At 44.0% G+C, this 144,179-nt stretch overlaps 1 protein-coding gene and 3 non-coding genes across 18 annotated transcripts; 3 read left to right on the forward strand and 1 right to left on the reverse strand.

Annotated features, from left to right (window-relative positions):
- The first annotated feature begins 23,726 nt into the window (after positions 1 to 23,726).
- Positions 23,727 to 95,585, forward strand: UBAP2 (ubiquitin associated protein 2). Of its 15 annotated transcripts, none has more exons than XM_075840237.1 (28): positions 23,727 to 23,844; positions 52,937 to 53,070; positions 59,141 to 59,218; positions 63,025 to 63,135; positions 69,856 to 70,009; positions 70,087 to 70,170; positions 70,700 to 70,757; positions 70,839 to 70,942; positions 71,258 to 71,310; positions 72,409 to 72,476; positions 72,608 to 72,794; positions 72,992 to 73,196; positions 76,277 to 76,602; positions 77,580 to 77,749; positions 80,982 to 81,192; positions 83,295 to 83,334; positions 84,673 to 84,865; positions 85,051 to 85,117; positions 85,201 to 85,396; positions 85,996 to 86,087; positions 86,656 to 86,706; positions 88,477 to 88,555; positions 89,528 to 89,742; positions 91,238 to 91,337; positions 91,412 to 91,534; positions 92,371 to 92,438; positions 92,532 to 92,723; positions 94,452 to 95,585. In XM_075840237.1, exons 2-28 carry the CDS (start codon positions 52,978 to 52,980, stop codon positions 94,545 to 94,547), a joined length of 3,414 nt encoding a protein of 1,137 aa, XP_075696352.1. In that variant the 5' UTR covers positions 23,727 to 23,844; positions 52,937 to 52,977; the 3' UTR covers positions 94,548 to 95,585. The 15 variants fall into 15 exon arrangements, with proteins under 15 accessions (XP_075696352.1, XP_075696455.1, XP_075696344.1 ...); XM_075840340.1 differs by having other exon boundaries at positions 23,764 to 23,844; positions 71,261 to 71,310; positions 76,277 to 76,551; positions 86,659 to 86,706; XM_075840229.1 differs by lacking the exon at positions 23,727 to 23,844 and adding an exon at positions 23,895 to 24,002.
- LOC142722798 (small nucleolar RNA SNORA5) lies at positions 56,065 to 56,193 on the reverse strand. Its single transcript, XR_012875090.1, has one exon. It is a non-coding gene; the product is annotated as a small nucleolar RNA SNORA5 (small nucleolar RNA).
- On the forward strand, positions 76,751 to 76,829 carry LOC142722969 (small nucleolar RNA SNORD121A). The gene has a single exon (XR_012875231.1). It is a non-coding gene; the product is annotated as a small nucleolar RNA SNORD121A (small nucleolar RNA).
- LOC142722980 (small nucleolar RNA SNORD121A) lies at positions 83,502 to 83,579 on the forward strand. Its single transcript, XR_012875239.1, has one exon. It is a non-coding gene; the product is annotated as a small nucleolar RNA SNORD121A (small nucleolar RNA).
- Positions 95,586 to 144,179: the final 48,594 nt, after the last annotated feature.

Raw genomic sequence — 144,179 nt, forward strand, 5'->3', positions numbered from 1 at the left:
TGCTGCACATCTCGTATCTTCACAGCATAGACAATTGCCTACAGATGACCCCAAAGATAAAAGTCTAAGGGGGTCAGATCGGGAGGCATTTCTTCTGCGGTGTTGCTATCAGTGTGTGAAGAGTGGGAGAAGAGGGTTGCATTGACAATCCAACACAATGGGCAGCACTTTAAACACATTTTATAAGTGGTCAGAAACTTGTAAATAACTCATGAAAGAATAAAGTAACGTTAAAACCAAGCACATCATTGTTTTTCTTGTGAAATTCTCGATAAGTTTGATGTGTCACATGACCCTCTTCCCATTGAAAAAACTAAAGTTGGATACAAAATGGCCGACTTCAAAATGGCTGCCATGGTCAACACTCAGCTTGAAAAGTTTCCCCCCTCCCATATACTAATGTGCCACAAACAGGAAGTTAATATCACCAACTATTTCTATTTTATTTAGGTGTATCTATATAAATGGCCCACCCTGTACATAAATGCAACACCAGAACCAAACTCAGTACATAAATACAGCACCAGACTCAAGCTCAGTACATAAATACAACACCAGAACCAAGATTAGTACATATATTTCCAGCACCAGAACCAAGCTTAGTACATATATACAGTGCCAGAACCAAGCTCAATACATATATACAGTACCAGAACAAAGCTCAGTACATAAATACAGTGCAAAAACAAAGTTTAGTACATAAATACAGCACCATAACTAAGCTCCGTACATAAATGCAACACCAGAACCAAACCCAGTACATAAATACAGCACCAGAATCAAGCTCAGTACATAAATACAACACCAGAACCAAGCTTAGTACATATATACTGTCACATAGGGTCTGTGGACCCACTGGGCCGTACCGCCTTGGCAGTATGGCAGCTGGCCAACAGGGCGCAGGTCAATGTTTATAGTTCGTATAGGGTACCTGTGGCAGCTCGGACAGTAGCAAGGCAGGCTCGGCTGGGACTAGGCAGCAGGTAGACGTCAGGCATGGTGAAGCAGGTCAGGTGTGGTATACAGCACGGCACGACTTTGTCTCAGCACAGTACTCGACCAGGATAGTACGGAATGCAGGGAACAGGAACACACTAGGAGACCATTGCATAGACAAACTAGGGAAACAACAACAACGCTCAGTCATCGAAGCAGGGGGCTGGACCCCTCTTATAGTCCAGGGTACTCACGGCCTGATGCTTCATCAAAGTCCAGTGCGCGCGCTGCCCCTTTAAGAGCGGGCACGAGCGTGCGCGCGCACCCTACGGGATCTGGCTGGGGTGAGTGGAAGCGAGCGCTGGCGTCTCCTGAGGAGGAGACTGGGGCCAGCGCTCGCCGACTCGTGGCTGCGCAGCCACGGACATGACATATATAGTGCCAGAACAAAGCTCAGTACATATATACAGTGCCAGAACAAAGCTCAGTACATAAACAAAGTACAAAAACTAAGTTTTGTACATAAATACAGCACCAGAACTAAGCTCAGTGTACCGGTTGCGGACTGCGGACCGCCGAAACCAGCGCGCGCGGTCTTCCTGCCCTGAATTGTGTTCTTAAAGTTCCATAACCAATCCCCAGATCACCCTGGACTATATAAAGGGCTCCGCCCTTTCACTCCTTGGCTGAGCGTTGTTGTGTCTACCCATGTTCATTAAGCAAATGGTCCCTTAGCTGTATCCTGCTCCCTGTGTTCCCGCATCCTGCTTCCAGTATTCTGTTGCTACGTTTGTTCCTGTGCCTACACTCGTTTGTTGGAGTCGTGTTGCCTCATCTGCCACATCCGTGGTCATCTTACACGTCTGAGGTCATCTGCCACGTCAGTAGTCGTCTGCGACATCTGAGGTCATTTGCCACGTCCATGGTCAGCTGCCACGGCTGAGGCCATCTGCCACATCTGGTGTTGTCTGCTACTCCAAATCATCTGTCTGCATAGCACCACAGGTACTCCTGCACTGTGATTGTTATTGACTCTTTTCTGGCCAGCTGCTTCTCAGCCACGACAGGGCGGTCTAGTGGGTCCACATACCCCAAAGGCGTGACAGTACGCTCAGGCTATGAACCCCGCTTGTCAACCAAAGATAATGACAGCTTCGCAAGTAATGCAGGCAAACATGCGAGAATTCCGGTCACTGCTGGACCAACTCCTACAGGCGATGAACGCCACTACACATCTTCTGGTTGCTCAAGCTGCAGTCTTCACAGCACCTGTTCCTGCTGTTCCTCCTGCTACTCCTCCTGTGAGTACTGATCCGAGACTCTCCCTGCCACTACCCCCCCCCCCACTACGATGGGCATGTGAAGACCGGCGGGGGATTTTTAAATCAATGCCAGATCCACTTCAGGCTGCACGTGAGGTCATTTCCTTCAGATGGTGCGAAGATCGCCTTCATAATCTCCCTCCTTACTGGCAAGGCCCTGGCATGGGCGAACCCCATTTGGGAATGTGAGGGATCAGAGACCTGTAACCTGCCGATGTTCCTACAGACTTTCCATACGGTATTTGAGGAACCTGGGAGAGCATCTTCTGCAGTTGCGTCTCTGCAGACCCTTCGCCAAGGAGACACCTTTGTGGGCGAGTATGCAATCCAGTTCTATACTCTGGCCGCAGAACTGGCCTGGAACAACGAGGCCTTGGTGGCTACCTTCTGGCAGGGACTGTCCCCTTGCATTAAGGACGAGCTTTCCGCTCGTGATATGCTATCTACCCTGTATGCTCTCATTCTTCTGGCTACCCGGATTGACATGAGGATTCAGGAACGGGCCCAAGAGGCTCGCCGGGACAGAAGATTCCCTAGACTGGCTTCTACATTCCAGCGACCACTCTTCCAGGAATTTGTGAACAATATCTTCTGGGATTTCCTCTATGTCTGGTGGTTTATCTGGATGATATCTTGATCTTCTTCCCAGACCTGATGACTCATCGGAGGCATGTCCGTCAAGTCCTATTGCGATTAAGGGAGAATCGTCTGTATGCCAAGCTGGAGAAATGTATTTTTGAGAAAAGTTCTCTGCCTTTACTGGGCTACATCGTCTCTGATCATTCCCTCAAGATGGATCCTGAGAAAGTGAAGTCCGTCTTGGAGTGGCCACGTCCCCAGTGCCTGCGGGCCATACAGCGTTTTCTGGGATTCGCTAACTTCTACCAGCAGTTAATCCCAAATTTCCCGTCCCTGATGGCTCCCATCTCTACCCTTACCAAGACAGGAGTGAACGCCAAGGTGTGGACTCCGGAGGCAGAATTAGCATTTAACAGCCTCAAAAGTGCCTTCACTTCAGCCTCGATCCTCCATCATCCAGATGTAGTTCTCTTTGGAGGTGGACGCTTCCTCTGTTCCAAAATAGCTCTAAGGGAAAGGCAGTAGTGTGTAGCTATTACTCAAGAATTTTTTCTTCACAGATCGTAATTACTCCATTGGGGATCGGGAATCACTGGCCATCAACCTGGCACTGGAGGAATGGAGACCTTCTAGAGGGCGCAATTCATCCCATCATGATATACACCGACCACAAGAATCTCATTTATCTCCAGTCAGCTCGACTGCTAAACCTCCGTCAAGCCAGGTAATCGCTGTTCTCCGCCCATTTCCAGTTTGTGCTCCACTCCTGTCCCGCTGACAAGAATGTGAGAGCCGATGCCCTGTTCAAGTTATTTGAAACGGAGGATGCTGAGAAAATCCCTCAATGTATCATAGACTCATCCTGTATTATTGCTGCTAACTCCCTGCAAGTTAGAGACATTCTGTTAGGGATCTGCCAGGTACTTCATCTAGCTATACTCCTGGGATTAATCAATCCACACCTGAGGCCAGACCTGTTCGACTGACACCATCTCCCACCAACCAGGGTGGCAGGCTCAGGAGTGGGAGAGCCTATCGCGGCCTGGTCTCTCGGAGTTAGCACCGCCCCCTGCCCTTTATTACCTGCCCTGTGCTCTCCCTCAGTGCTTGTAATTCTTTTGGATTCCTGGCCCCACTGCTGCTTGCTCCAGCCTGCTTCTGCCGTGCTTCTGCCTTGCTGCAGTTCTGCTTGACCTGCTTTGCTTGCCCTGGCTTGCTTCTGTCTCCGTGCCCGCTCGGGTGTACTCACTTCGTCCTGGTCCTGACTGTTCGTTCACCGCCCCGTTTCCTCGTGGCGTTCCGTGGCTACTGCCCCTTCCCTTGCGTGTTCCCCGTTTGTCTTCCAGTGCACTTAGCCAGCGTAGGGACCGCCGCCCAGTTGTACCTCGTCGCCTAGGGCGGGTCGTTGCAAGTAGGCAGGGACAGGGCGGTGGGTAGATTAGGGCTCACTTTCCCTTCACCTCCTTCCTGCCATTACATAATTACAAGCCCTTACCTAGTCTACCCTTTCTCCTACGCTGACGCTATCATGGACCCCCTTGAGACCCTGACCCAGCAGATGCAGGGCCTCTCCCTACAGGTCCAGGCCCTGGCCCAAAGGGTCAATCAGGGTGACGCTGCTTTAGTAGTACCCCTCACCTCACCTCTAGAACCAGACCTCAAGTTACCTGACCGGTTCTCAGGGGACCGTAAGACGTTTCTCTCCTTCCGGGAGAGTTGCAGACTGTATTTCCGCCTAAAGCCCCACTCCTCAGGTTCCGAGAACCAGCGGGTGGGTATCATCATATCCCGACTCCAGGAAGGGCCCCAAGAGTGGGCCTTCTCCTTGGCTCCTGACGCCCCTGAACTTTCCTCTGTTGATCGTTTTTTCTCTGCCCTCGGACTCATTTACGACGAGACTGACAGGACTGCTTTAGCCGAGAGTCAGCTGGTGACCTTACGTCAGGGTAGGAGACCGGTTGAGGAATACTGTTCTGATTTTAGGAAGTGGTGCGTAGCTTCTCAGTGGAACGATCCGGCCCTAAGGTGCCAGTTTAGGTTAGGATTATCTGACGCCCTGAAGGATCTGCTGGTTAGCTACCCCTCGCCTGACTCCCTTGACCAGGTTATGGCCCTAGCAGTACGACTTGACCGACGTCTCAGGGAACGTCAGCTAGAACGCTTCAGTGTGCTCCCCTCTGACTTTTCTGCGATTCCCCCCGAGGTCCCGTCTCCTCGCCCCTCCACGGAGGACTCGGAGGTACCTATGCAACTCGGGGCCTCCATGTCCCCTCGACAACGTAGGGAGTTTCGCAGAATGAATGGTCTCTGCTTCTACTGTGGGGACGACAAGCATCTACTGAACACCTGTCCCAGGCGCAAGAATAAGAAGCCGGAAAACTTCCGCGCCTAAGTGATCATCGGGGAGGTCACTTGGGCGCACAGGTATTTCCCGTTAATGTGAAACGCAATAAAATTTTGCTTCCCTTTCAGGTCTCGTTTGCTGGCCGGTCTGCCACGGGCAGTGCTTTCGTGGATTCTGGCTCATCTGCTAATATCATGTCTGTGGAATTTGCTATGTCTCTAAAGATGCCTTGTATTGATTTACCTTATCCTATCCCTGTAGTAGGAATCGACTCAACCCCCCTTGCTAATGGTTATTTTACTCAACATACCCCTGTTTTTGAACTCCTGGTTGGCTCCATGCATTTGGAGCAGTGCTCTGTACTGGTGATGCAGGGATTATCGTGTGATCTGGTATTAGGTCTTCCCTGGTTGCAGTTGCATAATCCCACGTTTGATTGGAATACTGGGGATCTCACCAAATGGGGTAATGAATGTCTGATGTCATGTCTTTCTGTTAACTCTATTTCTCCCCGGGAGGAGGTAAACACGCTTCCTGAGTTTGTTCAGGACTTCGCCGATGTGTTTTCCAAGGAGGCCTCTGAGGTGTTGCCCCCCCATAGAGATTACGATTGCGCCATCGATTTGGTGCCTGGTGCCAAGCTTCCTAAGGGTAGGATATTTAATCTTTCATGTCCTGAACGTGAAGCGATGAGGGTATATATCCAAGAATGCCTGGCCAAGGGTTTCATTCGCCCCTCGACTTCTCCTGTAGGTGCTGGCTTCTTCTTCGTGGGGAAGAAGGATGGTGGTCTTAGGCCGTGCATTGATTATCGTAACCTGAATAAGGTCACCGTAAGGAACCAGTACCCACTTCCTTTGATTCCGGATCTTTTTAATCAGGTTCAGGGAGCCCAGTGGTTTTCTAAGTTCGATCTACGGGGGGCATATAACCTTATCCGCATCAAAGAGGGGGATGAGTGGAAAACTGCGTTCAACACACCCGAGGGTCATTTCGAATACCTGGTCATGCCCTTTGGGTTGTGTAATGCCCCTGCTGTCTTCCAGAATTTTATTAATGAAATCCTGAGAGATTACCTGGGGATATTTCTTGTTGTGTACCTTGATGACATACTGGTGTTTTCCAAGGACTGGTCCTCCCACGTGGAGCATGTCAGGAAGGTGCTCCAGGTCCTTCGGGAGAATAATCTGTTTGCTAAGACTGAAAAATGTGTCTTTGGGGTACAGGAGATACCATTTTTAGGGCAAATCCTCACTCCTCATGAATTCCGCATGGACCCTGCCAAGGTTCAAGCTGTGGCGGAATGGGTCCAACCTGCCTCCCTTAAGGCGTTACAGTGTTTTTTAGGGTTCGCCAACTATTACAGGAGATTTATTGCCAACTTCTCGGTCGTCGCTAAGCCTCTTACGGACCTCACCCGCAAGGGTGCCGATGTCCTCCATTGGCCCCCTGAGGCCGTCCAGGCCTTTGAGACTCTCAAGAAGTGCTTTATCTCGGCCCCCGTGCTGATTCAGCCCAACCAAGAGGAGCCATTTATTGTGGAGGTTGACGCTTCCGAGGTGGGAGTGGGGGCCGTCTTGTCCCAGGGTACCAGCTCCCTCACCCATCTCCGCCCCTGTGCTTACTTCTCTAGGAAGTTTTCGCCCACGGAGAGTAACTATGATATTGGCAACCGCGAACTTCTAGCCATTAAATGGGCGTTTGAGGAGTGGCGGCACTTCCTGGAGGGGGCCAGACACCAGGTAACGGTCCTTACGGATCACAAGAATCTGGTTTTCCTAGAATCGGCCCGGAGGCTTAATCCTAGACAAGCTCGGTGGGCACTATTCTTTACCAGATTTAATTTCTTGGTTACCTATAGGGCTGGGTCCAAGAATATTAAGGCTGACGCTCTGTCACGTAGTTTCATGGCCAATCCTCCTTCCGAGAAGGATCCCGCTTGTATTTTACCCCCTGGTATAATCGTCTCTGCCACGGATTCTGATTTAGCTTCTGATATCGCGGCTGATCAGGGTGCAGCTCCCGGGAACGTCCCTGGGGACAAACTGTTTGTTCCCCTGCAATACCGGCTGAGGGTACTCAGGGAAAACCATGACTCCGCTCTATCTGGTCATCCTGGCATCTTGGGCACCAAACACCTCATTACCAGAAACTATTGGTGGCCTGGGTTGCCTAAAGATGTTAGGGCTTACGTCGCCGCTTGTGAGGTTTGCGCTAGGTCCAAAACCCCTAGGTCCCGACCTGCGGGCCTACTACGTTCCTTGCCCATTCCCCAGAGACCTTGGACCCATATCTCCATGGATTTTATCACCGATTTGCCTCCATCTCAGGGCAAGTCGGTGGTGTGGGTGGTAGTCGACCGCTTCAGCAAGATGTGCCACTTTGTGCCCCTTAAGAAGCTACCTAACGCCAAGACGTTAGCTTCTTTGTTCGTGAAACACATCCTGCGTCTCCATGGGGCCCCAGTCAATATCGTTTCTGACAGAGGGGTACAATTTGTTTCCTTATTTTGGAGAGCTTTTTGTAAAAAGTTGGAGATTGATCTGTCCTTCTCCTCCGCCTTCCATCCCGAAACTAATGGCCAAACGGAAAGGACCAACCAATCCCTGGAACAATATTTAAGGTGTTTCATCTCGGACTGCCAATTCGATTGGGTCTCATTCCTTCCCCTTGCTGAATTTTCCCTGAATAACCGGGTCAGTAACTCGTCAGGGGTCTCCCCGTTTTTCTGTAATTTCGGGTTTAACCCAAGGTTCTCCTCCGTCTCCCCTGGTTGTTCCAATAATCCTGAGGTAGAGGAGGTTCATCGGGAACTGTGCACTGTCTGGGCCCAGGTTCAGAAGAACCTAGAGGCGTCCCAGAGCGCACAAAAGATTCAGGCGGATAGTAGACGTTCTGCTAACCCCCGGTTTGTCGTCGGGGATTTGGTCTGGTTGTCGTCCAGGAACTTGCGCCTTAAGGTCCCGTCCAGGAAGTTTGCTCCCCGATTCATTGGACCTTATAAGATCATTGAAGTCCTCAACCCTGTATCCTTCCGTCTGGAGCTCCCCCCATCCTTTCGCATACATGACGTCTTCCATGCCTCCCTCCTTAAACGCTGCTCCCCGTCCTGGTCCCCCTCGAGGATACCTCCTGTTCCCGTTCTCACCCCTGAGGGGGTGGAATTCGAGGTGGCCAAGATTATGGACAGTAGGATGGTCCAGGGCTCCCTCCAGTACCTGGTCCATTGGAAAGGATACGGGCCGGAGGAGAGGACTTGGGTACCTGCCCGTGATGTTCACGCTGGGGTATTGATCAGGAGGTTCCACCTCCTCTTCCCCACTAAACCGGGTCCCCTTAGTAAGGGTCCGGTGGCCCCTCATAAAAGGGGGAGTACTGTTAGGGATCTGCCAGGTACTTCATCTAGCTATACTCCTGGGATTAATCAATCCACACCTGAGGCCAGACCTGTTCGACTGACACCATCTCCCACCAACCAGGGTGGCAGGCTCAGGAGTGGGAGAGCCTATCGCGGCCTGGTCTCTCGGAGTTAGCACCGCCCCCTGCCCTTTATTACCTGCCCTGTGCTCTCCCTCAGTGCTTGTAATTCTTTTGGATTCCTGGCCCCACTGCTGCTTGCTCCAGCCTGCTTCTGCCGTGCTTCTGCCTTGCTGCAGTTCTGCTTGACCTGCTTTGCTTGCCCTGGCTTGCTTCTGTCTCCGTGCCCGCTCGGGTGTACTCACTTCGTCCTGGTCCTGACTGTTCGTTCACCGCCCCGTTTCCTCGTGGCGTTCCGTGGCTACTGCCCCTTCCCTTGCGTGTTCCCCGTTTGTCTTCCAGTGCACTTAGCCAGCGTAGGGACCGCCGCCCAGTTGTACCTCGTCGCCTAGGGCGGGTCGTTGCAAGTAGGCAGGGACAGGGCGGTGGGTAGATTAGGGCTCACTTTCCCTTCACCTCCTTCCTGCCATTACACATTCCTCGTGGAAAGACTTTTGTTCGTCTGACAGACAGGAAGAGAATTCTTCGCTTGGGACACAGCTCCAAATTGGCTGGGCATGCTGGTGTCCGTAAGACACGAGACTTGATAGCTTGTTATTTCTGGTGGCCCACGCTGCCCAAATATATTGCGGACTATGTCTCCTCCTGCACTGTCTGTGCTTCTCATAAAGTTGCCCATTCCAGACCTGCCGGTCATTTCCAACCTCTACCTGTGCCAAACTCTCCCTGGCAGCATATTGCAATGGACTTTGTTACAGATCTTCCTCCCTCAGCAGATGCAATACTGTCTGGGTAGTGGTGGACCGGTTCTCTAAAATGGCACATTTCATCCACCCAGCCGGCCTACCTTCTGCTCCTTGTCTGGCGAACCTCTTCTTGCAACATATCTTCTGCCTGTATGGCTTTTATATCGTGTCTGATCAGAGGGGTCCAGCTCATCTCAAAATTCTGGAGAGCCCTCTGTAAACGCCTCGATGTGAGATTGGACTTTCCCTCGGCCTACCATACTCAGTTTAATGGTCAAGCCGAGAGGATTAACCAGATTTTGGAGAATTATCTACGGCACTTTATTTCCATGCAGTATGACGACTGGGTGCAGCTTCTTCCATGGGCTGAATTCTCCTGTAACAACCACACAAGTGAGTCCACTAAGTCCACGCCATTCTACATCATCTACGGCCAACATCCACAAGTTCCTCTTCCTGTTCCTGCTGCATCTCAGATACCCGCAGCTGACCCGCAGCATTTGGGGACTTTCTACACATTTGGCAGCAGACCATAAAAAAGCTCAGTACATAAATACAGCACCAAAACCAAGCTTAGTACAAAAATACAGAACCAGAACCAAGATCAGTAAATAAAAACAACACCAGAACATAACTCAGTACATAAATACAGCAACAGAACAAAGTTCAGTACATAAATACAGTACCAGAATCAAGCTGAGCACATAAACACAGCACCAGAACCAAGCTCAGTACATAAATACAGCAACAGAACCAAGCACAGTACATAAATAAAGCACTAGGGCCAAGCTTAATACATATATATATAGAACCAGAAACAAGCTCAGTACATAAATACAGCACCAGAACTAAGCTCAGTACAAAAAAACAGCACCAGTGTAGCGTCCATGGCCGCGTGCTGTCGTGTTTACTCACTTCCTGATGCCCGCAGCCATGGATCTGTGAGCGCTGGTCCTTGTCTCCTTCCTAGGTCATGCCAGCTGTAAAGGATCTGCCAGGCACAGCTTCGGGGTTAACTCCCTTAATTAATCAGTCAGCACCTGAATCTACATCCCTGAGACTGACTCCAGCTTCCACCACTCAGGCTGGCAGGCTTAGGAGTGGGAGAGCCTATCGCAGCCTGGCCAGACTCAGCTAGCTCCCGCCCTCTGTCTATTTATACCTGCATTTCGTGTTCCTCCTTGCTTGTTATTCTTTTTCGTGTGGTTTCCTGGCCCAGCTACAGCTCCTTCTATTTTGTTCCTGCTCCATACAGACCCTGGCTTACTGACTACTCTTCTGCTCTTCGTTTGGTACCTCGCACACTCCTGGCTTGACTCGGCTCGTTCACCACTCTGGTTGCTCACGGTGTTGCCGTGGGCAACTGCCCCTTTCCCTTGCTTGTATTCCCTTGTATGTTTGTCGTGTTTGTTGTGCACTTACTGAGTGCAGGGACCGCCGCCCAGTTGTACCCCGTCGCCTAGGGCGGGTCGTTGCAAGTAGGCAGGGACAGAGTGGCGGGTAGATTAGGGCTCACTTGTCCGTTTCCCTACCCCCCAGTCACTACATAATAACAAGCCAATACCTAGTCTACCCTGGTCCCTGACACCACTATGGACCCCCGTGAGACCCTGGCTCAGCAAATGCAGGTTCTCTCCCTACAGGTCCAGGCCCTGGCTCAGAGGGTCAACCAGCCTGATGCTACCTTGGTAGTTCCGCTCACCGCACCTCTTGAACCCCACCTCAAGTTGCCCGACCGGTTCTCAGGGGACCGGAGGGCTTTTCTCTCCTTTCGGGAGAGTTGTAGGCTTTACTTTCGTTTAAAGCCTCATTCCTCAGGTTCTGAGAGCCAGCGGGTGGGTATAATTATGTCCCGGCTCCAGGAAGGGCCCCAAGAGTGGGCCTTCTCCTTGGCTCCTGACGCCCCTGAACTTTCCTCCGTTGATTGTTTCTTTTCTGCTCTCGGACTTATTTGTGACGAGACTGACAGGACTGCCTTTGCCGAGAGTCAGCTGGTGACCTTACGTCAGGGTAAGGGACCTGTTGAGAAGTATTGCTCTGACTTTAGGAAGTGGTGCATAGCTTCTCGGTGGAATGACCCTGCCTTAAGGTGCCAGTTTAGGTTGGGTCTGTCGAATGCCCTGAAAGACCTGCTAGTTAGCTATCCCTCTTCTGACTCCCTAGACCAGGCTATGGCTTTAGCTATACGACTTGACCGACGTCTCAGGGAACGACAACATGAACGTTTATGTGTTTTCTCCTCCGACTCCCCCATGATGCCTCCCGAAGTTCCGTTGCTTCGTTCCTCCAGGAAAGACTCAGAGATACCTATGCAACTCGGGGCCTCCGTGTCCCCCCAACAACGTAGAGAATTCCGCAGGAAGAATGGTCTCTGCTTCTGCTGTGGGGATGACAAGCATCAAGTGAACAACTGTCCTAAGCGTAAGAATGCAGCCAGAGAACTTCCGCGCCTAAGTGATCATCGGGGAGGTCACTTGGGCGCACAGGTATTTCCAGTAAATAGGAAACGTACTAAGATCTTGCTTCCCTTTCAGGTCTCTTTTGGTGGTAGGTCTGCTACCGGCAGTGCCTTCGTGGATTCAGGGTCCTCTACTAATATTATGTCTGTGGAATTTGCTATGTCTCTTGCTATGCCTCTGATTGATTTGCCTAAACTTGTCCCGGTAGTGGGTATCAACTCCACTCCTCTTGCTAATGGTAATTGCTAATTTTACACAGCATACCCCTGTTTTTGAACTCCTTGTTGGCTCCATGCATTTGGAGCAATGCTCTGTACTGTTGATGCAGGGATTATCGTACGATTTGGTTCTAGGCCTTCCCTGGTTGCAGTTGCATAATCCCACGTTTGACTGGAATACTGGGGAGCTAACCAAATGGGGTAATGAATGTTGTACGTCATGTTTTTCTGTTAATTCTATTTCTCCCCCTGAGGAGGCGAATACGCTACCCGAGTTTGTTCAGGACTTCGCTGATGTTTTCTCTAGGGAGGCCTCCGAAGTGTTACCTCCTCATAGAGAATACGATTGCGCTATCGAATTGGTACCAGGAGCTAAGCTTCCTAAGGGTAGGATATTTAATCTTTCTTGTCCCGAACGTGAAGCCATGAGAGAGTATATCCAGGAATCCCTGGCCAAGGGTTACATTCGTCCCTCTTCTTCTCCGGTAGGTGCTGGCTTCTTCTTCGTGGGGAAGAAGGATGGTGGTCTTAGGCCATGCATTGACTACCGTAGCCTGAATAAGGTCACGGTAAGGAACCAGTATCCCCTTCCTTTGATTCCTGATCTCTTTAATCAGGTTCAGGGGGCCCAATGGTTCTCTAAATTGGATCTACGGGGGGCGTATAACCTTGTTCGCATCAAAGAGGGGGATGAGTGGAAGACTGCGTTTAACACGCCCGAAGGCCATTTCGAATACCTCGTCATGCCCTTTGGGTTGTGTAATGCCCCTGCAGTCTTCCAGAATTTCATAAATGAGATTTTGAGAAATTACCTGGGGATATTTCTTCTAGTGTACCTTGATGACATACTGGTGTTTTCCAAGGACTGGTCCTCCCACATTGAGCATGTCAGGAAGGTGCTCCAGGTCCTTCGGGAAAACAAACTGTTTGCCAAAACCGAAAAATGTGTGTTTGGGGTACAGGAGATACCATTTTTGGGTCAAATCCTCACTCCTCATGAATTCCGCATGGACCCCGCCAAGGTTCAGGCTGTGGCGGAATGGGTCCAACCTGCCTCCCTGAAGGCGTTACAGTGTTTTTTGGGGTTCACTAATTATTACAGGAGATTTATTGCTAACTTCTCGGTCATCGCTAAGCCTCTTACGGACCTCACTCGCAAAGGTGCTGATCTCCTCCACTGGCCTCCTGAGGCTGTCCAGGCTTTTGAGGTCCTTAAGAAGTGCTTTATCTCGGCCCCGGTGCTGGTTCAGCCCAACCAAATGGAGCCATTTATCGTGGAAGTTGACGCATCTGAGGTGGGAGTGGGGGCTGTCTTGTCCCAGGGTACCAGGTCCCTCACCCATCTCCGCCCCTGTGCCTACTTCTCCAGGAAGTTTTCGCCAACTGAGAGTAACTATGATATTGGCAACCGCGAACTCTTAGCCATTAAATGGGCATTTGAAGAGTGGCGCCACTTCCTGGAAGGGGCTAGACACCAGGTAACGGTCCTTACCGACCACAAGAATCTGGTTTTCCTAGAATCTGCCCGGAGGCTAAACCCGAGACAAGCTCGATGGGCGTTATTTTTTACCAGATTCAATTTTTTGGTTACCTATAGGGCTGGGTCTAAAAATATTAAGGCTGATGCACTGTCGCGTAGCTTCATGGCCAGCCCTCCTTCGGAGGAAGATCCTGCTTGTATTTTGCCTCCAGGTATAATCATTTCCTCGATCGATTCTGATTTAGTCTCTGAAATTGCTGCTGATCAATGTTCAGCTCCCGGGAACCTTCCTGAGAACAAGCTGTTTGTTCCCCTGCAATTCCGGCTAAGGGTACTTAGGGAAAATCATGACTCCGCACTATCTGGTCATCCAGGCATCCTGGGTACCAAACACCTCATTACCAGAAATTATTGGTGGCCTGGGTTGCCTAAAGACGTTAAGGCCTACGTCGCCTCTTGTGAGGTTTGTGCTAGGTCCAAGACTCCCAGGTCCCGACCAGCGGGCTTACTGCGTTCGTTGCCCATTCCCCAGAGACCTTGGACACATATCTCCATGGATTTTATCACCGATTTGCCTCCATCCCAAGGCAAGTCGGTGGTGTGGGTGGTGGTAGACCGCTTCAGTAACATGTGCCACTTTGTGCCCCTCAAGAAACTACCCAACGCCAAGACGTTGGCTACCTTGTTTGTCAAACACATCCTGCGTCTCCATGGGGTCCCTGTCAATATTGTTTCGGACAGAGGGGTACAATTTGTTTCATTGTTTTGGAGAGCCTTCTGTATGAAGTTGGGGATTGATCTGTCCTTCTCCTCTGCCTTCCATCCTGAAACCAATGGTCAAACGGAGAGGACTAATCAATCTCTAGAACAATACTTAAGGTGTTTTGTCTCTGACTGTCAATATGATTGGGTCTCATTCATTCCCCTCGCCGAATTTTCCCTTAATAACCGGGTCAGTAACTCGTCAGGGGTCTCTCCCTTTTTCTGTAATTTTGGGTTTAATCCACGGTTCTCCTCCGTTTCACCTGGTAGTTCCAACAATCCCGAGGTAGAGGTCGTTCATCGGGAACTGTGCACAGTCTGGGCCCAGGTTCAGAAGAACCTAGAGGCGTCCCAGAGCGTACAAAAAACTCAGGCTGATAGAAAACGTTCTGCTAACCCCCTGTTTAAGGTCGGGGATCTGGTGTGGTTGTCGTCTAGGAACTTGCGTCTCAAGGTTCCGTCCAAGAAGTTTGCTCCCCGGTTTATTGGGCCGTATAAGGTCATTGAGGTCCTCAATCCTGTCTCCTTCCGGCTGGAGTTACCCCCGTCTTTTCGTATACACAACGTGTTTCATGCCTCCCTCCTTAAACGCTGCTCCCCGTCCTTGGCTCCCTCGAGGAGACCTCCTGTTCCCGTCCTCACCCCTGAGGGGGTGGAATTCGAGGTGGCCAGGATTGTGGACAGCAAGATGGTCCAAGGCTCCCTCCAGTACCTGGTCCATTGGAGAGGTTACGGGCCCGAGGAGAGGACTTGGGTACCCGCCCGGGATGTTCACGCTGGGGTATTGGTCAGGAGGTTCCACCTGCGTTTCCCCAGTAAGCCAGGTCCACTTAGAAAGGGTCCGGTGGCCCCTCATAAAAGGGGGGGTACTGTAAAGGATCTGCCAGGCACAGCTTCGGGGTTAACTCCCTTAATTAATCAGTCAGCACCTGAATCTACATCCCTGAGACTGACTCCAGCTTCCACCACTCAGGCTGGCAGGCTTAGGAGTGGGAGAGCCTATCGCAGCCTGACCAGACTCAGCTAGCTCCCGCCCTCTGTCTATTTATACCTGCATTTCCTGTTCCTCCTTGCTTGTTATTCTTTTTCGTGTGGTTTCCTGGCCCAGCTACAGCTCCTTCTATTTTGATCCTGCTCCATACAGACCCTGGCTTACTGACTACTCTTCTGCTCTTCGTTTGGTACCTCGCACACTCCTGGCTTGACTCGGCTCGTTCACCACTCTGGTTGCTCACGGTGTTGCCGTGGGCAACTGCCCCTTTCCCTTGCTTGTATTCCCTTGTATGTTTGTCGTGTTTGTCGTGCACTTACTGAGTGCAGGGACCGCCGCCCAGTTGTACCCCGTCGCCTAGGGCGGGTCGTTGCAAGTAGGCAGGGACAGAGTGGCGGGTAGATTAGGGCTCACTTGTCCGTTTCCCTACCCCACGGTCACTACACCAGCGCTCACTTTTGCTGTGTCCTTGTTCCTGTGTCTACTAGTGTTGGAGTCATGTCTACTGCACCTGCTGTCGTTTGCCACGTCCAGTGTCTTCTGCCATGTCCAGTGTCGTCTGCTACGTCCAGTGTCTTCTGCCACGTTCAGTGTCGTCTGCCACGTCCAGTGTCGTCTGCCACGTCCAGTGTCTTCTGCCACGTCCAGTGTCTTCTGCCACATCCAGTGTCTTCTGCCATGTCTTGTACTGTCCGCTACATCTGGCGCAACCTGCTGCACCTACCCCCATCCGTGCTGAAGCCACAGCCACTGTCTGGACTAGTTCAGGTACCCGTGTGTTACGAACTGCTATAGACTCTTGTATAGACTGTGACTAGGCCAGCTGCCTCTCAGCTACGGCAGAGCGGCCTAGTGGGTCCACATACTCTGTGACTGTGACACCCAGAACTAAGCTCAGTACATAAATACAACACCAGAACAAAACTCAGTACATAAACACAGCGCTAGAACAATGCTCAGTACATAAATACAACACCAGAACCAAGCCTAGTATATATATACAGCACCAGAACAAAACTCAGTACATAAATACAGCACCAGAACAAAAGCTTAGTACATAAATACAGCACCAGAACCAAGATTAGTACATATATATACAGCACAAGAACAAAGCTCAGTACATAAATACAGCACCAGAACCAAGATTAGTATATACATATTCAGCAAAAGAACCACGCTCAGTACATGAATACAGCACTGGAACAAAGCTTAATACATATATGCATAGAACCAGAACCAAGCTCAGTACATAAATATAGCACCAGAATTAAGCTCAGTACAAAAATACAGCACCAGAACTAAGCTCCGTACATAAATACAACACCAGAACCACACAGTACATAAATACAGCACCAGAACAAAGCCCAGTACATAAATACAACACCAGAACCAAGATTAGTACATGAATACAGAACCAGAACCAAGCTCAATACATATATACAGTGCCAGAACAAAGCTCATTACATAAATACAGCACCAGAACTAAGCTCAGTACATAAATACAGCACCAGAACAAAGCTCAGTACATAAATACAACACCAGAACAAAGATTAGTACATAAATACAGAACCACAACAAAGCTCAGTACATATATACCGTGCCAGAACCAAGCTCAGTACATAAATACAGCACCAGAACTAAGATCAGTACAAAAATACAGCACCAGAACAAAGCTCAGTACATAAATAAAGCACCAGAACCAAGCTCAGTATATATTTACAGTGCAGGAACCAAGCTCAGCACATATATACCACACCAGAACCAAGCTCAGTACATAAATACAGGACCAGAACCCAGCTCAGTACATATATACTGCACCAGAACAAAACTCAGTACATAAATACAGCACCAGAACAAAATTTTGTACATAAATAGAGGAACAGAACCAAGCGCAGTACATAAATACATACAATATGCCTGACCTAGCCATGATTAAGAGCACAGCTAGTGCTTGAAACGCGTAGGCTAATCTATTTGCCACATACCACCACCTTGTTTTTTCTCCTGGTGTTTCTTTCAAAGCTTTTTGTCTGCTTATATCCAACAAAGTGGAAACCGAGTGTTTCCTAGTTATACCACGAATCGCTGGATCCTTCTGTTTTTTCTATATAAATACAGTCAGGGACGGCGTCAGCACCTGGCGAACCCGGGCAAGTGCCGATTCCCACTGCGCCGGGATAGCAATATTTCTGTACTGCGATTGGTACTGATGCTGTATTTATGTACTGAGCTTTGTTCTGGTGACATATATGTACTAATCTTGGCTCTGGTGCTGTATATATGTATTGAGCTTGGTCCTCATGTTGTATATATGTACTGAGCTTTGTTCTGGTATGGTATAGATGTACTGAGCTTAGTTCTGGTGCTTTATATTTGTACTGAGCTTAAAGAGGCTCTGTCACCAGATTTTGCAACCCCTATCTGCTATTGCAGCAGATAGGCGCTGCAATGTAGATTACAGTAACGTTTTTATTTTTTAAAAACGAGCATTTTTGGCCAAGTTATGACCATTTTCGTATTTATGCAAATGAGGCTTGCAAAAGTACAACTGGGCGTGTTGAAAAGTAAAAGTACAACTGGGCGTGTATTATGTGCGTACATCGGGGCGTGTTTACTACTTTTACTAGCTGGGCATTCTGATGAGAAGTATCATCCACTTCTCTTCAGAACGCCCAGCTTCTGGCAGTGCAGATCTGTGACGTCACTCACAGGTCCTGCATCGTGTCGGCACCTGAGGCTACAGTTGATTCTGCAGCAGCATCAGCGTTTGCAGGTAAGTAGCTACATCGACTTACCTGCTAACACCGATGCTGCTGCAGAATCATCTGTAGCCTCTGGTGCCGACACGATGCAGGACCTGTGAGTGACGTCACAGATCTGCACTGCCAGAAGCTGGGAGTTCTGAAGAGAAGTGGATGATACTTCTCTTCAGAACGCCCAGCTATTAAAAGTAGTAAACACGCCCCGATGTATGCACATAATACACGCCCAGTTGTACTTTTACTTTTCAACACGCCCAGTTGTACTTTTGCAAGCCTCATTTGCATAAATACGAAAATGGTCATAACTTGGCCAAAAATGCTCGTTTTTTAAAAATAAAAACGTTACTGTAATCTACATTGCAGCGCCGATCTGCTGCAATAGCAGATAGGGGTTGCAAAATCTGGTGACAGAGCCTCTTTAAAGAGACTCTGTCACCACATTATAAGTGGCCTATCTCCTACATAAGGAGATCTGCGCTATAATGTAGGTGACAGTAATGCTTTTTATTTAGAAAACCATCTATTTTTACCACTTTATGAGCGATTTTTAGCTTTATGCTAATGAGTTTCTTAATGCTCAAGTGGGCGTGTTTTTACTTTAGACCAAGTTGGCGTTGTACAGAGGAGTGTATGACGCTGACCAATCAGCGTCATACACTTCTCTCCATTCATTTACATAGCACTAACTATATGGCTATATCGCTATGTGCAGCCACATACACAAAGACTAACGTTACTGCAGTGTCCTGACAATGAATATACATTACCTCCAGCCAGGACGTGATGTTTATTCAGAATCCTGACACTTCTGAATCTTTTCCGTGAGATTTCCAGCAAGGCAAACGTAATCTCGTTTTAAATTACAGTTTACAGCGTAATCTCGCGAGATTACGTTTGCCTTGCTGGAAATCTCACAGAAAAGATTCAGACGTGTCAGTATTCTGAATACACATCCCGTCCTGGCTGAATGTAATGTATATTCATTGTCAGGACACTGCAGTAATGTTAGTCTTTGTGTATGTGGCTGCACATAGCGATATAGCTATATCGCTAGTGCTGTGTAAATGAATGGAGAGGAGTGTATGACGCCGATTGGTCAGCGTCATACACTCCTCTGTACAATGCCCACTTGGTCTAAAGTAAAAACACGCCCACTTGGGCATTAAGAAACTCATTAGCATAAAGATAAAATCGCTCCTAACGTGGTAAAAATGTATTGTTTTCCTAAATAAAAAGCATTGCTGTCACCTACATTATAGCGCAGATCTCCTTATGTAGGAGATAGGCCACTTATAATGTGGCGACAGAGTCTCTTTAATTCTGGTTCTATACTTATTTCGTTAGCTTGGTTCTTGTGTTGTATTATTGTACTGAGCTTGGTTCTGGTACTGTATATACACCGTGTTCCAAATTATTATGCACATTGCATTTAAGTGTCATAAACATTTAATTATTAGTTTTTCAATTAAACTCATGGATGGTATTGTGTCTTACGCTGGGTTCACACGACCACATTAACGTCCGTAATGGACGGACGTATTTCGGCCGGAGGTCCCGGACCGAACTCAATGCAGGGAGCCGGGCTCCTAGCATCATAGTTATGTACGATGCTAGGAGTCCCTGCCTCTCTGCAGGACAACTGTCCCGTACTGTAATCATGTTTTCAGTACGGGACAGTAGTTCCACGGAGAGGCAGGGACTCCTAGCATCGTACATTACTATGATGCTAGGAGCACGGCTCCCTGCACTGAGTTTGGTCCGGGACTTCCGGCCAAAATACGTCCGTCCATTACGGACGTTAATGTGGTCGTCTGAACCCAGCCTCAGGGCTCTTAGGATCATTGTAATCAATCTCAGACACCTGTGATAATTAGTTTGCCAGGTGTGCCCAATCAAAGGAAAACTACTTAAAGGACAGGTGTCGCGAAAACATTTTTTTATATATGTTTTTGGTTTTAGTAATTACACTGTATCTAATCCTCCTACACTGTGCATTCGCTCAAAAAATGGCAGCACACAGTGTAGGAGGTTTGAACATTCAACCCCCTCCTTTCTCCTGGCACTAGCCAGGATAAAGGAGGGGGCATTGTGCGAGCACACTAGAGCATGTGTGTCTACACCAAATTTGCAGCATAAAGCAATGAGGTTGCTTTACCACATTGCAATGCTGCAATTTTGGGAATTGCTCCCTCTAGTGACCAGCACATGGAAATGTTATAAATTAGAATCTAATTTATAATATTTCCTGACTTGTGAAAAAAAATAAAAAAATTAGAAACATGTGTAATCATTTATTGACTAACAGTTTAACTAAAAAAATATATATATTTTTCTAGCGACACATTCCCTTTAAGAAGGACGATCCACATTATTAAGCAGGCCACAGGTTTCAAGCAATATGGGAAAGAAAAAGGATCTCTCTGCTGCCGAAAAGCGTGAAATAGTGCAATACCTTGGACAAGGTATGAAAACATTGGATAGTTCAAGAAAACGTAAGCGTGATCATCGTACTGTGAATAGATTTGTGGCTGATTCAGAGCACAGACGGGTTCGTTCAGATAAAGGCATAATGAGGAAGGTTTCTGCCAGACAAATTAATAGGATTAGGAGAGCAGCTGCTAAAATGCCATTGCAAAGCAGCAAACAGGTATTTGAAGCCGCTGGTGCCTCTGGAGTCCCACGAACCTCAAGGTGTAGGATCCTCCAGAGATTTGCAAGTGTGCATAAAGCTATTATTCGGCCACCCCTAAACAATGCTCACAAGCAGAAACGGTTGCAGTGGGCTCAGAAATACATGAAGACTCATTTTCAAACCGTGTTGCTTACTGATGAGTGCCGTGTAACCCTGGATGGTCCAGATGGATGGAGTAGTGGATGGTTGGTGAATGACCACCATGTCCCAACAAGGCTGCGACGTCAGCAAGGAGGTGGTGGAGTCATGTTTTGGGCTGGAATCATGGGGAGAGAGCTAGTAGGCCCCTTTAGGGTCCCTGACGGTGTTAAAATGACCTCTGCAAAGTACGTAGAGTTTATGACTGACCACTTTCTTCCGTGGTACAAAAAGAAGAACCGTGCCTTCCGTAGCAAAATTATCTTCATGCATGACAATGCACCATCTCATGGTGCAAAGTATACATCTGTGTCATTGGCTGCTATGGGCATAAAAGGAGAGAAACTCATGGTGTGGCCCCCATGTTCCCCTGACCTCAACCCAATTGGGAACCTTTGGAGCATCCTCAAGAAAAATATCTATGAGGGTGGGAGGCAGTTCACATCAAAACAGAAGCTCTGGGAGGCTATTCTGACATCCTGCAAAGATATTCAAGCAGAAACTGTCCAAATACTTACAAATTCAATGGATGCAAGAATTGTGAAGGCGATATCAAAGAAGGGGTCCTATGTTAACATGCAACTTGGCCTGCTAAGTTTTTTGATTGAAAGAGCTTTTGATTTCTGTAAATATGACCTCCTGATGCTGCAAATTCAACAAATTACCATTTTAGTTCTTTTTACAACCTTTAAAATGTTTTGATCTGTGTTGTGCATAATAATGTGAAACAGTGCATTTTGAGTTTTTTACTTCTAAAAAAAATCTGTTATCATTACGAGATTTGTTCAATAAAATTTGCATTATACTCCAACGGTTGATGGCTTGAAGATTATACCCACAGTCATTTGCATCGACTATTTAGGAAAATAAACTAAAAATAACATTTGCATAATAATTTGGAATGCGGTGCATGTACTGAGCTTGGTTCTGGTACTGTATTTATGTCCTGAGATTAGTTCTGGTGTTGTACTAATGTACTGAGCTTTGTTCTGGTACTGTGTATATATATATATATATATATATATATATATATACTGAGCCATGTTCTGGTACTGTATTTATGTACTGAGTCTTGTTCTGGTACTGTATTTATGTACTGAGGTTTGTTCTGGTGCTGTATCTATGTACTTTGCTTGGTTCTGGTAATGTACTTATACACTGAGCAGAAATTTTGGGTGTAAAATCCACAGTGTAAAACTGTTGCAGGCAAGTGGATGAAATTTAACAAATCTCATCCACGTGTTGCTGAATATTTTTTGCATGGAAATCAGGTGAAATCTACAATACATGTAGTTTTACTGCCATGTATGACACACTGAAAATGGGCCTACTGAGACTCTATCGCCCAAGGGCCCACATAAATTTGGAGCTGGGCCTGCACCAATATATGGTACGCGCATAACTGCACTGGTGTCTCAGACAGTGCGCCAGTCCTAGTAAACGTCTTACAATGTTCAGACTTCACTGCAACTTCAGCTGTCCAGTCCTGTCCAAAGACAATGCAGGTTTCAAGTCACATTTACAAGTCACATCTATTGGAGTGAACCCATCGTAGCGAATCAACCCTCCAATCCGACCAGTCTCTAAGGATAGAGTTTGGTGCAGAAAGAGGAAGTTGCATTTGAGCGGATGCTGATTGGATGCTTGTGTTTGACCTTCTGTCAGTGGAGGAGTTAAACTTCACGGTAGCGGGGACAATTATATGGGCACTATCGGTGTTATATATGGGCACTGTATGGCACTATTATCTAGTCAGTTTCTGCCAGTATTAGGCTAAAGCTACAGGGTGACTGATGTGTGCCCCTGCATCCACTGCAAGTAATTAAAGTGAATGTGGCCACAGTGCAACCTGCTGGATTTTTTGCGATGGTCAAGTCACGGTGACGGCAACCCGCGGGTCGCAATGTGGCCGCATTCACTTTATTTAGATGAGATGAACGCAGGGGCAGACATCAGTCTTTTGACCACATGATCTGTGTCGCTTCCAAGGTCGCCGTGTAGCTCTAGCCCTACTAGCATACTGTATGGCCATACCCTCCAACATGTGTAAATAAGAAATCGGTACAGATGTGTGATTTGGTTGCGAGACGCATGGGATTTAGTCATTGCAACAGCCAATAGACACCCCAGAAAAAAAATGAAAAATCACTGACATGTCCGAAATGAGTCGCATTTGACTTCCATTAAAGTCCGAGCAGGCAGAGATGAGTGCGACATGAAATCTACTACCAAAAATCCATTCATACATTCATAATGATTGCAATGTCGCAATTGCCATTTTCATATCGCGCAAGCAGTAGCCATAGCCTAACACGTAGGGCCGGGGTGATGGCCATAATATGGTCAAATTCTTCTCCAGACAGTCGGCTCTGCTTACTTTATACCATCTTTTGTAATGACATGTTTTAATACCGACATCATTGCGACAGACAGCGATTGGTTGTGGTCACATGACATCCCCCCCCCCCTCTAGACAACAAGTCATTACACAAGATGATAAACAGTCAGCGGCTGGGACCACCAGCGTGTAAACAGATAAGAATCACTAATGCGAGTATGTTGTACTTTTTTTTATTTTAAAGCCATACACCCCTATTTATATGACAACCCTTTGAACATTTAACTATTCTGTGGAATTATATGTCCCAGCACAGCAAGAACATGCTGGGACTTCTAGTTCCAAAGAATACTGTTGGAGGATGATCACGTTATTGTGTTGTGCAGGGACACAAAGGGAGGAGGCAGATACTGAGCTTCCTCTATAACTCACAGACCGGCTCTTTGCACAGTCACCCCTGGCAACCAGCACAGCGCAGCCACTGACGTCATCGGGACGCGCCTACTCTTCCCACATAGGAGACTGAAAGAAAGGGGCGGAGCATCACCGCAGCTTTTGTTGTTGTTGAGAGAAAAGTCTGGACACTGAGGGACCGGCTCGGTGAGTACGAACAAGGGGTTTGTCTGGCTATAGGGCAGTTGTCGCTGACTGATGACGTCACGGCCGGGAACATGTCGGCGATGCCGGTGACGCGAGGGGTGGAGTCAGGTGACGGCGCCCGTTGCTGCTGCTGCTTTGTGAGGCGCATTGTGCTGCAGGTAAGAAGCAGCAGCGGCGGTGGAGGAGGACGGCAAGTAACGGGGGGCGTCGTGTACGGGGTTTGCTGACAGCTCTCTAATCACCGGGCACCGTGATTACCGACCCCGCGCTCTTCCGGTTTCCCCCCACCGGAGGGGGCACACCGAGCGAGGAGCTGAAATGGGTGGGAGGCAGCGCAGTACTTGAGGCCCGCATTGGGGTAGGTGGTCTGTGGCCTAGTGATGGCGGCTGCGCCTCCCTCCCCGGTCACTTAACAAAGAGCAGGCCGGGGCGGCGCGGAGTGGTCGCCGGAGGGTGGGGGGAGCCCCGCATTGTGCCGCAATCCTGACTGCCTGGCACTAGGTTCTCCCTGCCTTCCTCCTGTGTCCAGGATATTATGTGTGCCGCAACAATGCGACCGTTACACTGCAGGGGCCACTACAACCACTCAGGGGCCCCGTTATAATTGGGGGACACACGTTCTAACTAAATTACACAGGGCTCGCTGATCTTATCCACCAATCACTCGGGGCCGAACCTTTATGTACTGGGGGCCCCTGTTTTACTAGTTTGCTGCTCTTCAGAGTTAAATCTTTATATAGGGGCCCCATATGCTTTATGGGGCCAGTATGTATGGGACACTGTTCAAATAATTTCATGTAAAGATTGTATAGAGATTATATGGGGTCCCCTGTTATAACTGCCTTTCTGGTCGTGTTCTAAACGTAAACTCTATTATTGGGGCCACTGTTTTAACGGGGTCTCTGGGGTTTCTGTAAAGATGGTGAAATCATTATATAGGAGCCTGTCAAATAAATATATATATATATATATAATTTAAAAAAAATTCGTACGGACTGCATGGCTGTTTTTATATTGGCCCCTGGTATAGTTGATTCTCGCACAGTCTTATTATTTGGTGCCTATTGTAACATTTTAGCCAGGTTGCATGGGTCCCTGGGGATTCGCTATCACCTACAACTCCTATTTGACTTGTATGTTATTGGTTGTGATTGGCTCGTTATTGCTTGTTAGCCCGACCTTTTTGTCTTGCTTGCTACAGTAATGTTATATTGACCTGTCACAGGTCCCTTTGGCTGTCATCTGTCTGAAAATTGGTTTGGCCTATGGTGTCTGTAGCTCTTAAGCTCTAGTTATGCGAATATTTACTTAAAGGGGATCTTCACTATAGACACTAGGGGCCTATTTATTTACATTGCTGACCCAATGTGTAGCCTCTAGAACAGTGCCTACATTTTAGGCCTCATTCACACTTTCGTTGGCCGTCGTACGCCCGTAAATGAAGGATCCTTGAAACACTGACCGGACACGGAAGGCTTCCGTGTGCAGTCCGTTGTTTCACGGACCAAATCAATAAAAAGGCTGAGACTGTTTCCGTAAAAGCCGGGCAGGAGTAGGGCCTGTCCTGTTTTTGATGCAACGGCCACACGGTTCCGTTAAAACAACTGAAGTGTGCATGGCCCCGTTTAAATGAATGTGTCAGGGTGCTATCAGTTAAGAAAACATAGCACCGTGAAGAAAATAACTGAAGTGGGCATGAGGCCTTAGGCCTCATGCCCCCTCCAGTTATTTTCTTCAGTGTGCTATCCGTTTTTTTTAACCGATAGCACATTGACACATTCATTTTTATGGGGCCATGCACACTTCAGTTGTTTTGACGGTTCCATTCGTCCGTTCCGTCAGAAGTAGTGCATGTCCTACTCGTCCGTCGTTCCGTGACTGTGGGACTCATTGAAGTCTATTGGTCCGTAAAAAAACAAACGGATGGCATCCGTGTGCTGCCCGTTTTTCACAGAACCGTTGCTAAGCAACGGCAGGGCGTGCCAAAGTTCGCTGCCTTCAACACACAAGATGGATTTTAACAGACCGTTTAAAACGGAAGACAAACTGAAGCACAGCAGCGTTTAAAACAGAACGGACGCGGAGTGACAACGGAAACCACATGGATGTCACAACAGACACATGGATCTGTTTTAAACGGACGTGAAAATGGTGAGGGATATGTGTTTGTGAGGTTCCCTTTCTTGCGATTATCACATATTAAAATATTTACCTCTCAATACTGGTGAATGCTACAATCGTCCTCGGTCCTGCTGCTGATGCCTTCGTGCTGTAAAGCAGCCATTGATGATCCGCCCCATGTGTACAATCTTCCGCAGATATTTCTCAGCTTGTAAAATGACTGCGAGCATTGGAAGGATGTTTACACCATTACATTTATCGTTCATACATTTTGTATTTTACAAAGCAAATTCGATAAAGGCCGCAATGTTTTTTTAAGGTTAGATTCATAAATGTGTTTGCATGCGTTTTTGTAGTAGTTTTACCGCTATTGTAGCCACGGTTCTGTAGAAACGGTTCCCATTCTTAGTTGTAGGACTCTGTTCCTAGAGATATTTCTATTGAAACCTATGACAGCAGTTGTTGCAAGACTATTTAATAAGTTATAGCAATCCGTTATATATTGTAAATTGTTAGAGGCTCTGTCACCACATTATAAGTGCCCTATATTGTACATGATGTAATCGGCGCTGTAATGTGGAGAACAGCAGTGTTTTTTATTTAGAAAAACGATAATTTTTGAGGTAGTTATGACCTTTTTTAGCTTTATGCTAATGACTTTTTTAATGACCAATTGCACGTGTTTTTACTTTTTGACCAAGTGGGCGTTGTACGGAGGAGTGTATGACACTGACCAATCAGCGTCATACACTTCTCCCCATTCATTTACACGACATATAGTGATCTTATTAGATCACTATGTGCAGCCACATACACACTAACGTTACTCAAGTGTCCTGACAGTGAATATACATTACCTCCAGCCAGGACGTGATATCTATTCAGAATCCTAACACTTCGGTAACGTTTGTGTGTCATTTACAGCAAGGCAATCGTAATCTTGCGACAGCCCAGCGTGATCTCGATGTGCTGTGCTGTAAATGACACACAAATGTTAGCGAAGTGCCAGTACACTTGAGTAACGTTAGTGTGTGTGTGTGTGTGTGTGTGTGTGTGTGTGTATATATGTGGCTTTACATAGTGATCTAATAAGATCACTATATGCCGTGTAAATGAATGAAGAGAAGTGTATGACGCTGATTGGTCAGCGTCATTCACTTCTCTTCACAACGCCCACTTGGTCAAAAAGTAGAACACACCCAGTTGGTCATTAAGAAAGTCATTAGCATAAAGCTAAAATAGGTCATAACTCCGTCAAAAATGATCGTTTTTCTAAATAAAAAACACTGCTGTAATCTACATTACAGCGCCGATCACATTATGTACAAGATAGGGCATTTATATTGTGGTGACAGAGCCTCTTTAAGGATGAAAAATCAATTTTAACCAATGATCTATAGTTTATCATTGGTGGTTTTCTGCTGTTCCATAGGGCAATTAAAGGGTTATTCCCATCTTATAAAGTGATAGCACATCATTAGAATATTCCATTGATTCGATTGGTGGGAGTCCTACCTCTGGGATCTCCACTGATTCTGAGATTGAAAGGACTTTAGCGTTGCGTCACCTTCGGTATTCTTTTCCCTTCACAGCAGCGTCCTGACCGTCCGGTTTACAGGGTATTGCAGCATGGCGCCATTCAATTGAACAGAAGCGGCTGTGATACCCTGCACAGCTAGGTGGCCAGGAGCGTCACTCTGCAGGGAAAACTTAGAAGGTGACGCAGCACTAAATCAGTGCTTTTACCAATCTTTCTAAGAATCGTAGGGTCCTACAGGTCTGATCCCCGCAGATCATAAAGTAATGGCTTATCCTAGTGATATAAGATGGGACTAGCCCTTTAAGGTACCGATGGTTTAAAAGTGTAGAAATCACAAGGCTGCCTGTGACGTACGGCAAAACCGCATATGTTTTCACCAGCAAATGACTGCAGTTTTGCAATGTGTTTTTTGTCTTCACACCCGGTACGGGTGAAACGTTAAAACCATGTGTTTCACCTGTAGAGGCTGCATGGCCAAAAACTGCATCAGAAAAGCGCAGTAAGGCTGGGTTCACACGACCTATTTTCAGGCGTAAACGAGGCGTATTATGCCTCGTTTTACGTCTGAAAATAGGGCTACAATACGTCGGCAAACATCTGCCCATTCATTTGACTGGGTTTGCCGACGTACTGTGCAGACAACCTGTCATTTACGCGTCGTCGTTTGACAGCTGTCAAACGACGACGCGTAAAAATACAGCCTCGTCAAAAGAAGTGCAGGACACTTCTTTCAGACGTAATTTGAGCCGTTCTTCATTGAACTCAATGAAGAGCAGCTCAAAATTTACGGCTGTCAGAGAAGCCTCGCAAAATGAGAGGAGGAGCATTTACGTCTGAAACGAGGCAGCTGTTTTCTCCTGAAAACAGTCTGTCTTTTCAGACGTAAAAGCCTGCTACCGTGTGCACATACCCTAATTTGCCCCGGTACGGTCCCACATTGGGGCATTCCGCATATGTCCAAAGCCCCGCTTACCTACATTGGCCCAATTCTTAAAGAGGCTCTGTCACCACATTATAAGTGGCCTATATTGTACACTATGTGATCGGCTCTGTAATGTAGATTACAGCAGTGTGTTTTTATTTAGAGAGAGGATAATTTTTGACGGAGTTATTAACTTTATGCTAATGAGTTTCTCAATGGACAACTGGGCGTATTTTACTTTTTGGCCAAGTGGGCGTTGTACAGAGGAGTGTATGACGCTGACCAATCAGTGACCAATCAGCGTCATACACTTCTCCATTCATTTACACTGCACATAGCGATATAGCTATATCGCTATGTGCAGCCTCATACACAAACACTAACATTACTGCAGTGTCCTGACTATGAATATACATTACCTCCAGCCAGGACTTGATGTGTATTCAGAATCCTGACCACTTCTGTAGCGTCTCTGTGATTTACAGCACAGCGAGATCTCGCAAGACTACGCCTGCTATGCTGTAACTCGCAGAGAAGTGCAGAGACGTGGTCAGGATTCTGAATACACATCACGTCCTGGCTGGAGGTAATGTATATTCATAGTCAGGACACTGCAGTAATGTTAGTGTTTGTGTATGTGGCTGCACATAGCGATATAGCTATATCGCTATGTGCTGTATAAATGAATGGAGAGAAGTGTATGACGCTGATTGGTCACTGATTGGTCAGCCTCATACACTACTCTCCTCCACAACGCCCACTTGGTCAAAAAGTAAAACACGCCCAGTCGTCCATTGAGAAACTCATTAGCATAAAGCTAAAATAGGTCATAACTCCGTCAAAAATGATCGTGTTTGTAAATAAAAACTGCTGTAATGTACATTACAGCGCCGATCGCATTATGTACAAGATAGGGCACTTATAATGTGGTGACAGAGCCTGTTTAAATCAAAATCAAGTGGACGTTGGCCATCAAAAGTGAGAGGGGCTTTGGCCGCATGTAGACACCGCTACGTGGGACTGTACCCTCAAACTGCATGCTTACTGTAATTGATAACATGATACAGGTGCAGAGCTTGTTACAGTGTATCAGTTTTCTCTTCCAATGAGCTCTGCTCCAGTGTTAAAGAGGCTCTGTCACCAGATTTTCAAACTCCTATCTCCTATTACAGCAGATCGGCGCTGCAATGTAGATAACAGTAACATTTTTTTTTTCCCAAAACGAGCATTTTTGGCCAAATTATGACCATTTTTATATTTATGCAAATGAGCCTTTCTTAAGTACAACTGGACGTGTTTAAAGTTATGTCCAAGTGGGCGTGTATTATGTGTGTACATCGGGGCGTTTTTACTTGTTTTACTAGCTGGGCATTGTGAATAGAAGTGTATGATGCTGACGAATCAGCATCATCCACTTCTCTTCACAACGCCAAGCTTCTGCCAGTGCACAGACACACAGCGTGTCCTCGCGAGATCACGCTGTGACGTCACTCACTTCCTCCCACATGGGTTCTGTCGGAGCGTTCCATAAGGGAAACCAGTGTATAGATTCCGTACATGGGTTTCTGTTTGCATCACCATGGATTTTAATGTTGACGTATCCTGTGCAAATAGTTTTCGTTTGTCACGGTTGTTTAAGGGTTCCGTTGTTTTGACTGAATGAATAGTGCTGTCGACTACAGTACTGATTCCGTCAAAGTGATGGAACCCTTAACCCCCTCCCGACATTTGACGTACATGTACGTCATGGAAAGTACTGACTTCCCGCATCTTGCCGTACATGTACGTCAAACGTTTGGCACCGGCTCAGAAGCTGAGCCGGTCCCATCATCACCGGATCTCAGCTGTATCTTACAGCTGACATCCGACTGTAACGGCGGGGACCGAAATTAGCTTCGATCCCCGCCATTAACCCCTTAAGTGCAGCGCTCAAACGCGATCGCTGCACTTAAGGTGTTTGCAGCTCATCGGAACCCCAGTAATGAAATTGCCGGGGTTCCGGTGGCTGCAATGGCAACCGGAGGCCTAATACTGGCCTCCCGGTCTGCCTAGCACCGAAGCCGGTCAAGATCCGCCCGGCGGCGGAGCCTGATCGGCCTCCGTAGCTGCCGGCAAGATGGCGCCGGGTCAGGAGCTGATCCGGCGTCATCAGCGGTGGAAGTCAGCTGTACTGTACAGCTGACATCCACCTGTAACGGCAGGAACCGGAGCTAGCTCCGATCCCTGCCATTAACCCCTTCGATGCAGCAATCGAAAGCGATTGCTGCATCGTAGCGGTTACAAGCAGATCGCCAGCCCTGACAGGCAATCGGGACTGGCGACTGCTGTTATGGCAACAGGAGACACAATGGTCTCCTGCTCTGCCATTACGGAAGCCGATTTAGGCCCCGCCGGGAGGCGAAGCCTAAACGGCTTGCTGTCAGTGAATGACTGACAGATCTAATACATTGCACTACATAGGTAGTGCAATGTATTAGAAAAAAAAAAATCTGACCGTTGGACCTTCAAGTCCCCTAGTGGGACTTGAGAAAAAGTGTAAAAAAAGTATAAAAAAGTGTAAAAAAAAGTGCAAAAAATAAAAGTTTGAAAACAATAAAAGTTTCAAGTAATCAAATAACACACAATCCCCCTTTTACTCTTATCAAGTCCTTTATTATTGAAAAATAATAATAAACCATATGTATTTGGTATCGCCACGACCGTAACGACCGGAGGTATCAAAATATTATATTATTTATTGCACGCGGTGAACAGCGTAAAAAAACCCCGTAAAAAACGTTACCAGAGTTTCTGTTTTTTAGCCACTTTGCCCTACAAATATTACAATAAAAAGTGATCAAAAAGTCGCACGTATCCAAAAATGGTACCTATAAAAACTATAGCTCGTCCCGCAAAAAACAAGCCCTCATACAACTCCGTCGACAAAAAAATTAAAACGTTATGGTTCTCACAACTTGGCGACAGAAAAAATACATTCTTTTTACAAAAGTAATTTTATTGTGCAAAAAGTTGTAAAACATAAAAAAGTTCTATAAATGAGGTATCGCCGGAATCGTACTGACCCGCAGAATAAAGGTAACATGTAGTTTATAATGCGTGGTGAACTCTGTATAAAAAAAAAACCAAAAAAAGCTGTGCCAGAATTGCGTTTTTTGGTTTACCTGGCATCCCAAAAAATAGGATAAAAGGTGATCAAAAAGTCACATGTACCCCAAAATGGTACCAATAATAACTACAGCTCGTCCCGCAACAAACCAGCCCTCATACCGCTACGTCTATGAAAAATAAAATTAGTTATGGCTCCAATAAGTCAGGAAATAAAAAAATATGCAGTTGTGCCCGAGGAGAACATTTCTTCTGTTTCAAGAGGCGATTTATCAAGGACCTAAAATTAGGGAACCAGGAAGGGAGGGCCCAATCATATCCGATGGAAGCGACGGTGCCCGTATTATACCAGGATAATACTTTCCCAGCAAAATTCCCCAAACTACAAAGGCGCGGAGTGTGGACCAAAAGGGGGATAAGAAATGACACCATTTATCAGTGCGACACCGGCCTGTGCAGAAAGGATTGCTTCACAGCGTGTAACACATCTATGGATTATTTTTATTTTTTTATACCACCTGACTATGCCCCTTATATACTCCGCCCCGCTTACATGTACCCCCACATTATAAAACACCAGCAATACTCAAACAAATATAGTACCAAGCAAAATCCGCTCTCCAAAAGCCAAATGGTGCTCCCTCGGCCCTGAACCCTACAGCGTGCCCAAACAGCAGTTTCCTTCAACATATATGGCACCGTCATACCCGTGAGAACCCTTTTAACAATTTTTGTGGTGTGTGTCTCCAGCGTCATAAGCTGGGCATGACATATTTGCCACTGAATGGCATATCTAGGGAAAAATATAAATTTTTAATTTGCACCATCCGCAGCGCATTCATTTATGGAAAAGACCTGTGGGGTGAAAATGCTCACTACACCCCTTAATAAATGCCTTGAGGGGTGCAGTTCCATAATGGGGTCACTTATCAGGGGTTTCTTTTTATTATTTCACATCTGAGCCTCTGCAGTTGTGAACCAATACTTTGTAAATCGCCAAATTAGGCCTCCACTCCGCATGGTACTCTTCACTTCTGAGCCCTGTCATATGTCCAGACAAAAGATTAGGGCCACATGTAGGGTGTTTCTAAAACCGGGAAACACCGCATAATAATTAGAGAGCTGTCTTGTTATGGTGGCACAAGCCGGGCACCACATATTGGCATATCTATGGAAAAAAATCCCATTTTCACTCTGCAACATTGAGCGCACACTAATTTCTACAAAACACCTGCAGGGTTAAAATGCTTACTACACCCCTTGGTAAATGCATTGAGGGGTGTAGTTTACAAAATGGGGTCACTTCTGGGGGGTTTCCACTGTTTTGGGCCCACAGGTGCCCAGAAACCAATCCAGCAACATCTGCACTCCAAATGGCGGTCCTTCCCTTCTGAGCCCTGCCGTTTGCCCAAACAGCAGTTTATGACCACATATGGGGTATTGCCGTACTCGGGAGAAATAGCTTTACAAATGTTGGGTTCTTTTTTTCCTTTATTTGTTGAGAAAATGAAAAAATTTGCGCTAAAGCTACGTCTTATTGAAGAAAAAGGACTGTTTTTATTTTCACTGCCTAATTCTAATAAATTCTATGAAACATCTGTGGGGTCAAAATGCTCACTACACCCCTAGATGCATTCTTCAAGAGGTGTAGTTTCCTAAATGGAGTCCCTTTTTGGGCGTTTTCATTGTTTTGTCCCCTCAGGGGCTTTGCAAATGTGACCTGGCCTCCGCAAATCATTCCTGCTAAATGTGATCTCAAAAAGTCAAATAGTGCTCTTTCCCTTCTAAGCCCTGCCGTGTGTCCAAACAGCCGTTTATTACCACATGTGGGGTATTGTTTTACTCGGGAGAAATTGCTTTACAAATTTTGTGGTGCTTTTTCTCCTTTAGTCCTTCTGGAAATGAGAAAAAATTAGCTAAACCTACATTTTATTTGAAAAAATGTAGATTTTCATTTTCACGGCCTACTTGCAAAAATTTCTGCAAAAAACCTGTGGGGTCAAAATGCTCACTATACCCCTAGATAATTTCCTCAAGGGGTATAGTTTCCAAAATGGGGTCACTTGTTTGGGGTTTTCACTGTTTTGTCCCCTCAGGGGCTTTGTAAATGTGACATGGCCTCCGCAAACCATTCCTGCTAAATGTGAACTCCAAAAGCCAAATGGCGCTCTTTCCCTTCTCAGCCACGCCGTGTCTCCAAACAACCGTTTATTACCACATGTGAGGTATTGTTTTACTCGGGAGAAATTGCTTTACAAATTTTGCGGTGCTTTTTCTCCTTTAGTCCTTGTGGAAATGAGAAAAAAAATCGCTAAACCTACATTTTCTTTGAAGAAATGTTGATTTTAATTTTCACGGCCTACTTCCAATAATTTCTGTAAAAAACCTGTGCGGTGAAAATGCTCACTACACCCCTAGATAATTTCCTTGAGGTGTCTAGTTTCCCAGATGGGGTCACTTTTGGGGGATTTTGACTGTTTTGGCACCGCAAGAGCCCTTCAAACCTGACATGGTGCCTAAAATATATTCTAACAAAAATAAGGCCCCAAAATCCACTAGGTGCTCCTTTGCTTCTGAGGCCGGTGTTTCAGTCCAGTAGCACGCTACGGCCACATGTGGGATATTTCCTAAAACTGCAAAAACTGGGCAACAAATATTGAGTTGCATTTCTCTGGTAAAACCTTCTGTGTTATAAAAAAAATTGTATTAAAAATGTATTTCTGCAGAAAAATATGAAATTTGTAAATTTCACCTCTACTTTGCTTTAATTCCTGTGAAATGTTTAAAGGGTTAAGACATTTTCTAAATGCTGTTTTGAATACTTTGAGGGGTGAAGTTTTTAAAATGGGGTGACTTTTTTGGGGTTTCTAATATATAAGGCCCTCAAAACCACTTCACAACTGAACTGGCCCCTGTAAAAATAGCCTTTTGAAATTTTCTTGAAAATGTGAGAAATTGCTGCTAAAGTTCTAAGCCTTGTGAGGTCATAGAAAAATAAAAGGATGTTCAAAAAACGATGCCAATCTAGTGTAGACATATGGGGGATGTTAATTAGCAACAATTTTGTGTATTATAACTGCCTGTCTTACAAGCAGATACATTTAAATTGAGAAAAATGCTAATTTTTGCAATTTTTCGCTAAATTTTGGTGTTTTTCACAATTAAATACTGAACATATCGAGCAAATTTTGCCAGTAACATAAAGTCCAATGTGTCACGAGAAAACAATCTCAGAATCGCTTGGATAGGTGAAAGCATTCCGGAGTTATTACCACATAAAGTGACACATGTCAGATTTGAAAAATGAGGCTCTGTCAGGAAGGTCAAAAGTGGCTAAAGAGGGAAGGGGTTAAACAACGGTGACAAACGGAAACCATTTGCACTGGATTCGTCACCATTGAAATCAATGTTGATGCTTTCCGTTTGTTTGTTTTGGGCTCCGTAAATGGGTTCCCCTTGTGGAAAGCTCAGACGGAACCCACTATTCCCAACACATATGTGAGCGAAGTTTAAAGAGACTCTGTCACCACATTATAAGTGCCCTATCTATATAAGGTCACTTATAATGTGGTGACAGTCTCTTTAAGAACGGTGTATGTAACACCAGTCTTAGTAAATTCCACCCTATGTGTTGCACTAACAGCAGCCTGTATCATAGTGATGGTATAATGTATTCGCATACAGGAGTATGCTAATAAATTATAAGTATAAGAAAAAGTATTAAAATAGTAATCCCTTTATGGGAATAAGAACGAATGTAATACAAAAATTAGTAAATAAAGTGATTATTTCAAATAAAAAGACATTTTATTGTGACTATAATGCATAAAAACAAAGAACCGACACATGTTTGGTATCCACAAGTAATAACCTGAGGGATTCATTTACTAGGTTATTTAGTGTGAACCGTGTAAAGGATTTTTTATTTTTTTTTGTACATTCACACAGAAAAACAAATCATGTAATTTAAATCTACTGCCAACTTGTGCCCCCCAGAAAAACAATTTTTCCTACATAAAACAAAGCCTTATACTGCCACGTCAATGAAAAAATAAGTTATGGCTGCTGATATGCGGAGATGAATACATAAAAAAATATAGCTGATCATTAAGGCCCTTCCAGGCCTGGTTATTAAGGGTTTTATACTCAAATGTTTGTAGCACCGCTTCAATTACGTCCATTTGGAATGAGTCTATGTAGGTGGACATTAGTCATGTGAGTTCCATGGTGAATCTGCTTGGTTGAGTGGGTTTAGAAGCGTTAACTGACCTTCGAGATATCAAATGACCCCAAGATCTAGGTGTGGTTTGGGGGGTGTACAGACTCTACCGGCTCTGAGCATCGCAGAAATGCGCTAACAAATTGGGCTGTGACTCGATCCAAGGGGCATACCCCTTCTCATTTTCCACTTGAATGCTGCGGTCCACTTTTATCGCAGCATTCAGGGGAATAGCGGCGGCGATCAGAGGTTTCTCTGATCTCCGCCGTTAGAGCTGGGCTGCGGCTGTGTATTACAGCCATTGCCCTGCTCCTGGCAACGTGTGCGTGCGCGCAGTCAGCACGATGTGATGCAGTCGGCGCTGCACTTATGAGCGCCGGCACTGAAGCCCCACTCTCATACATTCATATGTTACAATGCTAAGCTGTGCGGCTGCACAGCTTAGTATCGAAATACATGAATTAACGGTATTGAACCAATTGAGGGTGCACGGTGTCTAAATAGTATCGATATTTCGATGCATCGTGCAACCCTTGTTCACAGACCCTATAACCACCAGCTAGGGGCAGGAGCAAAGTTCAAGTAGTATGTACATTAGTGTTTTTTCTTTTAGTATTTTCTTCGAGGTCTGGGTATATTTCTGGCTTTTGTCTGAACCTCCATTAACCCCTTTTTTAATCTAATTTCCCAGTCATATCGTTAAATAATTGCATATATCATCACATTTAGGCTATGTTCACACGGGGTGGATACGCTGCAAAGGTACACAGTATCTGCCCTGGTCCACGCAGAGAATTCCGGCCGAAAAACCACCAAATTGTGGTGCAGTTTTTCGGCTGGAAAGTCCGCTGCGGAAAATGGCAGGTAAAGAACAAAAAGCCTATACTTACCCGTAGTCATGGCGACGCGTCCCTCTGACGTCCAGCAGCCCGTCCTCCGGGGATGACCATTTGACCGCTGTGGCATGGTATGAAACGTCATCCCAGGCAGCCATACATGCCCATGCCATAACGCTGCCTCTACCCTGTGTGACAGATGTGCGATTCTCCAGATTGAGCTCTGCCTTTCCTCCTCCATACTGTTCTCGTCCCATTATTCTAGTACAAGGTCACTTGGTTTCATCTGTCCATAGAATCTTGTTCCAGATCTGGGCAGCTTTTTAGACGTTTTCTAGCAAAGTCTAATCTGGCCTTTATGTTCTTGAGTTAACATGGTTGGCATCTTGAGATAAACTCCCTATGTTTACTTTCATGACTGCGTCTCTTGATTGTTTGCCAGTGATACGTCTTCCTCGAGTGTGTTCATGACTTGGCAACAAAATATTTTTGCGTTCATCCACTTTAGTTACCTTCTAGGTCTTCTCTGCCCCTTTTGGGGTTGCAGAGTTCGCCAAATTAATTTTCTTTCTGAGAATGTAACAAATTATTGATTTGGCGGTTACTAAAGTTCCTGCTATATCTGTATTAGGTGTGATCTGTTTCTTCAGCTAATGATGGCCTCTTCCTTCGCTAGCACTTGACACCTCTTTGGACCATTTATATTGAGCTCCCATGAACTGCTACCAAATGTAAATTCAATACTTTAAAGGAGATAAAAGGTCTGGAGTAGATTCAAAGAGTAAAGCCCCTATTGCACCGGCAGATAATCGGCCGATGCATCAAACGCCGTTCAACGAGACATCGTTGATCGGCGCTTGTTTGCTCCTGTCACACGAAGCTGTGGACGCGCAGTCGTTACTCTGATTGCTCATCCCCATACGTTATCATGTTGGCAGCGCGTCTCCCTGTTTACACAGGGAGATGTGCTGCCGACAACGATAGTATAGTTTTAAAAAGTAAAATATTATCAGCAGATGCTCGAGCGTTTGCTCGTTCATCTGCTGCTCGTTCATCTGCTGCTCGCTGCCCTGTTTAAACAGGGCAATTATCGTCAATGAGCGTTCTATGAACGCTTGTCTGTCTGATAATCGCCCAGTGTAATACCCCCTTAAAGCCCTGTCTGCGTCGGAGGCTCAGTTAGGGGCTTCCGTCACAGATTCTGTTGTCTACGCCAAGCAAAATAGCGCAGCATGCTGACGGAACCCATTAAAGTCAACGGATCATGAGCATCCGGTATTCTCGTTGTTCCGCTCCTACGTTGGAGAAGCAGAACAATGGAACCGATGTGGACACAGCCTAACTTCTTAAAAAAAAAGAGAACTTTTGATATGTCATAGATACATATCAGAAGTTTTGATTGGTGGGGTCTGGGTACTGATACCCCCACCATTGCTGAAACAAATGTACAGAAGCGCTCAGCTGAGCCTTTGCACTTTTGTCTGATCGGCGCCCTTTGTCAATCTGCAGACGGGCTGACATAGAATCCCATCTTCACCCTGAGAAGGAGTGCCGATCACAGCCGAAGGTGCTGAGGGCTCAGCTGTGCACTTCTGTCTGCACCTTTGTTTCAGTGAAGGTGGGGACAGCACCCAGACCCCCACCAATCAAAACTTCTGAAATGTTTTTTGAAAGTGCAGTTACTCTTTAATTTGTCAGGAAATAAGGCTGGGTTCACTGAGTTTTTGTTGCGTTTTTAGTGTTCGTTTTTTAGGTCTTGGTTGACGAATTTCCATTGGAGAGAAAAAAAAAGCATGTTAACCCAGTTTTAGGCTGGATTCACACTAGAGGAAATGCTGGGAGTTTTCAGCAGTGTTTCTGCTGTGTGGTGATTTTACCTCTTCTACATTTAAAAAGAGTGAAATTTGCAGTGCGCATCCAGAACAGAATGATAAAGCTGCGGTTTTGAAAATCTGCAGCATGCTCCGATTTCCATCTGGAAAATGTTTAGCAGCATGTGGCGGAGATGTGTTTAAAACATCCACGTGCCAGGGACTAAAATCTGCATGGAAAATCCGCAGTATAGAGCCGGGTTCCCACTAAACGCTATGGAATTCTGTGTGGAAATTCTGCAGCTTTTACTGTAGCAGCAAGTGAATGAGATTTTGATAATCTCATGCCCACCCTACAGAAAAAAACGCAGCGAGAACATTAATAAATTGACCTGGGATGTGGAATTTACATCCAATTACATGTCCATTTGTTTTCGGGATTCAAAACCTGCAATAAATAACACAGTAATCGCAACTCAGATTTTTTTTTTAATATATATATATATATATTTACCCAGAATTCCCTGCTGCTTCCTATCAAATCCATTGTGATTGTCATGGTCCTAATACTTTGTAGCCCTGCTGTATATTATATATGAAGTTTGGATGGTTGACTCGTCTCATTGCCGGTATTTCAGAAAGTATCTGTTTTTATTTAGTTTGAAGGGTCATCCTTCTTATACTTCACTGCCTCATGTTAGGCCTAAGAGCCTGTTCACATCAGCGTTGGCTTTCCGTTACAGGGTTCCGTCTGAGGTTTCCATCGGGTGAACCCCGCTACGGAAAGTCAAACTGAAACCACTGCTTCCGTTTCAGTCTGACGGAAACATTGCTAATGGTTTCCGTTCGTCACCATTCTGGCAGTTTTCTGTTTTCCCGACGGAATCAATAGCGCAGTCGACTCCGCTATTGATTCCGTCATTAAAACAGAAACCTGCCGGAATGGTGACGAACGGAAACTATTAGCAATGTTTCCGTCAGACTGAAACGGAAGCTGTGGTTTCAGTTTGACTTTCCGTTGTGGTGTTCACCCGACGGAAACCTCCGACGGAACCCCGGAACGGTGATGTGAACAGGCCCTAATTCAGATTGGCGTATTGCAAATATGGGATTGGTGGAGGTCTAAGCGGTTTTAATACTGTGGCTATGGGTGTAAGACCAGAATTCCACCCTGTTTTTCTTTCTGCTGTAAATCAGCACCGCGCATTGATTCAACGGTTTCGGATAAATACCATTCGTACAGGGAGGCTGAAAAATGTGGCATTTTCAGGGCATATAACGTATATGCTTTAAAAAAAAAAATAATACAAAAAAAAAAACGTCCTATAGCACCTAGATTTGTGGGATTTTTGCAGCAGATTTGCATTTACCCCTTACTACCCACACTGTTTTGGGTCTTAATGACTTGAACAGTTTCAATTGTATAGTTTTTGTTAAGGATCTGCCAGGCACAGCTTCTGTATCCACGCCCATAGGTAATCAGTCTGCACCTGCTTCTGTGTCTGTGAGACTGACTCCATCTTCCACCACTCAGGATGGCAGGCTTAGGAGTGGGAGAGCCTATCACAGCCTGGCCAGACGGAGCTAGCTCCCGCCCTCTGTCTATTTATACCTGCCTTTCCTGTTCCTCCTTGCTTGTGATTCTTCTCATTTGGTTTCCTGGCCCTGCTGCAGCTTCTTGATCTATTTGACCCTGCTTCATATTGACCCTGGCTTACTGACTACTCTCCTGCTCTGCGTTTGGTACCTCGTACACTCCTGGTTTGACTCGGCTTGTTCACTACTCTCCTGCTCTGCGTTTGGTACCTCGTACACTCCTGGTTTGACTCGGCTTGTTCACTACTCTCCTGCTCTGCGTTTGGTACCTCGTACACTCCTGGTTTGACTCGGCTCGTTCACCACTCTTGTTGCTCTCGGTGTTGCCGTGGGCAACTGCCCCTTTTCCCTTGCTTCTGTGTACCCTTGTTTGTTTGTCTGTCGTGCACTTATTTAGCGTAGGGACTGTCGCCCAGTTGTACCCCGTCGCCTAGGGTGGGTCGTTGCAAGTAGGCAGGGACTGAGTGGCGGGTAGATTAGGGCTCACTTGTCTGTTTCCTTACCCCCGTCACTACAGTTTTTTTTTTTTTTTCTTTTCCTTTTTTGTCAACTTTATTACTTCCCCTATAACTTGAGCTGCCATAGCAGCCCCCGTTACAGGAGAAAACTGACCCAAACTGTCAGGGCTGTGTACAGGGTCTAGTTAGATCCAGCAGAATAGTCATGTGACTTGTCACCTGGTGATTGCTCGGACCAATGTGCAGCTGCCTCCATTGCATACAGTAGAGCAATTGGAAAGGCAGAAACTGTAAAATAGAGTTTCTGCCTTCTCTTGTGGTGCCTGGCTCTCTTTGACAGCCAGTCACCCGACCCATGACAGCATGAACTCCGGTGCAGATGTTAGTCTACTACTCCGTAAAAACACACCCATTAATGACAAAGTAAAAAAAGGTGTATTGGCAGTCATTGAGGGGTTAATGGGGTAAACCATGGCATTGTAAACCTCCTATAACCACAACTTTTCCACAGAAACCGTTTCCTTAGAAACTGCTGCTCTGTACCATTCATTTGATTGTGGCTGAGCTTCTGTAATCGGGCACAGGCTCACGCAGGGACAACCAACTGAGCCTGGGTAAACATTGTAGGTGGCGGTGCCCTGTGAGAGGGGGGGGGTGACACTTTCATTCTCTTGATTGGGGGGGGGGGTTGGGTGTTCCCACCCATGAACAAATTGAGAGCCTATCCTAAGTCTGTCATTCCCCCCCCCCCCCAAAAAAAAATCCCCTCCTTAGGGTCCATTCAGACCTTGAGGTTCGGTTAGAACTACATAGAAAAACGACATGCGTTTTTAACCCGATTTGATACGTTTTCAAAGCGATTGTGGCAAAAAAAACAAATGTTTTACCTGTGAAAATGGAAATTTGCAGTAAAACAATGTGCGCTTTTCCTGTGATCTTCCTTTTTTTTTTTTTTTTCTTCATATCGCACTGCCAAAACATCTTACCCTAAGGGCGGATTCACACGAACGTGATTTGCGTCCGTGCAGCCCGCATGCTTTTCACGCGGGTCGCACGGACCTATGCAAGTCTATGGGGCAGTGCAGACTGTCCGTGAGTTTTGCGCAGCGTGAGTCCGCTGCGTAAAACTCGCGACATGTTCTACATTTCTGCGTTTTTCGCGCATCACGCACCCATTGAAGTCAATGGGTGCGTGAAAATCACGCGCAGCACACGGAAGCACTTCCGTGGGACAAGCGTTATTCGCGCAACAGCAGTGAAAGAATGAATGTAAACCGAAAAGCACCATGTGCTTTTCTGTTTACAAACATCCAAACGGAGTGTCATAATGATGGCCGCTGCGCGAAACATGAACATGACACACGGAGCTGTCAAGTGCCTTTTGCGCGCGCAAAACGCAGCGTATTTTGCACGCGCAAAACGCACACGTTCGTCTGAATCTGGCCTAATACATATAGACCACAGGGTTACTGGTCGCTTCTCATTACTGTTTGATAAGCAAAATTCCTCCAGATCCCGTCTGCACAGTTGCCCCTCACTTAAAGGGGGTACATGCTTTATATACCTCCATGTGGTATATTATACTTGTTTTTTTTCCTCATTTATACAAGGGTACCATTGTCTGGTAACTATAGTTTTCTTTGCGAGCGGCTTCTGTACTGAAAAGCGTAATAGATTACACGTTAGAAAAAAGATATGCTGGCCGGTACTCCCTGAATGTTTTCTCAAAGGACACTGCTTTGATATACATTGGATCGATGCTTCCCTATAGCTTGGCCCGGCGTACGCAGGGGCAGCATTCCGCGCCACATACGCCAAATAAAATCACAAAACATGATGTGAACACACCCTCTCGTATTAGAAACAAGTACTTTGGAGACAAGTCAGAACTTGAACAACCACCGATTATTGTTACTATCACTTTAAATCACTTGCATCGGTAATCTGTACGTGTTTATTGGCCTTTAGTGATTTTATTTTCGTGCTGTCTTCCAGATGTTTACTGTGCTATAAATGTACAGTAAACAGTACTTTAATGTACTATAAATTCTACGCTTTCCTGTGACTGTCCATTTATTGAGTATATTTGATTCAGCACAGATTAGGTCCTAGATCTTCACTGTGGTTGGAGCAGTGTAATGATTGTGGACGGATGGAATATGTATCATGTGTAGACGAGGCAGGGTCTTAGGCCTATAGTTGGGTATCTTGCTTGTCTACTAGTTCTGTCTGTCTTTCCATGGGCAGATGTCTTGCTGATGGGTAACATGGCTTTATATGTCTACCCGTGTCAACTCGTGTACATGTACGTTTCTCATAATTTTGGCTTGTGATCTGCTTCTTCAGCCATAGGACGTGCTCTATTCCATAAGACGTGGCAGATTCTCATGAGGTTGGGTTATAGAGTCCTAGTAAAAAGACATTGTGATGATTATCTATGCTGGGCTATGTCTACTTACACAGATATATTCCTATGAGGGTGATAGGATTTTGGCAGTGACCTGGATGTGTGATAATGAATGATTAGAGATAATCACCCATCGGAGAATAACCGATCATAATCTATGCTTGTGGTCCCCAACCAGTGGCTGGCAACCACACCCTGTAATAGGAGCCCAGAGTTATCGCCATATGCCCTGACTGATTAGGCTTCGCCGCCAACAACATTACAGACCTATAATAAACCCCCAAACCATGCCAATTTGGATGGCATAATACTAGTATGTCAAATTGTACGCTAAATATATTTATCTGCAAAATATAGGATTTCTTGTTTATCCATTTTTACTGTGGGTCCTGACCATGACTCCAAATTGAATGTGTCCCACAAGCTACAAAAGGCTGGGAACCTCTGATCTATCGCATGTAGTCTTTTTATTTACGTTTATTTTTTTTTTGTGAGAACCCGCTTAAAGATTTATTTGTTTTTCGTTCAGATGTTGTGCTGATACGTTTTCATTTCCTCCTCTGCATACACAATGTACAGTCAGTATCCCTTATGTACATGCAACATAGTCAATACCTCCTATAGAATACCCCCAATATATGTGCACCCAGTATACACATCTGTTTGTCCTGCATTACAAGAGTTGAGCTTACTTTGCAGGAGGCCTTATGTCTATTGTAGCTAGCCCGAACAAAGGAAATTCCAGGGAGCAAGAGCAATGAGGGCCCCACATCCCTGGAATCTGTCCCCCACCCCAGTTACTGGTAATGAATTAACCCTCACATGTGTCATGTATTGTGCTTTTAATTTGCTGCTCACACTGAGTGGATGGGTGGGTTTGGGTGGTGGGGGTTGCTGTCTGGGATTGAGGTCCGCCTGTGAGCCTGTGCGGGGAAACAGCTGCTGCTTTTAGAGGAGAAATAAGAGCTGAGCAGCAGCAACGAGGAGAAGGCCTTTTTCCGTTTAAACATATGTGAACAGTCACATGAAATCCACGCTCCGATTTCGGCTATGAGGGGGGATGTGCTATTCCCTGCCTATTTGAGGAGGTCTAGTCCCATGTGCTATGAGGTATATTTTTATCCCTGAGGCCTAAGAAAAGGAAGGCCTGAATGAGACTACGGACAAGGCATGATGTTTACATCCTGTCATGTAATTCTTGGTGCAGGACAAACTGGCTCCTAGTTTAGGGTCCAGTCAGACTTTAAAAATGCAATGAATTCGTTAATTGCATGCGGTATTGGGGTATGTTCATACGCACTGTTTTGAGACGTAATTCGAGCGGTTTAGGTCTAGAATTACGCCTGGAAAAAACTCCCCTAATACACCTACAAACATCTGCCCATTGCTTGCAATGGGTTTTTCGGTGTTCTGTTCTCACAAGGTGTCATTTTACGCGTCGCTGTCAAAATACGGCACGTAAAAAGACTACCACAAAAAAGTGCGTGTCCCTTCTTGAGACATTTTTGGAGCAGTTTTTCATTGACTCAATTGAAAAACCGCTCCAATAATGTCCGTAAAATACGCAGCGAAAAACACGAGTTGCTACAAAAAATTCATGCCATTCAGGAGCTGTTTTAGCCTGAAAACAGCTCCGTATTTTCTGACGTATTTTGCTAAGCCGTGCGAACATACCCTTAGGTTTCTATTGCACCTAGACACCTCGATGTATACTTTATGTGACAACTGTAGTTACTGAGTACACTGATTTACGCAGTAGTCCAGGTTTTTTTTTGGGGGTGTTTTTTTTTTTTTTTTTTAATTTGATCAGCCTGTGTTAGGCCAAGTTCACACATTGTGGAATGGCTGAAATTTGAGGATAAATCCACCCCGAAATCCATTGTGGAGTTTGGTTCTTCTGGTTCAACAGCGTAATATGTACACGTGCGAACCCAGCCTTCTATCACAACTTGAGGTGTATTCAGACATTGCAGTGGAGGTGCGGTTTATAACTCCTTCAAAAACCAGCATGCATTTTCAACTGCAAAGTCTGAATAACACCCTTAGGCCTTATTCACACAAGCGTATTTCATGTCCGTGTTACGCGCGTTAAAACAACGGACATCACACAGACCTATGCAATTCAATGGGGACATTCAGTGTTTTTCACGCAGCGTGTGTCTGCTGCGTGACTCACTGCATGTCCTATACTTGTGCGTTCTTTGCGCCTCACGCACCCATTGACGTCAATGGGAACGTGAAAATCAAGGACAGCAAACTGACGCACATCCGTGTGCTGTCTGTGTTTTTCACGCAACAGTTGCTAAAGAAATGATGAGAAATAGAAAAACACCTCCTTCAGTTTATTTTGCTGACATAAAAACCGTGACACATATGGATGACATACGCAGACACGCACCGTACACTGATGCCACATGGAACTGCAACGCAGGAAAAACACGGTGTTTGTTACGCACGCAAAACGGACACGCTCGTGTCAATAAGGCCTAAGGCTACGTGCACACGTTGCAAAATTTTAAGCATAAAATCCACATAAAAATTGCAGATAAACGCATGTAATTCCACAGGTAAAATCCACACTTAATAATTTGTTTTCTAGTGCTTTTTTAGGTGCGTGTTTCACATTTTAATTCGGATTTTGGTGCGTCAGGTTTTTTTAAACTTGTCAGATTCAATTCTGAGACTGGCTCGCGAGATAACGTGACATGCTGTGGATTTTAAATTCTGTACCGCAGGGGAATTTACATGCGGAAAAATGCTGATCCGTACAGATAAGATTACTTGAAATCTAATTTACTACTGCATCATCATATAGTAGCAGCAATTGGTTGTGGGTAATCCGCATGGCAAATCCTCATGTAGTACGTAACCTGTGCATGTGAGCTTAGACCCCCTGCACGCGTTGCAAGTTTCGTGATTGCTGTAGAAACAACCACATTCAGATGAATGGAACTGATTTTCAGGTGCAGAAATTTCTGCAACAAAATCTGCAGCGTGTGCAGTGGGCCCTAAACTGTCCACAGGCCACTCATGTGACCTGAATCATGATTCCACTTTTACGTGATTTGAGACTCGCCTGAAGTCACACATGAATAGAAATGACTCATGTTTGTTCACTTCCATTGGAGTGTGAGGTTGGGTTCACAAGTTGCTGTCAAAATGCCTTTTGATGGAAAAAAAAAAGGATTTTTTTTTTTCCCCCCTGTGACCGTACCAAAAAGGCGAATTTTGACCGTGACGTGTGAACCACCCAGCCTGACTTTAATGTTGCAGGGGGTAGTGGCCCACAAGCCAGGGATAAATCAGTGGTCTGAAACCGGTGGCTGCAGCAAAACTGTGAAGCGCTCTAGGAGCTGAATGTTACCTAGCTGGAGAGCCACAGGTTTCAAGGCCCATGGGATTCGTGATAGACGGCAATCACGTTACTCACAATTATTATGAAATTTTCCAGTGTGGATATTTTGTTTCAATGCAGAATTGTTTTCTACCTATAATAGGAATTTCATTTCACCAGCCCTAGCTGTGGGGGAAGGAAACCGAAGCGAATATTTAAATAGAAATAGCTACTTTTTTCTTTTCTCCATAGCGATTCGAAAATCTATTGGAAGGCACTTAAAGAGGCTCTCATTAGTTTAGGAAAGCCCTATATCCTAGCTAATCTGGCGCTGTCACACTGGTAATGCCAGTGAAAATTGTGTCCCAAAATGTTCATTGTTTTAGGTTTAAAAGCTTTTTTTCTAAATATGTAAATGAGCCTCTATTAGACAACTGGGAGGTAACAGCAGCGATTCTCCAGAGGTGGAGCCTCCTCGCAGCCTCTGACGCTGACCTATCAGCATGAAGCTGCTTCACACAGTGTGAGAGACTGAGGCTGGAGGGAAGGGGGATCACTTCAAACAGCTATATCTCGGGCTGTGGACCACCAGTCGATCTGTTGGCATGAGATTCTAAACTTTCATATGACACCAGGATCCCAGTTCTATCTGTAAAATAAAAGGCGGTATTACCAGTTAAAAATCCACAGTCGGGAATGGAAGCTGTATACTATATGATCACACGGTGTTGCTGGGCAGGGAAGGGGGAGAAGCTGTATGGTGATTGGACAGTATCATACAGAAAAATCATTACACTGCCCAGAATTAAAGAAAGTCCCCTCCTATTTGGCTATTAGAGCCACATTAACATATTTAGAAAAACGCTCCTAACTTTGCAAATGTTTTTTAAAAAAAAACAAATCACACTAGTTCTCAGCAGCAAAGCGCCTATTAGATTAGTTAGGGCATTAATAAAGTAGTGACCGATCCTCTTTATGTATGTCACCAGAAATCAAAGCCTAAGCACAGTAATCTAGCGTGGCCTCACCTGAATATAACCCTGTTGTCATTTTTCACATGAGTGGCTCCGTTAAAGTGATTAACTTCCTTATATGCAAATGAGCTTTTTGGAGCAACGAGGGCATCACCGTTGTGCCAAACTGCTCTACCTTCTATCTTTAGTTTGTTTGTCCCAAAATGATACCATGGCTGCAAAAAATGATGGCCCATTTTAAAAAAAAAATTAAAAAAGTGTGTTCTTTTTAAATATTGTACGTAGTATATATTAAAAATAACGGAGCTCTGTATCGTCTTAATTGTGTTTACCATCAGAATAAAGTTAACATAGTCTTCTGCACAGTGAACGTTGCACTGTTTTTTTGGGGGTTTTTTTCAGTACGTGATCTGGTACACGAAATTGTAAGTTTTAGAAACTGCAACTCGTCTCGTAAAAAACATCCCCATACGGCTAATAATAGTTATGGCTCTTGAAAGACTGGGAGGAGAATACGAAAAATTGCTGTGGTGGCAAGGGGTCCAGGAAAAAATACAAAACGGCGCTTGAAATCGAGGAGGTAGCGCTTTTCAGGTCCGATCACCAGTTCAACTTATATGACCTAGTGACGGGTCTTCTTTAAAGCTATTGCATTTTTATGGGATGCTGTCTGGAAGTGATAGTCCCTGTCCTGGGAAGAATTGAAAATGAGGACTATGCTGACTTTTTTTTTTTTTTATGCACCAGTTATCTTCTGTTTTTTTTTTTATTATTTATGGCCATAGACATTGTCCAGTCTGGCCAACAACATGTGGGCAGGTTTGTAATGGATAACAACTGTTTCCTTTTCCATGAGGCAGAGACTTTATTGTCTGTAGTTCAGACCTGCAGCAACTCATGTATGCATCGGCTTGTCCGTGCCGGGAGTAGGAAGCCACTGGGCAGGTTATTTTGGTATGTCGTCTGCGTGAGACTGATCCAGGAATTTCATTTCCTGCCTGTGCTGAGGACAGAGGAACTAAGCGGCCTGCAGTCCTGTGTAACCAGAGAGAATGTGTAATGTGTGTTTTACAGCTTTACAAATGGGAATCGCTTAGAAAAGTTCTAAAATGATGTGAGAACTCTGTAGGAAATATGGAAAGAAGTGGCAGCAAACCCATAAATCACTGCAGGTTTTTCCGCTGCATGTGGATGTGGCTTTGCAGAACATTATACGGTTATCTTCCATGGATTTTTGCTGCAATGCATATGACTGTGGACTACAGGGTTCCTACACACTGAGGTGACTGCCTGATTGGCTTGGGGTTATAGGAACCTTGTTCTCCTGATAGGTGGGGTTCACACCTATTATGGATATGCCATGGGTTTTCCCATCGGGTACATTTTGACATCCACAGGATATGTCCTAAAGGTCAGATGCAGGTCCCACCTCTGGGACCCGCACCTATCTCTAGGACCGGGCCCCCTAAACCCTGTTCTACTGCTCTGTGTTCCAACTGACGCATGTAATTATCGACCATGAAGAAGAAAACCGCGTAGATCGCTGAGCTACGCTGTTTTCCGTAACTCCCATAGTAGGGAATGGCAGTTAAAGAAGCAGCGTAAGTGACGCCACACGGCCCCCCTGTAGGTGACGCCACACGGCCCCCTTTTACTGAGCACCCCCCACTTTCTGTAGATGGCACCACTGTAGGGGACTTCTCCTGGAGCTGAAACACCGGCCACAGCGCGCGGGATTCCGCTTCAGAAGTCCCTGACGTCACTGTGTCCATATATAGAGTGAAGTCGGGGACTTCCCCCTGGAGCGGAAACACTGGCCACAGCGCCGGGGATTCCGTTTCAGGAGTAGGGGGCGTGCCAGGAGAGGTCACTGTCCATATATAGACAGCGAAGTTAGGATATTCTGGAGCAAAAAAATACCCTCCTCCTCACTTGCATTTCGCGAACGAGCGGCAGAAAGTTCGGCCCTCACTCGGATCACATCCGAGTGACAGCCGTGCTTTACAAGGCTCCATAAACTTCTATGGGAGCCGTGCGGCCGGGAGAACGGCCGAAAATAGGGCACGCGCTATTTAAAAAAAAAAAAAAAAAAAACAGCCGTGTGAATAGCCCCATTTGGGGGTCTATTGTTCCTACTGCGGCCGTGTGATGGCCGTTCAAGAAACAGCCGTCACATTGCCGGGAATCCCTGTCGTGTGAAGAGGGCCTTAGACTTTTCTGCCACAAGCATTGATGATAAATTACTAGTGTCTGTTTAGTGCCGATCTGATGTTTCGTATCCCATGGAGTGCACTACAGATGTAAGACAGAGGGATAATACGACCGTGTGATTAGACCCTTACCCAAACCAATTGTTCTCATTGGATTGATCAGGTGTTGTCCAGGAATAGAAAAAATATATAAATTGCTGCTCTCTTCCAAAACAGCGCCACACCACCTGTCCATGGATTGTGTGTGGTATTGCATCTCTGCTCCATTCACATCAATGAAGCGGAGCTTGCAATACCAGACACGTCTCATGGACAGGTGTGGCGCTGTTTTGGAAGAAAGCAGTAATGTTTTTCTAGTTCTGTACAACCCCTAAAGGACCTAATGGTATATTCACACGAGCTGGTAGTGTGCCTAATTGTCAAAAACTGAATGGGTTTTATAACCAGTTTCCTGAACAATAATTTACAGGTGAAACACGAGAAAACACAGTAAATCTAAACCATTATATCATAGCATCCAGATGGATTGCTTCGTACATTATTTTTGGGAGACAGAAAGCTACTAATTTGCCTGTAAAGTTGCATCACCCAAATTCATAGAACTCCTGCCATGGTGGGGGCCATCTGGTGCTCAATATTTTCCCCATGGCTTCAAAACCTAATATACTTCCTGGAGTGTATGGGGGAGGGAGAGATCTCTGCCCTGAAATCTGAGTCTTGACGGCCACCACAGTTCCACCAGATACATATGTGCTGCTTCACAGTGGCTCGGAGGTGGTCTACAGAGCCTGCTTGCTGCATGTGAATATCGCCTTCATTTTTCATTGGTGCAGCTTTGAAGACAAAAACAGAACCTGGGCTGTATTCAGATCTGTATCAGGGCTTTCCATTGTTCTGCTCACTCAGAGGAGCAGAACAGAAAATCTGGAGCTCGATGAAAAGAAAACGCTGTGCTATTTTGTCCAGCAAAAGCGACGGAATCTGCAATGGAGGCATCTAATAGACCCTTCATCGCAGATGTGAACAGAGCCTTATAATAATTTATTTTTTATTTTTTGCTGTAATTGTTTTATTTAATAAACAATTCTTGGAAGGCAAAAAAATATATTTAGTGTGTAAAAAAAAAAAAAAAATGTAATTAATCCTCCTCCTCACTGAGGATTTGTAGACTTGATACGACTAACCCTTACACGTCACACAGCTGGGGATTGGTCAGTTAACACCGTTTTTGTTTTTTTGTGCTGATTTTTACACGGTCACCGCACTGGAATCCGTGCCAATAAAGGCCAAAATCACCCCCCCCCCCCCCATTGATTTAAAGCGGTGTTGTGTTTTTTTTTTTTTGTTCTTTTCTTTCCCGAGCGGTTTCTGCCATTTCAGTGGGAGGCAGAAATAAACCTGCGGTGCTAGTTTCTGAGCGTTTTTGCACCGGTTTTTCTCCCCACAGTCCTATTGGCCGCAGCGGATAAGAGCAGACAGTTAAAAATCAGCCTCAATATTTCTGAAGGAATTCTTTCTGTTCTGCCTACAAGAAAACTCTGGGAACAGTTCCTAGGCCTTGTTCATTCGTGTGAGATTTCGTTGCGCGTTTGTGCCAGAATCTGGGTCCCACGCGGCAATCTGCATCCCATGCATGTGTATGGGGTTTCGGCAACACTGTTCACATTCTTAGGAAAAGCCAGCAGATATTCACACGTGAATTAGCCCCGTTGGATGGAGCTAATCCTCGTGCACATCCAGAGCAAAAATCAGAGAAAAGCCTTGGATTTCTGACGTGAATCCTGTAGTAAATACGTGTGAACGCCAGGTTTGTACAGCATGTGGAGATAAACAAAAATCACAAAAAAAAAAAAAAAGATTCAGGTCAATGTATTAGGAGTGTTAAAAGGGTATTTGGATTTGACACGATTACCGAGGTCAAGGAATACTATGACATCCTTGATATCGCTAGTGCATAATATGTGCAGGTGCCAACGGTTGAGGGACCATCTGCAGGGGCTCCAGAGACACCCGTGGTTCCCGTGCTAATCGTTGATGAGCGCTGTTCTATCAGATATCCTAATAATCAAGCAGCGGTACCTCGGTCTGTAGTCCTCTTTACATCCATCCTTCAGCTCCCTTTCCATTTGTTGTCAAGGTATTGATTTCTGTTTCTCTCCCTTTTGTTTGGATATTGACTCCCATAGTAGCTGCCAGGCCTGGAACAGTTGTCTGAAATCTGATCGCCGCGTTACATTGTGGCCGCTCACCTGGTTTTGTTGGGGGGAGGTGCGGTTGGAACCGTAGGCTTTGTAACACTGCTGAGGGTTTGTGTGTTTTTATCTGTATTGTAAAAACAAGGGTTCATTGCAGGTGTCATTATCTTCACTGCAAACGGGTCATATTGAGTTGTTGGACTGATGCTGCGGCTCCTGAGGAACTGAAGAACGTTCTACTTACTAGTGCTGGGGAGATCAGAGGATTTGCCCATAGCTACCAGTCATGTTATAGCTTTTATTTCCCTAATAATAAATGTATTTACCACCAACATATTCCGCAGAGATTGTCACCATTCATATCCAATGAGAGCTGGGTACTGATTGGTTATCCGCAGCTTCTTCACTTAGTCTTGCAGTCGTTTTACCAATTCTGCCTGTTGATTGAAGCAAATAAGTGCACAATATTTACTCGGGTAAATTTTATTTATTTATTTTCCTCTTTTTCAGCATTGACTGCCGTTAGTCAGGATATTAACTCTTTCACTGTCGGGGCAATTTTCCTACTTTTGACATGCACAAAAAAAACCTGTATTATAAAATTCATATTTTACCTCCATACCCATATATATATTCCGAAAGTAGACACCTGGCCTTCATACAATTTTGCATATAAGCATAACATTATGTAAAACATTTATAGAAATGTAGGTTTGCGGCTAAGTGTCACCCAAGCAGAGCCCTCGGCCCCATGCACACGACCGTACAAAATCTCCGTAATTGCGGACCTATTCAGTTCTATTGGCCGTGGACACCTTTCCGTATCGCTACGGATAGGTATCCGTGCCATAGAACTGTACCGCAAAAGACAGAACATTCTCCATTTTGCGTTTTACAAGCCATGCTCCCATACTTTGTATGGGAGAACGGGCCGAAATTGCGGGCTGCGGCCGGCCGTGCCTGCATTCTCGGGCCGTGATTACAGTCACAGCCCTGTGCGTGCGGCCTTAGGTACACAAATCCTCCTTAAAATAAAAGTTCAAGATTTGCAGAATATTAATACATGGAACTTTATACCTATGTTTACGTACACATCTTTACAAAATCAACACTGAAGAGACTGAAATCTGTGTTATTGGAATGCTGGTGAACATCTCGGTCACAAATGGTCTGAATAAGTGCAGGAGGGCGATATGTAATTGCCCATCTTCTCACCACTGGACACAAACAAAACACATTCCAAAACTGCAGTATGTGGAAAAGGACACGCACTCATACACTAAAACTTTTCTCCGTGTATAGGCACCTTTTTGGAGTTGTAGGTCATTGGCTAATATCTCGTTTTGTTCTTTTTTGTCTTCCAGATTTTCTATTTTGTACATACATTGTTTTGTATATACTGTATATGATGACTTCGGTGGGAAATGAACGTACCCGGGGTACTCGGGAAAAATCACAGATTTCAACTCCACAGACACAACCACAGAAACAGGTACAGGTAAGTGTCCTCTAGACCTGTGCGGCAATAACTTTTGGTTGCCATGCGTGATTTGCTTTGTTTTTATTAGCAGTGTATACAGTATAATTCCTTTAGCCCCTACCCGACATTTGACCTATCCATACGCAATAGCTGGGTAGTGGAAGTATGGAACAGACTCACGGAGTGGACCCGCTCCATAGGATGCGGGTGTTGGCTGTATGTTAAAGCTGACTCTTTACAGTAACGATCGGGATCGCGCTCGAGCACGATCCTGCTCGTTTAACCAGTTAAATGCCGCGGTCAATAGCGACCGCGACATTTAAATTGTTAGAGTGGGCCGACCCCCTCTAGCAGCTCATCGCACCCCCGGCAATGCAATCGCGGGGTGACGATGGTTGCTATTGCTACCTGGGGGCCTAATGAAGGCCCCCAGGTCCGCCATCTTTGTGCTAAAAACTAACCGCTTATGCTGCAAAAAATAAACCCTCATGTCACTTAATCGACGGAAAAATGAAAAAAGTTATGGCTCTCAGAATTTGGCGACACAAAATAAATTACATTTTTTGCACTTAATTTTTTACTTGTAAAATATAGAAAAAATATATATTTGGTATCGCAGTAATCGTATTGACCCACGGGATAAAGTTAACATGTTGTTTTAATTGCACAGTGAATTCCGTAAAAACGAAGCGCAAAAAACAATGGAGGAATCGTTGTGTTTTTCATTTTCTACCCCACAAATATTTTTTCCCCGTTTCCTAGTACATTATATGGCACAATAAATGGCGCTACGAAAAACAAAAACTCGTCCCGCAAACCACAAGCCCTCATAGGACTAGATCGACGGAGAAATAAAAAAGTTATGGCTTTTGGAAGGTGGGGAGGAAAAAACAAAAATTTTAAGGCCTCGTGCACACTTCCGACACTGTTTTCACGGCCGTTTTTGACGGATCCATGTGTCCGTTTTAGCGGCCGTGTGCACTCCGTGCGCCGAGCATGGTACTGTCCAGGGTGCTGAAAGAGTTAATGGGCTGCACTGATCGGCGGTTACTCTTTCAGCACCCTGGACAGTACATGCTCGGCGCTAGGAAGATACTATTTTAATGTAATAAAAAAAAAAATTCATACTTACTCTCCTCCTGTCCGGCCTCCAGCGATGACGTTTCATCCATGTCGCCGCTGCAGCCAATTACAGGCTGTAGTGGCGGTCACGCACGTCCGGCTGATGTCAGAAGGCCGGCCTCCAGGGATGACGCTTCATCCCACGTGACCGCCTCTGCAGCCAATCACAGGCTGCAGCGGCCCCTGCAGCCAATCACAGGCTGCCTCGTCATTCAGGAAGGTCGGACTGGAGGAAGAAGAGGGACTCGTCACCAAGACAACGACCGGGTAAGTATGAACTGATTTTTATTTTATTTTTAATCAGCAGCCTCTTTTCTCTATCAGTGATTGATAGAGACAAGTGGCTGCCGATTAGTATAATATTGCTGTTATGTTTTTCTACCCGCCCGGCCATTGCTAGGCAACGGCTCCGTCACACACGGATGCCTTCTGTGTGCCTTCAGTTTTTTTGACGGCCCCATTGACTTGCATGGGCCTCACGGTCACGGAATCCCGGACCAAAGTAGGACATGCTCTACTTTTGATCGGAACAGAGCAACGGGACCGTCAAAAAAAACAACAAACTGAAGTGTGCATGGTCCCATTTAAATGAATGGGTCAGTGTGCTAGCCGTCAGAAAAACAGCTAGCACCCTGAAGGAAAAAACGAAAGTGGGCTTGGGGCCTAAATCTGAAAATTTACGACGGGAAGGGGTTAATCTGGCATCATTGATTAGCTCAATATTTGGATTATCAGATGTTTAGAGAGAAATATATAACACTAAGGCCTCATGCACACGACAGTAAAAACACCCGTTATTACGGGTCGTAATTACGACCCGTAATAACGGGCTCATAGACTTCTATTGGCCACGGGTACCTTCCCGTTTTCTTACGGGAAGGTGCCCGTGCCGTTGAAAAAGATAGAACATGTCCTATTTCAGGCCGTAATAACGGCACAGGCAGCCCATAGAAGTCTATGGAACTCCTGTAATGACGGGTGGCTACGTGTGTGCACCCGTCATTACGGGAGCGTTGCTAGGCGACGTCAGTAAATAGTCACTGTCCAGAGTGCTGAAAGTTAACTGATCGGCAGTAACTGTTTCAGCACCCTGGACAGTGAATTCCGATCAGAATATAGAGCAACCTGTAAAAAAAAAAAGACGTTCATACTTACCGAGAACTTCCTCCAGTCCGGTCTCCCGGCCGTTGCCTTGGTGACGTTTCAGCCCATGTGACCGCTGCAGCCAATCACAGACCAATCGCAGGCTGCAGCGGTCACATGGGCTGAAACCCAGGGATGTCGGGCTGGATGTGAAGAGAGGGACACATCACCAAGACAACGGCCGGGTAAGTATGAATTTCTTTAACTTTTATTACAGAAAGGGCTGTCCCTTCTCTCTATCCTGCACTGATAGAGAGAAGGGCTGCCGATTAGTGCAGTGTAATTTTGCAGCCAAAAACGTGCCCGTAAATACTGGTGCAAAACGGGTCGAATACGTGTGACACCGGACCCGTATTTACGGGTGGGAAAAAATACGGTCGTGTGCATGAGGCCTAACTTTATTACAAAGACCCTTTAGGCCCTGTTCACACGGAGTTTCCTGCAGGAGGAAAATTCTGCCTCAAAATTCCGTTTGGGACTTTGAGGCAGATTTTAATCTGCCTGCACGCCGTTTGCCGCGTTTTTCGCTCGCGCCCATTGAGTGCTACGGGCAAAAAAACACTGCGAAATACGCTTTCTCTGCCTCTTATTGATGTCAATGGGACGTCAGAGGCGTAAACGCCCGAAGATAGGGCATGTCGCTTCTTTTACTCGCAAGACTTTTTTTCCGCTCATGGGAAAAAAACGCCCATGCCTCCGCCACCCATTGAAATTTCAATGGAAGGCATTATCGGCTGTTTTTTGGCACGTTTTCCGTGTCAAAAAAACATGTGAACTGGCCCTTAGGCCATGTTCACACTGAGTTTTTTTTGCAGGCAGGAAAATCTGCCTCAAAATTACTGCTGGAATTTCGAGGCAGATTTTGACCTGCCTGCACTCTTTGCCGCGTTTTTCGGCCGCAGCCATTGAACGCCACAGGCAAAAATAGCCGCAAAATATTTTCCCGCTCGCGGGAAAAAAACAAAAACTCCTCTGCCTCCCATTGAAATCAATGGGAGGCGATTTCATCCACCTTTTTGTCGCTGTTCCCGTGTCAAAAACAACGCCAAGAAACTGTGTGAACAGGGCTTTAGGCCTCATGCCCACCTCAGTTTTTTCCTTCAGGATGCTATCTGTTTTTTTCACTGATGGCACCCTGACCCATTCATTTCAATGGGCCCATGCACACTTCTGTTATTTTCACGGTTCCGTTCCATCAAAAGTAGAGCATGTCCTACTTTTGTCAGTGATTCCGTGACCGTGAGGCCCGTAGAAGTCAATGGGTCAGTGAAAAAAAAACGGACCGCATACAGAAGTCCTTCCGTGTGCCGTCCGTGTTTGATGGATTCGTTGTCCTAGCAATTGCAGGGCGTGCAAAAGTTCACAAACTGGGACATGTGACAAGTTCAAATGAAGTACAATACCTTCAGTTTTTTTTTAACGGAAGAACAACGTCTGTTTGAAACAGAAACACGGAACGGACACTGAGTACACACTGAAACCACACAGATACCATAACGGCCGTAAAAACGGTGATGGAAGTGTGCATGAGGCCTAAGGAGGACCAAGAGCCCAAAATTAAAGAGGCTGTCACCAGATTCTCAAATCCCTATCTCCTATTGCATGTGATCGGCGCTGCAATGTAGAGAACAGTAAAAAATTTTTATTTTTTTTTAAAACTATCATTTTATGAGCAATTTTATATTTATGCAAATGAGCCTTTCTAATAGACAACTGGGAGTGTGTTTTCTCTTATTTCCAACTGGGTGTGTATTGTGTTTTTAACTGGGTGTGTTTACTTGTTTTACTAGCTGGGCGTTGTGAATAGAAGTGTATGATGCTGACCAATCGGCATCATGCACTCTTCTCCATTCATTTACACAGCACATAGTGTTCTTACTAGAACGATGTGCAGCCACATACACAAGTGTCCTGATAATGAATACACATGATCTCCAGCCTGGACGTCATGTGTACTCAGAATCCTGACACTTCTGAAGCTTTTCTGTGAGATTTCCAGCAAGCCACGCGTAATCTCGTGAGATTACGAGGTAAACGAGATTTCGTTTCCCTTGCTGGAAATCTCACAGAAAAGATTCAGAAGTGTCAGGATTCTGAATACACATGACGTCCAGGCTGGAGGTCATGTGTATTCATTATCAGGACACTTGTGTATGTGGCTGCACATCGTTCTAGTAAGAACGTGATGCTGCTGTGTAAATGAATGGAGAGGAGTGTATGATGCTGATTGGTCACTGATTGGTCAGCATCATACACTTCTATTCACAACGCCCAGCTAGTAAAACAAGTAAACACACCCAGTTAAAAACACAACACACGCCTGGTGGAAATAAGAGAAAACACAATCTGGTGACAGAGCCTCTTTAATGTAAAAGTCCAAACTAGCTCAGTATAGCGTTGCTTAATCTGCTCGGTGGACGCCTTAAATAAATAAAAAAAAAATATATATATATTCCAGCAAATTGCTGTTTTAGGGTCAATTTGGCTCTAAAAAAAAAAAATTGAATAAAAAGTTGCATGTACCCCAAAATGGTATCGGTAAAAACGACAGCGCGCCCTGCAAAAAAATGAGCCTTCACATTTCTCAATTGATGAAAAAATAAGGATATGGCGACACAAAATAGTTTTTACAGCCTGATGGATGCCGTAAAAACAAACCCCACCCCCCCTCAAAAAAATGGCGTAATCGCTGTTTTTTGCCCATTTCACCCCACAAATTTTTTTTTTCAGCTTCCCAGTAGTTTATGCAGTACACTAAATGATGCCATGAAAAACCATAACTTGTCCCACAAAAAATACAACCCTCATACGGTTATGTTGGCGAAAAAATTAAAAAAGTTATGGCTTTTGAAAGGTCCCCGCCCCCGAAAGAACAAATGAAAAGACGAAGATTGGCCGTGTCATTAAGGGTTTAAAGGGAACCTGTCACCAGCATTTCACCTATTAAACCAGCAATACCAGGGAGTAGTGGGTGAAAAATCATTTCTATATAACCTATAATTGTCTTCTTAGTCGGCTCTGTAGCTTTAGTATTCAGTGTTTTAGTGTTCCCACACCGTATGCTAATGAGAAGAAAAGAGTCAGATCTTCTCTTGAAAAGAGTCAAATCTTCGTTTGAAAAAAGTCATATCTACATTCCTCAAGTCTTTCCGCGTTTCCCCGGCCTCCTTACTTTTGATTGACAGCTCGTCGCCTTCCCCCAGCACACAAAATCCTGCGCTTGTGAATTGATGTCCTCTTCTGGTGTGTGCGCACAAAGGGAGACCGGATTATTACGATAAAAAGCGCAAAATGTTTGCAGACCGTTATTTACAGTCGGGGGAGGAGTTTAGGAGAGGGGATAATGGCAATGAACTTTTGATAGCAGCGGCCAGTGAGGGATAAGTGAAGTTCAATAGGTGAAATCTGGTGACAGGTTCCCTTTAAGTCCCAAAATAGGCTGATCAGTAAAGGGTTAGAGGAACTTTACTAATATAGATAATGATATCGTTTTGATAAAAACCTCCAGCCTTCTGAGAAACCCTTTACCTCCGATTTGTGCTCGTATAAAAAAAAATTACATTCACAAATGGCTTTCCTGGGTGACGGTGGCAGCAGCGTGGCTGTGTGTGCGCCTCACGTTATACAGTTTTCTATCTTTAGATTCTTCTCTGTACTGAAGGTCTATAACATGTAGTAACCACTCTTCCAGTTGACTTCTCACCCTCACCCATTCCTGCTGGCAGCTGAGATATTTAGATCCTGCTGTGGCGTCAGCCATGCTCGTAGGGAGGCTGCTAATCTTTCTTTGCCTTAGGGTAATTTTGACCGTCTTGTTTTCTAGGCAACAGCTGAGCAGATCCGCCTCGCACAGATGATCTACGACAAAAACGATGCAGATTTTGAGGATAAAGTGAAACAAGTAAGTTGAGGGTTTCTTCAGCTGTAGCCCATTTTAGGAAGAGTTTGTCCTGCGTTTTGTGCCTGCTGAGTGGACGCCAGGTGGTGATTTGCATGTGTCAGCCATGCTGCATGGCTGGACAGTGGACAGCTGCAGGGGCTCTATTTATGGCGCAGTAGAAATTGTCTCTTCTCCCTGCGGCTAAAAATTGGTGGTGTCTGACACCATGTCCTCTGAAAGTAACATCAGCCTCAAACACACCTATAAATCTATACTGATTCATCACCTTAAATTTGGGCATATGTGGACTGCCCTGATAAAGATACCAGAAGTGCCGGTCGGAGAGATGTAGCACGTGTTATATACCCTGCTTCTCCACCTTTGAACAGATCTGAGGGGTAACAGCGTGTCTAAATGAACAAGAAGCATGGTGACTTGCTGGATTCCTTTTGATAGCCTAACCTGCATCTTCCAGGACTGAGATCTGCAACATTTGGCTCCCTAGCTGTTGTGAACCCTACAACTCCCAGAATGCCTTGACAACCAGAAGCTTTTTGCTAGTTGACAATCAGCCTCATTTACCCCACTTCCAGCTGCTCATGTATGTTATGCCAATAGAGCAGGGGGGAGAAAGCTCTGTCAGACACCTGGTGTCTCTCGTTGCCCCACCAATAGTGTCTGAGGTCTGCTAGGCATCGTTGATTATTATTTTTTCAGCGGCTCGCGTTAAAATTGGTTGCCGCATTGTTCAGTTCGTACATGGTTTTACTAACACGAAAGGTAATGGCCACAGCGGAGAAACTTTCTGTGCAATGTATGGGTGTCCCGATGGAAGAAAGGGGAGGAAACTATGTACGGACTGAGCAGTGTTGAAATATTTACGTAGTGACACTCCATACTGCAGGAAGGTGGATCTTATTTTTGTTTTACGACTTAGATTCTTTAACCCTTTTACTGCCAAGGGTTTCTGGACATTTTGCACCAAGCCAGGTTATTTTCACTCTTTTGACGTGAACAAATAAAACCTTAATTATAAAATAAACAATTGATACTAAACACCCTTACGTTTTCTAAGAGTCGACACAGAGCACTTTGCGTGTATAAGAACTGGATGGAGTTTAACAGACTCCTTAATGCAATTTTGCGTCAATGCAAAATTAACGTTTGTGACAAAATCTGACCCAAGGCGAAAATTAGACCTATAACCCCTCCTTTAACATAAGATGTGCAGAGTTCATGAAGATCACTTGGGTCCATGTCTACATGCATGTATCTTCACAAAATCTCCAGAACTGAAAAACCTAAAAATCTGGGTTTAGGGTAGGAACACCGTAGCGTATCCGCCCTGAACACCGCAGGGGATGCCGTCCAAAATCCCGCACCACACTGTGGTGCGTTATTTCGGGTGTACATTCCACTGTGTAAATGATCGCACATACTTACTCCCTTCCTCCTCTGACATTTGCTCTGCTCTCCCTGGATGAAGTTGCAGGCCCATGTGATACTGCAGCCTGTGATTGGCTGCAGCGGTCACATGGCCTACAACGTCATCCAGGGAGGCAAGACTGAAGAAGAATCGGGGAACTCTGATAACTTTTTTTTTTTTTTTTTTTTTTTATAGTTGCGATTTTTGCTGCGCTTTGCTGCAAATATCGCAACACCCCCACTGCTTTGTTGCGGGTTTAAGCACCCCATTGAATTCAATGGGCAAACCCACAACAGAAGAGTTGCGTATCCGCAGAATGAATTGACATGCTGTGGTTGAAGTAACCACACCGCAGGTCAATTTATGTGCGGTTTTTTAGGCGGAAATATACTGCAATACATTAGTATTGCACTATATCGTGCAAGCAATCCAACGATCGCTGGTTAAAGTCCCCTAGGGGGACAAGTAAAAAAAAAAAACAGTCAAAAGTTTTGGGTTATTTTAATAAATTTAAAAAAAAACATTTTCCCTCTAACACAATGTAAAAAAATTAAAAAGCTAACCTAACTGTTATCGACACGTCCGTAGAAGTCTGAACTATTACAATATATCCTGATTTAGTCCGGACGGTGAGCGCTATAAAAAAAATTTAAAATATTTGAATTGCTGTCTTTTGGTCACTCCATCTCCCACAAGAAATGAAATAAAAAGTGATCAAAAAGTTCCATGTACCCCAAATATAAACTACAGCTCGCCCCGCAAAAAATAAGCCCTCATACCGCTAAATCAACGGAAAAATCAAGTTATGGCTCTCAGAATATGACGACAAAACGAAAGAAAACTATATAAATTTGGTATTGTTGTAATCGTATTGACCCGCAGAATGAAGTTAACTTTCAGTTTTTACCGCACGGTGAACACCGTAAAAACAAAACCACCCAAAATATTGAGGAATCGCTGTTTTTTTTTCTCGTTTCCCACTACATTATATGGTACAAAAAATGGTGCTGTGAAAATCTACAACTCGTCCCGCAAGAAAACAAGACCTCATATGGCAATATTGATGGAAAAATAAAAAAGTTATGGTATTTGGACGGTGGGGAGGAAAAAACAAAAGTGAAAATCCGAAAAATGGCTGCGGCGGGAAAGGGTTAAAGGAAACTTGTCGTCCACATTATGCTGTCCTCAATGAGGGCCGCTTAATTTAGTGACACGCTGATTTCAGCGGTCTGTTGCTTAAGTGATGCAATTTTTAAGAACTTGCATACAGAGCCTGGGCAGCGCTGCCAGATATGAAGAAATGAGTTTGGCATATTCATGAGCTGCCCACTCTCTGCTATCTCTGCCTACCTTCCACCGATTGACAGATCTCTCGGTTTTCACAGTATTAGGGAGATATTTGTCTTTCAATCAGAGAAGTGGGCGGAGCTAGTGGACAATGGGTGGGCTCTGCATGTAAGTTTTCAGGAACAGCTTTACTTGAGCAAATAAGTGACACAGCTGTAATCCGCGTGTCTGTTACCAGATTATGCTGTTCTCCGTGAGGGCAGCATAATGTGGATGATGGGTTAACCAGGTTCCTAAAATGATTTTTTTTTTTTTTTTTTTTCTTGCTAATGGCTTCAAATGACATGAATTATAAAAACAAGCAGTACTCCACCCTATTCCCCCCCCCCCCCCCCCCCCGGAGATACAGCGCTGATGCTCCGGCTAAATTTTATTTGATAGTTTACATGCAGACCGCATGTGACCGCTGCAGTCAATCGGAGGGCTCAGCGGTCATATGTTGCATTTCTAACTTAATGCCTGAAATATAAATCGGAAAGTCTATTAGAAAGTTGTTCAACTTCGTTATACAAAACATATCATTAATTTGCTAAAACCGTTAAAGGCTATGTAAACCTTTTGAAAAATATATTTTTTTTTAAATAAAAAGGTCAATCTGTGTGATTGGTGCAAATTTATCATTCGTTTTTAGTAAAAAAAAAATATATATATTTTTTGAGATACAGCTGCGTTGTATCCTATATACAGAGCAGCTGTATCTTTCGCTAAGTCAGTCCCGCAGATCTGATAGGTTCAGTGTCAGCAGGTTCTTCGTGTCTGACACAGAATCCACCTGTAATCTATCACATATAAGTGTTGAACTTGGATGTGATGGATAACAAGTGGATCCTGTGTCACTGAACAGTCCCGCTGACCTGACGGGAGCAGGATTTAGCGAATGAACGATAAAGCTTCTCTGTATACAGTATACAATGCAGCCGTATCTCAAAAAGTTAAAATAATTTTTACTAAAAACGAATTCTAAATTTACATAAATTACACGGATTGCCCTTATTTTTTTATTTAAAAAAAAAAAAAAAAGTGATGTTGCTAACTTTTTTTACCCTTTATGCAGCTAATGGAAGTGACTGGAAAGAACCAGGATGAGTGTATAGTCGCGCTTCATGACTGCAACGGAGATGTGAACAGGGCCATTAATATACTTCTGGAAGGAAACTCTGACACGGTGAGACTGATATTTATATAGACTTGCTGGGCTCTGGATTGATGCTTACCTTCTTTAATTCCAATAGATGTTTATTGAACAATTTTTTTTTTTGAAAATGTAACAAAAATACAGACTCGCAGAGTCACATAGATGAAATACAATAATACAGCGTATAGAATGAAATAGACCAACATGGTCCTATATCCTAACCCACATTACATGAAATCTATGATGTCAAAAATCCTGCAACATATAAAGCATGTAAATGCAATCGTATCAGAAATAGGTAACTGTCAACGACATCACAGTTCTTATAGAGATACACTAAGTGTCATCAGAAAGAAGAGAAAAACACACAATAACAAAGGGGCAGGAGGGAGGAAAGGTAAAGGGTAGAAGGGGGTCATAATCATCTCTATGCAATCATGTAAGTACACGGTTCCTCCATGGAGCCCATATTCTGTCAAATTTGTCTATAGAGTATCAGACAATATGTGTGAAGGACGATCATTGACCATTATCCATGAGATTTTAGAAAGAAGTATGTCCATAGATAACGTAGATGAGCGCCATGCCCTAGCAATGGTGATTTTAGCTGCCAAAAAAACATATTGAATGAATTTACGTGTGTATTTTCCAACTGATGGAATGGGACCACATAACAGAGCTGTAGCCACATTGCTGGGAGGTTCCGCTTGTATAACATTTCGCATGAGCTGGTATACTTGTTTCCAGAATCAGACAACCAATAGGCATTCCCATAAAATATGCAAAGTGTGCCTTCAGAACCGCACTGCCTAAAGCAATGGGAATCAGCAGAAGGATAAAATTGAGCTATACGGGTCAGAACCATATACCATCTCATCAAAACCTTATAACCTGCTTCAACCAAGGATGTATTAATTGATAACTTCGAGGTCAGACACACCATTTCTCTCCACTGATCCAAGTCAATCTCAGAACCCAAATTCCCCTCCCGACGGGTCATATAAGGGAGTTTACCTGCAGGGGTAACCAAATCCGAATAAATAGAAGAGATCTTAGGTCTTGAGTTAGGGAGACAACAAAAGCGTTCAAAAGTAGTTAAAGTACTGATGATATCTGACTTGGCTTTCCAGGCTTACAAGAAATGGCGTATCTGCATATATCTCAGATGTTCCGATGGAGGCAACACATGTGATTTTTGAAAGAAATCCAAAGTTCTAATGTCACCCCCAATAAAGAAATCCTTTAATCCTGTAGAAGCCCTTATTAATCCACCAACGAAATTCTGAACTGCGTAGTCCCGGAGGAAAAGCAGGATTACATGTAATCGTCATAAGAGGACTATGAGGAGATTTCATAAGAAATCTCTTTTTAAGAGAATCCCACAACCGTAGCATCTGAAAAAGCACAGGGGAGAGGACAGTAGGTCGATCTGAAGATTCCAACCACAATATTCCAACGTAAAACTAGAACATTTCAATTTGTGTACATTGTGGGCGATATGGTTCTACATAAATATCCGTAAACTGAGCCAATCTAGCCGCGTGGTAGTAATGCTGAATGTCAGGAACTCCCAACCCCCCCCCCCCCCGCAATTTTATGGGTGAACAAGAGCATTTCTTTGAATCATCGGGCGTTTAGTCCCCCATATGAAAGTCATAATAAGCATTTGAATCCTTTTTAAGCTACTTTTTTTGGGACCACAATAGGAACCATATCAAAGAAATAAAGGAGTCTGGGCAAAATCGTCATTTTAATCGAAGAAATACGACCAAACCAGGAGAGGTGAAGAGACAATCTTTTTTTTTTTTTTTTTTCAACAAGTTTTTTTATTTTCCACAAGTTATTCAAAACAACACAACAAATATGGGCACGCAGACCCAAAAATAATACACTGTGTAATTTCTTCAATTTCTGTATTACTTTCGGATGTATCTTCCCAGAACATGAAATAAAGAAAAACAAAAGAACACGAGAAGGGGAAACCCGCTCCCCCCTCCCAGGAAAGAAGTCATGGACAACCCCTGAGACCATCTTTTAAGATCCGCATCTATTTGTTTAAAAAGTGGAGGGAAATTTGAATTATACATAGATTCTATAGAGGGTGTTAAATTGATGCCTAAATATGTCCGTTTACGAGTATCCCAATGAAAATCAAAATTCAATTGAAAAAGCTTAACCATCCTATCCGGCAACGTAAGATTCATTTCTACTGATTTGGTATGATTAACCCTAAGGCCGGAAAGTGACAAATACCCTCTGGAATAGATCTTTATTGTAGGTAGGCAATATAATATATTACGAATAGAGAGAAAGTTGGAACCGAATCTCATCTTAAGAACAAAGAACAAATATTCCCAGGATAAAATCAAATGCCTTCTGGAGGTCAAGGCTTAAAAGCATACATTTGGCGTCCAGTGGTCCCATCCCGAGCGAACTGCCGAAATAATATCCACAGCTCGTCTTGTTTGATCCTCCGCCTGGCGAAAGGGAATAAAACCTGTTTGATCTTTGTGAATATAGGACGGGAGGAAAGCATTCAATCTGGTGGTCAAAATTTTAGTCCTACTTTTAAGATCTACATCCAGAAGGCAAATCGGTCGGTAATTGGAATGATCTGTATGGTCCTTTTATGAGGTGTGTGGATATAGGCCAAATTTGAAAAGGGTGGTAAACTATTACCCTCCATATACGCATTGAACAACTCTACTAAGTGTGGTGTCAAGACATCTCGACATTTTTTATAATAACCTGAAGAGAAACCATCAGGTCCCGGGGCTTTGTGAGCCTTCAGATTTTTAACATCCAGTACCTCATCCAAACTAAATTCCTCATCAAGCACATCCCTATCCAATTGGGAAAGCTGAGCAGGGATAGCCGTGTCCAAAAGGGCATCCGCTTTATGAACATCAACCCTAGATGGTGCCGAGTACAATGCTGTATAAAAATCATAAAAGGTCTGCAAAACCTTTTGTGGGATTCTGCAAAAGGGTACCATCAGCCAAACGCAATTTCTGAAGTGTTGAGTCAACCAATCTAGGAGTAAGACGTCTAGCCATTAAGGTCCCCGGTTTGTCCCCTTGCGAAAAAAAATGATTCTATGACCACCTGAGACTTTTTTCCTCCCAGCTAGTCAGACACAAATTCAATTCAGATAGACAAAATAGACGAGGAGACAGCACTTCCAAAATATGTCAGCTTTTTAATCACCCGTGCGACGTTTCAGTCCAGCAGGACTTTTCTCAAGCATGCTGGACTGAAACGTCGCACGGGTGATTAAAAAGCTGACATATTTTGGAAGTGCTGTCTCCTCGTCTATTTTGTCTATCTGATATTGGGGACCACGGATCCGGTCCTATTGAGGCGTGCACCCACTTGTGGTCCAGTGCTGTGGTAATTTTCTGCTTTGGACAAATTCAATTCAGTCCTTCAGCAAGTTGAGCTTTTATGGTCCCTGATGGATCACTCTCAAATAGGCGCGACAAGTCTGCAAACCGTTGTTCCTTTGAAGCTAATAACTCCTTAGAACGTCTTAGTACGCGATGCTATCTGAATGATCTTACCCCTAACCACAGCTTTGAGCCGCCCAATTGGATATCACCGAAGTATCCTGGGTCTTATTAAGTACGAAGTAAGTCTCCAATTCATGCTGAATTTTTTGACTCTCTCTGGGTTCGAAAGTAAAGATTCATTCAATCTCCAGGATGAAATAGGATGTAACCAAAAAAATCAGATAAACTAACCACAATCGGATCATGATCAGACCAAGAGGTAGCCAAAATTCTAGCATCAGTTACTTTAGGTAGCAAACTGGTGGAAAGCAAAATATGGTCAATGTGAGTGTGAATATTATGGGCTGAAGAAAAAAGCGTAATCCCTTGAGGTAGGATTGAAATCCCGCCATATATCTATAACGTCAATGGATTGAAAGAATCGTGCTACCGGTAGACTAGTAGGAGGAATGTATCGCACCCGAGAAGCATGTGATTTATCCATAGAGGCAACCAGAGTAGTAATAGGCACTCCCCATAATAATAGGACCCTCTATCAACGGCTGAAGACACCACATGCGTTGGAAAAAAGAAGGCTGATTAGAATTCGGGGCGTAATAGCTAATGAAAGATACAGGGGAATCATGTAACATACCTGTAACCAGGATGTACCTGCCATCCGGATCGGATATCGTCCTACGAGGCGTAAATGGAACAGATCGAGCCATCCATATGCCAACCCCCCCTGTGCTTAGTAGAAGCGCTAACCAAGAAGTGTTGTGAGTAATGTCTATGAAAGATGGGACAGAAGAGGTAGAGAAATGCGTTTCCTGCAAAAAAAAAAAGTATATCAACATGGGTAGACTTTAATATAAAAATGCTTTACGACGTTTGATTGGAGAATTAAGTCCCTGCACATTGAGTAAGTAAGCAATAAGCTTTAGTAGAAGTTGTGGTCGCCATTATATATATCAGGAAATATGAACATGAGGTTGTTCTTCTCTATGAAAAGATAATAAGGACAAGAATAGGAAAAAAGGGAAAGGAAAGGGGGTGAGAAAAACAACTAAAATAGAACAAACACAAAAAGCATCTAGCACAAGCCATAGTCTACCGACTAGACAGTCAAGAAGGACTGCTAAAGGGGGGCAGCAGACCTTCGAGAGGGAAAAGCCTATTATTCAGTATGATTGAAGACATTTGGGCTGCTTAAAACATACAATCACAAAATATTATGAGGGGAGCATAGTCACCAACAAAACCATCAATATCTAAATTACAAATCCCATCTTCCACTATGGACTTAACCCCATAAGCCATTTCAAGTAATATCGATGATATGAGGAACTAGAAAGTGTAAACTAATAATATTCGGTCACAAACTAGGAGCAAACTAGCACATCTTGAACAATATACATGATATATATATATATCTATCCATAGTGCTTTGAGGTCTGAAGAACAATTTCCATCAATGCATCCCTCCCCCCCAAACCAATGAGCATTAAACGAAATCCAAGATATAGATCCATGTAGTGTACTATGCTCTTGTCACAGTGATTCCTAGTATCCAATAACTGAAAACTGAAAAAGAGATCAGATGTAGGCAACTGAAATCAAAACCGACCCCTCAAGATATTATAATCCAGGGAATAGGCCATATCAACAGTTATATAAACTTCAAGGAGGATTAGAGTTTTGGCGACAAAAGTTGACTCGCTGTTCTCGAGGTGCAGGGTCACGATCTCCCGGAGTACACCATATCGGGTACAACGGAGGAGCTGGTAGTGGCGATTTAGATGGATTGGAAGAGTCCGGCATCGGTAGAATATTCAAGTCTCTCAAAAGATCTTCTCCCTCCTGCAGTGTAGAGAAACCATATTGGCGGTTATTATGCATAAAGAGGCGATATGGGAAGGCCCATCTATACGTAATGGCATGGTGTCTGAGGGACTGACGAACGGGACATAACGGTCTTCGTTTCTGTATGGTTTGTGGAGCCAAATATGTGAATTTGTATAGCAGTATTACAGGAAGTTTCCGTGCCTTTTCTATCACTTTCTCCTTAACAGAATAATAGTGGGGTTTCACTAGAATATCTCTAGGAAGTCCATCCCGCCTCATGGCCGTCAATGCTCTGTGAGCTCGGTCAATTTCCATATGAGATTCCGATATGTCTCAAGGTGGTGAACAGCAAACGAACCACTTGCAATATGTCCGTATGAGATTCAGGGACCCCTCTGATCCTAAAATAGTACCGTCGTGACCTATTTTTTCCAGGTCTTCAATCATGCCAGTCGCCATATCCAACTGACTTTGTAAATCCTCAATAAATCTCGTGTTCTGGTTCACCCGAATTGTCGTGGAAGTCAATTTTGTTTCAATGGCCTCCATATGGGCACCCACCTTAGGAAGATCATGGTGAACTGGTATTTTAGAGCAAATTTCACCCATCTGAGTTTGCATAGCCCTAGAAATGCATGAGAATAAGGCGTCTTCAGACAGGGCGGAAGTAATGGCCGACGGGAGTGGAGGATGTTGTACCTCGTGTGCGGACGGCAGTAGCTCTGGATCCATGTCCGGATTCGGGAAAATGTCATCCTGCCCTCTGATAGTGGCGGCGATGGCAAGCTCTGCTGCTTTCTAAGGAGTACAGGAAGCTCCTGCGAAAGTGCCAGTAAGACAGCCTGTGACAGCACCTCCGGCTGCTGCGGACCCATCATCCGTAAGTGTGGCGCCAAGGTAAGCATGTCGGCCACAGACCTCTGTACCTGGGATTGCTTACCCCGTCTGCCGCTCCCTCTGGCCATAGGTGTATGCCCGAGCATCAGTAATCTCCTCCAGAAATCTTCACAGCTCAATTATGTCTTTATCGCTAGTGTATAAGCCAAAATGCCCTCTCGAGGTGCGGAGCTTGGCTAGAGTACGTCCGCCATGTTCAGCTGCGCGCATGCGCCCCCGATGCTTACCTTCTTTGTTTCAAGGTGTTTATATGTATAAGGATTATTCATACGACTAGAAAGCCACAATCGCTACTGAATTATTTCTATGTTACAAAAAATCTGTTCTAGAATCTTGTCTCATAGGACCTAACTGATTGGGCTCTTCATTTATATTATTTACATAAGCAGCAGTGGTCACGAATGAGATTTGGAGCCATACACATATGGCCAGTGGTTGAACTTTCCCTTTGTGGCTGGCCTAAAAAAAAGCGATTTAATTGCTGTCCTGTGTTTTTTTTTGTATTTATATTTTCTTGTAGACCTCATGGGAGACCGTTGGGGGCAAAAAGAAGAGCATTGGAAAAGAAAGCTCTGAAAACAAAGAAAACAGGGAGAAGAGGGGAGACAGAGAAACTAGCCGTGGCCGTGGAACATCCAGCAGACGTGGTCGAGGTGGAAGCCGTGGTAGAGAGTGTACGCCGCCTGTTATCGTAATTTTGTACTGTAGGTCAGAACCGTACACTCGGGTTAATAAGGTTTCTCTCATGTAGTTAGAGCAGAAGAAAATGGAGTAGACAGTGGCCCTGGGGACAGACTCGCAGACCGTGGGAGACGTGGACGTGGAAGTGGAAGAGGTACAGTAGTCTTCCCTTTCTTTTTTTTTTTTTTGTCATTCTTCACTCTTTATTATGGGCAAAAAAGTAGGTAAGGAAGGTGTAATCTGCGATCATGCTTGTCGGTTTCAATTAATTGAATTTAGTTGAAATGCAGTTGGTTTCTCTTGGCAGAAGATTTAAAGGGGTTGTCTAAGCATGGGGCGATTTTTCATACTGATGACCTATCCCACAGTATAGGTGATCAGTGGGGGTCAGACACCCAGAACGTGCACCGATCAGCGGTTTCAGCTGTCTCCGGGCACTGGATGTTCTGCAGCGGTCGGTGCCGGAAGCAGATGACCCTGTACACTGAATAGCGGCAGAGATGCAGTAACCCAGCATGGCCGTTATAAAGTGAACGGAGCCATCTTCTTCTGGCACCAACCACTGCATAACATCCAGTGCCCGGAGGCATCTGATCGGTGTGGGGTCCTGGTGTCAGGTCAAGGTTTAATTTTGCAGTATTAAGTATCCCTCAATAAATTTGCCAACTACCTTTTCCTTACAGGATTTGGAGGGCGTGGACGAGGTAGGGGAGCAGGAAGATTTTCAGCACAGGGCATGGGGTAGGTTATTAAAACACACATGACATAAACATCTGACATTGTTCTTATTACATTACTGAGAGAGATTCTTTTCTGTTACAGGACATTTAATCCTGCAGACTACACAGAACACAGCACTAATGATGGCTTCGGTGTAAAACCAGAGGTGTGGGAGACCGGGCAGAGTGATGGAGATGAAGGGACTGGTAAGCGTTGTTTAATCTCACTGCTTTCTTTTCTGTTATCTTGTTGCCCTCAGAAACAATGAATTTGACAATTCTGTTTGTTAACAAAAATTAAAATCTTGCCTGTTGTCCCGTAAAATGTGAGATTTAGCAGGAGGTGACTACTACTGATGAGACGTTTAACTTTGTTGTAGTATTCCTCCTCCATTCTGTTTTGGAATTTGTTTTCTGAGGGGTTATAAAATACCATACAGTCTCCTTTTTATCCAAAAGTTATTTTCAGGCCTTGTATATGCCATGCATTACTTAGGAATTTCATTCACTGATTTTTACAAGGAGCATGGAGAAATTCTATTGAAGAGTGGACAGCAGAAGACTGGAATGAAGATGTGAGTTCTTTTATATTTTGCTATTGCTTTACAAATTGGGGGAGGGGCTGGCTTCTGTTTTTTTGTTTTGTTGGTTGTTTTTTTTTTTAGCACTTCGAGTTCTGGTTTCTTAGAATTAAAGCAAATCCACACTTTCAGAGTTTGTATAGGATTTATATATTGTGTTGATATCCTGAGTTATAGCCTGAGGAGTCCAGAGCTACAGTCACAATTTTGCAGGTGGCAGAGCTGAAATCTTTGAGCATGCGCTGCTTGGTAAGTGGCTGCTCAGTGCTTGCACCATTGGTTTCTTTCTGGGAAGTGTCGTGTGTTTTTTTTTTTTTTTTGTTTTTTTTTACACCAGGCATCTAATATAAGACTATCTAACTGTTCTTGTGCATGATAGGTGGTAAACTCTTAGGAGTGTCTGTCGACAAGCTTACTGTTTCCAACATCAGACACCAGAATTAGGACTGCAGCTATGGATTATAATACAGGCTGTAATCAAGGGTTAGGCCCTGTTTACATTTTTATTTTTTTTTTATTTTTTTTTTAGTAAGTCCGGAAAGCATCAACGTACATGCTAAATGTGTTTGTAGTGCTCCATTGTCAGATGGAGGGTAAGAGTACCCTGGCTGGTATACGTCAGTATGTACCATGAGTATGGAATAGCCTAGTAGGCTATTTATTTATTTTTTAAAAACCACAATATAGTATCATATGGGTGACGGGTGCCACTGTATGGCGTACGGCATGGGCGTTTCAATAAGTTGTTCTGTTTCACGATGTGTCTCCTAAATGAATGACATTATAGCCTATGGGTGACAGATGCCACTATTAGGCATTCGTCACAGCCTGCTTTTAACATATACATCGAATGCCTTTCCCTGCGTATGCGTCGGTTGTTGGCCAAAAACGTGATGTGAACGTTAGTCAAAGATAATTAACTATATATTTAGAAAGTGCCACTGTGTGTGTGTGTGTCTATGTATATCTATCTATATATCTATATATATATATATATATATATATATATATATATATATATATATCTCTCTAAGTGATCGATATAAGTAAGGCAGTTTTTGGTTTAAGTTTTGGTTTTTTTCTTCCCTGCAGCTTTCTGAAACAAAGGTCTTCACTGCATCTTCTGTGCCCACAGAAAACCACATTACGCCTGGGCAAAGGTATGTTACGTTTTATGATTATTTCCTCCTTGATCACTGGCAACGATGAGTATCTAGCTTCCCATTATATTCTTGTCATATTGGTTTTATTTTTTTTGTGTTCACGGTTTGACTTTTTTCTTTGTTCTCAGCATTGACCTGGTAGCCCTGCTCCAGAAACCGCAGCCAAATAATGAGACTGGTTCTGTAGGTTTCGAGTCTTCTCAGCAGCAGAACTTTGGGCAGGCACTGGTGTTCACAAATTCTCAGCACAGTTCTCAGATCACGTCTGCAGCCAGCAGTTCTAGTGCCATCAACAGCTTCACTCCACCGAGTCTGGTATATCACTTCCCGCTTCTTTAATCCCAGTTGTATGACCGTAGATAAATACCTTACGTAGTGTGAACTTTTTTTATTTATTTCTTTTAAATACCATTCACTGCAATGTCTGCAGTGAAAAAAACCAAAACGCAGCATTTATTAATTTTGCTGACTGTTTGAAGAACTGTGTAATTATATTTTCTTCTTCTGTATAGTCCTCTGTGCTTGGATCTGGTTTTGGTGAGATTGGATCTTCAAAACTGACAAATTCCGCTGGATCCCAGATACTGGAACAGCTAAAGAACCCAGGTCTCGGGCAATTCACAAGCCAAAACGCTCAGCAGAGTGGCAGTACCACGACCGCCGCTTCCTCATGGGATATAAAGCCTGTGCCGCAGCCCTCTGTCCTTACTCAGTTTGGTAAGCATAACCTCTTTACACCAGTGCAGCTGTATATTTATTTATGATTATCACAGCTGCAAAACACATATCCGCTTGTCAATCACAAACTACTTTTCCTACTGCATTCGGAACTCCTTACATTACCGGCTTTTTACAAATGACCGACAATTGATATCCTGGTCGTTTGCATGTAGCCTATGACTTGGCTGTGAGTAAGAGGATAAGAAGGCTCAAATAAACTTGTGCCCTGTTATAAAATCACAGAAAAAAAGGCCATGCTTACAGATACAAGGGCAGGTTCAATCACCAACTCCCAGCAGGCTGCAGACAAGCACAATGCTCCATGTGGCATTGTGCTTGTCTGCATCCTGATGGGAGCTGGTGATTGAGCCTGCCCTTGTATCCATAAGTATGGCTTTTGTTTCAGTTTTTTTTTCAAAGTAAATATATGTCCCTTTTTCTTTGGTTTGTGCCCTCTTCTAATCCTCCTTGTGAATACTTAGTTGGATTCAATACCTTACTGGTATGGTTTATATTACGTGACGGTAGTTCATCTCTTAAAGACAGCAGCTGTGGTAGTTTAGCTTTATCAAGCATTGCTTTCGTTTTGTACTGTTGGCAAGACCTGGTCCAGTCCTACAACTCTTCTCCATCATGACTGCTAAACTACAGTAAACCAATCCCTTCTGAGGAAGCCTCAAAGTGATAAAGGACCATAATATAATTCATTTTTCAAATACATACAATTAAGGAAATGAAAGATTTATGCTTTTTTACTACGCAGCTTAAAAGCTCTTTGGGCATTAATATACAAAGAACTAAAAACTGCGAGCTTTTTCAAAAAATGGAAACAGTTCTTGTTACAAATGTCTGACACAATGTCTCAATCTCTAGACTTAAAGCATTTAATTGCTGAGTTACAATCGGGAGCTTCTTTCACAACTCTGCAGGCTTCAGAGCTGACATCTCTCAGCATATCTTGTTTTATGTCAATTCAGAGCTTGCTCTAGTGATTTGCATTCTGGGAAATGTCATCTTTATCCTAGAATCTGTACGGTTATCTGATGTATGAAAAACCAGCTTACCTCTAAATCATAAGCTGCTGGGTGTATGGGGAGCAAAGAAGATTATTTTCTGTTTCCAATAACCACCACCAGAATTGTGAATGCAGCTCTGGAGTATACTACAGGTTGTAACTTCACATCAGTCCAACATAATTAATGGTGTTTTCAAATCAAGTGATTTGGGGCATTTTCGCAATGTATTATGTACAATGCAGTAACAGGAATAGACCTTGTAAACACAGGACTATTTTTATACTAAGTAGCATAGTGAACTGTTTACTGACTGTTATAGAGCCTCACATTATTTCCTGTGTCTGATTTTGTTATGACAAGCGTTTCTTGTACAGTGTTCAGGGTTCATCAAGCACTCTACACCAGTTTTGTGGAGTAGAAAAATCACAATTTGCACAAAAATATTGTGACTTTTCCATTTTGACACCACTTGTCGGCCACATCGGCACCAGAGGCTACAGTTGATTCTGCATCAGCGTTTGCAGGTAAGATGCTACATCGACTTACCTGCAAACGCTGATGCTGCTGCAGAATCAACTGTAGCCTCTGGTGCCGATGTGTCCTCGCTCGTCCGACACGATGCAGGACCTGGGGCAGGAAGTGAGTGACGACACAGCGTGATCTCTCGAGAACATGCTGTGTGTCTGCACTGCCAGAAGCTGGGCGTTCTGAAGAGAAGTGGATGATACTTCTCGTCAGAACGCCCAGCTAGTAAAAGAAGTAAAAACGCCCCGATGTACGCACATAATACACGCCCACTTGGACTTTTGCAAGCCTCATTTGCATAAATACAAAAATGGTCATAACTTGGCCAAAAATGCTCGTTTTTTAAAAATAAAAACGTTACTGTAATCTACATTGCAGCGCCGATCTGCTGCAATAGCAGATAGGGGTTGCAAAATCTGGTGACAGAGCCTCTTTAAATGTGCCCCTAGGTTCCCTCTTGCGGCACACCGCCACCATGATAAATGTACTTTAGCTTGAGGGTTTTCTCGGGCAACCAAAAGTTAATGTCTTTCACGCTACTTTGCAATGGTTTGGGAAGTAGAGGCAAGGCACTATTCCTTACGATCCATTCGTCCTGTAGACGGTAAAGGATTTCTAGTGCAACTAAAGCGTTGTCTAATGTTTATCCAGAGAGCCTCCCTTATGAAGCATGTGTTCTTGTATTTAAGTCATTGCAGGTGCAGAGTGGTGTTGCACGGCTTGTACCACCATCCAGTTTGTGCCCTGACACATAATCTTTTCTTAGTTCCTCCTTTAGGTGGTTTGATCTGTGTTCAATTGATTGGGGCTCCTATTAACCCTTTTATTCCCAAGGACGTATGTAATAAGTCCTGACTTTTTAATGTCGCGAGAATATAAGGGATAAATCTTAGATATCCTATTAACTCCAAAATCTTAATTTACAAATTATACCAGGATCAAAGCTCTAGGTGCAGTATTTGTGATGCATCGCTCGTTTAAATGTTACGTAGCCGGATGAAAAATGTTACTTCCTGGTTCTGTTTTGCTGTAAGGGAGGTGGAAGGGGGGTTCAGCTGCAAGTAACATAAGGAAGAAAGATCACAACCTGTTAAGGCCCTCTTACAGGGGCCAATGATTGGGCAAACGAGCATTCATATAAATGCTTTTTCCCGATCATTGCCCTGTGTAAACCATCAGGGCAACAATTAGCCATTAAATTAGCATTTGCTCGTTCATCGGCTTGATCTGCCTGTTTATGCGGCCCAAAAAAATGGTCACTATTCAGCAGCACATTTCCCTTTGTAAATGGATATGTGCTGCCGACATGATAAAATTGTATGGGGACGAACGATTGTAGAAACGATCGCTCGTCCCGATACTTAACCAATCATTGCAATAATATTTCCTTTAATGATTTTCATAACTGCTCTTCATCAAAGTTCCACAGTTCTTTCCTGCTATAATTTTTCATTCGATGAAATTACTGTCTAATTAAAATTAGTCTTAAGTAAATTTTCCATGTTAAACAGAGCATTTCTTCCTTTTCTATTTCAGACTTTAAATCGCAGCCAGAGCCCTCGCCCGTGCTAAGTCAACTTGCACAGCGGCAGCAGCATCATATACAGTCTGTCACGGTGCCCCCTCCTGGTCTGGAGACCTTCTCACAGGTCAAACTGCGGGAGACGTCTCCTGTAGACAACTCCACCAACGTCAGCAAAATGATTCAGCTCCCTAACCTGTCCATGGACTCCCAGGCAATATCTGCTCAACAGACCCAGCAGCAGAAACACATAAAACCACCGAAACGGAGGATACCACCCACTTCAAAGGTCAGCATCCTGAAGAACAGTCCTTTTTATTCTGCAAGCTACAATTCATTGGTCAGTGCATGGTTTGTGTTTTTTTTTTTTTCTTAATCCCTTTAATTTTTATGGAAATATTGCTAAAATAACAGCCATCAATATTTTATAGTTCTGTCCGTTTTGCCGGGTTCGCTTGTCTGGTACTTTATCAACCTCTGTTACGATCTATCAGAGCACAATGATGTTCATCTTTTCAAGCACATATCTGAATTCTGTGTGGAGAACAAAAACTGAGTGATCTGGTTGATTTAATCATAGGATTATTTTATACTATGTATTTTGTTGGATTTAGCCTGGCTAATAAATATAAGCAGCCATAGAGGATCCTTTGCTCCAGCTTTTGCAGTACTCTGTTTTCTGTTGCACAGAGATTTCGGACTCATTTGAAATCTATGTGGAAAATTAGGGCGTTTGCATAATAAGGCCACATTTAGCAAATGTAAAGGGATATTCTTATCTTGGTTAAGTCCACTGCTACTAATGCCATAGGACAACTTAGCCAAGGTTTTCTTTTGTATTTGTGGTTCAATGAAAAATGGTCTGTAATTTTCATATACAAGCCATAGCTATGAGATGGATGTTCCTTCGCAGGTTTGTGCTCATTGTAACTGGGTCATAGATCAACACTAACCTCACATCTGAAAGTAAAAGGACATTGCAGTTTTTCTATACCCTTAATCCTATCCCGTCGGTCTTCTAAAATTTGTCTTGTGGTGAAGTGTCCAGGAGATTGGCATCCTGGTTGCGCGGTGTTCTAAGTGCTTTTGCTACAACTCCGTTTCCAGCATCTTTGCCCTCACACGTGCCAACTTTTATTTTACAACAGACAATACTTACTACATTATAAACTAAAGTGGTGAGGAGAAAATAAATCATTTTTAAAGATCTACTGTAAGCAAATGATCTTGAGGATTGAATTCCTTTGCTGTAGCTACAAATGGTGCTACCTGTTACCCTCAAGATTAATATGTGCAAACTTGTTGTTTCCCCCTCAGATTCCCTCTTCTGCAGTAGAGATGCCAGGATCAGCCGACGTCACAGGATTAAATGTTCAGTTTGGAGCCCTGGAGTTCGGATCGGAACCCTCTTTGCCTGAGTTTGGCTCAAACACGAGTCCTGATAATACAAGTCAGACACCAAACAACTTGTATTCAAAAACCATAATGTGAGCAATGTTTGCCATTGTCCTTCATTATTCTAAATACTAAAAGCAAATGGTTGCTTTGCATTAAGGGTTCACTTTTATACATTTTAGGCCCTATTCACATCGCGCTTGTGCTATCCGCCGAGCGTATGCGTTTTTTTTATAATAACGTGGACCATTAAACGTATACGAACATGTACCGTTTTCGGTTTACACGTGTTTTTTTTTGTTTTTTTTATTATATACTGTGTACGTTTAGCATGTACTCATACGACGGTATAAGTTTGTCCGTTTTTTTACCTTAAAAAAAAAAGTCTGCTTTTTATTAAGTGAACACTAATAGAAAATAACTGATTTACTGTATGTAAATGGATACAAACACATAGCATTACGTTTGCATATGTTGTCCATTGAGATCAATGCTAAAAAAAGTTACGCCGAGTATACGTTTTTAAGGCAGAATAGCGTAGCAGACCGCTTTTCAGTACTTTCAAAAAACAGTATCCCAACATAAACAATGACAAACATAGACCAAACGGCTGCTATTTTGGTCTGTTTGACCCATTATAGTCCCTGTATATTCGAGCTATACGTTTTTAATTTTTTTTTAAACTCGTTTTATTGAAAGTAAAACAGTCAATTGTATATAAACATCAGAATAAGATGGATCATATAATCCAGAAGACAATAAGACTTTTAGTCTCTCAGATATGTATACAATAAGAAGCAATGCAAAACACACCAAATTCACTCCATACATACAGTTGTGCAGAATAAAAATAAATGTATCGGTTATTTGAGCAGAAAGATGAGAGAATGACTCTTGTAACCCACACGCAGGCATGTGGTGAGCTACCCATGAGTATTTACGTCCAACAATTATGCTTTAATCAAGCCAAATCATAGCTTTTGTCAAAGAATCACTTCAGTGAGTGAGATTCGAGGAGAACCAACCACCCCAAATTAAAGTGAGTTTAGCAGGACAACCACGATTCTTATAAAAATTTTCTCATACGGAAGGATATCATTTATCACGTTACGCCACTGGGTGATCGTGTGGGTTCTATTAGCCATTCAACTTATAGCCACCGCCTTCCTAGTCATGAAGAGTGACTCCCCAAGAAAGTCTCTCATGCGCCGACCACCCTTCCTCCATCAACACCAGCGCAAACTATTCCGGCTTGAGTTGAACCTCTTTGCCCATCACTTCGGCCAGTAAAGATACCACTTCATTCCAGAAGGCAGAGATCCACTGACCTTGCCATATGAGATGTATAAAGTCTGCGCTATCCTCACCACATCTATGAAAACTAGAGGAATCCGTCCTTCCCATATGTCTTAATCTGATCGGCGTTAAGTAACATTGATATATTATATATAATCGCACCAATTTATTGTCAACAGCTGGAGAGACTAACAAATGGGATCTCTGAGCCTCCCTCCAATCCTCATCAGACAATGAGGGAATTAAGTCCACCCATTTACTTTCTGCCAAAATGGGATCTAGCCGCATTTTGGCATCCATCAAATGAGTAGATTTTTTTACATACCCTTTTGACTTTTGAGTGCCTAAAATTGTCACTAGAGGACAACTGGATAACATTGTGTAGGCTGGCGGAAACTGGTCAGTAGGGCTATCCACCACAGCCATAGCAGCGGCTGATGTTTGTATAGATGAGCTTCCGCCAGCGTCATCTTGGTTCACCACGTGGGCATAAGTTTTGAGTTTTCCGCCGCTTCTGTTGCTTTATTTGGTCCCATCCTTCTCTTGGGAGAATTCCTTCCCTTTTTACGCAGTTTGTATGGAATTGTGGCAGGATTTACAGCCTCCGGATGTGTTTAAAATCATATACGCCCGGCGGATAGCACAAACGCGATGTGAATGGGCCCTTGCATCTGACATGTTGAAATGGTTTTTATGGATTGGGACCAAATAGCTTGCACCACTGATTATAAGAATGGAGAGGCCTGAGACAGTCTTCAGATTTTTGTATGTGGGTTGTCCTATTCGAACTAAAATGAAGGCCAAATTATTTTAAAGGGACACTTTGGACACAACTTAAGTTTCCCATGTGTACCATTATGATTTTCCATGTGTCAGTGTCTCAGCAGTTATTTTTCTTGCTGCTTCTATCTCTGTACATCAGACTGGGATCGTTGCTTACCAGCAGTGTGAATCTGGCTCGGTTAGTGTATGTTCACACGGCCATTTTTCGGACCGTAAACGGCCAAAACGCCCGAGAAAACGGAAGCAGACCGCCTCCAAACATCTGCCCATTGATTTCAATGGGAAAAACTGCGTTCTGTTCTGACGGGCTGTTTTTTTTGTTTTTTTTATGCGGCCATTTCGAAAAACGGCCGCGTAAAAAAACGACCGCGAAAAAGAAGTGCAGGTCAAGTCTTGGGACCTTTTTGGAGCTATTTGTCATAGACTCTATTGAAAACCGCTCCAAAAACGGCCGTGAAAAACGCTGCGAAAATCGCGAGTGGCTTAAAAAACTTCTGAAAATCAGGAGCTCTTTTCCCCTGAAAACCGCTCCGTATTTTCAGACGTTTTTAGTCTAGTGTGTGAACATACCCTAACACACTTTTTCTGCTTCAGTCTATGGAGATCTGTCACCCATCACCGGTTTCAGCGGTTCCTGTACCACACTAGTTTTCCACAGGGGGGACAGGAACTTCTATCAATAGCCACCACTGATACTTAGACTGGTTCCTGTCACACAGGTATAATGTAGAAGAATATAGTGCAGCCTCCCTGTCTGCATACTTATGGTTTCTAAGCTTATTTGGAAAATACAGAGCGATATATAATTTGTGTCCCCCAGCATGCAGAAATATTATGGCCTTTATCTGGTCATGTGATGCAGTGCTGATGCATCTTGGAATTGATTGCAAAGCAAAGAGGAAGAGAAAGCTGGGGAAATCTTAAAATCAAGATAGTGTCTTTTCTAAGCACAGAAAAGGCAGCGGTGAAAAAAGTAAGCACAGTATAAATAAAGTGTACAGTGGTATACAGTCAGGTGGGGGGTGCAAGGATGGAAAGTTTTTAATACTGGAGGTATTCTTTAGTGAGGCAACAGACAGTGGTTCCAGTACCTAGGGGCCCTAGTAGTGAGCTGTCTGATAAGCCTGGCTTAAATAAAGGCTCACTCTATAATTTGTATTGAACTGGCTTAGTCAGAGCAAATAGATTATATAAAGTTGTCGTCACTGTATGTAACACTCTTCTGTTCTGTGTTTCTCTTGCTAGTGACTCCCTGAATACCTCTTTGCCAATATCAAGTACGGTTCAGGAGCCAAGCTACACCTCGCCAGTAATCGCCACTTCCAGCCACAGCAACTCTACACAGAGCACCAGTCCAGTCACCATCTCCTCTTCCTCCTCTTATGACCAGACGTCTGTGCACAACAGAATAGGATACCAAAGCTCCATGTCAGCCTCTGAGGTGGTACCTGTCACTGTAAGCTCCTTATTCAAACTGTAGACTATATGTTTAGAGAAATTAATCCCTGTTGAACCTTGACACCAAACAGATATTGTAATGTTTAAATAGAACATGAAAGACAAATGTTAGAGAATCTGTCACAGAGCGAACACCCACCACCTCTTGTTTACAGGCGTTCTGCTGTAATTCGAAAACTTGGTGGGAGAATGGAATTATAGTAACGTTAAATGTTCACACCTTTTCAACAAACTTTGCATAAATCAATGCCACCTGGAATTAGAATGGATTTTATATAATGGGCCTGACAAAATAGTAAATTTTTACAGTGCAATGAACAAATCCCTTTTATTTTTTTTGAGTGCAAATGAAACCCGTAAATGTCTGGTCAAATAAATTGCCGTAATTTCAGAAGTCACATAATTAGTTGAGTAAGGGTCCCCCTGTGTACAATCATAGGGTCACATGTTTTCCGTATAAATACCCCTGTTCTGAAAGGCCCCAGAGTCTGTAACCCCACTAAGCAAGCAACATGAAGACCAAGTGACTCCAAACAGGTCAGAGAGATAGTTGTGGAGAAGTATATATTGGGGTTGGGTTCTAAGAAAATAATAATATCCCAAACTTTGCGCATCCCACAGAGCACCAATAAATCCATTATAACAAAATGAGAAGAATATGGCACAACTACAAGCCTGACCAGTGCAGGACACCCACCAAAGCAAAACATTTGTCTGCCAGGGATTTGAGACTGCGACGGAGGTTCACCTTCCAGCGGGACACTGACACTAAGCATACTGCTAAAGCTACACCGGAGTGGTATAAGGGGAAACCTGTAAATGTCTTGGAATGTGCTAGTCAAAGTTCAGACCTCCAATCCAATTGAGAATCTGTGGCGTGACTTGAACTTTTTTAGTTTTGCATGGAAGAATGGGCAAAAATCTCATTGTCTAGATGTGCATAGCTAATGGAGACATACCCCGAGGGATTTGTATTTGCAGCAAAGGGTGCTCCACAAAAGTATTTTCACATTATAGTTCTGTGTTTTTCGTCTTAATTGTGTCACAGTAAAAGATATATTGCACCTTTTCAAGGCGCTGTAGTACAATCAAATAAAAGAAACTTTGTAATATATCTAATTTGAGGAAAATAAATTTTTCTCCACTTATCCGGGCACTTCTTCCCCTGCCTCCTGCACAGATTATTTACTCTCCATTCAATGCTAAAATCAGCCTTGAGAAACAGTCGGACTATTCGCACATCATGTTACATATCTATGGAGAGGGAGAATAGAGAGAGAGGCAAAGGCACACAGGAGCTGCTGCCAATTCCAGTAGTGTTCTATCTCACCCCAGTGCTTTATTCAACCACGCTGCTCAGTACTGCTGCATAATGTCCTCCATGCTGCTGCTGTTTCTGAGGGTGCGTTACAGAGAGAGGAGAGCAGGATGATCTCTGTGTGCTGTGTATGGGAGACATAATGGCAGTTTGGGACCACCCACTAGCTCAGGGTAAACTATAAAGTAGAGCGAGAACCTGCAGAGGCGAAAAATGAGAAATTTTGTTAAAAATAAATGCCATATGCAAGTCATACAATGGCCAGAAGTGTTGTTCCTTATGTACAAACACGACAACTTAGGGTATGTTCACACGCCGTGACCAAAAACGTCTGAAAATACGGAGCGGTTTTCAGGCGAAAACAGCTCCTGATTTTCAGATGTTTTTTACGGACGTTTTTGGTGCTGTTTTTCAATGATCAATGAAAAACGCCTCCAAAAAGTCCCAAGAAGTGTCCTGCACTTTTGAAGAACGGTCATTTTTTTTATGCACCCTATTTTGACAGTGACGCGTAAAATAAAGGCTCGTGGGAACAGAACATCGTAAAACCCATTGAAAGTAATGGGCAGATGTTTGTAGGCGTTTTTTCAGGTGTAATTCGAGGCGTAAAACGTCCGAATTACACCTGAAAACACTGAGTGTGAACATACCCTTATACTGAAAGGTTAGGAAAGCTTTTAAGATCCTTCATCCTAGTTCACCAACCCCTATAAATTAATAGAGACTTGTGAATTTTGGCTCTGGTCTTTGTATTGAGCTTTTATTCTTTTTCTTGCTTCTAGAACGGACACAATGGAATTCGGGCACAAGTGTCTTTGAATAGTAAGTACAGTTTTTGTGACCATTATAGGGTTTTGGTTTGCTCCTGACCGCACCAGTAAAGTGAAGCTGGGTCATTGAGAAGTCTTATTCATAAATTCATCCTGCAGCCCCCATATGTATCCTAGCTCTCAACAAGAGTTTGCCCCTGCTGTGAGGGCAGCGCTACTCAACAAGACGATGATGGTTTCATCCAAGCACATATCCTAATTCATTGTGCGGACTACAACTTGCTGAGTCTTGTGCTGTTCCCAGACTGACGTCATTATTTCTTAATCCTTAGCAAACGGACTAGAACTCTATTATATAATCATCTTCTGCACACCGCTGGCACATATCATTGGAGATGCTGGCAAGTTCTTAATGTCTAATTCGTTTTTTCCCTGTACTCTGAACAGGTTCCAGAATTGAGACTATAAGCAAGAGTCTGATTTTGTTCCTTCTGAATATATACCCTCTGGACCCCACAGTTGAAATGGGTTTTAAATTTTTAGCAAATACATCTCAAATCTTCAGTTTTCTGATACACTGTTTGCCGAGGACTTGCACTATGACTGTAGGGGGAGGGTGTTCGTGTTTTACATGTCGATCAATGTTCTTTTCATGTGTCTAGCTGACCACACAGCTTTTATAGATCAACCTGGAGAAAAGGGTCTGGATGCAAAAGTCTGGGTTGTTGTAGATCCGCTATCTGACATCGCCGCTGACAAATCAGCGGGAAATCTGATCAGTCACATCCCCCACCACTATTACTGTTTTTCTTTAGTAAGAAGCATCTACTTTACATTAGGTCAATATTCCCTTCCTCCACGTTGTTGTCGTACTGTATCAGTCTACACATATATATATATATATATATATATATATATATATATATATATATATATATACACATACACACACACACACACACGTTACCATAGCAGACGACTGGCACATGTCCACCATATGATCATGTGACTTTTTTTTTTTTTTTTTAATGGCTGCCGGCAAACCGACCACTTAAGAATATTCAGTACATATCCTAATCGGGTGAGGTAAAAAAATAAACCGTCAGACAAAAGAGGACCCTGCCTGGCTGTGTTGCCTATCGTGCATATTCAGCGTTCTGTTTCTGTACCACCTCCTGTTGACCTTGGCATCATTAATGTGTTTATAGTGAGGAGGTGCTATATGTAATGGAAAGGTCAACAATGTTTTTATTCCTGGCTCCAAGAGATGCAGGATTCCTTAGGAAGGGGCTCCTCTTTGGGTGTGTGTTTTTTTTTTTGTTTTTTTTTTTAATTATACACGGTCTCCCTTTTAAAAACGTGATGTGTTTTGTGTATCCTCTCGTTACAGCTACTTCCTCTGTACCATCCGTGAAGTCCGAGAACTCGCAGAGCCTGTCTTCTGTAGGGTCTCTGTCCAGTCCGCCCTCCACCGCCTCCTCTCTCCTTCCAGCAGTGTCTCAGCAGCACATTTCCGCTGTGTCACTCTCCAGCTTACCGCAGCCCAGCGACTTGTCAAGCAGCTCTTTATCCCAACTAAACAGGTACAAAACCATGAAGCTGGTCTTACAGTAAGAGCAAGAGACCGGGATGGTAAACCAAGCACATATCTGACTTTGTGTGTTGAGATCTTTTTTGCTGAGTCTATTCTTGCACAGACTATTCACATGTCACTTTTTGCTGCTTCAAATTATCATTCTTATACAGTGTCTAATTATTATCATCCTAGCACTTTGTCCGGGCACCAGAACAGCCTTCCTGCAGTGTCTGTATTGTCCTCCGCAGTTTCTCATGCTGTAAGTTATTTTATTTAATATTATGTGGCTTTTAAAGCTAGGAAATAGGATTCCAGGAGCCTAAAACTTTTTTTAATATATAGCATACGGGTGTGGAAAACTCTGTATCCCTCCAGCCCAGCACAACCTACTCTACGGCCCAAACATCGGCGACGAACACCACCTCTTCTGTCGTCAGCCTGGCCAGCAGTATGAACACTACAAACAGTTTGGGTTTGAGCGTTCCCAGTGTTGGGGTGCCAGCAGCTACCACACGATCTGTTCCGCTGGTGTCTTCAGGTAAGAGGCTATAGACATGAACCATAGTTATTGTCTTTTAGAGTGTTCGATAAATCTGACCTCTTAGTTTCGGTAAGTTTTACAGCCGACACTGTCTTCATGACACCCTGCTTGCCGCCACAATGTTGCTTTGGCAGAGTAGCTCATATAGCTGCCTTGTTAAAGGGCAGGCCAGATGATCCCTACTGTCTTAGGATTGAGATCTGTCATGGTTAGATCAGGTTCTGCATACAGCTTGTTTGCAAAATGTTTGTTTTGTGGTGGATGGCTCACGTGATTATGACCCAGCTATATATAATTTTGTTCACACACACCATATCTTTGGCTCAGCCTTCCCACAGTTGCTATGCACCTTATGTGAGGACTGGCACAAGCCCTGATTGGCTGGAAAGTATGTGTGGTACCATTACCTGTATGGGCATAAAGATTATAGACATAGAGATGATGCTCATTAAAATAGCTTGGAGATGTTTGGGCATTCTAGAAGGGTCAGGAGATATTCTGTTTCAAGTGCTTGATGTGGAGAGATTTCATAAAACAAAACATTACAGTCGGCTACTGTTGCAATAGATGCTCATAATTTATTTTTTCTTTCCCAGGAAAAGCACCCCCCAATCTGCCGCAGGGTGTCCCCCCTTTGTTACACAATCAGTACATAGTAGGACCTGGAGGTCTCCTGCCTGCGTACCCAGTAAGCCCAGTCGTTGTGTGTCAGGATATGAAAGCATTGGATGTAGAGTTCACTTTTGTGGCTTGTCATGTAATTGATCCTGTATGTGTGTTTTTTGGTTTTCTTTTGTTCCCTCTGCTTAATTTACAAATACTATGTGTAAGGCTGTGTTCACATCTATGTCGGGGGCTTAGTTAGGAGTCTCCGTCGCAGATCCGGTCAAAAATACCTGACAAAATAGCGCAGCATGCAGCGCTGTCTTGTCTGGGGAAAATGACGGACATTATGACAAACCCGACGGAACCCATTAAAGTCAATGGGTTCCGTTGGTGTCTGTCATGCAGCAGATCCGGCGCTTCCAGTATGTTGGTTCTGTTCCTATGACTGAGCAGAACAACGGAAACACCGAACGCAGATGTGAAGGAGCCCTAAAAGGATTCATAAGGTAAAATATGTGCGTGTATGATCATGGTTGAATAAGGCTCAGGAGATATGCAGCGGTTTTCTTATTTGGGTTTGTGTTAACTGACACATCTTCCCTATTATTTCTCCTAATTCGTTTATAATCCTGTTTTTTGTTACTTTTAAGCAGATATATGGATATGATGATCTCCAAATGCTTCAATCCAGATTACCAATGGTGAGTAGTGTTCAGTATCATGACTGTAAAGTGCATCATACTCAAGTTCCTCCTTTTGAAGACCAGAGTAGGAAGTTCACTACTGAGCACAGGGCCGTTTTAACATGTTTTTGTGCATTCAGTGCAAAAATTTTGAGTGAGGCCCACCTCCTGAGCAGACTGGAGTGAGGGTTAAAGGGTTTATATAAAAAGAAAGCGCAGCAAAAAATTTAATACTAAACTCTCCTATGTCTCTGCAGACCAACACTGCTGCTTCGACTTTACCCCGGTCTTTGTTTACAAGCAGCCAGCACGTGATTGCTGCAGCTAATCAGTGGTCACGTGCTGCACTGCATGCATCCGGTCCCCCCAATCGGCACGGGTGATGACACTTTGACTCTGGGTTCACTGCCACAGACTCAGAACATAATCACTTCTGGCATAATCGCACAGGGCCCCAGCACCACCTGACCACGATGTGTAGAAGGCAGCATCATTTACACAGTGAGCAATTTTAAGTAATTCATTGCTAGCAATGGAGGACTGGGAGGAGGAGAAAAAGTTAGAAAACCTCTTTAATATGGTCTTTGTTCCCAATGATCGAGCTACACTGAGGACTGTGAGTACCTGTGTTGCAGTCTCCTGTACTTATCACGAAGTCTCCCACTCTGCTGTGTAACCCTCCTCCCTGATCCTATATCCCTTTCCTCCGCCGCACCCAACCAATCACCTCCGCTGTCGTGGCACCACTACTCCATGTCACTGCTGGGCTCAGAACGAGTTGATGCTGCACTGCTTCTCCCTCCTAGTCTGGCCGCCTTTGTAACTCCATCTCCCTGACAACCAGGAACCCTGCAGAGTGTTCAGTGGTGCTGCAGCAAGCTGCACGCCGCTGAACAGAACCACACGAGGGAGAACGGCCAGACCAACACAGGAGGGGAGGAAGACAGACCACCAATAAAGGTGAAGGACGCAAGGGCTATTGAGACCCATACACGGGAAGATTCACAACCGTTCCGCTCTCCCCTGTCTCTGGGTGTTTGCCCCAAACAAGTTTTAAACTATCCGCCTCCATAATACACAAACGCAGTTAAAGATGGTGCCTGGGGGCCAGTGCAAATGCACAGTTTGCCCTATGGTTAAGTTGACCCTGCTGGGCGTGCCTGCAGTTTTCTCAGAGCTGCTAGAGAGAACAGGAAGTCCGTGTTAAGGCAAGTACTTGAATATAGCAGATGTATTAAATGTTTATTTTATTCGCATTCAGGCTGATTTACAGGACATATTGTAAATTTATACAGCGTTTCTAAAGCTATTTGAGTGCACACCGTTTTACAGCATTACCAACCACACATATATTTGTACACAGCGAGTAGCCAACCAGGATTATTATACAGGATCCTTTTATAAAGAAGTCTGAGCTGGAGTCTGAGTTAGACAGTGGAAAAATAGATTAGGTGGGGTATTTGGCTTACCGACTCCACAGCCTATAAGACTGAGATTTTGTCTACTTAGGCCAACTCTTGTCCATATGTTCTCTTAAGAAATCTAGATATCCTGCGACCCCCTTCTGTAAGCCGGTTTAGGGAGTTGCAGGGAAAAACAACTCTTGTTCTGAAGGACTTGGGCATGTAGTATATGTTTGGCATGAGCATGAAGTATGTTTTCCATGAGCATATAATACAACACTATATAGTGTATTGTGTTTCCTAGCAGTTGTCTTGATGGGATACCCCTTTAAGTGCACTCAACTTCTTTGATGGTGCTAAGGGTAATCTGCTTTATTTTCCATAGGACTACTACGGAATCACATTCCCTGCCCCAGCAACGCTTACTGGTAGAGACGGAGGGCTTGCAAGCAACCCATACTCAGGTTGGTTGACAGCATGTCTAGATATAGAATAATCTGTTGTGCTTACTATTCCCGCTCTCTCCAGCTGTGTATATTAGTGGATTCTGCTATCCGCATAGGGCATTATTTTTTACTTTAACAGGCAGCCACTCAACACAAATCCTTTTGCCACCAAGTATACATCGGTTATGTCCTGGCACTGAAGATGTTTCATACAATCCGATCCGCTGAGGTTCCTTCTGTTTTGCTTTGGTCAGCCAGGACTTGATGATAGAATTTTAAATGCTCGTCCATTAGGGCTCTCGTATGCCAAGTACACCCCTGAGATGTCTCCGAGAAATATTGTCAGACTATCAATAGGGAAAGAAAATCCCAGCAATTCATATCCGGGTTTCATATATAATAAAGTCTCCAATACCTAGGGATTGCCCTTTTTAAGTGTGTGTGTGGTCAGTGAAAGAGTTAATAGATATGATGATCATAAAATACCTAACGTCTGACCTCCATTCCATTAGCGATGACTTTAGAAAGGCTGTGGCTCAGTGTTGTAATATAAAGCTAGCCTGGTGCTTAGAGCCCAGACTGATAATTTCTTGCCGGAAACACCAGCTACCACTGCCAGCTCATGGTAAGCGGTAGATCCCTGTACTTATATAACATTCTCCCGTTACCAACTATTTGTATCATTTACCTGCACTACAACGTAGCAACATGTATCCACTTTTCTTCCAAATTTCCCTACTATGCTTAAAGGTTTTTCTGTGGGCAAGTCCTTTCTAAATTAGCCATAGGTGGTCTGATAATTCAGCCTATAGTATTTAAATATCAGAAACTTCATCGGATCCTGGTCATACCGTTGTGTTTATGGCTGGCTTCATACACCCTAGAATTGTAGCTGTCGCATTCTGCACATGCATGAGGACTATGTATAGGATGAACACACCTTTTTGTTTGTGGGCTAACTATATATCCGCCTTTTTTTTTGCAATGCAGGTGATGTAGCAAAGTTTGGACGTGGTGACTCCGCTTCTCCGGCACCCGCCACAACGTTGGCTCAACCTCAGCAAAATCAGACGCAAACACACCACACGGCTCAGCAGCCATTCCTAAACCCCGCGCTCCCACCTGGCTACAGCTACACAGGATTACCTTATTATGCTGGAGTACCAGGAGTGCCAAGTGCTTTCCAGTATGGCCCCACCATGTTTGTAAGTATGCTAATAGGTACACACATCTTTATGTACATTGAGCATAGAGCATAAGTTGTGGATATAAGGCACCTCCTATTAACCCCTTAGTGACCACTAATACGCCTTTTTACGTGATTCACTAATGGGCTTTAGGCTAGGCTGACGCCTTTTCACGTCAGCCTAGTCTAAGTCCTGCACGGGTCTCCCGTACAGGCAGGAGCCGGGGCTCTGCTGTCTGATGACAGCTGAGCTCCTGCTCCAACGCCCGCGATCCAAGTTTACTTCGATAGCGGCCGTTTAACCCGTTAAATGCCGCCGTCAATAGCGACCGCGGCATTTAACTTTGTTTACAGAGGGAGTGCGCTCCCTCTGTCACCCATCGGCGGCCCGCGAATGCAATCGCGGGTCTCCGATGGGGTGTCATGGCAGCCGGGGGACTGATAAAAGCCCCCAGGTCTGCCCTGGACATATGCCTGTTAGGACGCGCCGGAGGCACGTCCTAACAGATTGCCTGTCAGATTTACACTGACAGGCAATAATGCTCTGGTATACGAAGTATACCAGAGCATTATAGCAGCGATCGGAACATCGCACAGTAAAGTCCCCTAGTGGGACTAATAAAATAAGTCCTCAAAGTGAAATAAAGATTATTAATAAAAATTACAGTAAAAAAATCCATTTTTTTCCATAAAAAGTGGTTTTATTTAGTAAAAGTGTAAAAAAAAAAGAAAAAGTACACATGTGGTATCGCCGCGACCGTAATGACTCCATTAATAAAGTTAATATGTAATTTAAACCGCAAAGTGAACACCATAAGAAAAATACGCAAAAAACTATGGCGAAATTGCAATTTTTTTCCATTGCCCCCCAAAAAAGTCATAATAAAAATGAATCAATAAGTCCCATGTACCCCAAAACAGTACCATTCAAAACTACGTCTTGTCCCGCAGAAAACAAGCCCAAAAAAATCACTACATTGATGGAAAAATAAAAAAATTACGGCTCTTGGAAAGCGACGATGCAAAAACAAATAATTTTAGTTCAAAAGTGTTTTTATTGTGCAAAAGTCGTAAAACATTAAAAAACCTCTACATATGTGGTATCGCCGTAATCGTACCGACCCATAGAATAAAGGTCACATGTTAATTACGTCGCACAGTGAACGGCGTCAATTTAAAAACGCATAGAACAATGGCGGAATTTCAGTTTTTTTTAATAATCCCCCCCAAAAAGGTTAATAAAAGTTAATATAAAAATTATATGTACCCAAAAATGGTGCTATTAAAAAGCACAACTAATCCCGCAAAAAACAAGTCCTCATACAGCTATGTAGACGAAAAAATAAAAACGTTATAGCTCTTTGAATGCGACTATAGAAAAACGAATAAAATAGCTTGGTCATTAAGGCCTAAAATGGGCTGGTCACTAAGGGGTTAAGACTGGGGTAAGGAGAAAACAATCACTACTAAAAAAATAAAAACAAGTGGGGCATTTGTCAATTTCCCTTGCTTAGGTACCTCCTGCATCAGCCAAGCAACATGGCGTTAATCTAAACACAGCGTCCACGCCTTTTCAACAGGCCGGAGGGTATGGCCAGCACAGCTACAGTGCAGGTAACGATCCATCAGTCATCCAGCCTAAGCTTGTGTTTCTTACTGATCAGTTCACATCATGTGTATGTGATTAGTCCATTTTCCTACAGGTTATGATGACCTGACCCAGGGAACGACGGCCGGCGATTACGGAAAAGGAGGTTACAGTGGGTCAGTGCAAGCACAAAGCAAGTCCGCAGGTGCTGGTCCAGGCAAAGGTTAGTAATTGCTGTAGTAGGCAAGTTTTAAGACTGTATTTAAACAGGACAGGCAAAAATCCGCAACAGATTACAGTGTGATGCAAGGTAGTAGGGTTTTCAAAACCCCATTTATGCATTGCAGAAAAAAATCTGTTGTGATTTTACTGCTCACTACACGTTTTGCGCCTTCAGAAAGGTGTCTGATTTTGCTGAGGCTTTACCTTCGGCATTACAAAGGCTAAAATACAAAGTCAAATCGGTGTCAAAAAGAGTATGGAATGGATTTTACTGTGGGTTTGTTGCAGATTTTTACGCAGCAAGTTTGCTCTGTGAACATATGCATTTTTTTGACCTTTTCTTTTGTAGTTTATCCTCGAACATCTCATTGGGAAGTGGCAAAAGATTAGTGTTGGGGACCTGTCCTTGGAAACCATGTGTCAGACGGAAGCTAAATGGGCCACTGTGTTTTACTCAGCACTGCGGCCCCTTCGTTCAAAACATTTGGTGGGGTCTCTGAGGTCATATTGTTGATTGATCAGACATTGATGGCAAATCCTAGAAATATGCCATCGATGTCTATTGTCAAAAATACCCTTTCTAATTACGTTTTTGAAGAACTGTGTTGGAGATTTTGAAATAAAAGAAATCTCAAATCAGTGCCTCTGCATCCTGGGAATCATTGTGTTGTCATATTGTATCAAGGATTAGACGTTCAGCCAGTTAATTTAACATGATGAACGTCCCTAACGCACATTAAAATGCTGATGTATCTGCAGCCCACAATATAGTTATTCGAGCGCTATTAGGATTGAGACCTTATACACTTTTGCATTAACCATGTTTCTCTGATGCAGGTGTGTCCGTGAGCTCAAGTAACACCGGAGTGCCTGATATCAGCGGGTCAGTCTATAACAAGACTCAGGTGCGTGTCTCTTCTTAATATATTGAGACGATTGACCACACTCGCAGGTTCACAACGTATGACTGATGCCACTATACAATTGTGTTTTGGCAGGCATTTGACAAGCAGGGATTCCACGCAGCCACACCACCTCCCTTCAGTCTCCCTTCTGCTCTTGGATCAACTGGGCCCTTAAACCCTGGGGCTGCTGCAGGTTACGCACCAGCGCCTTTCCTGCATATTCTACCTGCTCATCAACAGCCTCACTCTCAGCTGCTACATCACCATCTCCAGCCGGATGGACAGGTGAAAAGTCTTTGCATCATTTATCAGATTCCGTGGTACCATTCAAGAAACTGATCAGTACGCTCTGGTGCTTGCTGAGCACCGTGCCGCTTTTCGCTCTTTTTCCTCTATCCTGAAGAAATTTCACTGTAAATGTGGGTAGAGGAAGCTACAATCACAACAGGTTTCCATAGAGTTCACACAGATTGTGTAGCTTTGTAGCCAGATTTGGGTGCTTAGGCATAAGGCCTTGTTCACTCGGCGCTCAAAAAGAAGGCTTGTAAACCCCTAAAAAGCACTAGCGTTTCCACAAAGTGCTTTTTAAAGTACAGGCTTTTTGATTCTTTTTCGGCGTATAATTAGGACTCCCATTGACTATGGGGATTAGGTGCGTTTCACACGCCAAGTATTGACCTGATTCTGCTTTTTTTACACGATGCGTTTTTAAACACGCGCATATAAAAAACGCGTCTTATGCACTGCGATGCGTTTTTCCATTGATGTCAATTGGAAGCTTAAAGCATGCGTTTTTCGGAGTGTAAAATGCGGCAAATAAACGCTGTGTGAACAAGGCCTAACTGTTAGGGTATGTGCACACACACTAATTACGTCCGTAATTGACTGACGTATTTCGGCCGCAAGTCCCGGACCGGACACCGTGCAAGGAGCCGGGCTCCTAGCACTATACTTATGTACGATGCTAGGAGTCCCTGCCTCGCTGCAGGACAACTGTCCCGTAGTGTAATCATGATTACAGTACGGGACAGTTGTCCTGCAGCGTGGCAGGGACTTCTAGCATCGTACAGAAGTATGATGCTAGGAGCCCGGCTCCTTGCACTGTGTTCGGTCCGGGACTTGCGGCCGAAATACGTCCGTCAATTACGGACGTAATTAGTGCGTGAGGGTATGTGCACACGGTAGCAGGTTTTTACGGCTGAAATGACAGACTGTTTTCAGGAGAAAACAGCTGCCTCGTTTCAGATGTAAATGCTCCTCCTCGCATTTTGCGAGGCTTCTCTGACAGCCGTAAATTTTGAGCTGTGCTTCATTGAGTTCAATGAAGAACGGCTCAAATTACGTCTGAAAGAAGTGTCCTGCACTTCTTTTGACGAGGCTGTATTTTTACGCGTCGTCGTTTGACAGCTGTCAAACGACGACCCGTAAATAACCGGTTGTCTGCACAGTACGTCGGCAAACCCATTCAAATGAATGGGCAGATGTTTGCCGACGTATTGGAGCCGTATTTTCAGACGTAAAACGAGGCATAATACGCCTCGTTTACGCCTGAAAATAGGTCGTGTGAACCCAGCCTTCGATTACCATCAGGTTGTAAAACACTCCCAGCAGATGACTGACCTGCTAGCCATGCTGCCTATGAGGGGACATTTCTCCCTCCCTGCAAGGAAATTGGGACAGAATTACATCAGATCTCAGCCCTTACATTGCTGACTACAATCTGTGTGATTTTTAACCAGAGCATCAGCATCCATAGCCTACTGCATATACCAGGATCAGGGCAGACTTCTCTAATGAGGTCCATCAGACGGCCTCGACTGGAGAAATGGCAAAGAAAGGTTATCCCAAGCCTTTAGCTTGACTTTGCTTGAGCCTGCAATGAATGTCAATGCAGATGTAGTGTGGGAATCTGATTTTCCTTTGGCTAGAAAATTGAAATAGTGTATGTAGGATGTTACACACTGATCTATTGCTTATATCCTCATTAATTCATTTATTTTTTTCCCCCACCAGGGTGGATCCGGCCAGCGCAGCCAACCGAACTCCATGCAGCAGAAGACTCAGGCAAACAAGACTGCCTACACCAGTTCCCCATACTGGACAAACTGATGCGTTACACGGCAGCCCAGAGGAAGAGTATGCTACTGCGCATTCCTGGACCCCACCTTTAATTTGAATACTTTACAGTAAAGAAAACTGTGATCAGCCAAAATACCTGTGCGGGAGTGGTCCGCGAACACGTCTGTAGTGCGACACTTACCCGCTTTATTTTTGGTTTGCTGGTGTATGTAATATATTTATGTATGTATTTGTAAATGTAATAGAGCCTAAATGTGGTTTTCTGCATTTTGCAGTCATTTTTTTTTCTCTTCCTTTTTAGGGGGCATTCAAATTAACATCCACATCTGTGCAAAAATATATAATATAATATATATATATTTTTTTTGTTTTAAGCTCATTGGTTTGTAAGAAAAGTGCCATTTTTAAAAGAAAAAAAAAAACTGAAGCCCCACCTATTTAAGTCTGATAAATGTTACTGTTCTGACAGAAGATGAATTGCTAAGCTTCTGTCTCATATTTGCGTCCCGCCCCCCCAATCCGAATTCTTATTTTTTATTATTCATCTCTCATCAACTAAAAAAAGCAAACATTTGGAACCGGAATGTTCTAGAATGGTGGACTCCATACAGTTCTGTTCGTCGTCACGATCATGACTTTTTTTTATTTTAATAAAACCTACGCATCCTCTGCAGTTTCTCTATGTTTAATGTTGGTGGGGATCTCTGCATGAACTTTGCACATTGTTTCTTTAAAGAAGAGGCGACGTCAACTGTGCCCCCCTCCACGTTTATTTCATTCTGATCTTCCCGTCGTTTCTCCCTTAGGGCCCATATTACTCTTCATGTGATGAATTTTATTTTTCTTAAAACCCAGATTGCAAAATAAAATAATATCCAGAATACACCGTGAAGCAAAGGTAGGAGGAGGATTGCAGATAACGGCAAGAAAAAAAAAAAAACTAAAGCATTTCTATGTTTTTAAAACCTTCTGTCACAACAGAACTGGAGTTTACTGTCTAGAGGACTTGTTATTAGAAATTTCGACTGTATATCAGTTTCTTAAATAAAGTCTATGCTGTGTCTTGCATCTCTACCCTCCTGTTCTTACATAGGTGAGTCAACAGGGTGGGATGGTAATCACATGTAGTTAAGACAGGTGAAGCTGATCTGCTGCAAATAATTGACAACACTTTATACTTTGCAAATCAAGTTACCAAAATGGGCCACACCAACCCAATAGATAGTGACTATATGTCTCATTGGCTAGGCAACAGATCTGAACACTTCGAAATTCGTCATTGGCCCAACCAGCATTCTGGTATTTGAGATGCTTGTTATTGCAAGGATATGCACTGATTATCCATTAAAGTAGATTTCCTTTTTAAAAACGTAAATCCAAAGTTGAAACAGCGGCTATTTTACTAAATAGATATAGCTATTTTTCTCTTTTGTTGCAGTGGCCTTTATTGCAAACGATACTAAGTTAAAAAGTGTTAACTCCTTCAGTATATAGCCCTCCTAAAAACATTGAGCTATCCATTCTTAGCAGAAGAGTCTGCCTTCTATGGAGACAAAGCTGAGTCAACATGATGTCAGTTTTTAATCTTATTTTATGTCTTATTTCTTACCTACTTTCCTCTACAGGTTGGAAATAGGTGATGCTGTCCCCCCTGCCTTCCTCTCCTGATGGGCACACAGAGTTGTTATACCCCTGCCAATGAAGACCAGAGTGCAAGCTCCTCTATCGCCTACAGGGTATTGCTCTTCTAATGCTCACCACCAGTGTCTCCTCTCGCCTAAGAGTGGTTCACTGAGGGGGGTGTCCCTGCTGGTCTCCAGCTTTGCTGGGAGTAAGAAATGGAGCTGGAACATGTGGGTAAGTAAGCTATTATCAGACAAAAACACAGCCCGCTGCTTCTGGCGCTCTGCCTATTGACCATAGATAGCGTTCAGCTCCCGATCGCCATTTTTCACAGATCATTTTATAGAGTCTTGGATTCTTACAGCATCTCCTGCGTCGTAGGTGTGGCCACTTGTCCTAACATCCAATCGTGAGAGTCTCCTCACTGGTCGCTAGGGATTGGTCCCCTGAGGTGTGTAACTGCTGCTGTCCAATCACACCACATTGGAGAAGGGTTTTATTCCACCCGCTCTGGCTCTCAGACAAGCTGTGTGGACACAGATCGCCTGCTGGCTTGCTGCTGGTAGCCTAGAACAGCAAGATACTCCACTTGAACCTGGTAGGATCAGTTCTTTGGACCATTTTTTCCTCCTGCAGGTCCTCTCCCAGACTGTGAGCATAACTTTTCTGCAGTAGGGACTATTATCCTAGCAGAACCTAGGTTGCTCAGAGCAGCCATTACCCCCTTTCTTAAGATGGAGTAGTTGTCCTGCTGTGCAGTATTTAAATAGAGCCTGCGTCCCCATTACCCCACTGTATTAGGGTCGTGTTGTGACTCCATTGCTGCAAAATCAGACCCCAGATTCGTGTACTCTGGTGGATGCCACAAGAATTCTAACCTGGGCAGAGCGTCCCGTTCTTGCTGTCTCGGCGGTGCACATCTCAAGGGTCGACAACAGGGTCATGGACATTCTCAGCCACGAATGGGTAGACCCAGGGAGTGGTCTGTCCATCTGGAGGTCATCGACCAGATGTCTTTCGGGTGGGGCAGGCTGGACGTGGACTTGATGTCCAGGTTCAACCGCAAGGACCGCTTTTTTTGCCTCCTGAGCTCAGGATCCAGAGGCTTCCGCAGTCACCACTATTGGCCCCATGTGATCACTTCAGTCTCCTGTACCTATTCCCTCCACTGACTCTTCTGCCCAAGCGTCTCAGCCGGATTAAGGCCAAGTGGATCCCCACCATTCTCATGGCGCCGGACTTGCTGCACTGCTGCCAGTACGCTGACAAAGCGGCCCTACTGGCCGACACTCCATGGCCCTTAGCTCTCTGTCACAATCTGCTTTTTTAGGGACCCCTCTCCCTCCAAAATGTAAGGTTGCTATGATTAAGTGCGTGGTTGGAGTTTTCTGGGCTATGCACCATCAGGCTTCTGCTCTTTAGGTGCACAAGGTGGCTACATGGTCCTATGTGGATTCTTTGCTTGGTCGTAAGGTCTAGAAGGCATCTGGTGTAGTTGACCTGTCCTTTTTTTTTACTGTTTACTTTAGGACGTCCAACGGTCTGTGTCCCCCATTGATACAAAAGAGAAAAGAGGATTTTTTGAGTACTCGCCATAAAATCTTTTTCTCTACAAGTTCATAGGGGGATACCGCTTCCCTCTCAATTGGTTTTCCCTGGGAATTAATGGTTGTACGTTGGACGTTTTTCTCCGGTCCGGATCGACGTGCCTTATTTTGTGTTTCTGCTTCTCCTACTGCTTATGGACAGACGTAATAAATCAGTGTCTGTAGGAGGGGCTGCAACAACATATACCCATGGTCAGTGCCTCCCAATGAACTTGTGTCCCCCACTTTTTTTTTTTCCCTCTGGAGCAGCTCCCACCAGGGCTTCTCTCCCCTCAGACTTAGGGTATGTTCACACGGCCTATTTACGGACGTAATTCGGGCGTTTTGGCCCCGAATTACGTCTGAAAATAGCGCCTCAATAGCGCTGACAAACATCTGCCCATTGAAAGCAATGGGCAGACGTTTGTCTGTTCACACGAGGCGTATATTTACGCGCCGCTGTCAAATGACGGCGCGTAACTAGACGCCCGCGTCAAAGAAGTGACCTGTCACTTCTTTGGCCGTAATTGGAGCCGCTATTCATTGACTCCAATGAATAGCAGCGCTAATTACGGCCGTAATTGACGCGGCGTTCAAGCGCCTGCACATGCCGGTACGGCTGAAATTACGGGGATGTTTTCAGGCTGAAACATCCCCGTAATTTCAGCCGTTACGGACCCCCGCCGTGTGAACATACCCTTAGTTGTTAGTTTTGTCTTTGTTCCTCCCTTACGACATTCTTCTTCAAGGGAGGATCCCACCAGACAGTTGGTATAAGACCCTCCAACAGACACTGAGCTAATTCAGTCTAAGCTTAGTGTCTGTAGGAGGTAGACACACCTGCTAGTGCAATGGGGTCTTTTCCTTTTTTTTTTAATGTTTATTTCTTTTTCTCCCCATAAGCTGGGAAATAGGATTGACAGTCTCCCTGTTGTTTCCTCGATGGCAGGTGCACAGTGTCATTTCTACTGAGCGGTTGTTCTCCTGCCCATGAAGACCAGTGGGACAAGAGTGTCAGCTGCTCTCTTACCCTCCAGCCAAAGGTGCATCCCTCATACTCTCCCACAAGTGTCTCTCCTTACCAAAGGTGAGTCACTGAGCGGTTGCTCCTGCTGGTACCCTATCTGGCAGATGGAAGGAGACGACTTGGAAGGGAAAGTCCAAATTCCCCCCTTACACCCTCCACCACGGGCCTCCATTTCTTTCCTTTACCGCTCATGTAATTTTTGCCCTATAGCCCCTCGTTTTTGTGGCTTATGCCTTTTCCACTTTAATAAGTGCTACTTTCAGTCAGACTATAGCTGGGCGCTCAATCTTGTTTGCACTCCATGCCTATGACTTTAATGGGTGCCAGGGGTCGTCAGCACATCCAATCACACTGTAGCGCGCCTTTCCCTGCGTTTTCGCCCGAAACCAGCTTTTATCACTGGGTTGGCTGAATTTGAACACATGACCACCAGCATCCAATTGCAGGGGTGTGGCCTGTCACTTTGTTCTGTCTCTCCTGCAGTCGGGCTGACCAAGTCTTGCTGCCTTTGCCTCTAGGACAGCACAAACACTCCAGGACCTGTGTAGGACTGGCCCTAGACCTTCTTTCACTACTGGTGCCCTAGCCTGTAGTATCTGAGCGGTTTTCTCTACTTTAGGGTTAGGGTGTGTTCACACGAGGGCGTCCGTAACGGCTGAAATTACGGGGATGTTTCAGCAATAACGGCATGTGCAGGCGCTTGAACGCCGCGTCAATTACGGACGTAATTGGCGCTGCTATTCATTGGAGTCAATGAATAACGGCTCCAATTACGCCCAAAGAAGTGACAGGTCACTTCTTTGATGCGGGCGTCTATTTACACGCCGTCATTTGACAGCGGCGCGTAAATTACGCCTCGTGTGAACAGACAAACGTCTGCCCATTGCTTTCAATGGGCAGATGTTTGTCAGCGCTATTGAGGCGCTATTTTCGGACGTAATTCGGGGCAAAAACGCCCGAATTACGACCGTAAATAGGCCGTGTGAACATACCCTTACTTTACCTATCAGGACTAGGTAACCAGGTAGCCCTTATCCACTTACTTACAGAAGACATATTTTCCTGCTGTGCAGTACCTGAGTGAACCAACTGGTCATCTCATTCCTCATCTTTAAGGATATAGTATGGTGACTCCTCTACTGCAATGTTGGACCCTGTTAGATGGTTGTTTTGGCCAAACAATCATCAGTCTGTTATGCCTGTTCTAAATGCAGCACAACATTTTCTTGTGGTTAACCTATTTCATTTTGATACATGCCGGCCTCTTGGTCAAGCATCTGTAGCCCCTGCCACCTTGCTACCCCCCAGCGTTGCCACATTTTGTAGTGTGGGGACTGAACCGGATTGAACCCATTCCCTTTTTAGGACCGTTGGTGACCTCGCTAACATCACCCAGTCCATGATAGACGTTTTAGTTCGCTTTTCTGACCAGCCACCTCTGGACTTTCCGTCCACGTGGCAGACTCCAAAAGTAGGCCAGGTCTACTCATCTGACTTCGGAGAGGAGATGAAGCCAAAGAGGCAGGTGAAAGCGAAAGATATGGTCCGGTGTTTCCTCTCCGGGAAGCCTTATCAGAAGGGGAGCTTTCTGACTCCAGTCAGGATGACTAATAGTACTCAAAATTGTCGTCTTCTGTTGAAGCTCTTATTAAGGCAGTCTGTGACACATTACAGGTAACTGATGTGGTCTGTTTCCTTTCTTCAGCCTCGATGGGCGCAATAAACTTTTTCTTGCACATTCAAGGGAGTGGTTTCTAAAGAGTGGAAACATCCAAACAAGAAGTTTGATCTAGCCTGTTGGATGTTATGTATCCTTCCCATGAAGTGGTCTCTTCCAAATGGGATAAATCACCAGCGATGGCCCCTCCAGGCTCCCGCCTGACCAAGAGTACGACGTTACCTATGGTGAACGCAGCTTTGTTCCGAAACCCTCTGGACCGCCGCGTGGAGTCCTTTTTTCCAAGGCCACCTTTGAATCCGCTGGCTACGCCTCACGTCCTATTTTCGCCTCAACCGGACAGTAGAGCTATTACTGAATGGGTGTGTCAAATTAGTCGAGCTCTCTTCTCCGAAGCTTCTTAAGAGGACTGAGTTGATCTTTCCCATCATCTGTCCAATGTATTATATATTTGAGCGAGGCATCTCTTGACGCTGCTTGTCTGGTGGCTTGCGCTTCAGCTTCTACCATAGCGATATATGCAGAAGGGCCTGGCTATAATGTGGGTCTGTGGATATGGCTTCCAAGCGGTCTCTGACTGCGTTTTCCTTTTTAGGCTCCAGTCTCTTTGGGACCTGACTTGATGAAATCATATCTGAAGCCATGGGTAGAAAGAGTACTCCCCTACCCCAGAATAGAGTGAATCGGGCTGGGCTGCCCCTGCCTAGAAGACAGGTCCTCGTTTACAGTCATTTCGTGGTTTCTTCAGAACTCTTTAAGACCGCCACCCCACCAAAGGCCAAGCCTTCATTTTAAAGCCACAGTCTTCCTCCAGGGCGGCTGCCTTTTTCTTTATTAACATTTTTTTTTTATTATTTAAGCAATCGACCCTCTGCTTCAGGAAGTTATTATTACTTGAGAGTTTTGTTTGTGGCGCTCCTTTGGACCAGGGGGGGGTGTCCTGATTGAGTCCTCTACCTAGGAGGACAACGTGACTGCCCTCCAGATCTCTCTGGATACCTTGTACCGATTCGGTCGGATTGTTAACTGATGCATGTCTCAGACGGCTTCACCGACCTCTCCACCGACCTCTCCACCGACCTCTCCACCTGTGCATGAGTGTTCTCGGCAACGTGGTAGTCTCGATCAAAGCACTTCTCTTCACAAAGTCTTACACTCGCCCACTTTAGTGGGTGGTCCTCTACCAATGGAACCGCTTGGATTGATGGATCCTCTGACGGTCCGTTGGACACTCCAGTGGTGGATCTGCTCCTTGACGTTCTCCTTGACCATCTCAGCAGCTGCTGTTTGTTCGGAACTGGCCAATCCTTTCCACGGATGGAAGTCTTAAACGGTGGGGAGGAACATTCTGGAATCACACCGCTCAGGGGCTGTGGTCCCCACAGGAATCATCACTTTCTGCCAGCCTGCTAGAGTTGTAAGCCAAACATTCTTTTGCTGCACTGAACAGCGCTTCTGTCCGATGCGAGTACAAACAATGTCATGGCCGTGGCTTATGTGATACTCGGACGGGACTCTAAGCACAGTAATAGTGGCAGCGGCCACTGCTACTGCTGGGTAGAATGTCCCTTTCCCATTCTGTTGGTGGTGCACATCCTAGGGGTCGACAACTGGGTCGCGGACTTCCTTGGATGAGAATGGGTCTATCCCGGGGATTGGTCTCCACCAGAAGGTCTTCGATCAGATTTGCACCAAGTTGGACAGCCCAGACGTTGACCTGAAGGCGTTCTCTCAAACCCTGGTTCCCGAGGCCTACGCAGTGGACGCTCTAGTGGCTCCATGGACTTGCTTTAGTCTCCTGTATGTACTCCCTCCTTTGCCTCGGCTCGTCCGATGGCTCAAGGCCGAAAGTATTTACACCATCCTGGTGGCGCCGGATTGGCCGCATCACAGTTGATATGTGGACTCTGTTGTGTCCCAGCTGGCCGACGCGCCGTGGCCCTTGCTTCTTTCACCAGAATTTAAGGTCGTTCCGTTTAATGGCAGGGCTTACTCGGTCCAGGGTAAGGAACCACTTTTTCAGTCTTGGGGCTAAATACTTAATGGGCTTTGCGTATTCAGGCTTAACTAGGACCCAGTGCAGAACGCCGGTGGTGAGGGCAGCCGCCAGATGCTGAGAGGAGCAGCGTGGATGAGGACGCTGGGAAAAGGCACGTATAATGTGGGGAACGGCAGCCATTACACCACCCTTCCGAGATGTGGCATCTCTTAGCAATCCTTCCGCCTGAAGGTGTCACCCAACTCGTTTTCTCTTTAGATGGGGGACAACTTTTATATATGGCAGGCTCACATGGACGACATCTGGGTTAGAGAGCTGGTATTGACAGGAGTCCAGATAAAGTTCCTTACGCTAGTTTTTTTTTGTCAACTTCATCTGAGCGTTCACTGTCATACAGGAAGTGATCGTGCCTGTTTGTCAATTGGAACTTTTCCAAGGATTTTACTCTAATCTTTTCATACTTCCCCCAAAAGAACAGGTCAGTTAGGCCCATCTTGGACCAAAAGAACCTCTGTATGCCCTCAAAGGTTTTAGATGGCATCCTTGTGGTCAGTGGTTTCCTCGTTGGAACAAGTATTTTTCCTCCATGCCGTCTGCATGCCTATCAGAAGGGCCCACCAACGTTTCCTTCGGTACACTGTTGGTCCTTGACATTTCCAGTTTGTCGCCCTCCCGTTCGGACTCACTACATCTCCCAGAGTTATATCCAAGGTCCTGGCACTACTCCGCACCAGGCGAGTTGCTCTTATTCCTTGTCTAGATGACCTCTTGGTGAATGACCCCTCCAGAGAGGTAGTCTTTACAGTCTCCGGATCACCCTGGACACCCTGAAGAGGTTTGGATGGATCATAAAGAGCAGAAGTCTCTGGTGCCAGCCCATTGTATTGAGTTATTAGGTATGATTTTTGACACCAGGAGGGCCAGGATTCTACTCCTGATGGACAAGATTAGTGCTATCCAGGCCAGGTGGCTCTCCCAAGCCAGGAGGCTTCAGTTTCCATTCGCTTCATGCGAGTGCTGGGCAAGATGTTGTCGGCCTTCAAGACCCTCCCTTATACCTGGTTTAACACGATACTTCTCCAGAGGAAAATTCTCGCACCCTGGGAAAAATTCCAGGATTCCCTGGACAAGTTGATTCTGGCCCCCTACTGGTTTGTCAGGAGTTGAAATGGTGGTAGACTTCCCTAGTCATCTCCCAGGGCCGTTCCTTCTTGGCTCTCCAGGGGCTGGTCAACTCGACGGATGCCATCCTCTCCAGCTGGGGTTGGTGTTCGGCCTTCTCACGGTTCAGGGCATAGGGTCCAGGGACTAAGCACTTCTGCAGATCAATCTTATGGAATTAAGGGACATCTTCCTGGCACTATGCCATTGGACACCTTTTCTTGAGGGCCATCCGGTCCAAGTCCAGATCAACCATACCACAGCAGTCACCTATTTGAACATCAGGTTGTCACCAAGAGCAGAGCAGCGATGTGAAGTTCTTTCATATACTCCACAGGGCAGAGAACCACATTCCATCCATCCATCTTGGTAGCCCCAGACTACCTTCACTGGGCCTGGTACGTCCACCTCAATGTTCTACTCGCTGAGGCCCCATAACGACTACCGCTGCAACATAGTCTCCTTTCTCAAGGTACGCTGTTTCACCCCTCTTCAGTTTTGTTTAATGCAGTGGCTGTTGAAGCTGAGGTTCTGAGATTTTGGCGGTCTTTCTGAACTTGTCATCCAGACAATGTTGACGGCTAGGAAGACTCAGTCGGCCAAGGTGCACCACCGTATGTGGAAGGCCTATTTTCATTGGTGTGAGCACCGTGGTTTCCTTCCTTTTGTTTGCTCGAAACCTAGGATTCTGTCTCCTGCAGTCTGGTCTGCATCAAGCTTCCCTAAAAGACCCGGTCTCCACTCTTTTAACGAATCCTGGCTTTCCATTTCCAGGTGAAGACATTTTTGGCAGCGTGTCACTCATGCCGTCCCTTCTTTTTGGCATCCTTCTGAGCCCTGGGATGTCAACCTTGTTCTGGGAACTCTCCAGGCCTCCCCTTTCAAATCGCTACGGGATATTTGCTCTGTTTTGTTTCCAGGAGGTTGCCTTACTGTTGCCATTACTTCCATCAGATGGGTTTCGGAACTGGCGGCGCTATCTTGTAAGTTCCCCCTTCCTGATCCACAGGGATGAGGTAGTGTCTAAACCCATCTTATCTCTCCGTATCAATGAGGAGAACATACTCCCTTCTCTCCCACGGTAGTGGGCACTTCATTGTCTTGACGTGGCTAAAGCAGTTTGCATCTACCTTGCGGGGACTGAATACTTAATATTCTCTGACTCTCTCTTTGTGACCCCCAAGAGGCCACCCAAGGTTTTGCTGGCATCCTAGACTACCATTGATGGTTCGATTAGGTCTGTGATCCTGGATTTCTATCGGTCCAAGGGCAAGGTTCCTCCCTTTCGTGTTACTGCTCATTCCACAAGGGCAGTTGGTGCATTCTGGGCAATATGACACCAGACTTCGGTTTCTCAGGTTTGCAGTGCTGCTATCTGGGCTTCGGTGCATACCTTCATCAAGTTCTACCAAATTCATACTCTGGCTTCCTATGATCCTAGCCTGGGTTGTAAGGTACTCCATGCTGCAATGTGTTATGCAGGTTTTGCGGTCAGATCCCTTCTTTTGCCCATTCTTTGGGACTGCTTTAGGATGTCCCATGGTTGTGTCCCACAATAATATTAATTATTAAAGAGAAGATTGGAATTTTGTACTCACCGTAAAATTCCTTTCTCGTTGAATTCATTGGGGGACACAGATCCTGCATTCTTTTGTCTTTCCTGGGATTTTGGTTTTGTTGTATGTTCTCCTGGAACCATGGATGTGCTACTTTCTTTCGCCTGCTTTTTTACAAACCGATTAGCTCAGAGCCTGTGGAAAGGGAATGGCCTGCCTGGGGGAGCCAACACTCTTTCGTTCCTAGTGGCAAGGACGTCTAGACATGGTGCTGTTTTCTCCAATAAATTCAACAAGAAAGGGATTTTATGTTGATTTGAAAAATCCAATTTTAACAAGCAAACTGTCATATATACATATATAGAAGTATTGGGACCTCTTTTAATCATTGAATTCAGGTGTTTTTGAGGCAGTTTCTGAAAAGTAGGTGCCAGCAGGAATACTTGATGGACACAGTCCGTTTCTCTTGCCTCTTTACAAAAGCGAATGTCTATGCGATTAGCCAAGGAAATCAAATTGTCCAGTGAATTGGGTAGATCCCGACCTGTCAGTTCATCCTTTATGCGGCCTATCACGTCTTCCACAAACGTAGCGACGAGCCTTATTGTTCCACTGTAACTCTGGCTAATGTGCAGAACTTGATGGCTTGTTGTCCTACTTTGTAAGTGCTTGGGCGGAGTTTGAGTAGTGACAAACTGCAGATGATGCCGGACCAGCTTCTTCAAATACCTTTTTAAAAGTCATAAGGAACACTTTGATGTCAAACTTGATGGTCTCATTCCTTTCCCATGATGCTGATGCCCATGCCAGCGTTTCACTAGACAGCAAAGAAAAAATGTAGGCTACCTTGGCCTGGTCAATTTATGCACAATTACCTCGAAATAGATTGTGCATTGATTTATAAATCAAGACTTGGAGTAGCCTTCATAGCAAGAGGGCGTGGGAAAATGCAGTTCAGGGCAGATAGCAACTGTTTGAGATAATGGCGGTTGCCCACAGAAGCAGCTGGAGTACATAAAGTACTTTTACATTCTGTAAAAATTGATACGGATGATCCTGGTGGACACATTGCCTGGATAATTCTTGGGTCAGGTCAGAAACTTCAGGCAAAGTTAGTCAGTCAGTGGGGTCCATAACCTGAGCAAACTGTCACAAGGCCTGCTGTAGATGGAGTGAACCTACTTTGTCACCAAGGCATTTGACGTAGGGCTAAACCAGGTAGCGGAGTCCATGGGGACCCCAGGTATTTACCCTTAATCAAAGATCTGGGCTGCTGGGGAACCCCAGGTCGCTACACCCAAAGTAGTCTCCCTTAGTGACGGCCAACGTAAACAGGCGTAGTACTAAAATAATCGCATAGTAAGCAGGGTCAGGTATAGCCAAGATCAGGGCAGGCAGCAAACGGGCACTTACGGTTGGTCGAGCAGAAGGTCAGGGCAGGCGGCAGAGGTTCGTCACGAGTCACTAGAAAGAAGTCAGGGCAGGTGGCAGGCAAGGATAGTCATGTACAGGCAGAGTTCACCACAGGAATTCCAAACAACCAGCAGGGATAAAAAAAAGATCTTATTATGGCGCTGATACACTTCAAAGGCGGTAAAGGGCGTGAAAAAGATACTCAAGTAGCGATTAAAATTGGAAAAGGATTTAATAATAACAGTGGCTTTTTCACGGCCTTTACCGCCTTTAAAGTGTAGCAGCGCCGTAATAAGATCTTTATTTTTCTCCTTTTCCTTCATTATCATTGCGGTGACCGGATGGTTTACCGACTTTGGGTCTTGGCAGCAGAACACATTGGAAACCGTTCTTTGAAGCCTGGTTTGATCGCTCCTAGGTGAGAATACTACTATATATGTTCAAAAATATTCTTTATCCCTCTGGTTATCTGCACTACACCATGTTCCAAATTATTATGCACATTGAATTTAAGTGTCATAAACATTTAATTATTAGTTTTTCAATTAAACTCATGGATGGTATTGTGTCTTAGGGCTCTTTGAATCATTATAATCAATCTCAGACACCTGTGATAATTAGTTTTCCAGGTGTGCCCAATCAAAGGAAAACTACTTAAGAAGGACGTTCCACATTATTAAGCAGGCCACAGGTTTCAAGCAATATGGGAAAGAAAAAGGATCTCTCTGCTGCCGAAAAGCGTGAAATAGTGCAATACCTTGGACAAGGTATGAAAACATTGGATATTTCAAGAAAACTTAAGCGTGATCATCGTACTGTGAAAAGATTTGTGGCTGATTCAGGGCACAGACGGGTTCGTTTAGCTAAAGGCATAATGAGGAAGGTTTCTGCCAGACAAATTAATAGGATTAGGAGAGCAGCTGCTAAAATGCCATTGCAAAGCAGCAAACAGGTATTTGAAGCCGCTAGTGCCTCTGGAGTCCCGCGAACCTCAAGGTGTAGGATCCTCGAGAGGTTTGCAAGTGTGCATAAAGCTACTATTCGGCCACCCCTAAACAATGCTCACAAGCAGAAACGGTTGCAGTGGGCTCAAAAATACATGAAGACTAATTTTCAAACCGTGTTGTTTACTGATGAGTGCCGTGCAACCCTGGATGGTCCAGATGGATGGAGTAGTGGATGATTGGTGAATGGCCACCATGTCCCAACAAGGCTGTGACGTCAGCAAAGAAGTGGCGGAGTCATGATTTGGGCTGGAATCATGGGGAGAGAGCTGGTAGGCCCCTTTAGGGTCCCTGATGGTGTGAAAATGACCTCTGCAAAGTACGTAGAGTTTATGACTGACCACTTTCTTCCATGGTACAAAAAGAAGAACCGTGCCTTCCGTAGCAACATTATCTTCATGCATGACAATGCACCATCTCATGCTGCAAAGAATACCTCTGTGTCATTGGCTGCTATGGGCATAAAAGGAGAGAAACTCATGGTGTGGCCCCCATGTTCCCCTGACCTCAACCGTATTGAGAACCTTTGGAGCATCCTCAAGCAAAATATCTATGAGGGTGGGAGGCAGTTCACATCAAAACAGTAGCTCTGGGAGGCTATTCTGACATCCTGCAAAGATATTCAAGCAGAAACTGTCCAAATACGCACAAATTCAATGGATGCAAGAATTGTGAAGGTGATATCAAAGAAGGGGTCCTATATTAACATGTAAGTTGACCTGTTAAGTTTTTTTTTTATTTCTGTAAATATGACCTCCTGATGCTGCAAATTCAACAAATTACCATTTTAGTTCTCTTTACAACCTTTAAAATGTTTTGATCTCTGTTGTGCATAATAATTTGAAACAGCGCATTTTGAGTTTTTTACTTCTAAAAAAAAATCTGTTATCAGGAGATTTGTTCAATAAAATTCGCATTATACTCCAATGGTTGATGGCTTGAAGATTATACTGACTGTTATTTGCATCGACTATTTAGGAAAATCAGCGAAAAATAACATTTGCATAATAAATTGGAACGCGGTGTATGTGGCGCCGTGCTTTTTGTTTTTGTCTAAACAATCAGCAGAGAATTAGTAGAAAGCTAGTGGAAATCAAATTGCTCTGGCAATGAATTATACCAGATAGGATCCCTTTATACCCTGTGAAAACTGGATGGATAATTGGGCACGCGCTTTCCCTTTTAAAAATCAGAAGGCGTGCAGTAGGGAGAGCAGCGGTTATGGGGAGAGCGACCAGCCGAAGGTGATGGAGGGATACGGTGGTGGCCAGGAGCCAGAGGACGCCATGGAGAGGTAAGTATATGGGGAGCATCAGCCATCACATAAGTGAAGACGAGTTCTGTCCCCTTCGCCTAGTGGCTTTTGGTACTGAGTCAACTGATTCCCATTAAGGTTTTGAGCTGAGTTCTGACTTAAGACGTTCTGGATATCTATAGGAGTTAAGGAAACCGCGTACCTCAGCGAGCACTCGGTTGGTTCTGGAACTCCCGACCACCTAACCAAGGTGCGACTACAACCTCTGTACCCCATATTGCTATGCCCCCCAATTATATATACAATATGGTTTCCAGAATTTGACCTTCAATACCTTTCGCAACATTTTATGCTGTAGCCCCTAGTTAGAGGTATGTTAACGTCTGATACCGGTTATCTTGGCATAGGAAACAGTATGTCATAGATGTATTGATATGTACAAGGGGGTTGTTAGAGTAGTTTTATGTATTTTTACATTACAACTTTTCAATCAAAAAGTCAGAGAAGTCCCTTGGAAATATTAACCCCTTAAGGATGCTGCCTAGTTTGGTTCTTAACCCCTTAGGGGCGCAGCCTAGTTTGGGCCTTAAGGCTCAGAGCCCATTTTTCAAATCTGACGTATTTCACTTTATGTGGTAATAACGTCGGAATGCTTAAACATATCCAAGCGATTCTGAGATTGTTTTCTCGTGACACATTGGACTTTATGTTAGTGGTGAAATTTTGACGATATATTCAGTGTTTATTGGTGAAAATTTGCAAAATTTTGAGAAAATGTATAAAAAATTGCATTTTTCAAAATTTAAATGCATCTGCTTGTAAAACAGATGGTTATTCCACCCAAAATAGTTACTAGTTCACATTTCCCATATGTCTACTTTAGATTGGCATAGTTTTTTTGAACATTCTTTTATTTTTCTTGGACGTTACAAGGCTTAGAACATAAACAGCAATTTCTCATATTTTGAAGAAAATGTCAAAAACCTTTTTTTAAGGTACCTGTTCGGTTCCGAAGTGGCTTTGAGAGGCCTATGTATTAGAAACCCCCATAAAACACCCCATTTTTAAAACTAGACCCCTCAAAGTATTCAAAACAGCATTTAGAACGTTTTTTTTAACCCTTTAGGAATTTCACAGGAATTAAAGTAAAGTGGAGGTGAAATTTGCAAATTTCATTTTTCTTGCTGAATTTCAATTTTATTCAATTTTTTTCTGTAGTTACCAGAGAAACACTACTAAATATGTATTGTCCAGATTCTGCAGTTTTTAGAAATATCCCACATGTGGCTCTAGTGTGCTCGTGGACTAAAACACAAGCCCCAGAAGCAAAGAAGCACCTAGTGCATTTTGGGGCCTCTTTTTTATTAGAATATATTTTAGGCAGCATGCCAGGTTTGAAGAGGTGTTGAGGTGCCAAAACAGTAGGAATTCCCCAAAAGTGACCCCATTTTGGAAACTACACTCCTCAAGGAATTCATGTATGGTTGTTGTTACCATTTTGACCACACAATTTTTTCACAGCACGTATTTGAATTGGGCTGTGAAATTTAAAAAAAATGACATTTTTTCCAATAAGATGTCATTTTTGATAAAAATTTCTTATTTTCACTAGAAATAAAATACCCCATTTTGTTGCCCAATTTGTCCTGAGTGCAGCAATACCCCATTTGTAGCGATAAACTGCCGTTTGGGCCCATGGGAGGTCTCAGAAGGAAAGGAGCGCTATGTGTTCTTTGGAGTCCAGATTTTGCCACTGGATATTGTGCCCAGCATGTGCCACTGGAGATATAAACCCCATAAACTGTAATGTAGGTTCTCCCGGGGACGGCAATACCCTACATATGGCTGTTATTAGCTGCCTCGGCACACGGCAGGGCTTAGAAGGGAAGGACCACCATTTAGCCTACTGGAGCTTTTCTGGTGCTATGTCATGTATGCAGAAGCCCCTGAGGTACCAGTACAGTAGAAACCCCCAGGAAGTGACCCCATTTTAAAAACTACACCCCTTAAGACATTCATCTAGAGGTGTAGTTACCATTTTTACCCCACAGGTATTGTGTAAAAGGTAATGCGCAGCAGATGGTGCAGTGTGAGATTTGCAATTTTTTTCTATATATATGCCACGTCAGTGCCCAATATATTGTGCCCAGCATGTGCCACTGGAGATATACACCCCATAAACTGGAATGTGGGTTCTCCCGGGTACGGAAATACCCTACCTGTGGCTGTTATTAGCTGCCTGGGCACACGGCAGGGCTCAGAAGGGAAGGACCACCATTTGGCCTACTGGAGCTTTTCTGGTGCTAAGTCATGTATGCAGAAGCCACTGAGGTATCAGTAAAGTTGAAACCCCCGAGAAGTGACCACATTTTAATAACTACACCCCTTAAGACATTCATCTAGAGGTGTAGTGAGCATTTTGACCCCACAGGTATTGTGTAAAAGGTAATGCGCAGCAGATGGTGCAGTGTGAGATTTGCAATTTTATATATATATATATATATATATATATATATATATATATATATATGCCATTTCAGTGTCCAATACACCCCATAAACTAATGTGGGTTCTCCTGGGTACGGCAATACCCTACATGTGGCTGTTATCAGCTGCCTGGGCACACAGCAGGGCTCAAAAGGGCAAGATGAGGGGGATAAGCTGTGCGGAGTGCATCAGGGTAGATGAAAAATCTAAGGGGTGTTTGGTAAATTTGAAAACACTTTCATACAGAGCCCTGGTTTTTTGGGACACGTGTCACATTGATGTATTGTGTCCTCCCTTATCCCCCTCTTATAGCAGACTTTGCACCTCTTTTCCCTTCTTGCCAGTTTGGGGAACTTCTCCTGGAAAGTGTTTCCCTGGTACGATGCGTGTGGCCTCACTTCCAGAAGTACTGGGTGCCCCCTTCTTGGTCCCTAAAGATTGATAATGAGGTGCCCGGCCAGCTTCTTATACCACACCGCACGGCGCTGTAGGGCTTCAGGACTTGATCTGACAAGTCCACCCCTCCCATGTACCAATTGTAGTCCAGGATGCAGTCTGGTTTGGGGGTCTCTGTACTGGTACCTCATACAGGTACATGGGTACTGGTGTGGCCATGTATTGTTGTCAATACAAGGACATCTCTCTTGTACTTGATACACAATATGTTGCTGCTAGAATGTGCCCTGCTCTCACCCCTTCTGAGTGTTTGCCCAAGCAGAGTCTTAGGGAGGCCTCTCAGATTTCTTCTAGCAGTGCCACATGCCGCAGTACTTCTGGAAGCGAGGCACTTGAAGAGTGGGACGCTGGTATGAAAATTATCCAGGTAGAGGTGGCAGCCCCGATCCAGCAGTGGGTGCACCAAATCCCACACAATTTTTGCATTAACTCCCAGTAAGGGGGGGCATTCTGGGGGCTGAATACTGGTGTCCTTCCCTTCATATATCCTAAATTTGTAGGTATACCCTGATGCACTCTCACACAGCTTATACATCTTCACGCCATACCTTGCCCTCTTACTCGGCAGGTACTGGCGGAATTGAAGCCTCCCTTTAAAATCTACCAAGGACTCATCAATAGAAATACACTTCTCTAGGGTGTATGCTTGGGAAAACCGGGCACTGAAACGGTCTAATAGGGGTCTCCGTTTATACAAACGGTCAAAACTGGGGCCATCTCAAGGTGGGCACTGCTCATGATCAGTATAATGTAAGATGCAAAGTATTGTCTAATTTTTTTTTTTTAGGTTCCAGTTCAGTTCTGAAGTTGCTTTGAGGGGCCTATATGTTAGGCACCCCCATTAAACACTCCATTTAAGAAACTAGACCCCCCTCAAAGTATTCACAACAGCATTTAGAAAGTTTATGAACTCTTTAGGTGTTTCATGGGAATTTAGAGCAAAGTAGAGGTGAAATTTACATATATTTTTTTTTTTGGTCCGAAAATCCTTTTTATACCATTTTTTCCTATAACACAAAAGGTTTTACGAGAGAAACGCAACTCAATATTTATTGCCCAGATTCTGCAGTTTTGAGAAATATCCCACATGTGGCCCTAGTGCGCTAATGGACTGAAGCACCGGCCTCAGAAGCAAAGGAGCACCTAGAGGATTATGAGGCCTCCTTTTTTATTAGGCACCATGTCCGGTTTGAAGAGGTCTTGTGGTGCCAAAACAGTGGAAACCCCCAAAAAGTGACCCCATTTCGGAAACTAGACACCTTGAGGAATTTATTGTAGTTTTCATGGGGTGCATGTGGCTTTTTGATCAGTTTTTATTCTATTTTTAAGTGGCGCGGTGACTAAAAAACTGCAATTCTACTATTGTTTTTTATTCTATTTTTTTTTTTTTACAGCGTTCACCGCGCGCTATAAATGACATATTCTCTTTATTCTGCGGGGAGACACAATTACGGCGATACCATATGTTTATAGTTTTTTTTATGTCTTATGGCGTTTGCACAATAAAATAAGTTTTGTAAAAAATCATTAACTTTTTGTATTACCATATTCTAAGAGCCAGAACTTTTTTATTTTTCCATCAATAAAGCCGTGCAAGGACTTATTTTTTGCGTAACGAACTGTAGTTTCGATCATTACCATTTTTAGGTACATGCGACTTTTTGATCTCTTTATTCCATTTTTTGGGAGGTGAAGTGACCAAACAATTATGATTCTGGTACGGTTTATTCTTATTTTATTTTACGGCGTTCACCGCGCGGGATAAATAACAAAATAATTTTTTATTTCAGTCCGTTACGGACGCGGCGATACCAATTATGCATAGTTCATTTGTTTATTTATTTTTATTAATAATAAAGGACTGATCAAGGAAAAGGGGGATTTTTACTTTTATCACTTTTATTTTCACACATCGTTTTTTTTTTTTTGTTTTTTTTTTACTTTATTACTTTGTCCCACTAGGGGAATTGAGGACAGGAGGCCCTGATCGCAATTCTAATACACTGCACTACATGTTGCGTGTAGTGTATTAGAGCTGTCAGCTACTCACTGACAGCAAACATAGTGGGTCCTGACTTTGTCAGGACCCACTAGGCTTCCGTCGATGGCATAGCCGGACGCCATTGTTAGGCGTCCGGTTGCCATAGTCACCATCGCCGTCCGCTATCGTGTAGCAGGCCGTCGATGGTAGCTTAACCCCTAAAAAGGCGCGAACGCTATTGAACGCGGCTTTTAAGGGGTTAATCAGCGGGGACACAGCGATCGGTTCCCGTTGTAGGAGCTGCGGCAGCTGCTGTACGAGACAGCAGCTGTCACAGCTCCTGTACTTGTCGGGAAGACGGCCGAAATGGCTGTTACTCCCGTGACGTACTATTCCGTCATGGAGCGCGAACGGGATGGTTTCCATGATGGAATAGTACGTCACTGAGCGTTAAGGGGTTAAGGCTCATAGCCCATTTTTCACTTTATTTTTTAATTTATGTGGTAATAACTTCTGAATGCTTTGACCTATGCAAGCGATTCTGAGATTGTTTTCTCATTACACATTGGGCTTTATGTTAGCGGTAAAATTTGGTCGATACATTAAGTGTTTATTTGTGAAAAATAGCAAAATTTTGTGAAAATTTAGAAAGATTTGCATATTTTTTAATTTAAATGTATCTGCTTGTAAGGCAGACGGTTATACCACACAAAATAGTCACCAATTAACATTTCCCATATGTCTACTTTAGATTGGCATAATTGTTTTAACATTATTTTATTTTTCTAGGACGTTATAAGGCTTAGAACATAAACAGCAATTTCTCATCTTTTCAAGAAAATTTCAAAAACCTTTTTTTTTAGCTACCAGTTCAGGTCTGAAGTGGCTTTGAAGGTCCTATGTATTATAAATCCCCATAAAACTCCCCATTTTAAAAATTAGACCCCTCCAAAGTATTCAAAACAGTATATAGAAAGTTTGTTAACCATTTAGGCGTTTCACAGGAATTAAAGTAAAGTGGAGGTGAAATTTGCAAATTCAATTTTAATCAATTTTTTTCTGTAACACAGAAGGTTTTACCAGAGAAACACCACTTATTATGTATTGGCCAGATTCTGCCGTTTTTAGAAATGTCTCGCATGTGGCTCTAGTGTGCTAGTGGACTAAAACACAAGCCCCAGAAGCAAAGAAACACCTAGTGCATTTTGGGGCCTGTTTTATTAAAATATATTTTAGGCACCATGCTAGGTTTGAAGAGGTCTTGTGGTGCCAAAATAGTAGAAACCCCCCCAAAACTAAACCCCTCAAGGAATTAATTTATGGGTGCTGTGACCATTTAGACCCCACAGTTGTTTCACAGAACTTATTTGAATTGGGCTGTGAATTTAAAAAAAATGAAATTTTTTCCAATAATATGTCGTTTTGGCTCAGAATTTCTTCTTTTCAGAAATAAAATACCCCGTTTTGTTGCCCAATTTGTCCTGAGTGCGGCAATACCCCATTTTGGTGATAAACTGCCGTTTGGGCCCGTGGGAGGGCTCAGAAGGAAAGGAGCGCTATTTGTTCGTTGCTGTCCATATATTGCTGGATTGGTTTTCGGGTGCCATGTCGCTTTTCATACCTCTGGAGCTCTGCAAAGCAATAGAAACCCCCAAATTACAGAAATTATATATTATGATTATAAAACTCAAACAATATATCAATAGGGCCACAACTAATATGATGCCATCACCAATGTCCAGTTTGGGTATGGGGTCCCACCAGTGTATTGACAAGTCCTGTACTTCATCATCCTCTTCTTCTCCTGTCTTCTGATTAAAACACTTGATACTGCTGACGGATTCACTCAGGTCTTTGGTCTTTACTTTGAACTTTGCTGATGTCATCAGGACTTGGTTTGGTCCTTCTCATCTTTCCGACCCCGTCTCTTTTAGTATACGTCACCAGGTTGTACATAGCACCTCATGCTGTGAGCCTGGTGTGAGATCCCACGTAGGCGGATTAGTGGAGTTTTATTGTGACTACCACAAACCCTCCGCATCTGTCTTCTTCCTCCGGTAAGTTACTTGTCTGGGCGGCTGCTTGGAATTGCGACACTTCCGTCAGTTCATGACAAACGCATTGTACTGGCTTCGGCTGCGCCTGCCGCATCTCAGTGATGGAGTTCATCGTATTAAAAGTATTTTAGTTCATATTTACTGGCACTTGCCGGGGACCCCCAACCCTTGTCAATTGTTAAAATAAATGCTAATCTGGTGATAACATCTACGTAATATAAAAGTTGTTCTAAGTACATACAATAACAATGTCAGACCCTTAACCCGTTAGTGACCGGCCCATCGTGTTTCTACGTCGGTCACTAACGGGCCTTATTCCGATGCCATAGACTTTTTACGTCGCGGCATCGGAATAAGTAAACAGAGCAGGGAGCTGTCAAATCTCCCTGCTCTCAGCTGCCAGAGGCAGCTGAGGGCTGGGAGCATCCCTGCTCTGCCGGGTGAGATCGATATTAGTATCTATCTCACCCGTTTAACCCCTCAGATGCGGTGCACAATAGCGAGCACCGCATCTGAGTGGTTTTGGAGAGAGGGAGGGAGCTCCCTCTCATCCCACCGACACCCGGCGATACGATCGCCGAGTGTCTGTGTCTCCAATGGCAGCCGGATGTCTAATAAAGGCCCCCAGGTCTGCCTGGAGTGAATGCCTGCTAGATCATGCCGCAGGCATGACCTAGCAGATGCCTGTCCGTGTTAAACGGACAGGCAGTAATACACTGCAATACAAAAGTATTGCAGTGTATTATAAATGCGATCGCAGAAAAATGAAAAACCCAGCTTTTCCCCTTACAAAATGCTTTACTATTAAAAAAACAAAATAAAGTTAAAAAGTTACACATATTTGGTATCGCCGCATCCGTAACGACCCCGACTACAAATCTATCACATTATTTAACCCGCACGGTGAACGCCGTAAAAAAATGTAATAAAAAACTATTGAAAATTTGCTGTTTTCTGTGAATACTGACTTTAAAAAAATTTGATAAAAAGTGATCAAAAAGTCGCATCTACTCCGAAATGGTACCAATAAAAACTACAAGTCTTCCCGCAAAAAAAAAGCCCTCATACAACCGCATCGGCGAAAAAATAAAAACGTTACGGCTCTTCAAATATGGAGACACAAAAACAAATAATTTTGAAAAAAAAGCGTTTTTACTGTGTAAAATTAGTAAAACATATAAAAACTATACAAATTTGGTATTGTTGCAATCGCAACAACCCGCTGAATAAAGTTATTGTGTTATTTATATCACACGGTAAACGGCGTAGATTTAAGACGCTAAAAAGAGTGGCGAAATTTCAGGTTTTTTTTCTATTTCCCCCCAAATAAAAGTTAACCAATAAATAATGTGTCCCCCAAAATGGTGCTATTAAAAAATACAACTTGTCCCGCAAAAAATAAGACCTTATACAGCTATGTCGATGCAAAAATAAAAAGGTTATAGCTCTTGGAATGCGACGATGGAAAAACTTAAAACATGGCTTGGTCATTAAGGTTTAAAATAGGCTGGTCATTAAGGGGTTAAACTAAATCAAACAAACACCTTTATATAAGAAAAACTTCTCTGTTCCAATGGACAGGGCACCTAGAAGATGTGTAATTATTGGGTACATTTCATTTGCACTTGGTGTCACACTTTCCAGCAGGATTTGTACCTTGATCTGAGCTGATTGCCTAGAACATCTCCAGCTCACAAAAATATACACAGATTCCACATGTTTATCTGACAAATGTCGCAAACCAATTTTTCTTACTCTAATTTGTATTGCATGGGAAGGCCTCTCAAGGTCTGTTCTCTTCGTGGGAGGCGGGTATGATAAGGTTGGCACCGGTCTGCCAGGACTGTTCTGTAGGCAAATCAAACAGCTCTAACAGAATTTAGCAGCAACAGCTGTAAAACCTGGGACATCCCAATTAGATCTTACCAAATCGATCCTTGCAGTCTTGGGGCATATGTGAGGTCATACACCATCAATACAAGTGCTATCAAGAGTGCCTTGGGTGTTACCGGTTCACCTTCCCCTATCCGTCCACATTCTGTTAGAATCTGGTTCTCACGCCTTCTGCTCCCTGTTGGACTCTTCCTGTGGAGAACAAGCTTTTTCATTGTATAAACATTAATTGATCTTAATCAAATAATTAATTTGAAGAAAAACATTAACAAATAACATCTTTACATCAAACATTCACATTGAGCAATAACTAGAAATAATACATGCAAACTCATTTTCCTTCTTTATATATATATATATATATATATATATATATACACACTGCACAAAATTTTCCTTTCACAATAACAACAACAAAAACAAATAACTAAAAATGTTTTCAAATGGGAATATTCCACTTCTGTACCTTTTATCTGACGCACACCTCCAATAGTCCAATGCTAAGGCTGATCCAGAACTTTACATAAAACTTAACCTCAGTATTTAATATTTCCACAACACTTCTTAAATACAGTTATTAAACAAACTAACTTTGGGATAACAGTCTTCACCTGAGTCTATCTCTCTGAGACTGACTCCAGCTTCCACCACTCAGGCTGGCAGGCTTAGGAGTGGGAGAGCCTATCGCAGCCTGGCCAGACTCAGCTAGCTCCCGCCCTCTGTCTATTTATACCTGCCTTTCCTGTTCCTCCTTGCTTGTGATTCTTTCCGTGTGGTTTCCTGGCCCAGCTACAGCTCCTAACAATTTGATCCTGCTCCATTCTGACCCTGGCTTTCTGACTACTCTTCTGCTCTGCGTTTGGTACCTCGTGCTCTCCTGGTTTGACTTGGCTCGTTCACCACTCTGTTGCTCACGGTGTTGCCGTGGGCAACTGCCCCTTTCCCTTTGCTTTATATTCCCTTGTATGTTTGTCTCGTGCACTTACTGAGCGTAGGGACCGCCGCCCAGTTGTACCCTGTCGCCTAGGGCGGGTCGTTGCAAGTAGGCAGGGACAGTGGCGGGTAGATTAGGGCTCACTTGTCCGTTTCCCTACCCCTATCATTACATGATCACAAGCCCATATACCTAGTCTACCCTGGTCCCTGACACTACTATGGACCCCCTTGAGACCCTGGCTCAGCAAATGCAGGGTCTCTCGCTACAGGCCCTGGTTCAGAAGGTCAACCAGCCTGATGCTACCTTGGTAGTTCACCTCAACTCCTGAACCCCACCTCAAGTTGCCCGACCGGTTCTCAGGGGACCGGAGGGCTTTTCTCTCCTTTCGGGAGAGTTGCAGGCTTTACTTTCGCTTAAAGCCCCACTCCTCAGGTTCTGAGAGCCAGCGAGTGGGTATAATTATGTCCCGGCTCCAGGACGGGCCCCAAGAATGGGCCTTCTCCTTGGCTCCTGACGCCCCTGAACTTTCCTCCGTTGATCTTTTCTTTTCTGCTCTCGGACTCATTTATGACGAGACTGACAAGACTGCCTTTGCCGAGAGTCAGCTGGTGACCTTACGTCAGGGTAAGAGACCTGTTGAGGAGTATTGTTCTGACTTTAGGAAGTGGTGCGTAGCTTCTCGGTGGAATGACCCTGCCTTAAGGTGCCAGTTTAGGTTGGGTCTGTCGAATGCCCTGAAAGACCTGCTAGTTAGCTATCCCTCTTCTGACTCCCTAGACCAGGTTATGGCTTTAGCGGTACGACTTGCCCGACGTCTCAGGGAACGACAACGCGAACGTTTGTGTTTTCTCCTCCGACTCCCCCATGATGCCTCCCGAGGTTCCGTTGCTTCGTTCTTCCCCGGAAGACTCAGAGGTACCTATGCAACTCGGGGCCTTCGTGTCCCCCCAACAACGTAGAGATTTCCGCAGGAAGAATGGTCTCTGCTTCTACTGTGGGGATGACAAGCATCAAGTGAACAACTGTCCTAAGCGTAAGAATGCAGCCGGAGAACTTCCGCGCCTAATTGATCATCGGGGAGGTCACTTAGGCGCACAGGTATTTCCCGTAAATATGAAACGTAATAAGATCTTGCTGCCCTTTCAGGTCTCTTTTGGTGGTAGGTCTGCTACCGGCAGCGCCTTCGTGGATTCAGGGTCCTCTGCTAATATCATGTCTGTGGAATTTGCTATGTCTCTTGCTATACCTTTGATTGATTTGCCTAAACCTGTCCCGGTAGTGGGTATCGACTCCACTCCTCTTGCTAATGGTTATTTTACACAGCATACCCCTGTTTTTGAACTCCTTGTTGGCTCCATGCATTTGGAGCAGTGCTCTGTACTGTTGATGCGTCCGATTTGGTTTTAGGCCTTCCCTGGTTGCAGTTGCATAATCCCACGTTTGACTGGAATACTGGGGAGCTTACCAAATGGAGTAATGAATGTTTGACGTCATGTTTTTCTGTTAATTCTATTTCTCCCCCTGAGGAGGTGAACACGCTACCTGAGTTTGTTCGGGACTTCGCTGATGTTTTCTCTAAGGAGGCCTCCGAAGTGTTACCTCCTCATAGAGAATACGATTTCGCTATCGAATTGGTACCAGGAGCTAAGCTTCCTAAAGGTAGGATATTTAATCTTTCTTGTCCCGAACGTGAAGCCATGAGAGAGTATATCCAGGAATGCCTGGCCAAGGGTTACATTCGCCCCTCTACTTCTCCGGTAGGTGCTGGCTTCTTCTTCGTAGGGAAGAAGGATTGTGGTCTTAGGCCATGCATTTACTACCGTAACTTGAATAAGGTCACTGTAAGGAACCAGTATCCCCTTCCTTTAATTCCTGATCTCTTTAATCAGGTTCAGGGGGCCCAATGGTTCTCTAAGTTTGATCTACGGGGGGCGTATAACCTTATCCGCATCAAAGAGGGGGATGAGTGGAAGACTGCGTTTAACACGCCCGAAGGTCATTTCGAATACCTCGTCATGCCCCTTGGGTTGTGTAATGCGCCGGCGGTCTTCCAGAATTTCATAAATGAGATTTTGAGAGATTACCTGGGGATATTTCTTGTAGTGTACCTTGATGACATACTGGTGTTTTCCAAGGACTGGCCCTCCCACATTGAGTATGTCAGGAAGGTGCTCCAGGTCCTTCAGGAAAAAAAACCGAAAAATGTGTGTTTGGGGTACAGGAGATACCATTTTTGGATCAAATCCTCACTCCTCATGAATTCTGCATGGACCCCGCCAAGGTTCAGGCTGTGGCGGAATGGGTCCAACCTGCCTCCCTGAAGGCGTTAGTGTTTTTTGGGGTTCGCTAATTATTACAGGAGATTCATTGCTAAATTCTCGGTCATCGCTAAGCCTCTTACGGACCTCACTCGCAAAGGTGCTGATCTCCTCCACTGGTCTCCAGAGGCTGTCCAGGCTTTTGAGGTCCTTAAGAAGTGCCTTATCTCGGCCCCGGTGCTGTTTCAGCCCAACCAAATGGAGCCATTTATCGTGGAAGTTGACGCATCCGAGGTGGGAGTGGGGGCTGTCTTGTCCCAGGGTACCAGGTCCCTCACCCATCTCCGCCCCTGTGCCTACTTCTCCAGGAAGTTTTCGCCCACTGAGAGTAACTATGATATTGGCAACCACGAACTCTTAGCCATTAAATGGGCATTTGAAGAGTGGCGCCACTTCCTGGAGGGGGCTAGGCACCAGGTAACGGTCCTTACCGACCACAAGAATCTGGTTTTCCTAGAATCTGCACGGAGGCTAAACCCGAGACAAGCTCGATGGGCGCTATTTTTTACCAGATTCAACTTTTTGGTTACCTATAGGGCTGGATCTAAAAATATTAAGGCCGATGCACTGTCGCGTAGCTTCATGGCCAGCCCTCCTTCGGAGGATGATCCTGCTTGTATTTTGCCTCCCGGTATAATCATTTCTTCTATTGATTCTGATTTAGTCTCTGAAATTGCAGCTGATCAAGGTTCAGCTCCCGGGAACCTTCCTGAGGACAAGCTGTTTGTTCCCCTGCAATACCGGCTAAGGGTACTTAGGGAAAATCATGACTCCGCACTATCTGGTCATCCAGGCATCCTGGGTACCAAACACCTCATTGCCAGAAACTATTGGTGGCCTGGGTTGCCTAAAGACGTTAAGGCCTACGTCGCCGCTTGTGAGGTTTGTGCTAGGTCCAAGACTCCCAGGTCCCGACCAGCGGGCTTACTACGTTCGTTGCCCATTCCCCAGAGACCTTGGACACATATCTCCATGGACTTTATCACCGATTTGCCTCCATCCCAAGGCAAGTCGTGGTGTGGGTGGTAGTAGACCGCTTCAGTAAGATGTGCCACTTTGTGCCCCTCAAGAAACTACCCAACGCCAAGACGTTAGCTACCTTGTTTGTCAAACACATCCTGCGTCTCCATGGGGTCCCTGTCAATATTGTTTCGGACAGAGGGGTACAATTTGTTTCTTTGTTTTGGAGAGCCTTCTGTAAGAAGTTGGAGATTGATCTGTCCTTCTCCTCTGCTTTCCATCCTGAAACCAATGGCCAAACTGAGAGGACTAATCAATCTCTAGAACAATATTTAAGGTGTTTTATCATACACATTTTGTAGATCTCCTAGAACCAAATTCATTAATTCAAAATAAAACACAAAACAAAACTACCTGATCAGTCACTTCACCATTCCCTCCTATTTGGACTCTGCAAAAGTAATGTAGCAGGGTTCAAAACTACAGGTCAACATAATAAAATTGGGCACTCTATCGGGGGGGGGGGGGGGGCACTAGTTTAACCCCCTGTAATACACAACAGCCAAAAATACATTTTATCTTTAAAATGACCTGCAACCATTTACCTGTAAAACATCTCACATTTTCAAAAATAATGTTTAGGCAGCACCATAGCACGTGCCTCATGTGTGAAAACAAAACAATTGTAATTAGTTATTCAATAACACAGAAAATAATATATCTGGTAATATTAATTACTGCAAACCAATAAACTATACATAAAAATACGGAACAGTGGGGGCACATACATTTTCAAGACCCCGTGTCTCACAATATCTGTATTTTAATTCATTTGAATCAACATCAAAACATTCCAACATTAAATCTTATCACATTATAACACATAAATATGAAACGTAACTTTTATCTTTTTACAAACAGATCCAGCCGGCTGTAATATTTTTCTCGCTTGGTGTAGTTACAGACGTCAGCACGTGCGCAAAGATAAGAAACATTCCATTAAAAAGTGGAACTAATTTTAACCCCATACACAAAACACTAAAAATGTTAGACATTACTGCTACTAAAGATAGGAAACATAGAATATAGATCTGCTTTATTGTGGCCACTAGTTTCAAACTTCAGACATGTTACATTACACACTACACACATCACACATCACACCCGTTCACATTACACTCCCCCCGTTCTGGCCCACATTAGTCACTGCAATGTACCCGGCTGCTCTCTTTTCTTCACTCTTCCAATGAAAATTTACACCTGTATTTAAATTTTTCTTTCTCACATCATCTTACTTGTAACCACCTGTAATCACTTGCTTTGTCATTTTAAGTTATGCCTTGTCATGGCCACTCCACTCCCTTTCTCAACTTTCCACAAACCATTCTCTTTATCACATGCAAACATCCTTCTTACAGCTTGCCAGCCTCTTCAACAATTTTTTTACAGTGTGTTATTTTGCCTTCACATACTTTACAATTAAAGCCCCAGCTCCTTTTGCTCATTCTATGGACGGGACCAGTGCCCCAAAGCATCTTTGTCCAACTTCCTCCTGACCCCATGGTCGGAGAGCAGTATGGTGATTTCCGGTAAATCCCCCACCTCCAGGCAAACAGGCCACGTTTGCCGACAGATATCTCAGACCAGTCTATCTCCTAGACTGTCTTACCAATACGATATCAAAAGTCGTTCCTCCAGACATTCAAGCAGTAGGGTCCCCGTTCCTCTGATCCCTCACTGTATTGAACATCAAGAACAGACAAAATGCTGCCAATCAACAATTACAAGAGCAAATTCTTCAACACAATCGACATTCATGAACCTCCATTGATTCAAGCAGGAGTTGGTCACATTTATTTATGCAGAACACTTGCTGCCGGGGGGGGGGGTGTCTTTCAGTTCATACAGCCTGTGATGTAGCATTTATCCCAAACTCTTTCCTCTAGCACTTTGGAATGGTATCACATGCAAATTCTATTTGGTAACATATATATTATCCTCCCCGCTGAGCCGTTCACTCTGTGGGTTGTAGTTTAGGGGGCTGTTATGTATGTTGGTGATGATTTTTTTAGGGGCTCTGGGTCTGAGCCAATACCAATGTCCTTGACTGTAATTACTACTACGACACAGGTGGCACCTGGGGTAAGTGTCAGGGTCATTCATTGAATACAGGATGTTATATTACAACGGTATTCAATCCAGCGGTCTTATGTTATTCTACTACAGACTTAATTACTTGGATGTTATTTTACATCAAAGTGTATATGCCGGATTATCATATGTGCTAGAAATCAGTCTGTACTGATTCCCACTTTATGCCAGTCTGGCAATGCATACAACTGGTTTATGGACCCTTACACACAATATCACTGTCTGGCAATGAGTTAGGAAGATATAAATTATTTTCTAATACAGTATTCAAAGTTTTCCCTGTTCCACTGGATTCTACATTATCAGGACTTAACCATTGAAGCCCCTGTGGTACTACAGGATATTACTCACATCTATCCAACTTTTCTCTCACCTACAGACAATCAGTACCTCCCAACTATAATCCCAGATAAACGGGTAACAGAACAACTATTAATCCTCAACAATTTTACACAACTAAATAACAAATCGCACACTACAAGAGAGCAGCAAGCACAAGTTTTTTTTTTTTCCTCACAGTCCAGACTACAATCTTTTCATTTCAAATACTTCACATGTGAGTTACGACTTCTCTCCGCCATGCGCTACATCACTGCATTCCAAAGGCGGAGGTCTTACACTTCTCACAATTTTTTCTGGTTAACAATGTAATTGCTGGCAAAAATTCTCTCATGCCTTTCATATCAACAGTTTAAAATCACGTACACACCTGCAATCCTTCATCACACAAAAAGCTTCAACATACCTTTTTGGATCCATCTTTCAACCCACTGCTGAATAACGGGCCACGTCCAAAAGATGTGACGTCTGACAGCTAGATTCCAAGGCTTACGCAATACATGTGTGAATGGTGTAAGAATAAGCTCCTTACCTACCGTGGTTTTTTGTAATTCACAGATGCAAAACCAGACCTCTCCAGTGACAGTTTATCAGACGTGCAATCTCCCGGGTTTCGGCACCATTACTGTCGTGGAAATCAATGGCTCAAAATATATTAGACTGAAATTTATACGAGTCCAAACAGACTCTTAGGCCAGACCCCAATATTCAGTATCATAATTAAGATATTTCACCGATATATATCGAGAGAGGAGAAGAAAACACACAGACGCTGCTGATATGCTCAAAATGCTCCTCTGAAGGATTTATTTCCAAGCTCAAACTGTTAGACTGAAATTCAGAAGGGGTGTAGGCTTGAGGTTAACCAATCAGAGACAATGTGACAATATTTGTTATTCAGTAAAAAGCATACAATAAAATACATCCCAGATACATCATTATAATTCTTCACACATTAGGTTTGCAGGTGGCCTTATCTCTCTTGGACAGAATATTCTCGTGGAGATGGGGGAAGACTCTCTTCACACACATTTTGGCCCTCCTTTCTCACTCAATGTTCTTTCTCTACAAACTTCGCATGGGAACCAAGGTCAAAGATAAAACATACGAAATCAACATTACTTGTATTAAAGGAACAATGTCTTTCCTATTCACTACAAAAGAACCAAGATGGGAACTCCAGACAAGATGGCTGCTGCACGAAACTAAATCATTTAAACATTATTATAATCACTTTCACATAATACATATCTTAGTAATTCGGCATCCTGCTTGATAATTCACAATGTAATTTCATACAGAGAATATAAGGAAATAAATCATCCTTCACAGTAGGTATACCCTGATGCACTCTCGCACAACTTATACATCTTCATGCCATACCTTGCCCTCTTACTTGGCAGGGACTGGCGGAATTGAAGCCTCCCTTTAAAATGTATCATGGACTCATCAATAGAAATACACTTCTTGGGGGTGTACGCTTGGGCAAACCGGGCACTGAAATGGTCTAATAGGGGTCTCCGTTTATACAGTCAAAACTGGGGACATCTCGGGGCGGGCACTGCTCTTTATCCGTATAATGTAAGCAGCGCAGTATTGCCTCATAAGGCATCCTGGACATTGCCATACGGTACATCGGGGTGTGGTATAAGATGTCTGTACTCCAGTAGGTCCTAATGGATAGCTTTATCAGAAGCCCCATGTTCAAGAGCAGTCCTCAGAACTTGCCCAACTCTGCTACGTCTTCAGGAGTCCACCTGTGGGATTGGGCATAAAATGATGTGGGATTCTTAGTAATATACTGTTGGGCATATAAATTTGTCTGGGAGACCATAAGCTCTGTAAAGTTATCAGTGAAGAAAAACTTAAAAAAGTAAATTTCACTGAGCCCTGCCGTATTAAATTTGATTCCCGGGCTGCCCGTGTACTCGGGGATTTGGGGCTCATAAATGTCTGGTGTGGGGGTCCAAATGGGGTCACTTCGCACAGGAGTTTCAACTGCGGAGGGGTCACTTCGATCGGGGGTTTCAGCTGCGGCGGGGTCACGTCGATCGGGGGTTTCAACTGTGGTGGTGGTCCTGGGGCATCTCCTAGGGGGTTCCTATTCATCACTGGATGAGGAGGTTGATAAATAAAACATCCGACGAGTCTGTCGGAGGCAAGAAATGAATATGTCTCTTCGGCAGTAAATTTCTGTTGGGACATGTTTGTTACGTTGTGCTTAGACACGTGTAAAATGTATTATTACTTATACAGCAAATAAAATAAAAAAGGCTTCCCCAGCTCGGAGCAATAGGCTGCTACCTAAACTAGCCAAAAAATGTTGTGTTTTTATAGAACGAGTGGGCTTCCCTGAGACTAAACCGAACTAGATTATTCCGAGCTTTCCTGGTGCTAAACCTAACTACGGTAATGGATCTCTAACACTATACCTAACTGCGGTGACGGATTCCGGACACTAAATTCCCTGACGCTATACCGAACTCTGCTTTTTGACGGTTCCCTGACACTAACCCTAATACTAAACTAACTAGCTGAGATGCTGCAGATAACGAACTATCCAAACAAATATATATATTTTTTTTTATTTTTTTTTGTTTTGTTTTTATAGAACAAGTGGACTTCTCTGACACTAAACCTAACTAGGGTGAGAGTTTCTAACTAAACCTAACTAGAATTTTAGCTTCCCCGATGCTAAACCTAGCTACGGCAACGGTTCCGACACTAAACCTAACTAGATTTTTCCGAGCTTCCCTGACGCCAAGCCTAACTACGGTGATGGACCACTAGATCTAACTATGGTGACGGATTTCTGACGCTAAATTACCTGACGCTATACCGAACTACGCTCTTTTTTTTTTTTTAAATATAATTTTTATTCAAAGTCAGAACACATACAGGTAAATAATGTGTGCAACACATTCAGTACAATATATATCATATAACAGTGTGTTCCAACGCCAAAGTAATTTTATTTTTTAATCGTAATCAGCAAAACATGAAGAAATGAACAATTAAAAACAAATTCCAACATCCCTCCCCTCCCCTAAACCCCTCCATCTCAGTGATCAAACTCCTAACTGCTCTGTAACAAGCCCAGAGTGCCCTGAACACTCTGGTGCTTTAATGCATACATTTCAATATACATCATGGTAGAATTCGCAATCTCAGCTGTAGAATAATGCTTTTCAATAAATGTACGCCAAGTTTTGAAGAACTGCTCTGTGGACTTCTCTTTGTGTCGTTCCAATTCCAATTTATCATACCCCAATAATGTTTTGAGAGTAGTCAGTACCTCTGCAATTTCCAGAACAGAGGCCTGCAACCATCTAACTACGCTTTTTGACGGTTCCCTGACACTAACGAACCCGTTAAATTGTCTAAACAAAACTATTTTCTTTTTACTTTTTTTTTTTATTTTTATATATTTTTTGTTTTATATCTTTTTTAAATAAAAAAATAATCCTGTGGGACCAAGAAATTTGGTCCTGAAGACTAAGAAGTGATCAGTGATAGGCGATCACTGACGAAAAACGTGTGTGTGGGGGGGGGGGGGACAGGAGTGGGTAGTGGGAAGCAGGAAAAAGTGAGGTTTTTTTTTCGCTCTCTTCTTCTGCACACAACCGTTCTGAATGCCTCTCTAACTCCAACAGAGACGTTCAGGGCGGGTGCGGCAGGATGTGATGTCAGGGAGAGGAAGTTTAGACAACGATTGCCGCTATTGGACAGTTCGTCACTGACTGACCAATAGCGGCGTTCGAGGAGGCGGGACCATCGCGATACGTCCCGGCGTATTGAGTTGTGATAGCCTGCTGTCCGAAACAGCTGTCACAGCTCGTGAACGCACCTGCGGAAAATGGTGATGCGTTTTCCCCGTGACGTAATATTCCGTCACTGAGCGCGAACGATGCGTTCAACATGACGGAATAGTACGTCACTGAGCGCGAAGGTGTTAAAGACTACTTACACCTTTTTATATTGTTTCTTTATTTTTTTTTAATCAGTGTGTTGGATATTACAGCTGACACACTGCTGCAAGGCAAGGACCGGAGCTATCCTCAGATCCGGCCGATTAACCCCTTAGATGCACTGCATCTATGGAGGGGTTCCGATGGCTGGTCTGGCAGGTCGGAGGCCTAACAATGGCCTCCTGTCTGCCAAGTACGGAAGCCTGCGGGCCTTAAATGCTGCCAGCCGCAAAATGTAGATGGCTCAGGAGCGGAGCCTGCGACATCAGCTGTATGCTACAGCTGACACCCTGCTGTAACGCCAGGGAATGATGCAAGCTTTGATCCCTGCCATTAACCCCTTAGATGCCGCGATCAAGGCATTTAAGTGGTTTGTAGCGATCGGCATCGCCACGATGTGATTGTGAGAACGCCAATCGTTGCTATGGCGACCATAGGCCCAAAAATGGCCTCCTGGTCTGGCATGTACGGAAGTGGTACCGAATAGGCTCACGGTCAGTGAATAACTGACAGCTCTACTACATTGCACTATCCACGTAGCGCAATGAATTACAGTAAAGATCAGAGGTGCAGTCCCTAAAGTCACCTACTGGGACAAAAAAAAAAGTTCATAAAAATGTTGAATAAATGTGTAAAAATAAAAAAGTTTCAAGTTAATAAAAACAAAAACTGCCTTTCTTCCTAGAATTCCTTTTATTATAGGAAAAAAACGGAACACGTTAACGACAGTACACATATTTGGTATCACCGCATCCGTAATGACCCAAACTATAAATTTTTTATTTTTCCCCCCTCAAAAATAAATAAAAAACAATGCCCGAACGCTATTTTTTGGTCACCACGCCTCCCAAAACATGGAATAAAAAGTGATCAAAAAGTCACGTGTACTCCAAAACAGTACCAATAAAAACTACAACCCGGCCTGCAAAAAACAAGCCCGTACTCAGATTTTTTCGTTTCAAAAGGTATTTATTGGTATATTATGTTAAGAACAAAGAAAATAATACAATGGAAAAACAATCCCCACGCAGGAGGATAAAATGAGGAGTGTGTAAATTTACTCAGATTTTTTGACTGAAAAATTAAAAAGTTATGGCTCTCAGAATATGGTGACACAAAAAAATTATTTAGAAAAATTATTTTATTGTGCAAATGCTGCAAAACATAAAAAAAGATATATGGCATCACCGTAATTGTATCGACACGCAGAATAAAGTAAAATTGTCATTTATAGCCCACAATGAACACTGTAAAGAGAAAGAAAGAATAAAAAAAACCTGTCAGAATTGTGTGTACCCCAAAATGGTACCAATGAAAACTACAGATTGTCCCGCAACAAATAAGCCCTCACACAGCTCCGTTGGAAGAAAAAAAAATTAAAAAGTTCTGTCACTCAGTATATGGCGACGCTAAATGTGCAGAGCGTTCCAAAAGTGGGTAAGATCGGGCACCATTTATCAGTGTGACACTGGCCACACATCTGCTGATTATTTACTGCATTATTATACCCCCTAATTATGCCCTGATGTACTCCGCCCAGCTTACATATGCCCCCACATTATAAACTGAAGTACCAGTAAAACCCCAAACAGAACTATTACCAAGCAAAATCTGCGCTCCCAATGGCGCTCTCCCTTCTGAACCTTACAGTGTGCCAAAACAGCAGTTTACGTCCACATATATGGCATCGCCATACCCGGGAAAACCAGCTTAACATTTTATGAGGTATTTGTCTTCAGTGGCACAATATATTGTGCACTAAATTGGCGTTGCAATTTTCACTTTGCACCATACGCTGCGCATTAATTTGTAATGAAAAAAAAAACACCTGTGGGGTCAAAATGCTCACTACATCTCTTAAAAATGCCTTAAAGAGGCTCTGTCACCACATTATAAGTGGCCTATCTTGTACATAATATGATCGGCGCTGTAATGTAGATTACTGCAGTGTTTTTTTATTTAGAAAAACGATCATTTTTGATGGAGTTATGACCTATTTTAGCTTTATGCTAATGAGTTTCTTAATGGCTGACTGGGCGTGTTTTACTTTTTGACCAAATGGGCATTGTGGAGAGAAGTGTATGACGTTGACCAATCAGTAAACAATCAGCGTCATAAACTTGTCCCCATTAATTTATTCTGCACATAGTAAACCTGCGTTGTTCACTGTGCAGTCACTGAAGTGTCCCGACAATGAATATACATTACCACCAGCCAGGATATGATGTCTATTCAGAATCCTGACACTTTTCTCTAACGTTTGTGGTTGATTTACAGCAGAGCAGGCGTAGTCTCGATGTAAATGACAGTTTACAGCATAATCTCGCGAGAGTACACCTGCTCTGCTGTAAATCAACCACGAACGTTAGAGAAAAGTGTCAGGATTCTGACTACACATCCCATCCTGCCTGGAGGTAATGTCTATATCATAATAATGTATTATGTACAAGATAGGCCACTTATAATGTGGTGACAGGGCCTCTTTAAGGAGGGTAGTCGCCAAAATAGGGGTCACTACTTGGGGGTTTGTTTTACTCTTTGTCCTCAGAGCCCTGCAATTGTGGGCCAATGGTGTGAAAAAGAACCAAAATAGGCCTCAAATCCGCATGTTGCTCTTCACTTCTGAGCCCTGTCATATGTCCACGCTGCAGAAAAAAATGAAAACAAAGCGCACATCGTGCATGAACCTGTGTAATAAGAGGGAAAAAAAGTGATGGTCAATTGTGCTGACCTGATAATGTTATGCTAGTGGCATAACATCCAGAGATGCAGGTCCAAGTATACACTTGCATAAGACAGTTTCAGCCCAATATCCGATCCGAAGATTTTGGAACAAACTCCGCTGTGTAAATCCAGGAGATAAAAGGGAAAAAAGTACGGAATATCCAAGGGCCCAGCCGTGTCGAAAATTACTTTTATTTTGTACAATAAACCGCAGCAATACATGTGTTTCGAAGCCGTACCGACCCCTTCGTCAGGTTTGGTACAAGTGATTAGTCCATTGACAGTCTCTATGGTTATATAGCCGGTTTTGGATGTTGGTAGTCGAAATGACTACCGGGTTAGGTTATAGGTCAAAAGTTAACTTGTATAGGCAGGGTACGGCAAAGAAATGTAAAAGATTATACACTTAAAACAAACCATTTTTGCAGTAATATAGAACACCATTAAAAAGGATGTTGATAAGATACTACAAATTGGAGATAACATTTTCAAATGTTGGGGTGCTTTTTCTCCTTTATTCCTTGTAAAACTTTACAATTTCCACGTTCTATCAATCAGAAAAATGTAATTTTCAATTTCACTGCATAATTCCTCAAAATTCAGGAAAAATCCTGTGGGGTCAAAATGCTCACTATACCTCTCGATAAATTCTTTTCAGGGATGCAGTTTCCAAAATGTGGACACTTTTGGGGGGTTTCTACTGATTTTGTCCTGCAGGGGTTTTGCAAATGTGACATGGCGCCGCAAACCATTCCAGCAAAACGTGAGCTTCAGCAGCCAAATGTTGCTTCTTCCCTTCTGAGCCCTGCTGTGTGTCCAAACAACAGTTTATGACCACAAGTGGAGTATTGCTGAATTTGGGAGAAATTGCTTTTTCTCATTTATTCCTTGTCATACATTTATTCCTTGTCATACACTCCTCTGTACAACGCCCACTTGGTCTAAAAAGTAAAAACACGCCCACTTGGGCATTAAGCAACTCATTAGCATAAATCTAAAATAGCTAATAAAGTGGTGAAAACAGATCGTTTTTTTTAAATAAAAAGCACTGCTGTCACCTACATTATAGCGCCCATCTCCTTATGTAGGAGATAGGGCACTTATAATGGTGACAGAGACTCTGCGTTTTCCCTCTTCAAAAGAGTTCAACTATAGTAACGATTCTATTTGCCATTTAAATCGGGTCTGTGATAAAAGGGGTTGCAAGGGTGCTCCTGTGGTGGATTATCACAACTGCTTTTAACCTTACACATCAGGAAGTGTGGCCTGAAATGCGTTGCAGTGAGCCGGGTATTGCCCATTTCAAGAACCCGTGACGAGTAGGGCTGGCTCCAGGTTTATGTGGGCCCTTGGGCGACACAGACTTAGTGGGCCCCATTGCGGGTGAACTCGCGGCAGCAGTACAATGACAGAAAACATTGTGTCCCCATATAGAAGTTAGGCCCTGTTTATGCCCCCATATAGAAGTTAGGCCCTGTTTATGACCCCATATAGAAGTTAGGCCCCCATATATTTAGTGCCCTCTGTAGATTGTGCCACACAGCCCCCCACCTAGGTAGTGCCACACAGCCACCCTTCGTGCCACAAAGCCCCCCTCCCAGTATTGCCGACACTCTGGCTGGGGATTCCTCTCCAGGAGGAGTCCGACGTCACTGTTCATGTATGCATCATGACGTCAGGGGCTTCTTCAGGAGTGGAATCCCCGACCAGAGCGTCGGCAAAGCTCCGGCTGGGAATTCAGCTCCAGGAGGTGCCACTGACTTCACTATATAGGAATGCATAGTTTGTTGTGGTTTTTCTATACAGTTGACCACTGCGTATGCTGCGCAGTGTACATTTTTTTTAAACATGTGGACCTGTAAATGATGTATACCACCATATGGATCGGGAGATTTTCCTGCCATATATGGTGAACGTAAACACTAAACATGATGTGTACATTATATATATACACACACGTACGTACGTGTATATATTTAAAAAGATAGAAAATAAATAGATAAACATGTAGATAGATATATGAGAGAGAGACTTATTTATTTATACTTTTTCTGTTATGCTAAACAGTCAGCCGTGAGGTGACTGTTCAGCATGACAGACACACACAATAAAGGGGGAAACCGCTAGAAGCAAGCCGATTGGCTGGACGGCACAGTGGGCGGGCCTGCCCAGCAATGTATTAGAGTCATTTATCGCAGTGCTGCTGCTCCAGCTATGCCACTGTCTGGGGCTCGTCCAGGAGCAGAACGCTCTGGCCGGGGATTCCACTCCTGGAGGAGCCATGACTGCAGCGGCAGCACCCGTGAGCCAAGTGCCTCCCCCCCAGTGTAGTGGGCCCCGGCACTTGCCCAGGTTCGCTGGGTGCGGACGCCAGCCCTGGTGACGAGCCTTTACAGGCAACCTTGTTGAGGAAGAGATCTGCTGTAATACAGATAGTTCTTAAGATGTACTGTGATATAAATATATTTTTTCACGCAGAGAAGTGCCACACACTGTACTTACACAGAGGGATATCTTCACATGATGATTTTAATTTTTCATAAACATACAGTTCCAATGACATTGTAAATCTGCAGATGTTTGTTTTGTTTTTTTTAAATGGAGCAAAATCATATTTTCACCAAAGAATAGGCTCCATTTACACTCTATGCATAGGTTTGACACTGTGAACTCTGGTAATAACTATTACTGCTGCTTTATGCCAAAACTTGTGGACAGAAGTGCACATTGTTGAAATAAGGCAGACATGATCTACTCAGAACTTGTTAGGGTATGTTCACACGTACACGTCCGTTACGGCTGAAATCACGGAGCTGTTTTCAGGAGAAACCAGCTCCGCAATTTCAGACGTAATAGCAAGTGCAGGCGCTTTTCGCTGCGTCCATTACGGACGTAATTGGAGCTGTTTTTCCATGGTGTCAAGGGAAACCGGCTCCAATTACGTCTCAAGAAGTGACAGGCACTTCTTTGACGCGGGCATCTTTTTGACGCGCCGTCTTTTGACAGCGTCGCGTAAATAAAATGACCGTCGGCACAGAACATCGTAAAGCCCATTCAAATGAATGGGCAGATGTTTGCTGCCGCTTTGGAGCCGTATTTTCGGCCGTAATTCGGGGCTAAAACGCCCGAATTACGTCCGTAAATAGGGTGTGTGAACCCAGCCTAAAAGTTCTACCAGTAGATCTCGATGGTTGCCTACTTAGAGTCTAGAGCAAGGGTCTGCACGCCAGCCATTGTGAAACTACAACTCCCAGCATGCCCTGATAGGCAAACTTCCTCCACCTTTTCACTACATCAGGCATCGGACCGGCAGGATATATGTATTCCCTTTATTGACCAATAACACGTAATGTATTTCAGGGTAGACATTGTTCCCCTTCCAGATACTCTTCTTTATATCATATTCACATACTTGTGTGGTCATTGGTTTCCACCTCCAATGAGCCTTGACCTGAGCCACTCTACAGGCCACCAATGCAGCTCTGCATTCTATTGCATGCATCACGTACTGTATGACTTCCAATTGTTCAAAGTACCGTATCCATATCCCTATTCTTGGACCGCACATAACTCAAAGTCCCCTACACAGGCACTACATCATATATGTGCTGGCACCATAGCAGCAGAGGGACAACTCTGATTGTTCCCATACAGGGGACGTAAGTTTATCTCTGCCGGTTGGCAAACAGAACGCATAGATTGCTCGCCGACCGACCAAGTTTATTTTAATATAAATAGCCTGGTCTTCAAGGGGACTTCAGTGTTAACTTTAATGATTAAAAACTAGAATATTTTCATATTTTGCTTGACTCCTGCTCCATCCAAGCTCCTCCTCACAGCAATGTGTGCAGTGAGGAGGATCGGGGAGGGGGAGTTCAGGACCACCTTTCTCATGAATGGTGAGGCCCCCCAGCAATCAGAAAATGATCACCTATCCTGTGGATAGGAGAGAATTCTTGATTCTGGGAATACCCCTTTAATATACATAAGGAAAAAAGCCTGGTCTCTGAAAATTATAATCTTACAGAAGAAATACACTTAGGGTATGTGCACACGTAGTGACCAAAAACATCTGAAAATCCAGAGCTGTTTTCAAGGGAAAACAGACCCTGCTTTTCAGACGTTTTTTGACCAACTCGCATTTTTCGCTGCGTTTTTTACGTCCGTTTTTGGAGCTGTTTTCATTGGAGTCTATGAGAAAACAGCTCCAAAAACGTCCAAAGAAGTGTCCTGCACTTCTTTTGACGAGGCTGTATTTTTACGCGTCGTCGTTTGACAGCTGTCAAACGACGACGCGTAAATAACAGGTCGTCTGCACAGTACGTCGGCAAACCCATTCAAATGAATGGGCAGATGTTTGCCGACGTATTGTAGCCCTATTTTCAGACGTAAAACGAGGCATAATACGCCTCGTTTACTTCTGAAAATAGGTTGTGTGAACCCAGCCTCAGGTCTGATACACACGGCTTTGCCTGTACACCAACTCACAGAGTCCCTCGGGTTCCACATAAAGCAATAGGGACTCTGTATACCACCATGATATGGCATGCAGAGGAAAGTGCAGGCTGTTGTTTTTTTTGTCTCCTGGATGCCATATAAACCTGAGTGGGGAAAAAAATCCTCAAAAACCCTTCTGCGTGAAATCAGAGGTACATTGTTGCCATATTTATGGGTGCTGTAAAGGGAAGTGTTTTATATATCTATGTACATGTGAATGTAGATATATATTTGTCCCTCTAGAAAGGTGTATATTCAGACACCCTGGGGGATGGAAGCCATAAACAGTAAACTAATCCAGGAAGCAGGCAGTTCCAACTGCCCTCCCATCCCCCTACTAGATAATGGAATTCCATGAGGCCCAGGCCCCCCACCCCTTTCACGTGCATGAGTTGTGATGTCACACAGATGTGCACGGACAAGGTATAAGAGGGTCAACGGCCTCATACTCTGTCTCTTGTTCCTGGTCCCCGGCTCCACTAAGGCACTCTTCCGTCCTGGTCTGCTCTTGCCTCATAGCCCTTACCTGCTAAGTATTCACATGTAGCAGCAGCTACACGTTATGCTCTCCCCCCTCCTTACTTCAACCCTTTACTGCATACCAGTTTAACCCTTTCCCACCATTTACCTGCTATCCCCTGGTTAACCCTTTCCCACCATTTACCTGCTATCCCCTGGTAACCCTTAGGCTGGGTTCACACGACCTATTTTCAGGCGTAAATGAGGCGTTTTACGCCTCGAATTACGCCTGAAAACACGGCTCAAATACATCGGCAAACATCTGCTTATTCATTTCAATGGGTTTGCCGACGTACTGCGCCGACGACCTGTAATTTTGCGCGTCACTGTCAAAAGACGGCGCGTAAAATAACAGCGTTGTCAAAGAAGTGCAGGACACTTCTTGGGACGTAATTGGAGCAGTTTTTCATTGACTTTAATGAAGAACAGCTCCAAATTACGGCAGTAATTGACGCCTTGCAAAACGAGCATGAGCAATTACGTCTGAATTGCAGGAGCTGTTTTCTCCTGAAAACAGCTCCGTAATTTCAGCCGTAATTGTCGTTATCGTGTGCACATACCCTTAGTGTACAGGGATAGTTAGTGCTAGGAAGGAGTGGGACAGAAATAGTGAGCGTGTATTATAATGTAACGTAACTGTATTCATATGTATGTTTAGGTATGTGGGTGGAGGCATAACATAGGATACGGTGTTTATACTGTACTAAGTATAGTGTGAGTATACTCCGTATATATTAACGTGTTATATGTATTGGGGTATACTGATACTATACTGTGATCAGTTACTGTGTTCTGTGTTCAGTTGGTGTATTTTAGATGTAAGTGTGATTATTGTTAGTAATAAATATTACCCTTTATTTACTATACAATTGTATTTATTGTACGGTCCTATTCCGTTGAGTAGAAGCAAAGCAAGTAGACGTTAGTATAAGGAAAAGGTAGGGGAACTAGGCATACCCTAGTGACCATGTTTATAAAGGGGGTAGTAATAGTGGGTGACACAAGTAGGTGAAACCCAGCTATTATACCAGCCCTTTTACACACGAGCGTGGGTGTGTAGTGAGTATTCTTTATTTATATATATATATATATATATATATATATATATATATATATATATATATAGATAGATAGATAGATAGATAGATAGATAGATAGATAGATAGATAGATAGATAGATAGATAGATAGAGAGAGATAGTTATATATATGGAGTCCTTTTTCATGTGCCATTTTACAGATCCATACAACACAGATCTACAATGTGCATGAGGCCTACAGTGAACCATTAGAGCCTGGGGAGGGAAATCAGAATTAACTAACCAAAGCGGGCATTCCAGTTATTCTTTAGAGGGAGATTCCATTGCAAATCTAAAGCCAGCATGGTTTTCGCCACTGGATGGAACTTTTATGAAAATTTTGTCTTAGCAGGGGAGGTCTTTGTCAAGGCAACGGTCATGACCATGGTAAATACGCGGAGAGCGGTGGACAACCCAAATGGGAGGGTAATAAGCTGATAATGTTTAGACTGGACCGCAAACCAGAAAAAACTTTGATGGGGAGGAAGAAATAAAAGTGACATGCAAGTATGCATCCTGAATGTGCACGGATTAAAAGAAATTTGTCCACTTCCATTGATACAATGACTGCGTCGGTTTCGTATGGAATCTCTTTGATCAAACGGTTATGATGATTGAGACATTTCAGGTCCAGGATTAGGCGAAAAGAAGCTTAATTATTTGGCACTACAAACAGGTTGGAGTAAAAACTTGCGAACCTCTAACAAGAGGGAACTCGTACAATCACGCCTCAGTGTAGCAGGGAGCCCAAGGCCAGGGCAAAACCTGAAGCAAGAAAAGGAGATCGTGGAGGACGGGACTGGAAGAATCCATCAGGGGGAGTAGAGAAAAAGATAGATTACTTACCGGTAATCGTTTTTTCATGAACCTATGACAGCACCCCTGGAGAGACATCCCATTCAAGGGACAGGAAGCCTGAGGATATAAAAAAAAAAAAGGACACACCTCTCCACACACCCAGTCTTAGGAAGAACTCAGGATGAGAATGTTATGGCTCCTGTGTTGAGCTGAAACGTCGTGTTTGTATGGACCAATAAAGAACCTTTTTCTATTTTGCTCATACCTTGGAGGGCTGCCTGATTTTTGGATTCTACTGCGGCAGGTCTGTTAGACCTGACCTGTGCGGGTCGGCACCCACATACGATTTACAAGGCTGTGCGGCTGACATTGCATTTGGTTTTTATATATATATATATATATATATATATATATATATATATATATATATATATATATATATATATATATATATATATACATACATATATACATACACACACACACACACACACACACACACACTACCGTTCAAAAGTTTGGGGTCACCCAGACAATTTTGTGTTTTCCATGAAAACTCACACTTATATTTATCAAATGAGTTGCAAAATGACTAGAAAATATAGTCAAGACATTGACAAGGTTAGAAATAATGATTTTTATTTGAAATAATAATTTTCTCCTTCAAACTTTGCTTTCGTCAAAGAATGCTCCATTTGCAGCAATTACAGCATTGCAGACCTTTGGCATTCTAGCTCTTAATTTGCTGAGGTAATCGGGAGAAATTTCACCCCATGCTTCCAGAAGCCCCTCCCACAAGTTGGATTGGCTTGATGGGCACTTCTTGCGTACCAAACGGTCAAGCTGCTCCCACAACAGCTCTATGGGGTTCAGATATGGTGACTGTGCTGGCCACTCCATTACAGATAGAATACCAGCTGCCTGCTTCTTCCATAAATAGTTCTTGCATAATTTGGAGGTGTGCTTTGGGTCATTGTCCTGTTGTAGGACGAAATTGGCTCCAATCAAGCGCTCCACAGGGTATGGCATGGCGTTGCAAAATGGAGTGATAGCCTTCCTTATTCAAAATCCCTTTTACCTTTTACAAATCTCCCACTTTACAAGCACCAAAGCAGCCCCAGACCATCACATTACCTCCACCATGCTTGACAGATGGCATCAGGCACTCTTCCAGCATCTTTTCAGTTGTTCTGCGTCTCACAAATGTTCTTCTGTGTGATCCAAACACCTCAAACTTCGATTCGTCTGTTACATAGTTACATAGTTAGTACGGCTGAAAAAAACACATGTCCATCAAGTTCAACCAAGGGACCGGAAAAGGGAAGGAAAAATGTCTACACATAGGAGCTAATATTTTTTTGTTCTAGGAAATTATCTAACCCTTTTTTAAAGCCATCTACTGTCCCTGCTGTGACCAGCTCCTGCGGTAGGCTATTCCATAGATTCACAGTTCTCACGGTAAAGAAGCCTTGTCGCCTCTGCAGCTTGAACCTTTTTTTCTCCAGACGGAGGGAGTGCCCCCTTATTTTTTGAGGGGGTTTTACAAGGAACAGGATTTCACCATATTTTTTGTATGTGCCATTAATATATTTATATAAGTTAATCATGTCCCCCCTTAGTCATCTTTTTTCAAGGCTAAATAGGTTTAATTCTTTCAATCTTTCCTCATAACTTAGATTCTCCATGCCCCTAATTAGCTTCGTTGCTCTTCTTTGTATTTTTTCCAACTCCAGGGCATCCTTTCTATGAACTGGAGCCCACAACTGAACTGCATATTCTAGATGAGGCCTCACTAATGCTTTGTAAAGTGGCAATATTACATCCCTGTCCCGTGAGTCCATGCCTCTTTTAATACACGACAATATCCTGCTGGCCTTTGAAGCAGCTGATTGACACTGCATGCTGTTATTGAGTTTATGATTTACAAGAACACCCAGATCCTTCTCAACAAGTGAATCCGCCAGTGTAGCTCCCCCTAGGACATATGATGCATGCAGGTTGTTGGTACCCAGATGCATAACTTTACATTTATCTACATTAAACTTCATCTGCCAAGTGGACGCCCAAACACTTAGTTTGTTTAAATCTGCCTGCAATTCATGAACATCTTCCATAGACTGAACTATATTACATAGCTTGGTGTCATCTGCAAAAATAGAAATAGTGCTATTAATCCCATCTTCTATATCATTAATAAATAAGTTGAATAATAGTGGTCCCAGCACTGAACCCTGGGGTACACCACTTATTACCGGGGACCATTCAGAGTAGGAATCATTGACCACAACTCTCTGGATACGGTCCTTGAGCCAATTCTCAATCCAATTACAAACTATATTTTCTAAACCTATAGTCCTTAATTTACCCATTAGGCGTCTATGGGGGACAGTGTCAAATGCCTTTGCAAAGTCCAAAAACACTAAATCCACAGCGGCCCCTCTGTCTAGACTTCTGCTCACCTCTTCATAAAAACAGATTAGGTTAGTTTGACAACTTCTGTCCTTAGTAAAACCGTGCTGGCTGTCACTTATAATGCTATTTATTGTCACATAATCCTGTATATAGTCCCTCAATAGCCACTCAAACATTTTCCCCACGATGGATGTTAAGCTTACTGGTCTATAATTACCCGGGGAAGACCTAGAGCCCTTTTTGAAAATAGGCACCACATTTGCGCTGCGCCAGTCCCTTGGCACTATACCAGTCACTAGAGATTCTCTGAATATTATGAAAAGGGGGACAGAAATAACTGAACTAAGCTCTTTAAGAATTCTAGGGTGTAACCCATCTGGTCCCGGGGCCTTGTGCACATTTATTTTATTTAATTTAGCTTGGACCATATCTACATTCATCCAATTCAGTATATCAACTGATATATTAACAGCACTGGCACCGGCTACATCAGCTGCTCTTTCTTCTGTTGTATATACAGAGCTAAAGAACCCATTTAGTAACTCTGCCTTCTCTTGATCCCCTGTGATCAACTCCCCCTTACCATTATCTAGGGGTCCTACATGTTCAGACCTTGGCTTTTTAGCATTTATATACTTGAAGAATTTTTTGGGATTTGTTTTACTATCCTTGGCCACCTGCCTTTCATTTTGTATTTTTGCTAATTTTATTACATTTTTACAGATTTTATTAAGCTCTTTATATTTTACAAAGGCTACAGCTGTACCCTCAGATTTGTATTTTTTAAATGCCCTTTTTTTGTCGTGTATTGCCCCTTTCACAGAAGGTGTAAGCCATGTGGGGTTTAATTTGAGTCGTTTATACTTGTTACCTATAGGAATAAATTTTGCACTATAATAACTCAAAGTAGATTTGAAAATCTCCCATTTATCATTTGTTCCATTATTTGACATTAGTTCTTCCCAGTCCATATCCTGAATTGCAGCCCTCATCCTGGGGAAATTGGCTTTCTTCAAATTAAATGTTTTTGCCCTCCCAGCCTGCGTTTGTTTTTTACAGTATAGGTAAAATATAACTATATTATGATCACGGTTACCGAGGTTTTCACGAACATTGACATTCCCAACAAGATCTGCATTATTAGAAATGACCAGATCCAACAGAGCTTCACCTCTAGTCGGGTCTTGCACAAACTGGCCCATAAAATTTTCCTGCAACAGGTTGATGAAATGTCTCCACTGCAGTTGAAGCTGAACCATGACACCAATTAATATCCCGGAAATTAAAATCTCCCATTATCACTACAGTACCCGCCTGTGCAGCCCGCTCCATCTGTTTATATAGCTGAACTTCCATCTCCTCAGTTATATGGGGGGGGGGTCTATAGATTACCCAAAAAGTAATTTTTTCAGTGTTTACCTCCCTTTCTAGTTCCACCCACAAGGTTTCAACCTCCTCACAGTATTCACCCACTATTGTCTCTTTCAGACTCGCCTTCATATCATTTCTCACATACAGACATACACCACCACCTTTCCTATTTGTCCTGTCTTTCCGAAAAAGTGTAAAACCCTGTAGATTTACAGCCCAGTCATGTGAAGAGTCCAGCCATGTTTCAGCAACACCAACTATATCTATATTTTCTTCCAGTATCAAGGCCTCCAGCTCCCCCATTTTGCTTGCTAGACTTCTGGCATTTGTTAACATACACTTTAACTTGCCTGTCTGTTCATAACACTTTTTTCCAATCTTCCTCTGTCCACTGTCTGTGTGCTTTTGCCCATATTAATCTTTTCCTTTTATTAGCCAGTCTCAGATATGGCTTTTTCTTTGCACCTCTGCCCTGAGTCGCCTCTTCACTGTAGACGTTGACACTGGCGTTTTGCGGGTACAATTTAATGAAGCGGCCAGTTGAGGACCTCTGAGGCATCTATTTCTCAAACTAGAGACTCTAATGTACTTGTCTTGTTGCTCAGTTGTGCAGATGGGCCTCCCACTTCTCTTTCTACTCTGGTTAGAGCCTGTTTGTGCTGTCCTCTGAAGGGAGTAGTACACACCGTTGTAGGAAATCTTCAGTTTCTTGGCAATTTCTCGCATGGAATAGCCTTCATTTCTAAGAACAAGAATAGACTGTCGAGTTTCACATGAAAGCGCTCTTTTTCTAGCCATTTTGAGAGTTTAATCAAACCCACAAATGTAATGCTCCAGATTCTCAACTAGCTCAAAGGAAGGTCAGTTTTATAGCTCCTCTAAACAGCAAAACGGTTTACAGCGGTGCTAGCATAATTGCACAAGGGTTTTCAAGTGTTTTCTAATCATCCATTAGCCTTCTAACACAGTTAGCAAACACAATGTACCATTAGAACACTGGAGTGATGGTTGCTGGAAATGGGCCTCTATACACCTATGTAGATATTGCATTAAAAAGCAGACGTTTGCAGCTAGAATAGTCATTTAGCACATTAACAATGTATAGAGTGTATTTCTGATTAATTTAATGTTACCTTCATTGAAAAAAACTGTGCTTTTCTTGCAAAAATAAGGAAATTTCTAAGTGACCCTAAACATTTGAACAGTAGTGTATGTATGTATGTATATATATATATATATATTCATTCCAACAGAGAAGGAAGCAGCACCCAATCACAATAAAGGAGAAGCTTATTAGATGTAAACGTGTGCCAGCAAGCAGTCCAGATCCAAGGACTGCTGTATCAATATTCCAAAACCAATAAACCTTGCAGCACTCCAGTAGAGTAAATGGAAGAAAAAAAAAAAAAAAAACAAGCTACAAGAATTAGGGAGGGTAACAGAGGGGCGCTGTCATAGGCAAAACCGCTTACCGGTAAGTAATCGATCTTTTACCCTTTCACCTATGACAGCACCCCTGGAGATGTACAATAGAGGTCAATATTTAGGGTGGGACCACAGCTTGTAGCACCTTTCTACCAAAGGACAAGTCAGAGGCTGTATGAAGTTATACTCGGTAATGCTTGAGAAAGGTGTGAGTACTCCATGTAGCAGCCTTGCATATCTGATCCAAGAATGCCTCTGCTCTCTCAGCCCTGGAAGTGGACACAGCCCTGGTGGAGTGGGCCCCAAAGAACTCTGGAGGCGGACATACATAGGCTAAATTTATAGCCTGTTTAACCCCTTCCCGACATATGACATACAGTTACGTCATAGCCGGGAAGGGAAAGTATGGAGCGGGCTCACGATGCTGGTGTCGGCTGTATGTTACAGCCGAGACTTCAGAGTAACTAGCGGCATCGCGCTTGAGCGCGATCCCGCTAGTTTAACTAGTTAAATACCGACCGCAGCATTTAAATCGTAAGAAAGAGGGGAGTGGCCCACCTCTAAGGCCTCATTTACACGAGCGTATTATACGCGCGTGCGACGCGCGTGCTTTTCACGCGTGTCGTACGCACCTATAATAGTCTATGGGGCTGTTTAGACGATGCGTGAATTTTGCGCTGCGTGAGTGCGTTGCGTAAAACTCACGACATGTTCTATATTCTTGCGTTTTTCACGCAACACGCACCCATTGACTTCAATGGGTGCGTGAAAACAACGCATGCCACACGGACGGTCCTGCGTTGCATGCGCGAAAATCACGCAAGAGCTGTCAAAAGGATGAATGTAAACAGAAAAGCACCACGTGCTTTTCTGGTTACAAACATCCAAACGGAGTGTCAAATTAGAGATGAGCGCACCGAACTTCACCGGGTTCGGCCGAACTCGTTTTGACCGAACCCGGCAAAAAATGTTCGGGTACGCGACGTCAG

This window comes from Rhinoderma darwinii, chromosome 1 (genome assembly GCF_050947455.1).
Source record: "Rhinoderma darwinii isolate aRhiDar2 chromosome 1, aRhiDar2.hap1, whole genome shotgun sequence".
In the NCBI taxonomy this organism is placed as follows: Eukaryota; Metazoa; Chordata; class Amphibia; order Anura; family Rhinodermatidae; genus Rhinoderma; species Rhinoderma darwinii.

Coding starts and splice junctions, on each gene's coding strand:
- UBAP2 (XM_075840237.1), top strand. CDS start 52,978: ATGATGACTTCGGTGGGAAATGAACGTACCCGGGGTACTCGGGAAAAA. Junction 70,171..70,699: donor TGGACGTGGAAGTGGAAGAG/GTACAGTAGTCT, acceptor TTTTCCTTACAG/GATTTGGAGGGCGTGGACGA. Junction 72,795..72,991: donor GCTTCACTCCACCGAGTCTG/GTATATCACTTC, acceptor TCTTCTGTATAG/TCCTCTGTGCTTGGATCTGG.